The 121323-nt window shown below is 41.2% G+C and overlaps 11 protein-coding genes across 16 annotated transcripts in view; 8 read left to right on the top strand and 3 right to left on the bottom strand.

Annotated features, from left to right (window-relative positions):
- Positions 1–2397: 2397 nt before the first annotated feature.
- On the top strand, positions 2398–20340 carry hnf4a (hepatocyte nuclear factor 4, alpha; the record flags this gene model as incomplete). Of its 2 annotated transcripts, none has more annotated exons than XM_079273257.1 (10): positions 2398–2449; positions 16994–17168; positions 17279–17373; positions 17811–17917; positions 18017–18172; positions 18694–18781; positions 18888–19040; positions 19154–19390; positions 19570–19692; positions 20198–20340. In XM_079273257.1, the coding sequence occupies exons 1-10, from the start codon at positions 2401–2403 to the stop codon at positions 20338–20340; spliced, it is 1326 nt and encodes a 441-aa protein (XP_079129383.1). In that variant the 5' UTR covers positions 2398–2400. The 2 variants fall into 2 exon arrangements, with proteins under 2 accessions (XP_079129383.1, XP_079129382.1); XM_079273256.1 differs by lacking the exon at positions 2398–2449 and adding an exon at positions 15920–16022.
- Positions 20341–22474: 2134 nt separating this feature from the next.
- Positions 22475–27841, top strand: ttpal (tocopherol (alpha) transfer protein-like). Of its 2 annotated transcripts, none has more exons than XM_079273378.1 (6): positions 22475–22503; positions 23709–23935; positions 24557–24800; positions 25018–25211; positions 25512–25622; positions 26268–27841. In XM_079273378.1, exons 2-6 carry the CDS (start codon positions 23726–23728, stop codon positions 26544–26546), a joined length of 1038 nt encoding a protein of 345 aa, XP_079129504.1. In that variant the 5' UTR covers positions 22475–22503; positions 23709–23725; the 3' UTR covers positions 26547–27841. The 2 variants fall into 2 exon arrangements, with proteins under 2 accessions (XP_079129504.1, XP_079129505.1); XM_079273379.1 differs by lacking the exon at positions 22475–22503 and adding an exon at positions 22516–22596.
- A 1623-nt stretch (positions 27842–29464) lies between these two features.
- On the top strand, positions 29465–47459 carry pkig (protein kinase (cAMP-dependent, catalytic) inhibitor gamma). Of its 4 annotated transcripts, none has more exons than XM_079274308.1 (3): positions 29465–29700; positions 45235–45419; positions 46792–47459. In XM_079274308.1, exons 2-3 carry the CDS (start codon positions 45263–45265, stop codon positions 46872–46874), a joined length of 240 nt encoding a protein of 79 aa, XP_079130434.1. In that variant the 5' UTR covers positions 29465–29700; positions 45235–45262; the 3' UTR covers positions 46875–47459. The 4 variants fall into 4 exon arrangements, with proteins under 4 accessions (XP_079130434.1, XP_079130435.1, XP_079130433.1 ...); XM_079274309.1 differs by lacking the exon at positions 29465–29700 and adding an exon at positions 37099–37286; XM_079274307.1 differs by lacking the exon at positions 29465–29700 and adding an exon at positions 40289–40421.
- Positions 47460–47902: 443 nt separating this feature from the next.
- On the bottom strand, positions 47903–61345 carry ada (adenosine deaminase; the record flags this gene model as incomplete). The annotated part of the gene is made up of 11 exons (XM_079274306.1): positions 47903–48836; positions 49777–49906; positions 50019–50086; positions 50361–50462; positions 51002–51073; positions 53779–53903; positions 55755–55870; positions 55965–56108; positions 57724–57846; positions 58764–58825; positions 61214–61345. 11 exons carry the CDS (start codon positions 61343–61345, stop codon positions 48732–48734), a joined length of 1179 nt encoding a protein of 392 aa, XP_079130432.1. The 3' UTR covers positions 47903–48731.
- Positions 61346–70148: 8803 nt separating this feature from the next.
- Positions 70149–74320, top strand: ccn5 (cellular communication network factor 5; the record flags this gene model as incomplete). The annotated part of the gene is made up of 5 exons (XM_079274183.1): positions 70149–70211; positions 71406–71622; positions 72152–72400; positions 73289–73530; positions 73817–74320. 5 exons carry the CDS (start codon positions 70149–70151, stop codon positions 74102–74104), a joined length of 1059 nt encoding a protein of 352 aa, XP_079130309.1. The 3' UTR covers positions 74105–74320.
- A 1892-nt stretch (positions 74321–76212) lies between these two features.
- On the top strand, positions 76213–77248 carry LOC306780537 (P2Y purinoceptor 1; the record flags this gene model as incomplete). Its single annotated transcript, XM_079272946.1, has 1 exon — positions 76213–77248. The coding sequence occupies exon 1, from the start codon at positions 76226–76228 to the stop codon at positions 77246–77248; it is 1023 nt and encodes a 340-aa protein (XP_079129072.1). The 5' UTR covers positions 76213–76225.
- A 4018-nt stretch (positions 77249–81266) lies between these two features.
- On the bottom strand, positions 81267–86132 carry LOC306781157 (UDP-glucuronosyltransferase 2A1-like). The gene is made up of 2 exons (XM_079273881.1): positions 86026–86132; positions 81267–84720 (listed from the first exon to the last, which is right to left on the bottom strand). Exon 2 carries the CDS (start codon positions 84716–84718, stop codon positions 83108–83110), a length of 1611 nt encoding a protein of 536 aa, XP_079130007.1. The 5' UTR covers positions 84719–84720; positions 86026–86132; the 3' UTR covers positions 81267–83107.
- Positions 86133–87760: 1628 nt separating this feature from the next.
- pfkfb1 (6-phosphofructo-2-kinase/fructose-2,6-biphosphatase 1) lies at positions 87761–97214 on the top strand. The gene is made up of 14 exons (XM_079274085.1): positions 87761–87923; positions 91012–91137; positions 91309–91405; positions 91533–91599; positions 92458–92532; positions 92837–92893; positions 92991–93112; positions 93245–93452; positions 94105–94251; positions 94460–94564; positions 95842–95971; positions 96069–96131; positions 96215–96279; positions 96549–97214. Exons 1-14 carry the CDS (start codon positions 87869–87871, stop codon positions 96606–96608), a joined length of 1377 nt encoding a protein of 458 aa, XP_079130211.1. The 5' UTR covers positions 87761–87868; the 3' UTR covers positions 96609–97214.
- A 122-nt stretch (positions 97215–97336) lies between these two features.
- On the top strand, positions 97337–107630 carry itih6 (inter-alpha-trypsin inhibitor heavy chain family member 6). Its single transcript, XM_079274084.1, has 17 exons — positions 97337–97971; positions 98685–98720; positions 99571–99725; positions 101229–101339; positions 101501–101748; positions 102185–102354; positions 102471–102587; positions 102714–102885; positions 103010–104629; positions 104714–104740; positions 104926–104943; positions 105060–105107; positions 105185–105214; positions 105373–105420; positions 105522–105635; positions 105752–106135; positions 106882–107630. Exons 1-17 carry the CDS (start codon positions 97858–97860, stop codon positions 107133–107135), a joined length of 3666 nt encoding a protein of 1221 aa, XP_079130210.1. The 5' UTR covers positions 97337–97857; the 3' UTR covers positions 107136–107630.
- Positions 107631–107771: 141 nt separating this feature from the next.
- gdi1 (GDP dissociation inhibitor 1) lies at positions 107772–115170 on the bottom strand. Its single transcript, XM_079274086.1, has 11 exons — positions 114919–115170; positions 114000–114107; positions 113683–113782; positions 113307–113441; positions 113011–113209; positions 112669–112800; positions 112470–112569; positions 112170–112341; positions 111231–111375; positions 111034–111088; positions 107772–110561 (listed from the first exon to the last, which is right to left on the bottom strand). Exons 1-11 carry the CDS (start codon positions 114961–114963, stop codon positions 110409–110411), a joined length of 1344 nt encoding a protein of 447 aa, XP_079130212.1. The 5' UTR covers positions 114964–115170; the 3' UTR covers positions 107772–110408.
- Positions 115171–116965: 1795 nt separating this feature from the next.
- The window catches only part of atp6ap1b (ATPase H+ transporting accessory protein 1b), a 4570-nt gene continuing 212 nt past the window's right edge, over positions 116966–121323 (top strand). The window contains exons 1-10 of the mRNA XM_079274173.1: positions 116966–117094; positions 118048–118168; positions 118570–118644; positions 118731–118924; positions 119014–119051; positions 119147–119232; positions 119389–119615; positions 119728–119763; positions 120208–120439; positions 120594–121323. The exon at positions 120594–121323 is cut by the window's right edge and continues 212 nt beyond it. Of these exons, the coding sequence (XP_079130299.1) occupies positions 116973–117094; positions 118048–118168; positions 118570–118644; positions 118731–118924; positions 119014–119051; positions 119147–119232; positions 119389–119615; positions 119728–119763; positions 120208–120439; positions 120594–120806 (1344 nt within the window). The 5' untranslated portion in view covers positions 116966–116972 and the 3' untranslated portion in view covers positions 120807–121323. The remainder of the gene's footprint in view (positions 117095–118047; positions 118169–118569; positions 118645–118730; positions 118925–119013; positions 119052–119146; positions 119233–119388; positions 119616–119727; positions 119764–120207; positions 120440–120593) is intronic.

The following is a 121323-nucleotide window of genomic DNA, read 5'->3' as shown; positions in this document are numbered from 1 at the left end:
TTTTAATGGAAGAAAAAAAGTCATCATCCAAAGTCAAGTTTTAATTAACCAACACAAAGGCAATAACAAAATGATGCAGCTGTCCAGTTACCACTACATTCAAAGTGCATCTTAATTACTGAATGTTACACACACACAAGTGAGCTTATGGTATGAATGTTTATTTGTTTGTTGCTGTTTGTGAGAAACAAAATAATGTCTTTCATTTGTTGAAATAGTTGCCCAGTTTATACTTCTTGGAGACTTCTATCTAGAGTTTTTGCACTTGTAATCGATTCATTTTATTGACTTTTGAGAGGCATTGAGCAAAAATGAAGCACTTTTCTTGTACAGATTATTATAACCTTGAATATCTTATTCTCTTTCTTACCTGATTAAATATTGTTGTTGTTCAATGTGAAAAACTGTCAAGTCATTCCTGCAGTCAATGTGATTAAATCACGGTTGTCTGTTTGCCTGACTGAACATTAATTAGGTTATAAATAACTGATGACGCTGTATATATATATATTGGCTGTTCACTTCTTCGTGTTCATTCACTGCTGCTGCATTTCACCTCATTAAATCTCTGTGCCATAAAACAAGAGACTAATGCAGCTTTTATGGTCTGAAATATGAGGGAATCGGCTATGCCTACCAACCAATTCATAAACACACACGTACACACACACACACACACACACACACACACACACACGCGCACACACACGTACACAGAGCCACTAAAAGCAAACATGTAAAATATTTGATATAGAAACCATTTTCGCCCAGCAAAAAACAAGAGTGTAAAGAGCAGCCAAGCTCAACCCTTCACTTACCGTAATAACTGTTTATTTAAGAGCTCTTTGTCCAGAAATGGAAAGTGGCTGCTCAGCTTTCTCTTGTGCAGTTCTAGTACGCTGTAATTACATCGGTTGTTTTTAACTCTGTATAAAATGACTGGTAGTCTTCAAGCTGTAGTCACCAGTTAATGCCTCAACAGATACTGAAAGAAATAGTTTGACATTTTGGGAAATAAGCTTATACCGGTATTCACTTTCTCGCTGAGAGTTGGATGCCGTTCATGTCTGTGCTGTAAATATTAAGCTACAGCCATAAGACCGTTAACTTAATTTAGCATAAAGACATAAACTGAAGGAAACAACAATCTCTGCCTGAAGGTAACAAAGTTGCTTATCAGCACATCTGAAGCTGCTTAATAAGCATACCATGTTTCATTTGTTTAAAAACTGAACTGTAAAAACCACAAATTGTGTTTTCTTTCTCGAAGTCATGCAAATAGTCCAGCTCATGAACCCCCATAAAACCATAACTTGTATTTTTTCTATATTTTAAAGAGATTAAACAAATGTGCATTAACATGTTAATTAGTAAGTTTTGGACTAGAGGGTTTGTTACCTTTGGAAAGAGCCAGGCTGTTTTCCCCTGCAGGCTTTATGCTAAGCTAACTGGCTGCAGGCTGTAGTTTCATATTTAATGTACAAATATAAGAATGGCATCGATCTTCTCATCCAATTTTTTGGCACGAAAGCCAAAAGGCTGTATTTCACACAAATGTCGAATTGTTCATGAAGAGACCGTAAATCACACAAAGACCATGAAAACACACCATGGTTGTTACAGAGTGTGATTAATTCAGAATGTCTTAACATGGACAGGGTTGTACAAGTACATCAGGTTAAACTGTCATCGTATTTTGAGAATGTCCAAAGAAAACTTGCCTGTGAAAGAGGCATAATTGTATCAGAAGGAGCTGGATGGCGCAAAACTTGCCTTTATGGAGTAAAACAGGTGTGAAATTTCCATTTTAGCTGGGAGACTGTGGAAATCACATTTTAAAAATAGATTTCAGTGGATGTCTCGCAGGTGATTCTACATCCGACAGCTCAGCAGTCAGTGAAATTCCCCCCTCAGTCAAAATAAAAGCTGATGACGTCACTCATACACAGTTTGTTCGCTGCCACCTTCAGCACATTCTCCACTCCTCCGTCTTTTATGTCTCTCCCCACCCTCCAGCTTTTCTCTTTCATTTTTTTTATAAACTCAGTTTGCTCTTACTCACTCCAAATCTGAATAGAGAAATGTTTGGTGATGAGAACGAGGGAAAAGCATGTAATAACTTAATGTCTATTTGAGTTTCTATCATCGTGTTGCCTTAGTTACAGCTGCTATATAGATTGGTGTCCATACGAGCCTGGTTACTGTTTAACCTCCCCACCCACATTTGCCCAGATTAGGAAAATCAATAAGATAACAGCGGCAACACCGGCCTTACCTTGCACCAACAACACCCTTCTCACACTACAGCAACCTGCGGCAAACTTCCACATTTTACACCTTATGGCGAGGCAGGAAAAAGTGGATTGTAAACACATGTTTTGAGTGGGAGCAGAGGACAAAATGGTCAATGTAAATACACAAGTCAGTTCAAGTATGGAACTTCCATTTGGTGAGTATACACTTCCTTTTGTTTTTATCAACCCGGTGGTTTCATTGGGAAAAAAAGGTTGAGTGTGGCAGCTGCTTGCTTTTTCTTTCTCTGTCGGTGATTCGAGGTCCGGAGCGCTGCTGGATCACGACAGATTCAGCGTGGAAATATCATCGCCATTTGTGTCTGCCTTTTTCACACGGCTGTAATTCAGGAGGTGTGTCAGAGACATGGAGGTTGTTAAAAAAAGGCCAAGGGAGCTGGGCCTGATGGTGATGATGGTACAGAGGTTTTGGAGATATCAGAGCCGTTGGAGTGCATAGAGTCTAAAGGGGGTTTACACAAGGATTTGAGAGGATTTGAGCTTGATGTTGTCGGTGCAGTTGATACAACAAGGAGTTTTGAGAAGCTGCGGTACTGGATGAAGTCTGACGTATTTTTATTCTCGACCTGAGGTGCTGAAAACATTCTTTTTGTAACTGGGCAAAGCCTGAAATATGAAACTTTGATGAAGCTTACATTTACATGATGCTGTACAAACACAAACATCTCTCTTTACATTCGTGCTACAGGCTATCGAACGTACAGAGTGTTACCGCTTTTTTTAAAAATTATGCCAAAGAAAGTGAAGGCCTTACTGCACATTACTGCCTCTCACAACAGTTTTTAATACAGCAGATGAAGGTTTTGTTTTTTCTCCTGAGGTCATTCATTCAATGATTTGCATGTAGCACTGTGGAGATGCAAATTTCACAAAGCCCTGGCCAAAGGACAAAAAACTGTGATCAAAATATATTAATATGGCTAAAATGTTGTGTCATCCCTGACCAGATGTTGCTGTATCCATGTTATTTCATTGAGCTAAATATTCTTTTGGAAGCCCTGAGAGTAAAGTGTTTCTAGGTAGTTATCCCACACCTGCTTTCCTCATTTCTTTGAACTGTACTGCATCAATCCATTACCATCACTTCTCTCTAACAGACAGTGGCAAGGAACTTTTGTTTTTCCTTTAGCCCGTTTGTAACACTGTTTTCTTCCTTCATCCAAACGTCACCATGTGATCATTCACAGTGACAGTGATGTGCAACATGAACTTGATTTCTTTAAACATATGAATGAATGAATTTTATTTATAGAGCGCTTTTCAAAGACATAACATCACAAAGTGCTTAACAGAGCAGAAGTTTAAAACCATAAAAAAACACAATGTGACCCTAGGGTCAATAAATGACATACACAGAGAAAAAGAAAAAAGAAAATAATAAAAAATAAAATAAAAATGTAAAACATATTTTATGAAACACATGTGAGTTAAGAACATAAATGACTGCAGTACGAACTATTTTGATCTAGAAGCTTGGTGACATTGTGACTACTCACACGGCTAGTTGGTAATTTACTGTAGCTGGCGAGCTAACTGCTAACTGATCTGCAGGACAGTCTTCCTCCATTTATGTCCAATAACTATTAAGAAACACACCCCACTGCATGCTGTTGCCCTGGCTGACATGTTCTTTCATCGTGATGAAGGCAGCAACCTCTGGGTCTGAAAAGTGAAGCCAATGCAGAAGTGCCTTAAACTTGCATACTTTCTAATAGTAATTGTAATATTATGGTTGCCTAAAAATGTCTTATTTAGCATTCGGTTGTACTTATAGCTCCACCCTTTCGTTTCACTTCTGGTTGCAAATGAAACAAGATGGTGGCGGCCACATTGTCAAACTTGAGGCTTCAAAACGGTAGTTCACAGACCAATGGATGACATCACGGTGTTTACGGCCACATCTGACAATATACAGTCTATTTGATGAACAAGGCCACTGTAGTTTATTTGAACTTACCAATCTGCTGCTGTAAAGTTTCACTAAAGCACCAATTGTGTATTAATCTGCCACTGAGAAGAGCGCCACAGACACTCTGTCTACTCCTGTTTGTGTAATGTTTGTTAAGAACTACAGTGCCCAGCTGTTTAAGGAAATAACTTGGCCATTTTCAAACATGAAAATATAGATTCCTGTCATGTCTTTAACGTTTTATTTCTTCAGTAGCAACAAATGTGCTTCAGACAGGGTTGGGAAGCCAAGAAACTATTGAGAGATGGACTAACATGTTGTTGCTTTTGGCTCTTTTTCAGCTTTTTCCTTCAGACTTCATGCTATAAGAGCTATAAAAAGAAGTGCATAAGAACTCACTGTATTGTATGTATGTATCTATGTATTCACTGATTAGCCACCTCTTTCATCCATGACCAAAAAGTAGTCTCATCTGATTTGCACTGTTTTTGAGTACACTGGCAGCATTTTCTTCTTGTTTATGCCTCATATATGTATGCTTAACAAATGCTCCAAAACGGGGACATTCGTGTTTAAAATGCATTCTTTGGCAGCTGCCTACACTAAGCCTCTTTTTGGCCTAGATCGGGTTGTAACATGCCTCTGTGTCCAAACAAACTGCAAATCACTGTTCAGCTTGCCTCCAACGTTCGCTGCTATTATGACTCAAGCAAGTATCACAATTTCATGCTTCTTTGTAATTTCTACTGAAAGGTTTAAGATTGCTTGTATCCACCATAGATTACTGCTGCTTGCTATAGTTTAAATGGATACACTTCTACAAAATCAGAGCTGTGTCTGGTACAAGTTCCCAAAACAGCCTTTTTATTCCTTTAGTCTCAGCTACTGAGACAAGCTCACAAACCTTCCTCTTAGCAAAGTAACATGCACTATATATCCTGAAACACGTGCAACTTGTGTCAGACATATGGGATTAATTGCCCAACGGTCACAACCTGGACAAACTCCCAAACTCTGCTGTTGGCAGAATTACTTGGTGAATGTAAACATGACAGCAGCCGTTGACCAGCTCCTCAGCGGATATTTGTTTGCCTACAAAGCGGAATGACTTGACAGAGGGGCACAGAGAGGTTACGTAATGTGAGTGAAGAAGACAAAGTCAACGGCTCAAATAAACGGAATTCACAGACACAACAACATATTGTCTACACAGGCACTTATTACAAATAACGTCTGTGGCATATACTATCTTGTATGCTGCTATGTGGGTCGTTAATGAAGATTTGTCATGACAAAACATTTTAGAAAATCACTAAAAGTGGATGCATTGCAATGCATTCATTCATGGTTTGAATGTGAAAAGTTTGAATTGAGTAAAATCAATTTGAACTAAAACAAAGTATTGACATCTTTTACTTCAGTAAACATAGAAAAAGTCTTTAATTATTTTTGCTGAAGTAACAAAACTAAAGTATTGTCAGCAAAATGTTAAAATAATAGAAGTAGAAGTATTCACAAGAAGCTCCATTAGTTGTCCTGGAGCTTTCAATCGTATCACATGATCATCCTCATCACATGGAATTGCCCTGTTGTGACATAATTATGAAGGTCTACTGTTGGGTGTTTCGGTCATTAATAATGCATCATATTTTAGAGGTTGATTGCATCTTTTGCGTATAAAATATGAATCCGTAAAGTAACTGCATAGCTTTAGTTTAGTAAAATGTACAATATTGGAGAATGAGTACAATGTAGCATGAAATGGAGGCACTCAAGTTAAGTACAAGCACTTCTACATTGTAATTAGGTAATTGAGTCCACCACTGATTAAATGTTTGTCCTTTCATTGAAAGACCACCTGCAGACTGCTGTTAACACAACAAAACCTGTTTTTAAAAAGATTTTGAGCTCTTTTTTTTCAGCAGAGCTCAATGCAGTGAACGTTTTTTTTACATAGACACTGAAGTGCTGTCGTCTGGACATCAACATAGAAGTCATTGTTTGATTCTTTCAGTCAAGTAATGTTCACACTTTACATCTGCACAGCTGCTCCACTTTGAGGAAGCATGGACGGATTATTATGACCGTGGTCGCAAAAACGTCTCTCACTACACATTCAACATACGCATTGTGCTCTCCCCCTCCCAGTACACAGGATCAACATGTATTAAGCTGCAATGGCATTTAATTCTGAATGATTCTCATTCAGTCGTTAACTTTCCTCTCCTACATAGTGCTTTGACACTCAACATCAACTTGCATCTCCAGCTTCTTTGTGGTGCTTTGCCACATGACATTAGTGTTGCTTCATTTTCTACAATGTGAATTTTATAAGATGCTAACAGATGGAATCCTTATTTGGCAGACATATCTAAATCTATATCATACAACATTCATTTTGTTGAATTTGTTTTTCTCAGTGTTTATCATCTGGATTGATTGATTTAGAATGTAAACACTGAGACAGGTACGGCTTTGTTTCATTGACTGCAGTAATAAAATCTCTGACTGCGTCCATGGCGAGGTGCTTTCCTTTCCCTTTAGCCACCAGAGTTTAGCCCGAGTCACCATATGATCAGATAGTAACAGCAGAAGTAATGTGTGACATGAACTTGATCGCTGAAGTAATTTACTATAATATTACAATTATAAAGTAGCCTATAGCTGTATAGAAAGTAGTATCCTTGTTATATAAAAGCAACAGCGGCCTGGTGAATAAATCACTCAGCAAATGAAGTGAAATTGAATCTGTACGGCAATAAAAATATGATCTAAATGTGCCTATCTGGTGTTAAACAGAGGCAGAAAACCCAATATTTGGCCTGTTTGGAGGGTTCGTATTACACGCTGCTCGCTTGACACTATTAATCCGGGTGTTCAAGTCTCCAATCAAATCTCATTGTGACAGGCATTAGGGGGGATTATCCCTGGGTGCTGGGGGCCCTTACAGCCGGCCCGGTGGCCCCGGCAAACAGCACTATCCAGTAACAGCGGCCCTGCTTCTCCTCCCAGGCTGTCTCAGCCTGGCCGGGCCTGAGAGAGCCGCTGAGGCTCATGGGCCTTCACTCAGCTGTCAGGGCTCGGCCTTCAGAGGGATGTATGGCCAGAATGGGACGCTGCACCTCACCGACCCAGGTAAACGTAATGGAGGCAGAGAGAGCTCTGAGAATCAGGCAGATTATTCCAGAATCGAGGGCGAACAACAAGCTGCTGTTTGTGTGTTCAAACCCTGTGGGCTGTGGAAGTAAAGCTGCTGGAAGCTAACCGACTGAAAGCAGTGCTGATATGTGAAAACTGATCCTATGAAACTGGGTGATTTTGGTTTGCTGCTGCTTGAATCATTCAAAAGAAATGTGTTGTTTACGGTGTTTTGAGAGAGGAAAGCTTTGAATTTTGACTGTTTACAAGAGCTGGTTCATTAAGGGAAATATTTCATGTATATTTGGTTACAATATCTTGACAACCCCAATTATTGGAATCTATGAGATGAATATTTTGGATGCAGAATAATTCAGCGATTCATCTGTTTGTAAATGAAACTTTTAGCATGAGGCTCGTTAACTGAACAGTGAAGTGAATGTAGACGTTGTGTGCTATGTGTCCACACGGTGGCAGTAGTAAGCAGTGATTGCATGTTGCCTGACTGGCAGTGGTAGAAAGTAACTAGTACACTTAAGTACCAGACTCAGGTATGATTTTCAGGTATGACGTATTTTCGTGGTGAAAAGGAACAAAGTGCATTAACTAATGTACTGGACTTATTTATAATAGAACTTGAGTATTTCAATTTCATGCTACTTGATACTTTTCAATTTCAGAGAAGAATATTGTACTTTTTACTCCACCACATTTATCTGACAGATTTAGGTGAAACATATTTTTAAATGCAATACCTCTGCTGAGCTCATAAAATATGATGGACTGTACTCAACTGTTTATAATGTAGTTTAAATTAACTCCACCTTAATCATCTACATACAACATTAAAATACAACTTACATATCTCATCTTCACATCTATTTAACATTAAGTTTACATAGAAATAACCCGCAAATATTATATTACCATCAAACGGATCATATAGTACTTTTACTTTCGATACTTTAAGGGAATTCTGTTGACAATGCTTGCACTTTTCCTGAAGTGACATTTTCAATGCATGCTGGATTTTTACTTGTAACGGAGTATTTTAATATTGCACATTGCTACTTTTACTTCAGTAAATAATCAGAATACACCACTGCAGAGGTCTATATAGGAGTATTCCTTGTCTACTTTTACTGCGGTGTTGCTTCTTTTTTTATCAAGAAAAAGGATTTGGATCATTTCCTGTGACGTTGAAATAAAAAAACCACAGTGTGATCGGACCACAGAGTTGGTTTGTTCAAACAGAACGTGACCAGAAGAGAGCAGCATGTGACCTCAGAGGGTAGAAAGACAGCAGTACATGAATGAGGAAAAATGAGCTGATGGAGTGTTGAAACGCCCCCCCCCCCCCCCCTCCAAATGTAAGGAGGCGTCAGTGTTACTGATGCAGTCAGCAGATGAATTGTGATTGTTTAAATTCTTGAATGAAGTAAAATTACAAATACTTAGGAATGTCTTCAAAAGTGTGAATCAGTTTTAATTGTGGATGAAGTCCTTTCTGATTTAGGCCCTAGTGCGCTGACAGGATAAGCTTGAATCCCTAAATATGTAGTGCCTTGTTATTCAAGCGGTGGAGGTTAAATGTCTATTGATTGGCTGCTGACTGAAGGACCTTATGGAGGATCAGAGAGATAAAAGTGCTCAGAGCAGAGCTGCTGACAGAGGTGATTGGGCCAGCAGTCAAAATGAATTCTCAGCAAAACAGAGTTAATGATTACAGAGCCTTATCACAAACTGTGATTGATTTACGTCTTGCATGGGTCTTCGTGTTTATTGATGCAATTGTTTACTTATTTAGTGGCACAGAGGCTACTAGAGTTTTTCAGTCTGACTAGATGTGTAACAAGATGAAACCTGTTTTTTTTATAGATTAAAGATTTTATCTTGAGAATATTGTCTACAGCTTGAAACATTACAAACGTGATGTGTTGAAAGGGTTATTTTGGCGTTAACAGTATGTAACGGGGAGACATATTGGTTTTTGCATGAGAACTAGAAAGTTGTGCACTTTCCAAAAGTTAGTTCACAAAAAGAAATGCACTGTAAATCGTTGTTTCTGACATTTTAGACACAAATACAGCGCACACAGTCAGAAATAGAAAAGCAACCTAACAGATCTTACTGTTATATTATCCTTCTTCTGAATAATTTCTTCATTATTTGAATAGATACTGAGCAACTAAATAGGCACTAGCCGTTTATCTAAACCGTGAGACCAAAGAGTCATCGTGGGTGAGGACGATATGTCAACTCTTCTGTTCTTTCAGAGAAAAGAGATGATTTCAATGTCTCTCCATTTTCAATTTATTGAAATCATCTTTATAAAACACAGTTAAACATCCATTTAAAAAAGTCAGGTTGTATCGCTGAAGAAAAAACATTCGACGGTACATTTTTATCTTTTTATATAACACGGAAATGCCTCTTCAGAGATCTGTTTGGTAACCTGATTACATAATTACATTTATCGTTTTAACACACCGTACACCACTACAGAGGATGGTTTTGGGTTTGTAGGCTTGTGAGGACATAACTGGAGGTATAAAAGGTTTTTATTTGACAAGAAAAATGTAAAATAAGTTATTAAGCAGGACTGTCCAAAAGTAGTTTCCACTATAAAAGCAAGAGAAAGGTCTGACACAGCTTGTCAGACTAAACACACTAACATAACACTAGGATTTAAAAAAAGCAATTGGATCTTGACAAAAATGAATCAATCAGTGTCACTGGAAGCAACGAAAGTAATGGCAAAGAAAATATGATATTCCTGCGGTCAGCCACAGGGGCTTGCATAAGCTGTGTTATTTGCAGATAGTTATCTGTTGACAAGGTCTTTGCCATGACACTCTACTCACCTATCTCCTCCATCTACTGCAGGAGAGCAGAGCAGCAGCCTCAAATGTGCTGCAGCCAGCACATTGTCTCCTTCTGTTTTACTCTTATCAACACCATCGTGCTCCTGGATGGTGCTCTACAAACACTCACATTTCCCTTGTGGTGCAGCTCTCTTAGAAAGAAACAAAATAAGTCCACAGACAGTGTATATTCCACATATTATTTACTCTTCCAGGCCACCATGATTGTCTTTTCCTCCCAGCTGCTGGTTCGTGTCATTTTGATTTTTCACTATGTTGCTTCCCTGCCGCCTGCCTTTGAGATCGGACTTGGGAAAATGAAATGTAGTCATTGAGGAGAAGGTACAAATAGGCTGTGGTTGCAAATGGAGTTTGGTCAGTGGTCGGAGATTCCTATTCAGAAGATAGACAGGACTTTGTTCACAAACTGGAGTTTCAAAGGGGACAATCACAAGTGTTACATCAGGTCTCAGCGATCCTTTGACTTTTAGCCCCGGGGCAGGAGTTTGGGTGACTGATTATAAGACAGCACTATGATCGGCCAGTATTTAGTAGGTATCTAACAGCTAAACGTCAGGCAGTTGTTGTCAGCTGCAGACATTGACAAAGTGTTGTGGGAATGTGCTTCAGCATGAATAGCAGCTTTTCACCTATTTATTTTGTGCTCACAAACATCACAATAAGAAAATATGATTTGATTTTATTCTGCCATAAACAACACATAACACACTAATCAATCAACCATGTTTACCATAGTTAGCATGCTAAGTTAGCATGCTAAGATTCGCTAATTAGCTTTAAATAAAGTTCCTCTGGGGGTTTCCAGAGGAACAAACCAAAGATTTAAAAATATAAAAAGAATAGAAAGAATTGACCTGATGATGCCGCTAGATTAAAAGGTGGTAGCCGACATTTCATCCTGATTGGAACATGCATGTCTGTACAAAATAACATGATAATCCATCCAATAGATGCGTTACTCTCTAAACCGAGAGTTAGATGACAAGATTGACACCGCATGCATGCCTGCCTAACCAGCAGCCGGTTAGCTTAGCTTAGCACAAAGACAGAAAACAGGCAGAAACAGCTAGCTGCAGTAAAACCACAACACAATGTTTTTCACTTCGGTTTTTGTTTGGATTAAACAGATGAACGAGTTTTAGAGGTGCTGGTAGAGGGGGATTACTATTTTGCTCGGACCAGGCTGTTTCCCCTTGTTTCCAGTCTTGATTGTCAATCTCGTGGTGGCGCCCAAAGTCACCAGGATTCATTGTGTGGGAACCACAAATGTCCAAACTTTCATGGCAATCCATCCAATATTTTAACCTGAAAGGACTGCTGATCTTACTCTACAGGAGATGGAGTCAAATGTGGCTTATTCCTACAAATCAAAAAGCTTTTACTTTTAGAATATTAAATATTGAGACAGGCTATAGATTTCTGAACACGTTTTATTTCCAGACAACAGCAGAAGCTGAAAGTTTTGTCTTCAGCAGAACTTCACACTTTGTGGTTTTGCATCGTGCCATTAGAATTTGACACGAGAATGAACAGCATCTTTCACTTCATTCTGTTCAGATCTTTGTATTTTACAGCCCGTTGCATGCGTCAATCCAGCCGGGAATGTAGGTACAGTATGAAGACAAACCCCCCCACCTCAAAATGCAGATAAACTATGACAGAATCTCATAGAACACGTCAGAACAGTTTGTCAGTTTGTGATTAAGAAAGCTATAACCACAGATTATACTTTATAGTCCCGTATATACGACTGTTCCTTGAGGAGTTCACAGAAATTTAAGATGGGAGCAGCGATAAAAGCACTTTAATGACGGGGAAGATAAGATTTTCTCTGAGTGACTCATTCATAGCCCCCCCCCCCCCCCCCTCCTCCTCTGCTTACTGCTTTGAAATAATCAGCACACTTCTTGAGCAAATATGGGCATTGCAGACGAGCAGTACGGATCGAACATGCAGAAATGTTGTAATGCACGACCTCTGTACACACAAGTGAAACAACATGGTGTGACTGAGCTGCAGAGTTTGATGCAGAATAATCATCTGTTAGTGTGTAAAGAAGATGCTAATCATGTTCTGATCATGACTCTTTCAGCCTGACTGAGTTAATCAGGTTGTTAAAGATTCCAAAGAACAATTAATCAAATTCTATGACAGAGTGAAATGAATAGTTTCTGTATGTTTAATCACAGGCTGATCACTTCTAATTTCATTGCTGATGGGATGAAGAGGTTTTTTTTGTCAATATGATCATCAAACAGATCATCTCAGTATCAAGCAGGAGCCCTCGGGAATGTTGTGGAGTTTGCCTGCTGGAATAAAGATGATTTCATTCGCCCCCAGTGTAGTATGAGTGTGTGGTTAACGGGTTCACCTACGTGGGGTTTACTGCTTCTGAGGTCTGGCTTGAACTCAGGATCGTTGACCTGCTGCTATGTACTGGCACTTTCTCTTCAAATACAAGACTACTGTTTGCTGTGTGTGACATGCGGAGTTGAACACTTTGTGCAAGCAGATAATTTACTTTTTGAAAACAATTGAATTCAGGATTCAGGAGTGTGTTCAAAAAGTCACATGTGTAAGAAAACCACCCAAAAAAACTGTAAATAGTTGATGAAAAAGTAACACGTCGCTTTAGCATTATAAGCATTTGTAAACACTTGATTAATAGTTAACAACGCATTTTATTATGTGTAATGTATTTGTCAAAAGTTATAACTCCTCATGTAAAGCATCCATAACTGGCACATTAACTGTTAGTGAATGATTGAACTGTAATGACATGTAATGATTTATGATTATATACATATCATCTAAATCATTCACAGATGGCTTTATGTATGTTTATATATGTTTATATATGTTTATATATGTTTATATATGTGCTCAGGTTCAGTAGTTTGATGAAACACTTTAGGTCCACTTACTGGATTTTGTCCAGAAATTTCTTCCACCTCTGTTGCATTTACAAGCAGATGGAGTTTTTATGACGATTCAAAGGATTTATGCCCAAAAGAATATATGAATTGATTAAATATATTTTGACCATTGCGTGTGACCACGCTGGTCTCTAGTACGCTCAAACACCTGTAAATAGTCTGTCACCATGAACTGCTGCTAAAAACTCGACTCGATTAGCAATATTTAATCATAATTTAATTATTAAAATTGTCCAGGTAGCCTCAATAAGAAGTATAAATACTTGATGTGTTTTTTTATAACCCATTAAAATATAGTTGCAAAACATTTTTAGTTGTTATTAATGTATTAAATACTTCATGGAACATACTCATACAAAATATTATTACAAACTATTATCAACGCATCTTAAAAATTGAAAACACGGCCACAAACATTCAGATTTTAGAAATGAATTACACCAATAAGCGCATGGATAATTACATATTTTCTTATAACCTTCAATTCAGTGAAATGTTCCTTTAAACTAGTTTTATAATTGAACCTTGCAAAACATTTCATCAACATCACACGTCATGTTCCAAATGCATATACGTTGATACTAAACATTTTCACATTAGCCGTAATGATCCCTGAATTGTCAATGTTTAGGCTCTTTGTGTTTTTTAAGCAGGTCACATTTGCATCTGTATCTATTTAACTGTTTAGTTATAAATTCTAAATAAAAGATTTTCTACGTGCTCCCCAGTCTGCCTATCATATCCTATAGTTTGTTAGTTATTGGGACAAAAGATATACGAAAGATCAGCCTCACACCAATTTGTGACCCGATATTTGTGGTTATTTTTCTCCTAAGCACACACACATTTACTGATATAGACTGTATTTATTACCATTATCATTTATATTTTCTCAAATCTGCTGAGCTGCAAGTAATACTCCTGGTTGAGAATCACTGTAATACATAATTTGGGTTTTGATTGAGTTTTAAGTGATTGATTTGCAATCGAAGACCTTCTAGACATGTTTATGATGAAGAGCTACTGAACATACCTTTAATAATAAATCAGGTTCATATTTATATTTGTCTAAAATAAACCTTAAAAATGCAGCTGCCTTCCCAACAACAAGAGTTGAGCTTTTGGGTCCGCCCTTTTCACAAACAATGAAGTCTTGTACATAAAGGCATCACTTTGCTTTAGCAAGTTATTTCCTCTGTTAATTATGCTGGAATTAAGTCAGATTTACCAGCGTCGTATTACACATGGAAGTGGGTCTGAATGTGACGGACTGATATGATCTGACTCGTGGGTTTCCTGAAGTGGAAGAAGTTTAACATCACAGCAATAACACTGTAAAACTATTTTGTTGCAAGTAACAGTCCTGCAATCAAATTTAACAGAAGTCAGGCATTTACATGTAAGAAGCATTCTAATGTAACACCATATGTTGTTGGGGAGTTTCATCTATCATAATGCATCACAGGTTGTAAATTGATCATGTGTTGTAAGTACAATCTTGCAAAAAGGGAATTTAGCTGTCAGCATTTATAAATTTGTGTTTTTTGTAAGTGAATGCTAGTCACAGTGTTAAACGTTGGGATGTCATGTGTGTTTTGCTCCTGATCAGAATCTAATTCACCATATGTTTATTTTTTTAATTCAACCCTACAGTAAAATTTCAATAAAGTACAATATAATGATGAATCAGTCTTACAGCAGAAAATATTACCTGTATCTCAGGCTTTCTTTGATGGTTTCCTGTTATATTTTGTACAATGTTTTGTATAATATCTGTAGAGAGTAACCTAAGTCTGGATTTGCTGTGACAGGAAGCTTTTTGACAGACTCTTCATCTCAGATTTTAACTTAACACTGAAGTTCAGTTGCATTTTTTTAACACCTGATAGTTCTGCTTCACCTGCAAAATGTCCAGACACTCATGTAGGAGAAGTTGTGGCCCACTGGCTTATGACCCACCCGTGGCTCTCAGATAAATGTCGTGAACTCCCCCTCTGAAATGTAATGTGTGTATAAAGTAGCATGAAGTGGAAATACTCAAGTAGAACCACCTTGAACGTTGCACAGTAAAGTACTTCAGTAAAACCACTTATCACTTCGGGTCTCCCTGCAGACACTCAAAGCTAAGCTGCACCGTAATTTGGTCTTGGTTGCTTTATAACTTAATGTGGACGCTGTCAATTTGTGTGCATGCAGCATGCTACAGAATGTGCTGGCTGTAAAAAGCTGGGTTTGAAGTGACAGAGAAATGATTTTGGCAAAGGATTGACCTGATTTAGCTCACGTGCAGGAATTGTTTATCCATTAGTGACAATGGAACCAAGAAGAGATGACAGATATCAAAGTTGTGCTCTCTCTTCCAAAGAAAACCTCCAAAAAACAACCCTGTGATTCAACATTGAAGGGGCTAGTTAACCATCAACCAGAAAGAGACACTCCACCTCTCTCCGGTTAGCGGCACGAGGGAAGGAGGAGAAGGAGGCGAGCTCTGCTGTCAGTCACTGGTCTCTTCTGTGACACCAGTAGGTCCCCATCACACTCAACTGGGCCAGGGAGCTACCTTGTTACTGGGCGGAGCTAGGAAAGGGGGGGTTAGGTGTGTGGGGGTGTGAGAAGGGAAGGAGAAGGAGGGGTGGAGGGGGAGGGGGAGGGAGGGAGGGAGGGAGGGGGGGGGGGCACATTAGCTTCTTGGACAAGTCTTTCTGCACCACTGTCAGGTAGTTGAGAATTTGTTTGTCCAAAGCACTGGCAGACATGGACATGGCAGACTACAGCGAGGCTCTGGACCCAGCGTATACAACACTGGAGTTCGAAAACATGCAAATGCTCCCCTTGGGCACAGGTGAGTCACATTATATGCAGCTCTGGCGTTGCACTTTGAAACTTTTACTGATTTAAAACTTTGGTCAGGAGAGGAAAGTGGGAGTTCTTGTGTGAAGTGATAAAATGGGGTCATTTGTCCATCTACACGTAGAGGGATGATCCTGTGCAGTGGTCTTCTTTTATCACCTCTGGGCACAAGAATAAAACACTGAGGGACTTTGATTTACGAGACTTCGCTCTCTTCTCAATAGTTCAGGTCATCTGGTCGAGGCAATTTGAACCTGTTTCAGCTTGGGGAGCGAGGTGGTGTCACCGGATTGATATTCATCCTCTGATGAAGCAGTAGTTTGAGTATCATGATCACGCATCTCCTGTTACAAACGGTCTGTTCCCACAGAGTCTAAAGTGAAGAAAACGGCATCACAATGACACCAACTTATTTATATATGCAGTCTCCCATGACTTCTGGCTGCGATCCTGATTCTAAAATTCCCAACAAGACTCAAAAAATGGAAGTTTCACAGGGTCCATTACTTACAACTTAACTTCTTCACCACTTACGTGTTTCTCTATTATATAAACGTATAACAATGTATCATGAGTCAGCCTGACGTCCATAGCATGACATGCTCTATGATTGATTGACCAACTCTGATAACTGTGAGACTGTGACTGAAAAGAAAACTGTCTCCAGCGATTGCCTTTTTCAGAGGCAATCAAGCCGACATCAATTATGCTCTGTTGACCCTGTCTGAGCTGCTCAGGCAGGTAACAGATTCTTGCAGGTTCATGAACATGAAGGCTGGATTTGATCAGCCGTCAATGGAGCCGATCACTGTATTCACTCTGAGCCGTTCACACCTTCTTAGATCAAACTGTCAAACATTCACTGAACGTGTGCTCAAACATATTTCTTGATGTCGCTTTTATAAAAAAAACACTCATGTCTAAAAACTGATGATTTATTCTTTCGCTCTCCGTGTGTGTCAGACTCCTCACCGACTGAGAGCGCCAACATGAATGCTACCGGCCACCTCGGGGCTGGCAGTCTGTGTGCCATATGTGGAGACAGAGCCACTGGCAAACACTACGGGGCCTCCAGCTGTGACGGCTGCAAGGGCTTCTTCAGACGCAGCGTCCGCAAAAACCACATGTACTCGTGCAGGTGAGGGCAGACAAAATCCAAAGGATATTCTGTTTACTGTGAAGAAACTGGCTGGAAACAGTCAAGTTTCTCTTTGGTTCTGTGACTTACTTAATCCAATCATTTTCCAGGTTCAACAGACAATGCATTGTGGACAAAGACAAGCGAAATCAATGCAGATACTGCAGACTGAAGAAATGCTTCAGAGCCGGCATGAAGAAAGAAGGTGGGAGACTTTTTATGTTTTCACAGCACACTGACTGAATCTATGAACTCAATATATATGTTTTTTGTAAAAACAAAAAAGAGAATTTCTCTTTTAATCAGCAAGGCCCTGCCAGAGTGTGAGCCGTCCCCACTCAATTGACGTGTCGCAATACCCACGAGAGTACTTTGTTAATGTTCACTCAGTGCAGCGGTGAAGTCTCTAACCAGCTTATGCTGAGCAAACATTTCCGGGCAATAATGGCCATATACTGATAAACATGACAACCTTGGAAGACTTATTTTTCTTTTAAATTGCTCTGCAGTCTTTGTGTAACAAAGATATGGGGGAAATGAAATATGTGCCATTGTTTCCCTGCGTGTTGCAAGAAAATGGCACATTTTTCTTTGAATATTTCTGCAGCAGTGATGACACTGTAAATCTGCGTGTGTTTTTAGCTGTGCAGAATGAAAGAGACAGAATCAGCACCAGGAGATCCAGCTATGAAGACAGCAGTTTACCATCCATCAATGCACTCATCCAGGCAGACGTGCTGTCAAGACAGGTAAGACATACTATATCATGTTTGGGAATCACATCTCACTGTGATTAATCACTTGTAACAAGGCATCAAATGATTCCACATCTGCATCGCCTCATCTAGATCACCTCCCCTACTCCTATACTGAACGGCGACATACGGACTAAAAAGATCGCCGCCATCACAGATGTGTGTGAGTCCATGAAACAGCAGCTGCTGGTCTTGGTGGAGTGGGCCAAGTACATCCCAGCCTTCTGTGACCTGCCCCTGGATGACCAGGTAAGACTTATACACAGACACAGTGCACATAGTTGTATAGACACTCTGGTCACTCATCTACCCGTCTGCTCAAGACCATAGTGTGGGCTGCAGCAGAACAGGAGTACTCTGAGGACATATTCCTCCTAAATAAATAAAAATGGAGTAAAAAAAAAAAAGGAGATATGTTAAAAAACATAATTCTTTACTTTAAACCTCAAACTCTTCAACCAGAGTGGTTAATATATTTTAATTTTGAGTTAGCATATGATGAGCTGTTTTTAAAGTTATATCCCACCTTTAAAAAAGTGCTGAATCATTAACAATTTGATCACCAGGCATTGGTAACTGATTTGCTGATGTTATATCAGTGAGGGAGTCGGTGTCTTCCTCCAGGGTTTATCACTCTTCACTTTACACCAGAAAGCTTCAAAAGAGACTTCTTTTTTGAAAGGGATAGAACTGTACAATACCAAAACATTCAAATGAATGCAGAGTTATTATCACACAGCTAATAACTCAATGAATTCACTGTATTTCAGGTGGCGTTGCTGCGAGCTCATGCTGGAGAGCACCTCTTGCTTGGTGTTGCAAAAAGGTCGATGCTTTACAAAGACATCCTCTTGTTAGGTAAAACTGACATAAGAAGTAGTGTTTTACCACACTCGCACCAATCCTGCTACAAAAAGCATTGTCGCATTTCCTGCACTAAACCCGTAATGTGACGCTCTTGTAGGAAATGATTACATCATCCCAAGAAACTGCCCGGAGTTGGAGGTTGGCAGGGTGGCGGTGAGAATCCTGGACGAACTGGTGCTTCCCTTCCAGGAGCTTCAGATAGACGACAATGAATATGCCTGCTTGAAAGCCATAGTTTTCTTTGACCCAGGTACTGCTGCTGAACAATCTTTTGGATTGTATCAGCCACTTTTGAAAAGACAAAAATATCACTTAGAAGTACATTTCTCTTTGTAAACAACACCTGCTTTTATTTGCTCCCAGATGCTAAAGGTCTGAGTGACCCTGGAAAAATCAAGCGGATGCGATACCAGGTCCAGGTCAGCCTGGAAGACTACATCAACGATAGGCAGTACGACTCCCGGGGCCGCTTCGGGGAGCTGCTCCTGCTGCTGCCGACGCTACAGAGCATCACCTGGCAAATGATCGAACAGATCCAGTTTGTCAAACTCTTTGGAATGGCCAAGATTGACAACCTGCTCCAGGAAATGCTTCTCGGAGGTGAGCTCTTTCAGATCATTTGTAACCGTGACCTCTGATCTTAAAAGCTTTGGGTCAATATATACAGAATCCATGTCTGTTACGAATATAGACAGTAGAGAGGACTGTGGCATTCTTGGGGAGTCAGATATGCAGTAGTAAATGAAGACCGACTGTATTTTGTGTGTTTTGTCTCTCAGGTACTGCCAATGAGGCCCAACATGCACCTCACTCTCTGCACCCTCACCTGGTCCAAGAGCACCTCAGCAGCAATGTTATAGTGACCAGCAACATCCCAACGCCGATCCATAACGGTCAAATCTGTGAGTTCAAAAGACAAATGTAGAGTACAACTGTAGTGGCATCAAGATCACATTCTCTGTATGTAGCTTAAATAGTGAGAGTCATTCATTGCCACATGCAGTAGGAACACTGGGACGCTGTTGGCCACCCAAGTTTGATCAGCGTGATCAGAAGAATTCATCTAAGTGAACTGAAATCAATCATACTTGAATTAACAGTGATGGTCAAACCTCCCTCACCCAGCTCCATGTGCAGCCTAGTCAGGTAGCTGGAAGGACAAACAGGCTTGGCAGAATAATCCTCTAAATTCTTTATGGAAACTAATCTGGCTTATTTTGTCAAAGGGAACTTCTGTTATTCTTTCTAAACATGTTAATGCTCTGAGAAATTTCACAAAAGTGCTTATTCCTCATCTGAATACTGTTTTGCCCCAAGACACGTTATACCACAGAATGGTAAATATACACAGAATGCTGCAGTTTTCCCCTCTAACTCGCTCCTGTTCTTTTGTGTTCTACTTTTCAGCCACTCCTGAAACCCCAATCCCATCTCCGCCTACGGCCTCCAGCTCAGAACATTATAAACTGGCTCAGGGGGTCATAGCCACCGCGCCCAAGCAGCCAACCTCCATCCCTCAGCCTACTATTACAAAGCAAGAGGCCATCTAACAGTCCTCTGAACACTTATTCCTTCAGTTTTTTGTTTTTTTTATTGTGTTAAACCAGGTTTTATTTGTGTATGTTCATACATAATCAGCATTGAAGCTGTTAACTTGACTGAAACAATAAAGTTGCTAAATATAAAGAATATAATTGCAATTACCGGTAGTCCCTTGCTGATTGCTGTTTTTCTTCAGGGATATATTTGTTCAGACACGCAGCAGCAGTTGAACTCCACAGCTCAAGCAAAAGCCAGACAAAACTATTAGCATCCAAACTATCCATTCATACTGTTGTTCTTTAAAGTCGAGGCATAGAAAGACATAAATTGTTGTATATATGTAGTTTTTTATTGGGTAACATCACTACTTTTCACATGTCCTCAGTGTGTGCAGTAAGGCTCATGTTAGACATGGTGGTGGGGTCATGTCAGTATTTTATTAATGTTACAACAGGGCTTACATTGTCATGTATTTAGTGTTGCACAGTATTTTATTTTATGTTTATTAGTGATAAAATTGTGTAGATATCGTCAGGAAGTCTTTATCAAAGCTAACAGAAATCACTTCAGAGTTCGACTTTTCAACATTCTGTGAAAAGACAAAAATATATGTTCTTGTATATATTGGAAAATACATATTTCAAAAGTGAAATTGAACATGTTCAAATTTACACCAAGGAATCTTGGAATAAATAGTGAACTCTGTAGTGCCACTTTATAAAAGTCGCAAGCAGACACACTGAGGAAGTTTCCCAATAATATGTTGCGTTTCTTTTTTTAACATATATATATAATATTTTTTGTTTAGTACTTTGTCACGGTTTGATGGAATAAATTGTGCCTTGTAACCTGTACTGCCTTACAAAAAAAAGGCAATATTTTGCCTTACAATGTGAAGATGAATTAATAAATCTCGAGATCTATTTTTACATTGCATTTTCTGCAGACCATATTTTACATTATCTATGATTTGATGAGGAATGAAGGGGTTTGCACATTCTCTGACTACTTAATCAAGAAATCCCACATGTTGCAGTCTCTGGAGCGGAAAAAAGTGTCCAACGTGGCAGTGCTGCTTGTTCACTGATAGCATAATGCAACATGTTGCTTCAGACTGATAAAGTGCCATAAAATCATTATAGATAGCACTGATTCAAGAGAGGGAGAGGGGGAAGAGGGAGAGAGAGGTTTGACACTTTAAGGATTTATTTCTACATTCTTGCTGAATAAATCTATAGATAATAATAATGTGCTCCATTTAGACTAAATCGACTGTCATGAGTCATCCTCTAAGATATCCAAGTAAAATACTTTTGTTCTTACCCAAACACCCCAAATACATATATATGAATCTATTAGTCAGTATCGTTTTAAGAATTTATTTGGAATTTTAAAATAGAAAACATACCTGACAGATATTAGGACGGAGCCTTCAGAGACGGGGGTGCACGTTGAGCAATATGAAGGCAAACTCCGCCATCTACCGTATTCAAATATAACTGATACACGCGATCTAATCTGCCCACAATCGAAAAAAGAAATGTAGACCACATCAACCCTATGGTCCATGTTAACATCAGCTAAAACTAACTAGAGTATTTAATGATGAAGATGTGTATGTAATGCAGGGAATACAACTATACGTAGTATACACTTGCCCTACTGTAAAAAACAATTGACAGGCTCTATTTTTACTAATTCCGTTAAAATAGTACTTATGCTTTGAAATATCTTGAAACTAGCACTCGATAGTCCGTGAAGAAGTATGTCATTTCTATCTATTAGATGTTTGCAACATGTGAGGTTGAAATGCACCGAAGCCGTGTGAAATGCCTCTAAAAAAGGGTCGTATAATGTAGTTTTAGCCAGTAAAATATTGTAACGTCATTTAGTAATTTGTCGAAAATGTGTTTTTGAATAACAAGTGCTTAAAGTATAAAAAAAAGATGAGAGACTCACGAAACACCCACAAAATAATATTTTTTGGACAAGGTCCATTTTGTTCAAGTGTGAGTGGCTAGTTTACTAAGGGCACTTGAACGCAGCATTGCCATCAAAACAACAGACGCAAAACTCAACCTCCCTGGTGCGTCAACAGAGCGTCACGTGCTATCATATAAACCAATGAGAGACCGCCATCTCTTTACCCGGAACAAGGGTTTTCCTGACAGGTCAGTTGTGATCTTTTGACACTTTTCTGGTCGCGGCCGCTTCTGAATGACATTTATATCTCTTGCCAATACATGCTCATAAAAGGCGTTCATGTGAGTCCCAAGCGGTTCAAGTTAAACGCATATCTGGGTTGGTATTCAGTCATTATTCTGACTTTAGTTGTGTCGGTTTGGTTCTGCTTCGTATCAGATTATATTAGCCAAGCAGTGTTTGTTTAGGATCTGACATATAGGATCTGACAAACTCTGCATGTTTGTAGTGTTATAGGGAATCATCCTACTCTTTCTAGCTATCGGGGAACGTTTTATTAGGTTAAGTGATATTGATAGATTTAAACTATGTGTGCAGTGGTGGAAGAAGTATTCACATCACATCTAGGCAAGAAATCTCTCCTGTGTTTTCTCTGCATATCTCGAAAACCTCTAATCCTCTAATCCGAGCTACTTAACACTTGGAGGGTGTATTGCTGGGGACCCCAGTGAGTGCCTTTTAGAATTTGGTGCAATTGGGACACGTCAATAGCAGTAAACTTTGTATAAACAATCACACAGTGCTCTGTGTAGCAGCGGGTGTGGGCTCGCGTGTATCGTCTGCAGTGGGCAGACATCAGCTGGTTCATTGACTGCATTATCTGGGAACAGTGCCACTCTGCTATTGCAACTCAAATTGTGTACATTTTTGTCATAGTCATTTATAACACAAAGTGTTTCCCTTGCAAAACAAACAAACAACGTGTGTTCGTGTCAGCGTGTCCCTCGGCTGCAGATATGAAGCATGATTTTACCAGCAGACTGTTCACACCCTGAGCTCCCACATCGCCCAAATCAATAGAGACATACATCCAAACAGGTTAAACCCACCACATATTGGGAATCTACAGGGTTACTATCTGGCATGAAAACATATTACAATTTAATAATGTGACATCATGTGACTTTCATTAACTTTCTTTCTGATGGAAACCATTTACTACATTCAAATGTTTACTTTGAGGGAAGAGTGAAAGGGTAACATAATTCAATATTTTTCATATCGAAGCATAATATTAATTCATAGCTTATTTACTTAAGTACATGTACTTAGTTTACCTTCCACCACTGTGTGCGAGACATCTGCCAGCAGCTAAAGCGACAGCCCAGAACCAGGTGTCTTTCAGTGTTTTCATAGTCTTTCTTGTCCCTTTTGTGTGTTTCTGGCCAAACAGCCTTGCCCAGTCAGTCCATGGCTGATCAGCATGAGTCCATCGATCTCAGGTCTCCTCCAGTGGACCCATCAGCAGCTGCAGGACACAGCTGGTTCCCTGGACCCCCTCCACCCATGTATTCCTGCACCCTGACCCCGGAGCTGGTGCACAAAGCCCGGGAGGAGCTCCAGGAGAAGCCAGAGTGGCGTCTGCGGGATGTCCAAGCACTGAGAGACATGATACTTAAGGTATTCATATAAACACAAACGGTCTCATTCCTGTGTATGCGCCAGTTATATGGACAGGACAGTTTAGTAGAAAACAATTTGAAGACTTCGTTCATCTAAACCCAAAAACAACAACAACAGTAAACATTCTGACATCACCAGCCGGTGGCTCTCTACCGAAGACGTAAATCTTTAAAAATGTGTCATAAATATATACACTGCTTTTCAAATACAGTGTTGTAAAACAGCTGGCCATTTTAGCTTTCGGAAAAACGTTACTTAAACAGGAGTAAATCTGTCGGGGACAATTTTCAGCCACAGATGTATTTACGGCAGCAGGACGATGTATCAAAACAAAATGCAGTGCTCGGTGTTTCTTGTTATCAAGGAACCAATATCGTTGTGACAGTGTGACTCAATGGAGCTCTATGGCACAGAGGAGTATGATACATCTGGCTTTAGACACATGGACACGATGTTAGTAGGACCAACTCATTGTTATTTATGGTCTTTTCTTGTTTAAAAAAATTGAAAATAAAGAATATCACCAGACTCACCTTATATTTTACTTTTCATTCCATTATTTCATGGTGTTTTATTTTGTCTTGTCATGCTCATATTTTTTTTCCCCTCGCTCTGCAGGAACAGCCAAATCTCAGGACCCGCCTGGACGACGCCTTTCTCTTGCGCTTCCTGCGGGCGAGGAAGTTCGACTATGACCGAGCTCTGCAGCTGCTGCTCAACTACCACGCAGGCCGCAAGGCTTGGCCAGAGGTCTTCAAGGACCTGAAGCCATCCACAGTGAAACACGTCCTGGACCTGGGCTTCCTCACAGTCCTGCCACAGCCGGACCCCAACGGCAGATACATCCTCTTTCTCCGACCAGGTTGGTATCGGCTTCATCTTCATTGAACAATTCTGCAGTTTTATAATGAACGAACAATTTCATAATGACTGTTTTCCATTGAGCTATCATTTTCTCCAGGAGACCTCAAACGAAGTGTATTTTTTCCAAAACTCTAAGTACATACTGTTTGCCCAATTCTTCCAGGACGGGCTTGACTCATGATGTGTGATCACTAAACTCAATCTCCTTTTTACAGGAAAATGGAAACCAAATGATTATCCGTTTGTTGACAATGTGAGGGCCATTTATCTGACTCTGGAGAAGCTGATCCAGCCGGAGGAGACGCAGGTGAACGGTATTGTCATCGTAGCTGACTACAGCGGAGTGGGCATGTCACAAGCTTCCAACCCAGGCCCGTTCCTCGCCAAAAAAGTTGTGAGCATCCTCCAGGTGAAAACAATCAAACGTCTTGTGATCTGATGACTTTTAAAATGAAATCGGCAAATAACTATATTTTCCGGAGCAGATATATGACTGCAGAGTTTAGTCAAAATGTTTTTTTTCTATGTTGTGACACAGCAAAGATGATGAGTAACTATGTTGAGACACGTGAGAAAAAAACCTTGTCATTTACAACAGTGGCTCTTCAGCACTGACTGAGTTTTGTCGTGACTGCAGACAGTGTAATATTTATGTTTGACAAGGACCAGTTTTGACTGTTCTGAGTGCAGTTTCTCTTCTGATTCACAGGATGGCTTTCCAATCAGAATCAAGGCTGTTAACATCATAAACGAGCCCATGATTTTCAAAGGCATCTTTGCTATTATTAAGCCTTTTCTGAAGGAGAAGATGGCAGAGAGGGTAACTATTGTCCTTGAATTGTGTCTGACTCTTTTGTTTTAAACAAAGGACTATTTCCAGTCATGTACCTCCCTTTTATCTGCAGAATAATGGTCTATTTTCATCTGTGAAGATGAAGGCCAAGCATTTTCTTTTCAGGGGGATGAACTCAAACCACCAGCTACACAACCATGTGGTTTCCTATATCTCTTGCGAGTTTTTTATTGATTTGGGGATAGTGGAAACAAGCACAACGCTGACATGTTAGCACCTTTTAATTTAACAATATGGCAAAGGTTTTAGCAGACAGTTCATTTACACAATCAGCAGAGACATTAGCATTCATTTTAATTGTGAATAGGACATATCTGTTCCTGCTAAATGCTCCACTATGTTCACCAGCTAGCTGCTGTTTGGTGCTGAGCAGGTAGCATATTTAGAGCTTTCCTGAACCAAAAGCGTAAGGTTGTGGACTCTAAAAACAAAGCAATGAGCTGAAAGAATCTTTATTAATTTGAGAGGAACTGCAAAGTCAGGTGATAACTCTTTGTGGGTTCATTAATAGGAGTGACACCTTTATGACACGACATTAAATTGATTGATTATAGCCACTTTAAGTCGTGAGGCAGATGACTGTATCTGAATCTGTGCCGTCTCCTCACACAGTACATCCTCCACGGCTCGGACCTGCGCTCTCTGCACCGCAACATCCCGCGGTCGGTTCTGCCCGAGGAGTACGGCGGCGCCGCGGGCCAACTGGACTTGGGCGCTTGGTTGAGAGTGCTCCTGGACTGCGAGGAGGAATTCATAGTGGAGTTCTGCCAGCCAGATCCACTAGAGGGTGTGGTGCTCCCAGACTCCATGCTTTTTGAAGGCGAGCAGGCCAGCGGGCAGGACTACGACACCTTCAGGGGGCTGCGCTCTCAACTTTACTACTGTTACTGATGCAGGCTGTAGATGCATACGCTCCCATCACTGAGAGGACATTTTCTGTTTCATTTGAAACAAGTGTGTAGACTTTTACAGGGCAAGTTGCCAATATTATACATGATTTATTTTACTAACCAAGCAGCACTTCTATAGGTGGACAGTCTTCTGTAGTTTACGCGTAGCCCAGCGTTCAATCGTGGTTCCAAGGCAGCTGCAGGCTCCGGCAAAGAGGTCTTTGACATGAGCCGGTGCATGTTTGGTCGGTGTTGGTGGCCCTCATGTGAAGTTTTTCTGATACCCACTTGGTTTGAACTGAGGCTGCTGAAAGTACCTCGTAAAATAACTTCAGCTGAACTTTGAAAAATACTTTAAAACAGAACCAGGACTGTGGATTTGGCCCCCAGCATGCTAGGGAGGGATCTCCTAACAGTGTGAACAGGAGGTATGCATACAGCAAGCAAAAACTGTGCTTGTGCACATATGAATACTGTTTTAAAACAGACATGGAAACCTTCCTTTTAATCCTTTAATATTTGTTCGCTGAGGAAGAATTCCAAAAGAAGTTTCTAAAACTCTCAGTTGTGTTTGGTATCTGCATTATGACCATTAGTGCTCTGTTTGCACGGTTACATCATCCCACAACCCAACACAAAAAACAGTTTTTGTGTATGTAACCGTCTAATACATTGCCTTAAACTGTGTATTTCCCTCTGTGTCAAAAGATACGTCTGATTCGTGTGTACCAAAGCGATAGTCATGTGTATTCTCATCATTTTGTCTTACAAAAGAGTGGATATACTTCATTGTTGGGAAGAAAAACATTGATGGCTGCTTTGACTATGAGAAAGAATAATATGATATCGATTTAAATGTTTTTGCTCAATATTAACTCTTGCACATTATTTTAGGGCCTTTGTTTGGTTGATGCTTTAGTTTTCACTAACTTGAATCTTCTGAGGGTTATTTTTTTAAATTCAGATAATCTGCCTTATGTTTGTTTTTTATTTGTTGAACCTTTTTTTTACCTGTTTACATGTGTTTTATCATTCAGTCTTACCAAGAGGCCATCACTGATCACAGGAGTCACATGAGGAGTATGTTTGTTTACTCCTGATTTTATGGACATCTGCGTGGCCAAATTTCCCATCAGGCCATGTACAGAAATGTGCAATATTGTTAGATCTGTTTTCTTGCAGCATAGCCCGAAGCTAATTTCAATAGTTTTCATTTAAGCATGTCTGTGACTATGAGCAGGTTTGTGTTGCAGGATATTTATTGTTCGTAGTGAAGACAGTAAAGAAACTCAAATGGAGAAAGGGCTATTTCTGTCTTGTTTGTGCTGTGAATGCTGTTGGCAGAGGACGGGGGTGTGCTGCATGCTCTGGGGAAGTTGTGGGCATTTTCACAACATATTTGCAACTGAGTGAAGCAGTGTTACTGGATTTGTGGGTCCACAAAGAGATCAGAAATACAGTGGAGGAAGAAGTATTCAGAAATATGAAAATGTAAAGAGAATATGATAAACAAAAGGCCTGCATTCAAATTAATATAAATATACTTCAAAGAAGTACTGAAGTCTTAAAAGCAACATGTATCAAAAGCAAGATGACTCATTATGCAGAATTGGATTTTTCAGATTTCATTGTCATTACAGTATACAATTAGTTTCATATTCATGAGATAGGCTACAACTAATTCAGTCTAATGAAACTCCTGTAATAAATCATGATTGACCACTATAGCAGACTTCAACAACAATAATAGCAACAAGTATTATTATTGTTATCATGAGTATTTACAGTTGAAGTGAAATGCTTCGGCATGTGAGCCTGCTGGTTCGATCACGGAGAACTCATTCATTTCTGCATCTTTCATGAGATTTCGACTTTATTTTAACTCAGTCAGCCTACACTGTCGGATATTGTTAGTCTGCTGTTTCCATGGCATTGATTTTGTGAAGACTGTTTTTCTGCTGCACACTGATGTAATATGAGTTCATGACAACACACACACACACACAAAGGCAGATCAATTAAAGGGGCACTCCACAGATTTTACACATGAAGTTTAGTTTCCAAAGTCTGAAGAAACAACAAGCAAGCTGCAGGTTTAAAAGAAGTGGGAGGCAGTGGCGGTCCTGGCCCCAGTTTGTGCCTCTCATGTCACAGATTGAAGCATCTATTTCTCTGCTAAATATATTAGCGTTTTAACAACACTGAAATGAAAATGTGAAAACGTGCTGCTTCTCTTTTTTCATAATTTTAAATTATAATGTGGAGGTTTGGACTGTTGGTTGGACAAAAAAAGAAAATAACATTGTGAGGGTACTACTTTTGGCTCTGGGTAATTGTGACGGCAGTTCTCACTATTTTCTGAATTTTCACAAACCAAAAAATCAATAAATGAATGGAGAAAACTATTTACCAGATGAATCCATAAGAATGATAATCATAAATAGTTGAAAATGAGATCCATGTCAACCAACGGGCATGATGTTTTTACATTCATGCATGATAAATAATAATCCCATGATAGTCACAAGAGGGGGGTGTATTTTCCTGATACGTTTACTAAAGTATCATTTTAATTTCACTTAAAGAATGTGAATCCTTCCTCGACCACGAAAACCAACAGAAGAAACATTTGGGGAGTTCCCTACAAGGAAATCTCATCAGTCGGAGTGTCTGCTGGTTTGATGTGTGTCTAACTAAAGCCACCGTGACATGAAAGCTACACTGAATCATCCCGAAAAAAAAGAAAGAAGAAAGAACAAAACATGTCACGTTAGTGTTTGATCTTCAGAGTGCAGTGTAGTGTTTTCTCCAGCCCACAGAGGAGTGGGAGCCTCCACAGGCTCGCTGTGATTGGCTCAGACACGGATAACTCCATTTTGGAAAACAGCTGTTTGAAGACACAACCTTTTTCTCGTTGTTTGCAGACGGTACCCTGAGAGAAACACCCAGGCTTTTTTAACACACACGCACACACAGACACACACACCTCTGGTCACCACGGTGTTTTTTGGCCCCACTCCCGCGTGCTTCAGTTTCGTCCCCAGCTCGGCTTGCTTGCTTCATTTTTTGTCCGACTGCCAGGAAACTTAACTGGGGGATCCATGGTGTTCCATTTCCATTGTAACAAGTGGATAACAGGAGGCGACCCGACCAAGGTTAGTGGCGCTATATGACTGCTGCATGTACGGCAGGGAGACGGCTTTATCTCTGGATTCACGTGCATAAGATGGTAAATGTTTGAAGTGACCGCCCGCAGGGAGAAGCGAGGGTTTCTCTTTTTTTGTAAAAAGGCTTTTCACCAGCCAGCACAGCGAGCAACGGGAGACAATACATCATTCTTTGCAGAGCCCTTAGTGTCCACTGTAACGTTAAACACATTGAATCTGACAAACTGATACGATTAATTCCCTTCTGAGAATACATTATGCATGTTAATCACATTTTCCTCCGAATGTATGAGGCGTTCAAGTGCATCCAGTGTGTGTGTGTGTGTGTGTGTGCAGTTTTAAAGGACTGGCATGCACGTCCTTCCCACACATTAGCTGCTGCATTCAAGGGAAGCTAATGACAGCCTGGATAGCTTTTGAAAGCTCTCATCTCCTCTCTCATTTTGCTCTGTCAATGCAGCCAGCCAGCCAACCACCTCCTCTCCCTTGTGAACACTAATCAACTTGGTCTTCTATTTCCTAACTCGATTAGACAACAAAGCAGCAGGTTTTCATGCAGTGACCCGTCTGCTGAGGGGCGAAGGGACATGTCAGTCCAGTTCTTCTGGAGGTGAATCTGGAGAAATGACAGGGCTGGATGGAGATGGTGCTCAGCGAGTCAGCAGCAGCGGGTGGGTGGTGGGGGGGGGGGAGCAGAGCAGCCTTGGACCCCCTACTTTGCCTGAGTGTTGCTGGGCACGTGCCAGCGTTACTGGGCATAGGCACTGGTGAAAATAAATACTGGCTCCTTGCCTGCATGTGTTGGTTTGCTTCGCTGTCGACTGGCTGGCTGACAGTAATCAAAGCGGTGTTCTCCCTGAGCGCAGTCAGTGCACGGGTAACATGTAATCTTATTTAAATGTACCAACAATTCTGATTAAATTTGAGTACCGGTGTTGCAATGCAACCAGACCAGTGTCAGTGGGATTGTGGCATGTCTTGACAGGGAGCAGCTTAATGTGATATGTTGTGATGTGGCGTTTCATGGCTCAGGGAAACGGTTGCACATCACGTTAAGTCCCACATCTTGGAAAGAAAAGCAGTCAACTTTGTGATTCTTGGTGCCGGGTACAAATATACCTTGATGTAATGAAGCCAGGGTAATATGTAGGGCTGCAATTATTGATTATCTTTGGTTTAATTGTTTCATCTTTTCACTTAATGCCAGAAAATGCCCATCACAATGTCCTAGAGCCCAAGGAGATGATATCAAATAACTTGTTTTGTCATTCTCAAACCTGCTTTGTTTCATATTTACCGGATCAAAGCAAGTCTGCACAGAAAGAAGAGAGACCACTTACTGTTAAGATTGCTCTTGTTTTAGATATTAAGAAGTCCCCCCCCCCCCCCCCCCCAGAGGCCTTTTGTGGCGTATGCATCTTCTAATCTAAATCACGGGTAATCAGATCATACTGGTGCCGTTATCTGCAGTGCCGCATGACCAACACTCTCACCAACACCGTTTTCTTCCTGCAACTCCTTCAGTAAATGGAAGTCGTATCTGCTCCCGCTGAGGGCTGCCAACAATAACATGATTACCCTGAGAACATTTGGACCCCTATATCCTGGTGCTGAGAGCCTGTGTTAAGAATACGCGGCGGGGTGGTGGGACTGTTACTGTGTGGTGGTTTTTCCATAAGTGGTCATCAGATTTTTTTTCTTCTTTCTCTTTGCCAGACATCTTTCTCGGTTCTCTACGCTTCTAGCCCTGCTGAAGGTTAGAACAGCGTTCCTCGACGTGTCTTGGTACGCGCAGATTATTTCATTACTAGTTGGAGAATACTGTCCTTTCAATGGGACTCTGTGGCAGCTGGATTCAACGCTTTTTTTCTGCGGTGCGGACGGGACAAAAGAAGCTTCAGATGAAAATAGCATCTCATCTCAGAATTGGTTCAAGTGCCTTTTAGATTTCTTTGAGGTTATGTCCACAATCAGTCGCCTGCCCCAGAGACCTTCCCATGATTAAGAGAACAGGGATCGGTGAGGCAGGGTTTGAACACACTGCTCAGGGTCTATTTTTGTACGCCTCTGTCTGTATAATCATGGGTTTAATGTGTACATATTTTGTGGCTGGGGATTTGTCTGTTCAGCTGCGTTGACCTCCAACTGCATTCTTTTCCTTGTGTGCAGAGGACTTAAGCTCCTCCGTTTTTAGCTCCCTGACTTCCCCGTGAGGAGAAAATGAGTGCCATCACCCCGGCCTTCAGTGTGTCATGTACCAGAGAGGAGAGGCTTTCTGATGCACAAAGGGACTGCAGACCGCTGTGAGAGGCTCCGGTTAAGAGAATGAAAAGATTATTTACTCTGTCATTTATTATTTTGCGTCGCCAAAGCTCCTTTTCTAGTTTTATTTCCCTAAATGAGAGTTCAGTTTATTTGTGTGCACCATTTTTGGGGATGTATAAACACCATGTATGCACAGAAACCATGCGCACACCGTTTCCCACACTTTAATTTATGAAAGACCGGTTGGATGTCATGAAGAGTCGATGAAATATAAGCTGAGGGACAAAATCGAAATACCAAAATATTGTCTATCGGTTGGTGTCACTGATATGTCTGCAGTCTACACAATAATGTGTAGTTGTTATAGATTATCAATCTACGATGCATATAAAACTACATTTGTTTTGTGTGCAATATTGCCAATCAATTTTTGGAGCCATCATTTTGTCGTCCTGTTTTAAGGCTCCTATCACATTATCCTTTTATTGTGAAGCACTTTGTAAAGACCTTTGATTGCAGCGTTGTAAAGTATATTGAATTGATTGTCCCTCTGAAGTTTACTGATGATGATTGAGACATCACAGCCTTTGATGGTACATTTAATGAAATAATGATGCAGGTGCTATAAATAGGCCCATAGTGGCGGCTACCGGTCCTGCGTAATGGTAGCTGACAGGTCGAATGGAGTGGTGGAGCAGGATGGAGTATTAATATGAAAACGGGGGATTTAGGGCATGTCACGCCTATTCATGACCCGAGTTGTGCCGGTCTACCGCTTTTTAATATTTAGTGAAAGAAACATACTGAGGGGAACTACACCACCAACACTGAGAGTACCGATTCTCTCGGAGGGCACAGTGAACACACCATAGCGCTCCTACCTTCATTAGCAGTTTTGTTTTGGTTCGTCACCTGGGTGCACCGTGAGGCAGATGAGCCACAGCAGGGGCAGCTAACTAGGCTGCATGTCTGCAGAGTAGACCTCTAACTACGGTGGCCACGACGTTCTATTCTAACATTAGCGAGTCAACTAGTGAGGCACTACTTTATTGATGACTGTATGAAACACTAAATACTCAACAGGTGGTTGCAAAACATTTGTAATTTGTTTCCTTATAGAGAACAGCTGGAAACACAGTTGTGAGCCACATGTGTTTGTCATGCTGAGCTTACTGACAACACAGTGAAAAAGCTGGTTATTCTCCAGGAATAGTCTGAGAAGTTTTCTTGGGGACTTTTTGTACACTGGAACTGTGTCACCATTGAAATATGTTGTAACCGCTGTGAATACAAACTGACCGCAGCCTCTGCAAGGGATCAAACTAGCAACTCGCTCTGCCCGCAGGGAACGAGCGCGTCGTACTAGACGGATTTTGGGTGGAGTAGCGCCTAAATGTTTGGTAGATTTGATTCCAACTGAAAATTGGCACAGGAGATATTATATACTGACCCAGCCAATTGAAATGGCCGACTGCAGCTGCAACCCCTGCAGCTACAGAAAACAGACATTACATGTCCCATTTGTCAATTATTTATTGTTTCTACATTGACGAGACCCAAACCTATTTCCCATTTCTGATAAGTGACATTGTTTGGTGAAGTTCTTCTTCAAAGTGGCAGCACATTGGGTTTTTCAGCATTAAGCCAGTTGATGTAAAAGCCGAGTTGTGCCCTCTTACTTCAGCTGGACTGGCCCACAGCGTCCGCATACATCTCACAGATAGGGTTGAGGTGTTGACTAGACGTTTTTAATCAAGCCTTATTATGTTAGTGCATTCTCATCCATGCAAATTGGTTTGGAAGTAAAATAGGTGTGTACTGTTTTGGCCAAGCAAGTCAGTGATAGACTATTTGATGAGAATCTCTCTTCATGACAAAATGCAAATGAGCTTTGATTATTTTAGGTTGGAGTGGCCCATTTCAAGTTCCGTGTGAAGTGATGAGACAGAAAAAAGCTGGAGGCTCAGAGGAACGTGACCTTCCCTGTTTGACGGGGAATCGTAAGTTCTGCTTTACGCTTTGATTTGATCCACTTTGGGAATTCTCACACTCAGTTAGCTTTAAAATATTTGTTTTTTTTCCAGAGAAGGTTTTCATCCAAATCCCAGAGGAGGAGAAACGATGAGCAATGTTGATAGAAGGAAGAGCAAATTGTTGTTAAAATTCACTTTACAATGATTTATTAAAAGGACATCCCATTACTCTTTGTGTTGCTGGAGGAAAGGAAAACCTTTAGGAAAAACAAAAAAATCACAAGATGTGCTAATTACTCTTAATTAGACAAATACATTGTTAATATGTAAATGGCCTGATGGGAAACACTACACGGTGACTGAATGGTCAACAGAAGACTTTTAAAAAAGAAAAAAATATTACATTCTCATGAAAAACATACATTAAGATCAGAAGCAGGGAAAGGAGGCCTCGATCTCTCCTGGAGTCCAGGCGCCCATGACAATAATGCTGAATCCTGCATTGTATGCTGAAGAGTAAAAATGAGGAACGCACTTACTTTGATAAGTTAAGTACATTTTGCTGATAATACTTCTGTATTTTATCGTAAATGGGATTTTGAATGAAGGACTTTTACTTGTAACAGAATATTTCGACATGGTTTTGTTGGTGCGTTTACTTGATTGAATGATCGGAATACTTTCTCGACCGGAGTCTCAGTGGGTTTGGTGTACATTAGAAAAAAGTGAAGGCTTTCGTCCTGTAAACCAACATGAGCGATGGTCTCCTTATCTAGGTCTGGAGGAAAGTGCAACATTTGCTTTGCCTCTTTTTTTTTTTTGTGTGCGTTTGCTCACGGGGAGGGTTACGGATGTGCCTCTTTTATCCCCATCAACTCGGCAAATCGAATCACATGACGCCCACATCCTCCCAGACTTACGTGGGATTAAAGTGTGATGATGCAGCTGAGTGGCAAACCTCAGATGTGGCCATCGTAACAGGTGAGAGGAGCGACTTCAAATTAATTTCATATGCAGCATAAAGAGCAGCTGTGCTTAGCGTGATCAAATGTAACTGAGCAGTCTTTGGCTGAATGTGCTTTTTATTTTTGTGTTCTTTTATTTGAGCGAGAACGTGTGTTAAATCCTTCTAACAGGTGGTGCAGCGGCACGAAGCCTGCAACCAAATCATACGTTCTGTTTGGCTAAATGGTTGAGCGTTGCAGAGGAGAATGTATTGTTTCTCTTGCAGTAAAAACACCAGTGAGGGATATGTCCATATTTAGAAAGCGCAGTAAACACGCATGCATTCCTTCTCTGCACCCTTCGTCCTCCCTCTTTTTCCTCTCGTCATCATGCTGATGTCTTTGCCTCATCCTCAACTGCTTATCATCCTCTCCTCAGTTACCTCCCCACCTCCCTCATCCCCCACTTGCCTAGTCGTCGTCCTCCTCCTCGTCAAACCCAGCCTCCAGTTGGTGCACAGAGAGCCTGGGAAAAGATGGGACATAAACAACACGGGCAAACAAACCACCTGCTTCCTGCTGAGGTCTCGTGTTGTTAAATGTGTGCAGAGAAATAGAGGCGGGCAACCTTGCAGTAGAATTAGAATAAATAGAACGGGCAGTGGGAGGAAAATCACCGGCCAGCACAGCAGTTATCCACATGAGTACATCAGCCTCTAGATGTGGTGACACCTGAGGACTTATTGGAAGGGGGGCATGACTAGTGGTTAAAGCTGAAACAATCCGTTGATTTCATTGACAGAAAATGTATCTGCGTGTAAATTGTGATGGATTTTTAACAATTAACTGAAAGTTTTTAGGCCAAGCAACTAATCGATGACTCGACAGTTCACCGCAAAATCAAAAATACATATTTCCTCTTACCTGTATTGATATTTAACGACCTCGATTGTTTCGGTGCGAGTTGAGGCCGTAGAGATGTCGGCCTTCTCTCATACATAATGGAACTTGGATGGCACTGAGCTTTGGGAGCTCAAAAATACATTTGAGAAAGTCAACAGCGACGTCTCTTTCCAGAAACCAGGACGCGGTTACTGGAGATAATCCACAGACCTTGTTGGGAGCAGTTTCATGTAGGAACTGCGGTTGAATGAAACTAGATCCTGTGCTGAGCTACTTCCCACCACTGCATACGTTTCTGTCGACACATTTGTGTTTGTGACAACACTTCCTGTGAAGAGTCACGAGTAGGATGAGACTCTGGGCGAACAGTTGCGACAGCATTCGGAGACTGAGATGTGAGAATGTGTTGTTTTTTTTTTATTGGGGGGGGGGGGGGGTGTTGCAATCAGTCTCATTTCAGAGTCCAGTTGAAGCACCTGCTCCTGACTCAGCTGTGAATCATGGGAGGCTGGTGAGACTCACACCCGTCTTATTCCCACACTGAACAAACACAAACCAGGGGATTCCCTGTAGCTGGAGGCGAGGCCTGCTGCTGCATCAGACCCATGGTCTCGTGTGTCGGGCTGTCTGGCCACTCGTCTCTGCTGCCTGGAAAAAAAAAAAAAAAAAGCACTGCTCGATCACAGCTTATTTGCAGTTTTTGGACCGTAGGGACACTCGCACAGCGGTGCATCTAACACCTCTGTAATTATAACCTTTACTTCCCCCCCGAACATGGATATCTGAGCCTCGTATGTGTGATCTTATTACTCTTCCTTTGGTTCTGCATTGTGTAAAGCGATATTACGATGCTCTCCCGCCTCGAGAACTGGTATCGGTTGCCCCAGCTGTTGCTAACTAACAAAAGGGAACATGATCTGTGGTAGAAGTCTTGTCTCTCTTTAGTGTTTTTTATGCTCTCCTGCCATCTGTTTCACAGTAGATGGAGACTTGGTAGATCAACCAAACCTGGCGTTTTGGGTTCCTAGTTTGTGTTGATGTTGGTGTCACTGAGAGGAGGAGCTGTTTGCTTTTATTCAAACATATTTGTATACATTTGTTCAAATGTTTTCAGCATTTGTCAGCGTTACTTTTCAACTGCAGTGACTGGTGTGGGCTGTGTTAACTGGAAGTCATCAAGGACTTCCTCTGCAGAGCCTAGTCATGTGAATGAGGTGTGGTCATCTGGGTGGAATCACTTGGTGACGGCTTTTGCCATTTTCTAAAAGGAATAGTTTGACATTTTGAGAAACGGGTTTATTGTCCATCTTTGCTGATGAAGATGGATCCCCCGTCTTCACTTCTTTCTGTTCGTCATGAGTCGTCCCTGTGAGGCGTCCAAGCAGCCAGCGGTCATTCCAGGAAGTCACACTGCACCCAACCAAGAAAGTCCAGTGTAACTGAGCTGAGCAGCGGGAACATTTTAATGGGAGGTGGCACGTTTTTTAAAGTGAGTAATGTGTTGAGCTTCTCATTGACGTCATTCCGCTTCTCATTGCGATCGTTTTGCATCTCATTGCGATCGTTTTGCATCTCTTTGTGGTTGTTTTGCATCTCTTTGTGGCCATTTTTGTCTTTTCATGACTAATGTCCAGATCAGAAGCAGAGGTTTTACCAGAGGGGGGGAAATACCTAACCACAGAGACGTGTTGGTTGTTCTTGTTGTTTCGCGAGAGAGGCACTGGACGCTGCATTTAAACAGTTTGGTAGGAAACGGGTCTGGTGCACATGTGGATGACCTCATTTAGTTAATAGTGACACCAATTATCTCTTGTTATACTAAATGATGTCATAGGTGGAGGCTCGCCCAACGTTATGTCCCAACAGTTGATCAATCTGTATTTCTAATACTAGATCTAATGGTGTCAATTTTAGCAATAGTAACATTTCAGTAAGACACAACACTCGCATGTTTGAACATAAATAAATGTGTTATACTTGTGCAAAGTGCTGAGCTAAACAACCTGCAGCATTTACCCACTGAGAGAGGCAGTAAACCTACACTACTGGATATATATGATGACGTGGAATCATCACTAAACATAACCAGCATTTTCCATTTCTCTTATTTTTTACCCTTTTTGTCCGGATCAATCAAAGGGGATATGACGTGTTGATTATCGAGCTGTGGGCGTGCTGTTAGATATAAGCCGGTGTTTCAGTGCATACTGCTTCATCTTCCACTCGTCTTCTCTCTGCTTTTTTTCCCAAATGTCCCATCCTCTGTATTATTGCTCGCTGTCTGTATGTCTCCTCACGGTCTCATTGTTCACAGACAACAACAAGTCATTGAATACTTGTGCGCACAACACAGACATATGAAGCCATGAAAGCCTTGAACTCTGTCTCACTTTGTACAATGTTTGATATCCCACAATTTCCTCCAGGTAATCGGCAATAACGTACGTAAAAAGTTAAATGCAGCACTTGCCTGCAATAAGTGAAGAACTCAACAGCACAACAGCTGTTAACTAAATCCAGGATGTGTGACATTAGCCTTGTTTTAGCTTTATTTCACTGTGGTGGATATCTATAATAGTGAGTCAGCGGCCTTGCTGATGATTGCTGGATCGCTGTTTAATAGCAGCCCACCTACCACGTTGATCCTCCTTACCCGGAGAACATGGTCAAGAAGACTTTCTTCACACGGACACTTAACCACACGGGTCGCCTGCAAAGTCTATCATGATTTTTCTGACCACTTGGGCTCATGTTGCTCGAGTACCTTTCTTCATCTCTGAGCTTCTAATCCACTGAGAGCCAATTGTAACCTGAAGTTTCTCAGGCAGGCAGCAGATAGTCGATCCTTACTCCTGGTGAACAAAACAAAGAGTGATCTGGTCATCAATACTGTGGAGAACTTGATTCTTTAGGTTTTACAACCGGCTTTTGTATTTAGTTCGGTTTTTATCTTCATACTTCACATTGTAGCAACAATTTAATTCATCGTAGTCGTTTTGAGGGCTAGTAGATGCCGCCAATTTTGACACACTGTCCCTTTTTTACAAGCAAAAATTCACTGTTTCCAGCTTCTGGAATCTGTGATCTATGATGGTAAACTGGAGATATGTGGGTTTTGCTAGTAGTAGCAGCCAAGTCCGTTTTATTTATAGAGCGCCAAATCACAGCAGAGGTTATCTCATGACACTTTTCATATAGAGCAGGTCGAGGAGTAGCAGCTGGAGTAGTACATTTGGTAAAGCACCTCAAATGTGCAAAAAGTTGTCTCGTCTCAAATGTTCAGGGCTTTGTGGATTAGGTGAATTAGCAGTTACTTTACTTCTTACATTTCAATCATCTCTCCTCAGAAAGTAAACAGTGAAGTAGAGCTGAAATGATTCGTCAATCAACTGCAAATTCACAAGCAACTACTTGGAGAATTGATTCATCTTTTCAGTCTTTATTCTTCATGCAAATACATTTCCTTAAATGTCAGGATTTGCTGCTTTCCTCTGTTTTTAATTGGATATAACAGATTAAACAAAACGTTTGAAGACTTGAGGCCTCAGACTTTTGGGAAATAGTTTGTTCCTCCTCTCTGGCATTTTACAAACTAAATTGGTCTCTGAAATGCTCCGACTTGTGAAGTGGGGAACTCGGCTCTCGCCGGCCCTCGTCTGTATGCCAGCTAAGATCATCTGTCCAAGATTGATTTGTGATTTGGTTGTAGCTTTCTGAAGAAGCAGCTTTCTCCAGGGCCTCTTGATTTATTCATTAGTTCACTGAAGACTTTTCCACACAGCAGCTGATGCTAATAGCCTTGGTCAGGCTTCTTATCTCCGGTTCCTCGGCTGATTCTTAATGCCTTCAGGCACAGGAGCTCAGTACGCTCATTTAGGATGGCAATTATGTGAGAGTGGCAGTGATCATTCTCAGTATCTCCGCTCAGTGAGAAGGAAATAGGAAATTGCATCGAGTTTCCCTGTGTTATCCGTGATGATTCTGCATGTCTGACAGAGAAGATGGGGGGCTTCTACTGTGACTTAATCGTAAGCTTGAAACTCTTTAGTGCAAGCGAGAGCGAGGTGGTGAGAACCTCTTTTGTAGTAGAGGAGATTTGTGTGTGTGCTCGTGTCCCCGGCTGGGAAAGTTTTCACAGCGTCTGTTTTTAAATGGCTGACGAGCTGAAGAGCAAGAGCTAGCCCTTTAGAAAGTTGCAATATGCACTTCGCCAGGGGAAATAAGGCTTTCACACCCGACCGAGCCCCGGGTCTCATGAGAAGAGGAAGGATATGTGGCAAATACATACACCAGAGCTGGGGACGGACAAGGCTTTTATTTATTTATGAAAGGAAGACCGGAGAGCAACGACAATGCTTATCCCGATGAGGAAATACAGCTCCCTTGTGTTTTGAAGTGGGCTCGTTGTCAACCGAGCAGCTGCTGACATCATGTGAATAGTGCCCAGATCACATTGGTCAGGGGGGGGGGGGGCAGGAGAGCCGAGGCTCACAAGCGCTATGGTGCTCTCGCTGTGTGACACTTAGCTCTGGAGGGTGAAGGGATTTGGATGAATTTGTCTGAAGCAGTTCGGGTTTGCTTGTGTGGGCGCCCGAGAGCAGATGAAGCAACTCTGATTACTTTGGTAAGATAACAGTTTGTTGTTTGCTTTTGCTTTATCTTCCGATGCGTCGTTGGAACCATGAGAGCTGTACAGACTGAGACTCCATTGGCGACGGCCATTTATTTAATTGGGAAGCAGGACAGTTTCTGGGATTTTATTAGAGCTGTAACGGTTAATTCAATTAGTGGAGTGACAGTGTGTTTAACAGACTATTTGAATAGTCTGTTAAACACACTGTCACTCCACGAACCGACTAATGAAATAGTTGTCAATTTAAGTCACTCGTGAGGATTTGATGCTTTTCTGTCTTGTATATTGACAACTATATATCGATATATTGCCCAGCCGTAGTCCGAAACCCAAAGATGTTCGGTTCAGTTTGATGTGTGACAAACAAGCCCATTAAATCCTCATGTTTGAAAGGCTGAGACCGGCAGATGGCCCTTTTGCTTACTAAAACGAATACGCGATTATCATTTACATCCGTTGTTTTACAATTCGTCAACAATTTATAGACTAAAGATGAATCAAGAAAATTAAGTTATTTTTGTCAACTCGATCCCATCGAACATAAAGGCAGTTCATCAAGTGTTCGGGGTTTCAAAATGCCAACGGAAAAGTGGAGTTGCTACGAGAAGCGCCTCATCAATAAATGCATCGGAGTTAGTTGTTGGACATGAAATGGGTCGTGTAGAGACGGCCCTAATGGATGTTGAAATCAGCAAAGAGTTCTTGCCAGTCTTTGTGTGGGTTATGGCAGATAATGTGAGTTTATTACACGCGTATCGGGCTTAAAAGGCGCCGGCGGGATAGTAGTGAGCCGGCCTCTCTAATGGGCCCAGTGTAAGTGGCTATGCTGATTCATATACCCCCAGTGATCTCAAAGGCTTCTGTTGCTAGCGTCTACATGCAGAAACCTCTCCTGTTACATGTGTCCTCGCCCAGTGTGCATGTTCGAACCTGTCAGTATGCACAGCTGTTGTGCAGCTTTTGCTTTCCCACACAATGAGGTTATAATGCTTTTTTGTCGATACGACAATGCATCCCCCTTCCTCTCAGACTGGAGGAATTACCAGGATTTAAATAAGTTCTTGTAATGACTTTAATGGAGAAAATAGCCACGTTGGAAACTACCCACACATACAGTGTGTAGCGGGGGGGGAAGAGAAGAGAGCGCCTGAGTTCAGCTCGTCAGCTGAGCTGCAGTGATTTCCCTTTGAGGATTGAGTTGTTATTGTTTTGAGTGAAAATACACACCTGTGACATTTGTATTGTGGTCGTGTTTCCAGCTGCAGCTGTTTCAAGTTTCCCCCTCTGTATACGCACACCCTGGCCTCTTCACATAAAGGGACCCTTTCTATGGAACTACGACGCGCACTTAAAGAGAGCTGTAAGTCGTGATTTCTGGGATGTGGTGTGAGATGCTATCAAGACTTCAGTGAGAGCGTTGTGAATGATGCAAGGCTGGCATCGATGGGTCAAATATATTCTACACACAATATGCCCTTTAAGATGTCGTATGTCATGCATAAAGAAATATTAAGAGTTTAAGTGGCAACATATTTGAGTAATCACGAGTCATTTATCAAGCAAAGAGGGTTCTCGGATGTGATTTTTTATTTTTTATTTTATTTTATTTATTTTTTTTGCTCTTTTGTTCTATAGCATTTTAAAATTAATGCATACAGTTTTTGATCGTTGGTTGGACAAGACATTCTACATCCCTTCCCAAGCATTTTTTTCACTATTACCTGACATTTTACAGTATAGACTAAACAATTCCTCGACCTAGATTAATACAAATATAATTGCTTGTTGCAACCGGAGATGGAGTGCACGGTGATTCTTTTATTCGCCTCAATAAACAAGAGATACAATTACTTCGGTAACACAAAAGGTCATCTGTATCTTTGACAGATTCTCTGCCTCCAAGACACTTTACATGTTCATTTGAATTACACAAATCACAGCAGACGAACAACAACAACTCATGCTGCTTCAGTCGTCGGTCAATGCCACAACAAGGTCCTCATCGCAGCGCGATCTGTGGATATCTGGGCATGAAGGGATTTTAAACACGCGGCGCCATTGAACTGCACGTGCGAAAGTGCAGGAGGCGCCATCATCATCATCATAGTCATCATCATCCCTCCATGGAAACCTGTTAATGATCTCGTGGTAGGACTTGATCCACATGCTCAGGCAAGCAGAATAATTAAACAAACACATGGCAATTAGACAGGGCTCCCATTAATGGAGAAGAAAAAGGCAACGATAACACAGACTAATTTATTGCTGCACTAAAAAAACAGTCTGTGCTTGTTTGTTTAAATAGTCTTCCACTCTCTGTAGAACATTCATTTGTAGGCTAGTGAGGGTGAATGCTCGTTTTCATATCGTAGAAGCGGCAATTTAAAGGGATATTTTGGAAAGTCTACATATTTGCCATCTTGCCGGTGAAGATAGATACTACTCATGTTTGTACGGCAAATATAAACACCAGCACCCTGCTAACTTAGCTTAGCAGAAAGAATGGAAACAGGAGGAAACAGTCTGGTGACAAATTCAAATGCACTCGCCTTATTTACAATTCAGGCCTACAGACCAGGTGGCAACCTCTCGTGCGGAAGTGTCTTACAACTTGCATTCTCTCTACGCTAGTTTCAATAAAACATGATGTTCATTTAGCAAATGATGGTCCAGTTTAGAGTACTGGCCTGTTTTTTGATTGAAAAAGTAGCTATTTTGTTTTTAAATAAGCATGTATTTGCTTTCTTGCCAAGAGCTAGATGAAAGGATTGTTACTAACCAGTTAGCATAGGTTAGCACAAAAGCTGGAAACGATTAGCTGCACCCCTAGAGCCCACTAATTAAGAAAAGGAAAGACATTTTACAGAGATTGTATGTGCTTTGGCTTGGACCAAACCTTGGACAGAGCGAGGCTAGCGGTTTCCACTCTCTAAGCTAAGTTAGCCTGCTGCTGGCAGTAGCTTCATACTAAGCGTACAGACACGCGAGTGGTGTCAATCTCATCTAACACTCTGTAAGAAAGCAAATAAGTATATTTCCCAAAATGTCATCGTCTTTCTTTTAGTATATGCCAGTTACGACGGCATGTTGGTTAGCGGTGTCTTGTGCTTGTCACGGCTGTAGATTGATGCAAATGGCTGTAGCACGATGCTCAGTTACACTTTTTGATCACCAACATAGTCTTCACAAACGAAACAACTCGGATTTTTTTCAGCGTGAATGCAATCGGTGGAAGTAAAAAGCTAACATTAGGCTATAAAATATCTACACCACAGTCGCATGAGCGAGCATACACAACGAGGCCTCAGGTGGACGAGTCCGCGTGATGATGTCTCATTTAGCTATTTGTGAGCATCCGCCTTTTTTTAACACACTTAAAAGCTTCAAAATTCACAAGATGGATACCTACCTGATGAGTCAAAAATAAAACCTAATCACAAAACGCGTTCCACTAACAGATTGACCACGGGTCAAGACAAAATTCCCAACTCATTTCCGAGCTGTAGGACTCATTCGGCACTCTTCGGCTGGTGACCTCTCAGGGAATGACCCTGGGGTGGCTTCCTGTTTTGGCAAAGTGCTCGCATACTGTACATAAGCAAGAAAAAACAACAACTGTGGGACCATTTCTAATGGTGATACCAAAAGAATGTGAGTGAACGGGTTGTGGAGCAGACCGGCCCTGGGTGAGCGCGTCACGGCCGTGTCCGCCAGCTCGTTTTTATTCCTCTCTTGTTCCCCCTCGAGACTCCGACCCCGCTCAAGTTTCTTAAAGATTCGTAAAGCTTAGCCGCTCAGCTGTTCTGCCGTGTTACATGCTATATTAGAGGGTATGTGTGTGTAACTTAAATGTGGTCAGTCATGCAGTCCATGCACAGCAGTTGAGGTCTGATCCCGTCTGTGGGACTGAAGCTGTAGGAGAGGAACAGCTGTCTGCGGCGTCGCTAACTTTCTCTCTCCTTTTTCTTTGAGGATGACTTCCTGCTGCTGCTTTATCTTTTCTATTCTTTGAATCGGTTCTTTTCTGGAGCAGTCTTATTCTGTGTCCTCCTCTCTCTGAGGAGTTACCAGCTGTATCGTGTTTTAGTGGTTTGCAGGATCCATGACCTAGTTGAATGTGGACTGGGAACAGGAAACAGAAGAGGAATGACTGGCTAATGGGAGCTCTACACACTGTTTTGCTGGGGCCCTTTTCTGGCCACGCCTCTGCTTCTTCTTTGAATGGTTTCAAGCTTTGTTTTACTTTTTCCATATTGATCAGTGCTCTTTACAGCCACCCACTCCTTTGTCCCCCTAAATACTTGCTGTGTAAGTACCTTAAGGACAGACGAATGGACTCTAGTAGACAGCTGTGACTATGGAAGTGAGAGCTGTGAGACATTTGGTGCAGCTTTTTTGTTTTTCGTGATGTAATTAGGGCAGCCTATTAGCAGAGATGCCAGTAGTGCCATTATTTGCTGTGCAGAAAAAGGATTTATTTACACCGCCGTTCTTTTTATTAATACTCTCCCGGCTGCTGTTGGCCTTTCAGGTGGTGGGAATGCTTCCGAAGTGCCCCCTTTCTGCCCACTCTCTCACTCTGCATTGGTCATCCTCATTTGCCCCTGAAATAGCACTGATATTTATTTATTTATTTAGTGAGTGAAGTCTTTAGCCAGTATTCCTGCATCACATTCACAAAACGCAGTGATGGGTCCTCCCACGGGTCCTGCAGACATTTGAAGGAAGACAGCAGGGCGATGTATTTGCTTCTCGCAAAACGCCTCCGCAGCCGCCTGACATCCCCCTCCTCTCATCTTGGCAGGTGTAATGAGAGCGCTGGTCATGGACAGATGATGGACGTGGAGACTCCGTCGTACTCAGACTTCATCAACTGTGACCGCACAGGCCGCAGGAACGCAGTACCCGACATTGCAGGGGAAGGAGAAGGAGCGGCCAGCACCAGTGAACTCACCAAAGATCTGGCAGAGATGGACCTGAAGGCTGCAGGTCAGTAAGCCCACATCTGAATACAGGCGTAGCGCAGCGCGAGGTGTTTTTACACCGGTCCGTATGTGTTAGGCAGGCTTTATTCATTGTGATTGTGAGACTGATTCAAAGTTGTTGAAAAGTAGTTTAACACCAGTCAGACAAAGTCAGCGTGTGACAGTGTTCGGGCGGAGTTGATAATGAATCGGGTCACCGCCACTGTCACCTAGCACTCTGGACTATACAAATACAAAACTATTCTGTTGTAATTTTGTTCTGCTGGTTTTGCACACTACCTTTTGCACTACCCTCATTCACACTGATATTGCACATACTGTACATAATTGGTGTTTATACAGGTGTATGCATGTATAGTGTGTGTGTATATATATGTTTGGATATGTATGTATACGGAACTGTACTTTTACATACTCTGTTTTATTCTGTTCTATATTTGTTGTATCTATTCTAATTTGAATATTTAATGTGTGTTTATGTATTTTCTGTGTGACTAGCAGACTACAGCCCAAAATATGTAATTAAAAAATGATACATTTCAAGCCTGAAAAAATGAGCCACCCTAAAACCCAGGCTAACTCAGAATTAAGACTCATGTCTCCATGGTTCAGTTACACCTGATGCCAAGTAACGAGGAACACATGGCTCATAATTTGCTAACAATGTAGTTGTGATAAAGAAAGGGGAAAAAGTCCATAGAGGCCGCCGTAACTCGTTGGAAACATCAAGCAGTGAGGATGTCGTCTGTCTTTTTAGTTTGCCATTTTGTTTAACGCAGTTGCCATGTTTTCTCGTTAGAATTTACCCAGAAGTCATGACGACTTCCTCCTCCTGAAGATGATGAAGCGCTAAACAGCTCCGTCTGTGTCTTAGTGCACCAAAATATTTAAATACAAATACACTGCTCAGCTTACGGTCTCCATGAGATTCCGTCGTTTGGCTTCGTTGCCTTAGTAATGAGTCGTATAGGCAGCACAATGACTGATCGGCCTCGCTTCCTCCACTCTCAGCCGAGTGTCAAGTTGTCCCAGTCTGACCATTGTGTGTGACATTCTTGTTCTTGCCGACTTCCTTTTCATTCAAAGACAAGTTTCCCATGACATGATACCCAATCTTACAGCTATAAATCTAACGCCAGTCAGCTGGGAAACATCACGTCTGGAAGTAATCTCATATCATGCTTGACACTGTATTGCTACAGGAAGTTGTAGTTCCTTCCTCTGAATTCTCTCTTTTTTTTTCTGGACCCTGAAGGCAGATTTATTGCCTGCTGTTTGGAATGCCAAACCACTTTTGAGCTTGATGATATAAAGACATCTTTGACTGATTTCATTTTTTAATTATTATTATTTTTTTTGCATATTGTTCCCTCCAGAAGGAGACCCGGGGGCCTCCCCAGCCCCTGAGGCAGAGGGCTCCACCAGCCAAGATGCCCAGGGAGGTGGAGGCCCATCCTAAACTCAGCCAGAGACCAAAGGGCGGCAGAGCCAAGAAGTGAAACGTAGAGAGTAGTGAATGTGGAGAGAAATGAAAGGGAGAGTGTATATTGGTTGTCCGAACCGGACACGAGGACACCTTCGCTCACTGCCGGCCTGTTTGGAGCTTCAGAGGCCCAAATGTTCGCCTTTTCATTGGATCAGATTGTAACATGCGGCGCAGAACTGACAATTTGAGATGCTGCTCTTTTGCTTCACTCTCTGTTAGTCATTTATATTCCTGACCGGACAAGAAATCCCACAGAAAACTTTGGATTTATGTCTGTGGAGATGAAGTGAGCTGAATAGAATTAATTTACAACACTCAAAACATTGTTCCAGCCCAGGATGGAACTGTCACGGAGGGCGTATTCATAATCATCTGTTTGTCATTTTCTTTCTATGTGTGCGTGCGTGTTTGTGACGCTCTTGTTGTCATTTTTTAGTAACAAAACATAGTCGCCATTATACTGTCGTGTACGGACTTCATATTTATTGCTTAATGTTCAGTGATAACTTTGTGATAGCAACTATCTTTGTGTAATAAAATACTTGTGAACTACTGTTACATTTGTAGTTTATGTTTTCGAGCGTGATTTGCTTTTCACAGGAGGCAATTTGCAGGATCCTGTCGAACACAGCAGGTATAGGAGCTGTAGCGCTGCCAAGTCAGACGGGATTCATGAGTCTAGTTCGCTGAGTTGTTCCAGAGCCATAAATATTATTGACTGCAGCTTTTGTGTACATTAGCGTGGCTGCAGGAAGTTAGTATTTACATTTCCACCTAGCATGTTCCCAGTGCTCCCATTTATTTCTTTACATGTAAAGAAACAGGATCAGGACAGAGCCGTTTATCTGTAGAGCTGTGGTTTGTTGTAATTTCTCTTGGTGTCAGATTTAAGTTAATTCCCTGTAATGGAAATACATAGAAGTAGTGTTTTATAAAAAGTACAGTAGTGCACTGTAGATTATAAATCATCTTAAAGAAACAAGCTGACATGCACAAACATTTCATTATAGCCTTTATTATGTTCAAAGATACTTTTCACAACTGCCATACATGTGTCTGGTGTAACTGAAAGTGCTGTTTTTAGGTAGCGAAATGGAAATGCAATGTTTTAAATAAATATATAGTTTAAAATAATTGATTAATAATGACTACAGTCGGTACATTGTAGTTTGTCCATTTAGGTGACTGTCGTGCGCCCCCTAGTGTTTTAATGTGGGATTACACCTTTGGTATTGAGCCGTTTAACCTTTTGTTACGTGTTTAAGGCAGAAAGCACACGTTTCTGACACTTTATTCAATTACTTCTCCCTTAAACAAAACTGGCTATTCACAGTACGCCATATTTACCCCATAAGTAGCAAATCTTTAATCCTTTCCCCTTCCATGCTGACAAAGTGTTCAAACTGAGTAGTTGTGCATCAACAGCTTTCCTGATTCTGTTCCTGACAACAGGATGTAAACGCAAGATGAAGAATGTATCCAGAGGTTTCATATAAACAAAATCTGCTTCATAAACTCAAGAACAACTTGCTTGCCCGTATTTTTAACACATTGCAGAGCACCATGACGTCCTCTGGAAACTGAGCTGTGAACTAAAGTATTAAAAGGTATCCAAGTACTTAGATGGAATACTGACAAGATGATGATGTACAAATATGTGAGGTGAAGGCAGCAGCCATATGATAAACGGCATCTTTCAAATACTATTCTGTAGGTTTTACGTCTGGTTACAAATTGGGAAAAGACATCCCGCTGTGTCAGGTGGGTGAGATGAAGGTTTGTCCCTGGGTTAGGTCCCGCTTCCTCCTCAGACTGCCTTCTTCGTCGGGTTTAAAAGGCAGTCGACCTGACTATCCCATACGCCTCGTACAGTCTGTGGACGAGCTGGTTCTTCTCCGTCTCAGGCAGGAAGCATGACTTTGCAGAACTGATGTTCTACGAGACACAAGAAGTCACGAAGGTGCATATTTAGTGTGCTTGAGTTCAATTTTAAGGACTCGTTCAGCAATTTGTGAAATGCGCTGATCCACTGTCTTGCAAAGAGTGAGATGAGATGATTCATGCTGCTTGTACCAGCCAACTTAGCGTAAACTTAGTGCAAAAATACTCAGTTACAAGTAAAAGTACGAAAGTATTTACATCAAAATATATGAAAAGTACCAAAGGTAAAAGCACTGATAATTGTACTTTTCAGAATAATGTTCATTATGTTATATCCATTAATGTGGTCATCACTTATTGTAGAAGCTTGTAAATGTGGATCTGATTTTATCATATATTACAATGAATAGGCCCTATTTTCTGGGTTACAGCATCACCCGGCACATAGTAACGTTATAAGGCTAGTTTAATAAATAGCTAAAGTCAACACAGTTACACGATCATTGGTGGTGGAATTGGTTGCGGCGCAACGGGCACCAGTTAAAATCTTCCCTCTATTGCACCAAATAGTTCAGGGCCGGCTCTGCTTACAAACCACCTGTGACGTGGTATCTAGTGAGCTTTAGAGGAGCTGGTGGACAGATTGTTACATTTAAACAGAGACAGGCTAGCTGTTTCCTCCTCTATCATTCTTCTCATCTAACTCTTGGCAAGAAAGCAAATTAGAGTCCAACATGTAAAACTTTTTATTTAATAATCAATCCATGTGCAAACCTGGATGGGAAGCACAATTCTTCACACACTGTTTAAAATAGGTTAATAATTGTAATTATTAATAGGATTTGAGGCTTTGGAGATTTTGTTCCTGCTTTAATTAGCAACTGATGAAGTTCTTACCGTGCACAGGGCATCTACACCCCTATGATTTCAAAATATATTCAAATGCCTTCATCCTGTGAACCACTACTGTAATTATTCATGCGTTTGATCTCACCAGTCGTTTGAATTCCTCCTCTGTGAATCCCATGTATTTGTGCGCCGTGCTGTAGTCGAGGTGCAGGGTTGAGTTGAAGATCAGTGGGTCGTCTGTGTTCAGGGAGTAGTTTGCTTTGTCCTTCCTGAACCTGCACAAAGAAAACGAGGAAATCCAAACCAAAAAAATGAATTAAGCCCCCAATTCTACTTTAATGCAGGTTAATAATAACAAGGCCGTCATGTACAATAAACACAGCTCACGTGATGGCCGGATGCTTGGTGAAGTCTGGGTCGCAGGCACCTGTCAGCGTACTGGAAACAGGACACACCTGCAATCCGAACAGCACAGGAAGCACTGAGAAACCTAATTACTGCAGTCTTTCTTCTTCCAGTTGTGATTCTGGAGGCTCCACTAGAGGTCAGCGTATCACTGAGCTCACTGGTGGGTATTGTGGTAATGCAGTCAGCTATGTTGCTATAATTACATGATCAAATTATCTCACTCTGCAATGATCAAAATGGTGAGTCGGTAACTATAAATAGATTTAAAAGACATGCTTGCAGAAATCAATAGCCTGTGGTGTGGTGGTGATGGTTCCTCACCTCAAAGTGCATGTTCTGAGCCAGCAGGTTTTTGTACAGAACTTGGTCTTCCAGGGTTCTGTAACCGTGTCCAACCCGTTCAGCTTTCAGCACTTCTACAGCCTAGAATATAAAGACGGGTCAAGAGGCGAAAGGTTATAAATCACCAAAAGAATCCTCCACATTGTACATGTCAGCAGAATTTGCAGGCTATTTCTAGAGGCGCACTTCTTTCCATCTGTTGTGGCATAGCTGATGAGCTGTCACTTACAGGGAAGGCGTTAGAGTGGCCACTTATTTAGGCAGTAAGACGTACCGTAGCTTTTCACTAGAGCAGTTTAAATACAGCTGCTGAGATGGACACAAAGAGTAAAAACTGTTGTCGCAGTCATGCATCTACACATGTATTTGTATATGTTTGTGTAGCCCTTTGTGCAGTTGTTGTCCAATCCACTTTCAGACACTTCCAATCTGCTCCTTCGCCGACTTAAACCTTCAACTGGCCAACGTCTTGTTTCTTTTGGATCTCTGCCCGCTGTAGCCGGTTTACTCATTTGTATTGTTTGTGCGTGACTTCATTGTTTTGTTTAGTTCCTGAGAGAATTAAGTTCTCATATGACACCCTGTTCAGAAATGTCTCAGGTCCTTGTTGAACGGCTTACCTCCTTCACTACGGACGGGGGGCCGACTTCTCCTGCGTGAACTGTCCTGTGAATCCCACAGCGCACCGCTTCCTGTCAACAAAATCAATCACAAAACGCATCAGCAACCAAACTGCACCGCCAAACATCTGGCTTTCACATCTGCAGCTCTGCAGCACCTAGTGAGGCGCGGTTTATCATTTCGACCGTTTTTTGTGCACACTTGCTTTGTTTCGGATGGAAAAGGATGTTCTTTACTGGGAACTACAATTAAATTAACAATGCCATTGATATTTTTACAGTAGGTGCACTTTGTCATCTGCTTTCATTTTAGCATTCTTAACCTTGGATACACTAAGTGTGGCTTGCTTAATCTGCAGGTATCTAGAAGTCATGTCGCTATGAAGATTACCCTCAATATTAGTGTAGACTTTGCTCAGTGAGTTCTGCTTCTTGTTAATAATTCATAAAATATGAAAATGACACACACAAAATCATAAACTGTGTGCATACAACATGAGGAAAGTAAACTGTACTTGAGTAAGTCGTACAAACAAACTCACATGAAATTTCATGCCAACCTGCATGCACACATACAATCCTGAATTGAAGATGGTTGTAAAAAGCCTTTCAATAAAAAATACATTTCAAGAGACTATTTAAAAGAGGATTGATTTTGCAGAGTTATTACAGCACAGTTTAATTATGGACAAATCATTTGAATGGTGTGACGGCCTTATTGATGCTTGATTGGTAAAGAGCGAATCAACAACATATGTGCAAGCTTTGCAAATACTGTACTTTCAACTGGATTCTTCTGATTTTATGGTCAGCTTGTGAATTATTGATCAATAATTTCAGGCAGGGAGTGTATGAAAATATTTTTACGATTGAAAGCCACCCACTGGATGACTTTGGTATGTTTGACATCTTAATAATGAGTGACTGAGAGGCAACAGACTCATAGATGAAGAATTGACATTTGGTGTTTACTGTCCACCTCTACACTATTACTACATCAACACGCTTCACACATACAGAAATGTGTGATCGTAAATTCAACACAGCAAATAACCAGTGACTGTCAGATGACTATAAGGACACTTCTAGTATAGACACTACCTCCACTATTCATTCTCATATTACACTGAAAAATATATTTAAAAAATGAACTGTCCCTGTGTAGTGGAGTCCAACCATCCATGCAATCAATTTCAGGTAAGATTTGCTCTACGTCCAGCACTGTAACGTTTTAACTGATTAATCTACCGCATTCATTATGGTCCGACAGGCAAAATTGATTACTTACTGTGGTCCTCTTTGAATTAAAACCAAATTGGATTTTTCGTCGGTTCTTAAGAGGAGATTGATTTGTGAGTATTAGGTTACACTTCGGTACTGTGTTGCTTCCAGATAACGACATTGGAGTCCACATCAATTTGAGATGATTTACCGACAGTGAAAAGTAGAAAAGTAAAACAGTTTGTCAGCCGAAACACCAGAAACCACCTCAAACCCACAAATCCAGATCAGCAGGTTGGCCACCTGTAATCTAAACCAGTGTGGCAGCACAGGATGACAATACACTGGTGCAGTAGGGCGTGCACCTATTCTGCTGGTTAGAAGTATTCGACACCACATGATGTTCAAATATCCTTTGATCATCACAAATAAATAAGACAAAAAAAATACATGAAACAGTAAAGAAACATGTTCCTTCACATTAAACAGTGTGAATCATGTGGGGCAACATGTTACATGAAACCTATTTTAACAAGACTAAGAGTCTACTGACATGCCAGCAGCTCTGTGAGGTACTTCGAGCTAAATGCTAACATGCTCACCTGACACATTGACAATGCTAACGTGTTAATGTTAAGCAGGTATAGTGTTTACCATGTTCATCACTCAGCGTGTTAACATACTAACATTTGCTATGTAGCTCTGAACACATAGTACAGCCGAGGCTGATGGGCATGTTATCAGTTTAGCAGGCTGTAGCTCAGTGGGTAGAGCAGGTCGTCTTTTAATCCCTGGCAATTTTCCTTCAGCAATCGCACTTCTTGTTAAACTGTTTAACAAAATCAACGGCTTTTTCAAAAACGCATTAAGTGGCTCAAAGCACTCGGCTCCTTGTTGAAGCAGCAGAACAAGCTGCTGTTGTCAGTGGTTCCGAACATTAGTCCTTCGAGGTGCAACGTGTAATGCCAAGAAACCTGCTCCAAACAAGTAGGTGGCAGACTTTTACATCTACTGCTGGGTCCATATCATCAAAATTGACCGTCTTCAGTTCTAAAAACAAACAAACTAGGAACTAATAGCGGGGCAAAAATACACAAAATTCTCCCAAACTGCTGAAACTCTGAGAGACGGTGAAAACAAACGCTGCTAAGTGTGACGTGTGTAGTTTACGTCAGCCACGTCTGTGTCAGGTCCTCACCATGCCCTTATCTATGAGATTAAAAAATAAATAAATGAAGAATCCAAATTTACAGAATAACGATTTCATTTAGTTTTCTCCAGAGAAATGAAATGCGAAGATATGGGCCAACTGTATATATTCTTTAAAGTTGTCTTACACCCCTTACAATCAAGGAGGCCTCGTGACCCCCTTTGAAGCTTTGGCGACAGGTTGGGAACCAGTGGTTTGGCTGATCTTGGTTATAATTATTACCATTATTGCTGTTGTTGGTATACAAGATATTGTTATGTGTGTGGCTGTGATTAAAGCAAAGCCGGCACCTTTTTTTAATCCCCCTCATGCTTTGACTGTCTGTTGCTTGTTTCAACCCACTCACCTCATAAGCATTCCTGTGCTCTGGATTGGCTTCACAGTTGAGTGATTCATCGCCTGCCAGATCGATGGCAACCACACCACCATGGTGATATTTCTTGCACAGCTCCACCACATCCATGGACCAGCCTGGAGAATTCATAACACACATTATATCACTACACAGTTTGGTCCTGCCAACTCAAACACACACCACACACACACACATGCACACACACATGCAGATGATGTGTCGGTGAAATGTGATGACACAGTTGAAGCACCATGCTACATCCTTCTGTATCACTCTACAGCTATGATGATTACAAGACAACGTTACCAAGCTGCTGGCTGACAGTAACCGGGACTACTTCTTAAAGGAATAGTTCAACATTTGAATGTGCTCATTTGCTTTGTTTCCGATAATTAGACGAGAGGATTGATACCACTCCCATGTCTGTACTGTAGCCTAAATATGAAGCTACCAGCAGCCGCCGACTAGCTGAGATTATTTTAATGTTTTGATTTCGTTACTTTTGAATAGAGTCAGGCAAGTTTTTTTTCCCCCTTGTTTCCAGTCTTTATGCTAAGCTAAGCTAACTGTCACCTGGCGGTAATTTCACATGTACTGTGCAGACACGAGAGTGGTATCAGTGTTCTTATCTTCTTGCAAACAAGCACAACTATTCAATTTGCTGCATCACATGTTGACTTTTCTTACTGAATGAAAACATAACCTACTTTTACAATGTAAATGTCCCAGATCATCATACAGTATTCACAATCAGAACACAATATAAGGCAGCATACTGCAGTTTGACAGACACAAGTCAAACACACTGCAGTTATTACACTAACTGCATACTGTTATGCAACAGCTTGTATAAGATGAGGGTTCCCTTAAATAGCCCTTTGTTGTCACATGTATAATGACAAAAGCAGATGTCCTCCATACGTTCAGGAAGTCTCCTACGTTAAGATGCAATTGCTCTATAACTAGTTTGTGCAAGAGATGCATTGTAAAATACAGAATGACAGATATGAATTGCATTTGGCTGGAGGGCAGCACAGGAAGGAGCTGCATAAATGGAGCAGAGCAGATTTGCAGCAACCTTCTCCCTATCGTCACTGCTGCTGCCGCTGAGACAGCAACTGCTGATGTTAGAACCATTATTTGTACTGGTACAGCTTGTAGACTGCACACAGTGATCCACACAGCTGCTGTAATTGATATTACCACTACTGCTCCAGCTACCGCTAGTACTAAGATACCAAATATTAGTACTGTTGTGTGAAAACAGACTTTTCCTGAGCTAGTGAAGGCAATATCGGTCTGTTGATTTTCGGTCCACCCCTTCGGTCTAAACTGAAATATCTCAGCAACTATTGGATGGGTTCCCATAACATTCTGTACAAACATTACTGGTCCCCAGAGACCGAATCCTATTGACTTTGGATCACGCCCTGACTTTTCCTCTGATGTCACCAGCTGATTGATATTTTTGTCTTTCACAAAAATATCTCAACTATTGGAAGCACTGAAATCAAATGTAATACAGATGTTCATGTTCCTCTCAGGATAAATCCTCACGACGTTGGCGACCCCCTGATTTTTCTTTTGTGTCATCATCAGGTCAAAGTTGTAAATTGTCCAATACTTTGGTTTATAGACAAATACCTGCAAAACTAATGACATTCCCACCAGCTTCAGCTGTGCTTTCTGTTTAGCGCTAACTCGCAAATGTTAGCATGCTAACAAACCGAACTAAAATGGTGAACATGGTAAAAAATGATACCTGCTTAACATCAGCATGTTTGCATCGTCATTATAAGCTTACAGCTTTTCTGTTTTTCTGTTTTTCTGTCTTTCTTTTTGTCGAGCTCATTAATTGATGAGAATAACCGAGGCAGAGCTTTAAGAAAAGACATAAGACAGTCCAGAGAGGAACCTTATCTCACAAGGTTGTTTTGGGGGCGACAGGAGCATGAACAGTTCATTACTTGGCATGTGGCGCATGCAGCATAGAATGGACCTGGCTTTGATATTGAAGGCCCTCTCTCCGTCGCTGAGGCCCTCATTAACCAGGTGCACCACCTCGTCTGGGCTCAGGTCACCTCTGAATGAAGAAAATACAGAAACATGCAACGAGTGAAAGTGAATACATCCCTGCCTTTAAGCAACACCAACGCCAGGTTTCCACAAAGACTTACTCTTTCTGGTTCCACGGTATTGGATCCACTTTAGTGTTAGCCAGAAAATGCGGGCTGTATCTGACCTCAACATAAATCACTCCCTCCTTGGCTTTGTCCTCAACGAATTCATAGGCGATCCTCTTTATGGCCTCTCTGTCTCCACTGTAAGAGAACAAAGGAAAACACGACATGAGTAACATTGCTCTTTGACTCTGACAATCTCTTATCTCAGTCGTAGCGTACAAATAAAACCACTAGCCACTGTTAATCAATCATCTAGACTATGGTGGCTTTTAAATTTAGCAACATAAGTATTTATTGATATAACTGATTTTAAAAGACAGCGTTTGTGTTTGCTGAGGGTCATAACTGTGTGTTTGGTCATAACAACCTTGTATTATTTTTCTCCTCAAAATCAACTATAGACTCAGTTTTGAGAAACTGAATAGACTGAATAGGTCTCACGAGTTACTGTTGCTTGACTGTTGCTTTAGCGCTCCACAGAGTGCGTCATTTTACACAACAGCAGTCTCGACCTCCACTTTATCTGCAGCACAGCAGGAAGCAGAAGAACTGTAAAGTAAAATGTGCCCTATACAGTTACCCTTAACGACATTTTCTACAAAATGGTGAACTTGGAAGAAACAAATCAACTGTTATTGTTTGTTGGAGCTGCAACAATCGTCAGTCTGAAAATGAATCAGCAACTATTCTGTCGATTGAAGAATAATTCAAGTACATTTTTCAAGCAAAAACGGAAACCATTTCCCTGCTCTTCTTTGTACATGTGAAGAGTTGGTTGGTTGTTTATAGATATGTATATACCGTATATATATATATATATAAATAACGCTGGGGAGAGCCTCAAATATTTATGAAGTTTGTAAACAGTCATTTGTTTATCACATTTTACACAAATGATTGTGCTGCATAACATGATGTGCTGTGACAGTATTAGAAGAACCACAGCTCCACGTTCTTCATTACTTTAGACTCAGTTGCACACTTTCTGGCCCACATCACATGACGAACAACAACACAGCTTCCAGCATTTACACAGGTCTGAATGTCTGTTGTTCTCCAGCGTCCTCTCAGTAGCCCCTCCCCCCTCCAAACACTCACCACCTCATCACCACCCAGCTCATACAACAATTCTGCATGAGCTAAACTCAGCTAGCAAGTTCCCCATGCTGTTGAAGCCGCACTGCACACAAGGCTTTCAAGAGCCTTGATACAAGAGGGTCCATTCAGCACAACTGTGCGCTGCAGTCCCGCCACTACAGACCGTCATTGTTGAAAGCTTTCACGGCTGTCGAGCGACTGAAAGACTTTATTTGGTCTTTTCTTAACAGTTCAACTGTCACCGGAGGACTAAATATAAGACTCCGGAAAGGGTTCCCAAACAACTTTACCCTCCTCTTAGTTTAGTTGCCAAGTTGACACTTGATCTCGATATTGATGTCTTCCTGTTCTGCATGTCCGGCATTTAGAATCCCCACCCCGATCCATCACAAACCATACTACTCAGTCTGGTTGTAACACTTTGGATGCGTTATAATTGTGTAACACAAGTGCACATGCGTGATAACAGACTGCCCGGACGTTGACCCTCATCGAAGAACATCGTGGAGTAACATTTCTGTGACAGCAATAAGGCGGACCCTGACTCTTAATCACTCAAACCTTTGCTCTTTGCACTCCCTATCACCTGCTGAGCAAAGAAAACACCGTTGGCAATTATGTAACTGAATTGTAAAGGAGAAATGTGAGCACTTACGCAACCACGTGCATGTATTCTGCAAACTTGCCCAGGAACTTGGTGAGGGTGGCAGGCTGTTTGAGGATAATGATCTGCGTCATCTCCTCCACGGTATTTGCTGGCAGAGGGATGCCGCGTCTCCTGGAAACAGGAGAGGGGAAAAAAGGAACAGTTCAGAGACAGTGTTGCATTTTCAATTTCATTTGAATACCAATAGTTGCGAGTCAAAGCTGATCAAATCTATGTTTTTTACATTACCAATGTGTCGGCCGTGTTATGTGAAAGGTGTCGCTCATAGTGGCAAACCCAAAGAGAATTATCACCCGACTGAACCTCAACTAACCCTGAGATCTATCGAACATTTCAGCATCTTTCAGCTCATTGTTTTGCTTCTATGGGCCAACAATTTTATATTTTGGTTCGCTCTCAGTAGCGTCATGTTCAGCAGAGAGCCTCTTTTTTGCATAAACCCGATACACTAACTGCTCAGCACCAAACAGCAGACAGACACAGTTCAACCAGGTGGTGAACATAGTGAAGTGTCTTTAGCAGCTAAAGAGAGAGCTGTTTTCCTCAGAAGTTGGTGGAGACCAAAACAGAGATAAAAGAGAGCGAATATGTGACTTCCTTTCATCGGGAGGACAAAAACACGATTCCAAACTAATGCTAAAGTGTCTGTTGGGTTTGTACATAGGCAACTGTTTGCTAACCTGTTCGCCATATAAGATCTGATAACAGTTCATCATTTTTAAACATCACCACATTTTGAAGGATCCTTTAATTTTGGTTATCCATGAAATGTGACCACGGTATGTTCTGAGCACATTTCGCGGTCGCTAAAACAAACCTGTGCTGTTGTTCTGTCCACCTCTTTGGTGAATACAACTTTGTAATGTCAACAATATTTCAAACATATCTTTTGCATTTATGTAATGCAATTTCTTGTTATTTATAGACCAATATAAGTGAATATAAACATCTGTTTGTGTGATTTATTGGTGTCTTTTTTTACTTTTCAGTACGTTTAATCAAAAGAACTGTATGACGTGTTTTCTTACTTGGCAACATCGAGAATAGTCTGCACCCTGATGGCTCCATCGAGGTGCACATGCAGCTCAACCTGCGGATGAGAAAGATACCCAATAATAAATGATCAATTAAAACAAATTATCTTCAAACAGATGGGCGTTGCCATATATCCAAGCCTCGCTGTACACGAGAGGTAAGATACCCAGTAGTGTTACAGAAACAGAGCAGCCAGAGAGCGCAGTGATGGTGGCGTTGCAGTTCAGTGTTTTGAGTGCAGCCCATCATGAATGAAGTACCGGTACACATGACTGAGCAACAAGTGGTGAAAAGGGTCAGAGAAGATGAAATGTTCCGGCTCTCCTTCAAGCGCTGACAGCAGTGATTTATTGTGGCAGATGACACCGATAATCTATGCTCCTCCTTCAACAACATGAGGCCTAAATGTTGCCACAATTTTCTGATTAAGTGTACGTCAAGTGATTGATTCATAAATCAAGACAGTACCCTGTGATAACCTGTTAATAGACAATAAAATAAGCACCAATTATGACCAACTGCTGTTCAAACCTGCTTCCTTATTGCCTTGCTACTTAGATAGAACATAAAAACATGTACACGATGTACAGCTGTGTCCAGCTGTGTGGTGAAACCAAAACTAAAAAGATCTTGAAATCAAATGTTTACAACAAGAAGAAATGTGTGTTACTGAAACAGCTTGAGTGTCTTTTGTTTACATCTATTCGCTTCCCTTAAAAGCCTGTAGCGTGCAGCAGTTAACCCATCTGCAACTTCTGTGGAAATTATTCCAGTACACAGAACTTCCCTTCGTACATTGTGGGTAGTTATATAGATAAGAGATTAAGATATTATACTGATTGCCACTAAACACAGTGAATGAGAAGCAGAGCACTGAAGTCCAGTTGTGATGCAACATTTTAGCTTCTGTGTTTGTTTATCATTGATAATCATCTAAACCAGAACAGAAACTCAATTAGCTGATTGACAAAAAATGTATTGTCAACTATTTTTTATCATCGAGCCATTTTCCAAGCACGAATACAAAACATTCTTCAGTTCTCAGCTGGCTTGCTGTGTAGGATTGAGTGGCATCTAGCAGATTGCAACACATTGAATATATTTAATGTATTAAAACATGTTTAATTTCAGGTCATTATACACTAATGTGAACATAGTTATGAACATATTATTCCATTTCTTCCCAATAAACCGTACACACTGGTCCTTTGATAACATTCATTTGATCCAGCTGTAGCAGAGTGTAAGTCTAAACCACAACAGAAACTCACTGAAATAAAAAAAGGTTGCCAGAAAATAAATGACCAACTATTTTCTTCATCGAACAATGATTACGGTCGTTTCTTTTAAGCAGAAATGGCAAATATACGGTGGTTCCATTCTCTCAGTTGCAAGGCGTTGCTACTTTCCTCTGTGTGATATTACTGTTACATACTTTTTTTCTTTTTTGAGATTTGAAGATGTCAGATGTGGATTTTATTTAAAAAAAATTGTTTGTTGACAATAAATTGAGAAAATAATGAATCGATGATGAAATAATTGCATTATTACTTACTACACGAGCACACACTGCCCTAACATTGTAGCTACTATACTGTGACTACTGTACTGTCAGCATAAGAAGCATGCATGGTGAACTGGTGGTTGCTGCAACAGATAATGACCCAGTGGTATCATTTCCACCAGAGCAAATTCATATTTAATCTAGCGTCAAGCAGCCTTCACTCTAACAAAGCCACTCCTTTTAGCAGTGGCTTTGTCAGCAGATCAGGAGAGGTGCATGCCCAGTCAAGACTCCAAAGGGCACAAGTGTGTATATACATTTCCTGCACGTGTGCCAGATGTGCATGTGAAACTATAGCTGAGAATGAAAGGTCCATATTTCACTTTAAGGCTTTGTTATGCAAGCGAGCCGTCTCTATAACAGCCAACAAAAGAACTACTGTGACGAAAACAGGCAACTATACGTTTGTGTTTCTATTGCAGTGAAGTGCTCGCATGAATAAGGGGAACCCCTTCGTGCACGTGCACGCATTAACGCAGAATTACATCCGACTACAAGGCAAGCTGTTAAAAAGCGCGACTCAAGTTCGGATATTAGCTTCATTTCTTTGCTCCGTGGAAGTGTAAAAAGAAAGATTACACTGTTTATAATAACCAGACAAAAAGGGTGAGACTTTGCTCAGTGGAAAATGTATCTGTAAAAAGTTATTTTCATCACCTTGTAATTTAAAGCCGGGTTGTCACATGTCAAAGTGAAAGCGGTGAAATGTTCTTTCGTATTTCACTACGGGTAAGAGACACACACACACAGTCACCCCAATACACACACACAGACACACGCACATAGGCTACACACCGGTAGCGGTATATCATGTTTTTTGTTTTGTATTTTATTTCTTTCTTCCAAGTATTTCACCACCTTTCCCGGCTGATAACGTACCTTTGGCTTGTTGAATACCACTTGTTCGGACGAGAGCTCGGCCATCACGGTAAAGAGCCTGCTGCTGCCGGTGTGTCTGCTGGTGCACAGAGAGCCGAAGCCTATCGCTGCTCGTCTGGCTATTATATGCATGACTGCGGGACACGCCTTCCTATTATCAAGAGGCAAAAAAGCAGCAGCCTCCGAGTGCATTGGTACCCCGATTGCTACTGTACAAACATTCTGAGAGGCTGTGACAGAGCTGCAGGTTCGGTTTTCTGCACCAACACATGTAGACTGTAGAAGGATTAAGGGCTCTGTACATGGCAGGGCTTTGAACCCATGTGATACGAGCTTTACCGCTGGTCTAATTGATATTTATGTCCAGCCGGATACCGCGCTTTAATTTCATTTCATTTCACTGTTGAGCTTTCTGTTGTTACTATTGCCTTGCTTTTGCTGCTTTGTCTGTCAAAGCACGTTATAAAGTCTGCTTTTAAAGGTGCTGTATGAATAAAGTTAGTATTATTATGGATCTACTACAATTGCAAAATACCAGGATGTATTAGTATCCTGGTACTTCTGGTACACTGCATTTATGTATTGGGACATTCTAAATCAGTTTCTAGTATTGCCTACTAAATATTATGGTATTGGAATGCAAAGATAGATTTAGTGGACGTAGTCACTGTGACGTTCATCTGGGTTAGAATGTTGTCCAGGGCCCAATTCAGAGCCTGCATTTTTCTTTTTCAAATATTTCTCCATCGCTGTTCGTCTAAGGAAAACAAACTAAGTTGTTTCCCAAAATGCAGAATATTGGTTCAAGATATCCCTAAATTGGTGTTTAAAACGTCAAAGAACCTGGCTTATCCAGAGTGGAAGTTGCTAGGCAGAGAGTTGCAGTGGCCCAGTCAAATCCTCAGTGAGCAGTCGTGGAATTGCTTCACTCCAAATGACCAACCTGGTCTCGTCACTAGAGTCAAGAAAGCGAAGAAGACTTGACAGTTGTGTCAGACAATAATTGCTCAAGGAGCACTCTGGCTTGTTGAACCTGTCATGCCTGGACATGATGGACAGAGTCCATACAGCAGACATTCTGGTCAAGGACAAAACTTTCACCAGACCTGTAGCCCACTTCATGTACAACTATGTCCGCCTGAAAGAGGAAAAAGACTGAGCTGGCCTAATGAGAGCCAAATCTGTCTGGACTTATCTGGGGCTCTGACAGCTGATAAAAAGGCAGGACTTGTTGTTCTATTAAAATGCCCATCAGGTGGCACTAGAACATAATCTAACTGAATTATTGCTGTCAGTTTCTACAAACCCAAACCATGAAAACAGCTGCAAACCAGAGGTACACACAAGTATGGGGACATACTTTCGGCCATATCATTTTAAATAATAAATACTCCACATGGAACAAAGCTACACCAGTAAGATCCAGTTTGTAATGCACCCATAATCGTCTTTCAACTGAGCCTTCAATTTTATAAATTCAATTGTTATTTAACCAACTAAGAAATAAGCCTTTACCTTTTTATTGTGTATTCATTCTCTACAATACAATTGTGTATCAAGACTTTGCGGTTAGAGTCTCGTATTTACCTTTATTATTGTGAAATCTATGCATCCATCCAGCCTGTCGTGTACAAGTATGCATGTATGAGGCCCAATTTCAGTCCCTAAACAATAAAACCCTTTTTTCTTTTCATCGTCATATCAAAGCCGTATGCTTTCAGGCAGATGTGATGAAACGTTAACTTGGTCCTCACTTTAAGCTGCGCTTACTCGCCCACCAGAGGTCGCTTTGACCTCATAGAAAAAGCCTTTGTTCAGTGCATCCAGAAGAAAACAAACTCAATATCTACAAATAGATACCTGATCTGGTTTCCAGAAGGTTTATCAAAATGCCAACAGACAGACCAGACTGAGGAATTTAATCCAAGCATCCGACGTAAGAGCCATCTGTACCAGACAGGCTTCATAGTCTATACGAACTGTAACACACCCATCTGTCTTCCAGATTTATTCACAGTCTATATGTATTAATAACCTATATAAATCTCACACACCTGTTTTTCACCCAGAAATTGCCTCCCAAGTTAATATATTAGATATAAAACAGGTACTTTGTTTTTCGTTCTTCATCAGCATACGGGTTAGAATATCAACCATTGAGAGATCTACATTGACACTGGATGTTAGCGGTGTGACTGATGGAACAATCAACATACACACACAATAGGCATTCTTCACAGACATTATGACTAATCATAATAGGAAAAATACAGGTGTCATGTCACATGGTCACTATTACCTGTAAGACATGGCAGTGTGACGGCGAGCCAGCATGCACAATACCAGAACCCTGCAAATGAAATTCAGCCGTCATTAATGTTATTCTTTTCACCTGTTTTCCCTACTGTGTCATGTCAAACGTTCCTCTGTGAAAAAGGCTTTATTGGCCCATACTGCACCAAACAGGCCTACACTGTCAACATGATCTGGGATTACAGTATGCTCTACCAATAATTCAGTTTCAGTGATATTAAGTGGATATCTCCAAAAAAAATAATGAATTCTAGTTACAGAAGGGTCCTGTCTTGACTTATGACTGTCATGAAATGGTTATAGATTAAAATAATCAACAGTATATAAAATATGTTAAATGGGCTCAACGTCAATCAGCTACAGCACAACATTAACATGCTCGTTACAAATGCACCAATCATAATAATCCAGAAATAATGCACAGTGGTGGAAGAAGCACTTAAATCTTCCACTTAAGTTGAAGGAGCAACACCACGATGTATAAGTAGTCTGTTACAAGTAGTACAAAAATCCAACTTTACTTAAAGTAATAGTACTCATTTTACAGAATGGCCCATTTCAGAATAATATATAGATGTATATATGTATATATGATGATTAATGATGTCTTCCATCATGGATAAAGTCCACATCTGTAAGTCTGAGGAACCTTCAACATCACCATTAGAGCTCCCATTACATCGTCACACATATAACACAGGATGTCCGTCAAAATCATTACCAGAAATTGATCGAAAAAGAAAGTCCATAAACACTGTGAAGAGATACAATGCATGCTTGCAGACTGTGATGCTCCCCCTGGTTCCCAGAAAGCTGATTAAACGGATCAATCATGCAAACATAAGCTGAACATAAGCTGAATTCTTTCTAAATGAGTGAGCATTATAACAGCATTATACAAATCCCAGAGTTGGCTTTCTGTGTTTCAGATGTCAGCAGAAGAAGTTTCTCCTCCATACTGAACGTAGCGCACAATCTCAGCTGAAAAATATTGACACTGTGTACCATGCTAGGAAGTGGTTGCCTTCATGAATTGAATCCTTGTTCCTTTTTTATTTGTTCTCATTTATTTTTCGTAACTGAAGCTAGAAATGGATGTGTTGTTGGTTTAGGTGTGTCAACGAATGCAGGAGGCTATTGCCACGCTGTGTTGCTGCAATCATCTCTCCACAAACACCTCCTGAACCCGGGAACAAGCAAAGAAGGGTTTACATAATTGAGAGTATGATGAGACGGCAATAAGCAAGCGCAGTTTTTTGTATCGCCCAATATTGCAACCGATGTGTCAGATGGCTTTGTAGCAACATCAATGGCGGAATAACAAGAGGCTGTGCTAAATCAGCAATGTTAAACTGATGATGTTAAGTTCACATCATGTTTACCACAAATGAACTACAAAAGAAGGAAGGGTCACTACACCACAGAAAAAAGATTCCACCTAGAATTGATCCACTTCTATGAAGGAAAAACCTACTTGACAAATCATGCTGAATGTTCTTGTCCTTTTCTATTTCTGTCTGTGGGCCTAGTTCATTTTTATGTTGATATTATTCTATTTCATTGTATATATTGTGCATTTTATTTTCACTCTGTTATTTTTGTTGCTGCTGTAGCGAAAAAAATGTCCCTTTGCGGGATTAATAAAGTAACTATCTGTAGGATTCATCCTCTGGGGAATGTCTGTACAATATTTCATGACATGATATTGCCATCCCTATAGAAATCTCAGATGAGGAAAGAGATCCCTCCTTGATTATTACATATTAGCACAACAATAGCACATATTGTGAGGTCCAAACAATCTTTTTCACGACTACAACTTGAGGTCTGACATGTGCAGCTCCCATGATGAGTGGATGTGAATGAGCGTGCTTTTCTTTTGTTCACTGTAGACTCGGCAGTGACCACAGCCCCACGTACGTCAGGTGGTGACCTTTGGTCAGGACGACGTCCTCATGCTCGGCTCTGGGAGTTCCTGTGGCAACACTGTGGGATTTTCACACATTGAACTGGAATGTCTGGAATTGTAGGTGTCATTTTAGAAAAAAAACTTTTGGCTGAGACTTTAGTTGTTCATGTTGGGGGAGCCCTGGCTATGAGTGTGTGTGTGTGTGTCTTCTACTGTATCTGCTTACATCTACATATGGCAGTTATATGTACAAAGGACTTACACAATCAGATCTTGATAAAACGCTCTTTCTCTGGTCCACCTGTAGTATTTCCTCTGCAATTTCATAAGAGCGGTTTCAGAGGAAATGCCTGTCCTTCTCATGGTGAAAGGGATTTTGCTGCTGATCATTTTGGTATGTAAATATAGGGAACATTCTCTATCTGTTGTTTTTTTCCTCCCTAATAAAAGGTTTATGATCAAGATGTTTTAAATTGCACTTATTCCACTTTTTAAGCTGCCTATATTCTTACTTTACAAATATCTAGTGGTCATTTAACGAATGAGAAGTCTTTTAGCTATATGTCATCTTAATGAAAGATGACATTGTCTGCAGTCCTGACTTTTAGAGAAATCTGTTGATGCCTGTGTAAGAGGGAACTATTGGAGCTGAGGTGTGCTGAAGGAGGGACATAAAGAAAGATGCAAGAGAAACAGACATAGTGCAGTTTGAGCGTTTATTGTGTTTTGAATGGATCAGGACTGTTCGGTCTGTGACCTCCACAGGGTGTGGTAGTGATCCAGTGATGCCCGTCATCACATTCCCTTTCGTAAGTTCTTACTGGAATAATGAGTCAGTATAACTCAGTACATCAACATCATGAACAGACTACAACTGGCTTGTGCTGTCTGACTCAAGGCTGCAAAGCGGCACCACTTGCCTACTCTTTGTGATTTCTGACTGTTCCAGCAGTCACAGCTAATCCTCCCCCTTCACTGAAATGATACCTGCAGATCTGGCCCGGCCAGCCTGCCAATGACGGGAAAACTTTCAGCGTCACGCCGTGGTGTCAAAACCTCAGACGCCAATTACGAAGTGCACTTGGAGCCGCTCTGCATGTTATGCGTGTGTCAAATATTGTCCTGTGAAAAGATTTGAATATTGTTTGTGGCTGTTACAGCCCACATCCTGTTTATTCTGAGTCACGCTCAAATCAGGCTCAGCTACACCACCCAAACCCACGAACTGGCAAACTTGAATATTGTCTGGCTTTGCTGAAGTCACAAATGTTACGAAGGGGTACGAAAATGGACTTTTCAGAAAAAGCTTATACCTAAAAATGCGTTTTATTTCCTCAAATTTGGCATAAACGTCCACCTAGACTCAAGGATGACCTGATTAGATTTTGGTGGTCAAAGTTCACTGTGATCTCATAAAACACATTTCTTTTTCCCATAATTAAAAAATGCATAAGCTAATTATTATAATTAATTTTCACACAAATGTCTAACAGGATAAAATGATGAAGTGCTGACATTTTGGCCAGACATTGGTGTAAACTGCAACTTGACTGGTTGGCGGAGGCATACAACCGCAAGGCGGTAGTTTGTTGATGTTATACGTTGTGTACCCGGAAGGCTTTGAGGTCGGATGTTAGAACTGGGAATTTCCGACCCTCGACTTTGACTGGAATGTAGCATTTATAAGAGCTTTAAGCCATGCTAGCAGCTGTGAAATTGAGGCTGTACTTTTAAGCTGAATTTTAATACGTTTTGGCTGTGGATGCTCTGGAATCACATCACAAGGACCCCTGGCTGGCACCCGGTCCCCACTTTGCAAACCACTGCTCTAGGACAGTGTTCAAGAAAGTGGATTTGTGGTTGAAACACAGCAGTAACACAGCTGAAAACACTGAGGAAGAAGTGAAAAAACAAGCAAAACCAGAGCCAGCAACATACCGGCAGTAACATTTCAAATGTAGGATTTAAGTATTTTTCAGTTACACGGTTTGTCTAGTAATTCAGACACTGATGGCGTAGCTCTGTATTGTGTTTTGCGTTGGTCAGGGGGTACTCGGCTGAAAAAATACTTCAAAGGGGGAACATTATTGAAAAAAAGGTTTGAGAACCACTGAATGCTTGTAGAAGATTTCCCAGCAATCCTTCCAATAGATATTTCAGCCTGACAGACGCTGGATATTCAATCAGCACTTGTTGCTGTCTGACTTCCCCGTGAAACCAATCTTTACAAATTGTCTATCGACAAAAAGAGAACTGCGAGGTTTCACATCTGTAAATGTGATTACCGCCCTGCATACCTGTAGCAGACTGTCACCTCTGAGAATCCTCACAACAGTCTGAGTCTAGGCTGCATTTTCGAATGCTTCCTCTTTGAGGTGCTTTTGGGTTGTTGGCTAACTTGTGTGAGACATTTCTGCTGCGCAGTGACAGATTTTGGTGGAGTGATTTTTCCTTTCGATCAAGGCATTCTTTTTCGAACATTTACAGGACAGATAATATTTTCATTCCTCTGCCCTGCAGTTTTTGCATTTGCGAATCAACAAGGAATCGAATGGGTTTTCCCTACATACCATCACATACCAAAACAATATTCGCCCAAACTGAATGAGGGTCATTGTGCAGGATTCCAGGGGTTTCTTCAAACGTGTCCACTCTCAGTGAGAGTGATACTTTACTGTCTGGGAGCTATCCAACATCTGCGTGCACTGGAAAAATGTGTCGGGCCTTGTCTGCCTCTCTTGGTTTGAATTGGCGGAAACTGTATGATTTCACTACGACTGATCCTGGCTGTAGTTGTTGATGTTATGACTTGGCTACATCCTTTTCACACAGTAGTTGTTCATAAATGAAGCATCATGAAGCGGCACTAACAGTCGATTCTGATAGTGTGTCCATCCAAGTATACTTCGGATCATTGAAGAGCTTGCATTCAGAATCTTAAGCACAGAGTGAGGGTTTTTCCACGGTCTCAGTCTGAGTATTGAGATCTCCGGCCAAACTAGTGTATGTTCTAGTGGAGCCACTACAGTGCAATCCTTCCAGCCTCTGTCATTCTTGGAGAGCGTGGAAAACACAGGGAGCGGTGGCCAGGACCACATAGTTTTCAGAGAAGGCTGAGGCTCCCGCAGTACAGCTCCACTGGCTGGCCACCTGGAGCACACTTGCCCGGACACACACACACACACACACACACACTTTCCCCTTCTCTATCTTTCTGTCTGTCGCCTTCTATTTATAACTCAGCGCTGCTTGTCTTCGCTGCCCACCCAGCTCTGTGAGAAATGTCTGTTGTTGAAATGCAGGAATCTCGAGTTACTTTTGACTGAATCCCTTAACCATGAATGGTTACGTTCTGGTTCAGTGAGTTAGAGTCTTTTTGCTTTCGTGTTTAGCTTCAGGCATTCTGTGGCTATGACAGCATTCTTGTAACATTAGCCACACTAGCATGCTCTGGGGATGGCAATGTCAGTCTGTTGGACGCTCCACCACTTTCAGACTGAAATATATCAACAGATATTTGATGGATTGCCATGAAATTTAGTACAAGCATTCAGCGTGCCAAGAGGATGAATCCGTATAACTTTGGTGGTCCTCTGACATTTTATCTAGATGCCAGCAGGTTCAAAAATGAAGAAAGTGGAACATCTCAACATCTACTTGGTAGATTGGTGGGAAAGTTGGTACAGACATTCACAGAGATTGTATCTCAATGACTTGACGGTAACACAGTAAACCAAGATGATATCAATGCTGCTACGTGCTAAACGTATATTTAGTTTAAAGTGCATGCTGTGCCTATAAGTACAGCCTCATCAAGCTGCTAGCTGTAGAGTCTTAGCCTGGGATACTCACAGACACAGCACAGATGCTGCATGGGTTAATGAAGGTGGATGTTTACACTGTGTGTCCTGAACTGAATCAGTCCCATTGTTAGCACTGCTGCCTCTGCAGTAACTGCTTAGTCGTGAAGCAGCTCAGCTATGTTCTTTCTAATACAAGATGTGTCCTTGTGGTCTCTGAGTCTTGCTTGCTTCCAGGCTCCTATTTGAATTGTCTTCAAAGAGATTGCGATGATTCAAGTCCATGCCTCAGACATGCTGCCCTTACACCATGGAAACCAGTGGGAGGAGAAGGATTTAATCTCTTTTAAGTCTGGCTGAAGTTACACATGAAGGTTTCAGAAGTATTTTAGGTTTTGGGGATGAAAATGAAATTGTGGCAATATCTGCTCTATGTCTGTCTTTTCAAAAGATCATCTACGATATCCGACTGACCATCTAGTGGAGTGGCAGCCTGTAAAAACATCAGCAAGATAAAAATCTGTTGGACTTAAATCAGAATCGTCACCACAAACGCCCCAGAGGCTGTTTCACGAGTAGACAACTGGGCTAATGTATTTTTCTCCCCTCAGCTCGTGTTAAGCTGTGTAAACTTAGAACGCCACAAGACTGGAAAGAGAGGGAGGAGAGGAAAAAGAGGGGAAAGACTTGGGGGTGGAGGTGTGTGTCTGTGTCTGGAAGTGGAAATGGGCAACAGGGAGGAGGAATGTGAAACATTTCTTGTGCCGGTCCAGCGGCTGTTTACACGGTCGTCATCCTGTGACATCAGAGCCCAGACTTTATAAATGTCAGCAGGCGCAAGAATGAGCAGTTAGCAAACAGCGTCACACAGGTTATAGAGACGGAGTGAGCTCCATCAGCAACACAAGCCCTCATGGACCGACCGATGCGTGACTGTGCGATAGCTTTGGCTGTACTGCTGTGTGTGGCTACACAGGTGAGGCCTGTTCCTGCTTACTTAGCGCAGTTTGTTCTGAATTCGATTATTATGTGGTATGTGTGAGGTGTGCAGGTTTAAACAACAATGCTGATTGACTCCAATATTACAACAAGGTTGATTGATATTGTTGAAGATCTTTTTTTCTATGCAGGATATCACAGAGGTGGAGTCTCAGTGTGGTCATTTATCAACAAATTATGAATAAATTGGTTTTATGAGTGGATTAACTTCTTGTCTACACTGATTTGAAATGAAGAAGATAATCTTGTCTGTACCGTAATCTTGTCTGGACAGAAATAAGATCACAGACAGCTCTGTGTGCAAAGATAAGCAAATAGGATGAGACAAGTAAAGCTGCAACTAACACTTTTAACTTTGACATTTAAATTTGTATCGGTAATTTGCATAATTTAATTGATCAGTTGTTTGGTAAAATGCCATAAAATAGTGAAAAATGGCCCTCCCGAACAGAAAGTTGCTTGTTTTGTCCAACTAACAGTCCAAAACCCAAAGATATTCAGTTGATGATCACATGAGACAAAGAAAAGTAGCCAATCCAATCAAGAATTTCTAGCATTTTTGCTTGAAAAATGAATCATAAGAGTGAGAAATGTACTAATACATTTTCTGTAATTAATTAACTAATTAATTACCTTTTTGTCAACTCTTGTGACAACAGATAGTCTAAATATTTAAGGACTCATTTTTCTCCTTCACATTATCATTTTGCTTTCTGGTTTAAAGTTGATTAACAGTAAAGAAGTAATGCTTGATGGCCTTGTATAATTACAATACAGCAGCATTATCTTGTTGAGCAGTGAGGGGAAAACCAAGCAGTGGTCTGTATTTCGACACATCATAAATTGCGATGTGTAGAAGAGATGAAGAGCGATGAAGAGATTCTTCTGCTCTGGTTAAGTGAGAATGGCCTCGTCCACATCTCCCCTGTGTTTTGGCTCCGCCAGTTAAGTGTAATTGGAAACAGTGACTTGGCCTGACTGTGTTGTTGGATACCGCTGTGCAGTTTCTGAGAATACCAATGACACTTTCTTTACTCTGAATACGTAGTCGTGAGGATAATAATCGAGACGATGATTATGATAATTGTGGTGATGATGATGGTAAAGATGGTGCGAGGACAACAATGATGTGTCCTCCTCTTACCTGTTCTCACCTGTCTTGTCCCTGCAGGTGTTGTGCCAGCTGTGTGACACTCCCTGCCTTTGCCCCAGTTCTGTCCCCCGGTGCCCCACGGGAGTCCCACTGGTGGCTGATGGCTGCCGGTGCTGCCAGGTGTGTGCCCGGCAGCGAGGCGAGCCCTGCACTGAGATGTTTCCCTGCGACAGCCAGAGAGGACTACAGTGCGACCACAGCGCCAGCTTCCACGGAGACCCTGGGGAGTGTGTCAGTGAGTGCCTCTTCTCACACGCAAACAACCAGGCTCACGTCTGTGTGGGTAAAACAGAGTGGAGGACATGCAGGGAGGAGGTGATGAAACCTCAGTCCGTTCGCATGAGCAGTACAAACAGACAGTTAATGTTTACGGTCTGCTCAGCAGAGCGGGACGGCTGCTCTGCCAGTACTCTTAAAACATTTTAAATTCTATTTCCAGGTCTGCTGTTGACACATTTCCTCCAATGACTGCTCTTTGGGCAGCATGATAGATTGCAGAGACAACACTCATGGATTGAAAAACAGACTCTTCAGTTGAGAGGCCTGTTTTCCCATAGAACTACATAACCCTTGGCACGGACAGCAACTCCTGTGTCCTCCTCATGTGTAACCGCGCTCTCTCTCTCTCATTTCCCCTTTGATGTATCCCCTCTTCACCTCATCGAATCCCTTCACTTCCTGATTATGTTTCCCACATCAATTCCAAGTTGCAGGTGCGTTTGAGAAAGTCAAGAAGCTGTCTGTGCTGCGTGTGTTTCTTACAGGTCAGGAGGATCTGCGTTGTGAAGTCAACGGCATCACATACCATGAGGGCCAGTCGTTCCAGCCCTCCTGTGACACTTACTGCCACTGCAGAGGTGGAGGGGTCAGCTGTGTGCCAGCTTGTCCTCTGAATGCCCGTCTTCCCACTCCGGATTGTCCCAACCCACAACATATCCGGCTGCCGGGAAAATGCTGCAAGGAATGGGTGTGTGAAAACCTAGAGAACACAGTCATTCAGGATGCCATCACAGGTAAACTCGACAGATGGATGGATGAGTTAAGATGGTTCAACTCTTAAAGGAGAAACACATTAAACATCCTCCAATGCAGGCCTTTATGTCCTGACGACAGAGCTAGATATTTACAGCATATTTTCCAGTTTCAGATGTGTCTCTGCATATGCTATCACTGCTACAAACGTTGCTCATTGATGATCAGTCCATATGGCAACACAAACGTTCCCTCATTTATATGAGGTTTGTCACTGGTGGTCATGTCTGGACGTTTTTATTGGAGCATTTTTTGTATTAAACTGGGATGTGTCTGGCCAAAGGAAAACTCCCAAAGTACAAATATAACCCACATTTTGTTGGAAAAGTAAAAACCATTTTTTTTTTTTTTTCACAGTAGCCAAGTTTCCAAGTTTCATAACAACGACCGCAGCTGTGTAACAATTAAACATATGAAGCCATGTAGAGACTACTCCCATTAAAGGAGTGTGTGAATAATAGCGGGTGTTATAGGGAAATGAAGCCTCTCCAAAAACATCTGGACTTCCAAACATTGTCTGAGTCAAACAACCCTATGAGAGCAGTAATAGAACATTTTGTTCTTGGATGCAAAACCTGCAGTGTCATTCCTGCAGAACAGCTGAGTAGTATGACTTATACATGTTTGCTTTGGGAGGAAGACAAATTTGCTTTGGAATTTTATGTTCACTAAAACCAAAAGCTCTGGCTTAGTTTTGAATTGGAGTTTGAAAAAACAATCAGATGGGACGTTAAAGTTGCTGGAAGTGAGTCAATGAGGCGAATGAGTTCAATGATCAGCGTCTAGTTTAGTGTAGAGAGGTTCTCACACCGTGATGTGAACTGAACTTGCTTCTCACTCGAGTAATTGTTTGTATTTGTTTTGTTTAGCCATGAGACCCGGCAGGTTGTGGCCAGCTCTCCCGATGGATCACCCTCTAAGTAAACTGGTCCCACCTGCCTCCACCTGTATCGAGCAGAGCACCAAGTGGAGCGCCTGTTCCCAGAGCTGTGGGGCTGGGGTCTCCACACGTGTCTCTAACCAGAACCCGGCCTGCAAGCTGCAAATGGAAACGCGACTTTGTAAAGTGCGGCCTTGCCGTACATTTCAGCACGTCTCAAGGGAACCCACGGTGAGAATCAGTTTTTTTCTACTTGGACTGTCCTCGACTAAAGCAATTTTTAGTCGACTAACTCAACTCACCCACATCAAAAAAAATGTTTTGGGTTTTATGTGCCGGGTTTGGAGACAAGTATCTCTGAAAAATATCTAAAACCCGGTCTGCATGATAGATAGAACAAGGGGTAAGTGAAAATGCATTTAGGGTTAACTAAGCTGGCATGCATGAGGTAATAAAAAATGAAAGCGACCCTGTGGAGTTCTGATTTGTGTTGTAAGTTTGCGTGCTGTTTTCCTAGTGGGGACGACAGGGACGATGCAAGGCCAGCTACACGTCACCAGGGCCCATTCGGCTCCTTCACCAGGGCTGCTACAGCACCCGTGCCTACCAGCTCCGGTACTGCGGACAGTGCACCCACACCCGCTGCTGCACGCCTTATCAGACCACCACGGCTGAGGTGACCTTCCGCTGCCCCACCGGCAGACTGCTACAGAGAGCTGTGATGGTGATCCACTCCTGTGTTTGTCACAACAACTGCCCCTACGCACCTTACAGTAACCCTGCTCTGTGGGGATACAGGCCCTGATCGGCCTGTACAACAGCGGATTCATTCAGACTTCACCGACTGATTCAAATCGCCATGCGGATCCATAAAGACATCCTCTAAAGAATGGACCTTGAAAGAGAAAAAGATAAATGTAGATAAAAAAACTGTGATTGGGTTGGGATGAACGTTGATCTTCGCACATGTACAATCTCAATCTGCACTTATTCACAATACTTTTCACTCCCACACCTTGGTAACCCATTACACTGATGCTTGTATTCATTGGAAGCAAGCAAGCAAACTTAATTTACAGTATAAAGCACTTTTTTTTACAAAGCGCTTTTATGGGAGAAGAAAAGAGACAATGAAGATAATATATACAAGAACCAGAAACAAGTTTATAACCAGCAAAAAAAAGTTATTCAAATAAGAAAAACAAGTGGGTTTTAAGAAAGATATGCACTGATTTGCCTTGTCTGAGACTTTTCCACCTGGGGGTCAGAGGGCACAATAACTCCTTTAATTCCAGAGGTGCCTGCTCATGTAATGCCAAAGTAAAATGTTGAAATACATCCTGTGACAGGGAACCAATAGAGAGAAACAAAAGCTGGTATCGTTTGTCAATTATATTCAAATTGTGTTGGTTTGTTGTTGTAATTTCGTTCTGGATGATTTTTAGTCAAGATAGAGAAAATGTGTTGCTTGAGATGACAGCATGGTTGGCTTTTTTTCCAGCTCTTTAGACTGAATTTAACTTCTGATTATTTTTTACACTGGGGGAAACCTTTTTAGCAAGTGGACCATTTGCATTTGAGTAATTCCTCATGACTGTATCTGGGCCAAGAAACATCATTTATCGGGTTTCAAATACAGTTTATTTTCACCTAAAAGACTAAACTATGACCGAGGACAGCACTTTGTCCTTCAGAGCAAATTTCAATGATTTAAAAACATGTTTGTTTGATGCAAATGTATGCCACAGATTGACTCCAGCCTTTGTGTTGACAGATATTGTTTTCTGATGTGAGCAATGCAACTTTTAACTTGTACAGTTTTTGTGTGTTTGTAGTCTCATGACATTGCACTTATTTCTTCATTTTCGTTGTGTTGTAAATAATTCTGGACAGCTCTCTCCTATGTACAGTTCAATTTGTCTCAATATTTTACATATGTCCTGAATTTCTACTCTCAATGATTTTTGTGCTTTTTAAATTGCATTTTTTCTTATTATAGTATTCACAGATTGATATAGTCGTGTCGTACATGCTGTAACTTTTCCCAACGCTTCACTTCATCATTCATCAATAATTATTGTGCAGTTAACACTTCTGCCTTCTGCACATACGCGTGCACTGTAACTCGGTCAGACCGGAAGACCTTGTTAGACATCCTGACATCTAGTGGACAAAATAATCTCCTGCTGAGGGCAGTGCGATAGCTTAAGTCTGATCCATTTTTTTTAAGGATTCTATTGCGATAGAATGCTACAATAGGATTATATTATATTCAACAGTCCCTGTAATGGTATTGATAATATACATTATCAGAAGAGACCTGTTGAGCAGCTGCAACAGAAAGTACGTTGTTACAGGATGCAGCCAACCTTACTGTTTCTAACCACACCAGTTAACTTCTTTAGAAACTGTCACTGTAATAGGTTACCCAGCAAATTGCTTGTCTCTAATATGCAAACTGCAACCCATGCAGTTTATTTAAGCAGTTTATTTCTGTAAAGACATCTTCTTTATCTTGAAAGAAGATTGGAATAATGAGAAGCTGGCTACTCCTTGGGGCTACATGTCACAGAAGCCTATCAGGCCTAACGTAAATGTTGAAAACTCTAATGTTAGAAATGGTGCTAGATAGAAGCATAGCTTACTAGACTAGAGCAAGACATTCCATTTACATTTCTCACAATGTTTCATTAAGGGCGTCAGAAAAAAGAAAGAGAATCTACATGTGAGGACACACACACACACACACACACACAGACATTCATTTAAACCTGTAATAGTCTAAGTTGTTACTGGGTGTCAGCATGTGAGATGACTTCATTTTTACATTTTCAGTTAGAAAGAATCAGACAAACCAGCCAACCCATGTTATTTCCTGAATACCGACAGGTGCAAGAACTCAGATGTGGTATGTAAAGGCGGAGAAATGAAAGAGGAAGTCTTCTCTGAACCCCTGCTAAACTCCACGAGGCTGGGAACTGTACTAACTGCTGTCGAGAGGACAATGAATCACACAACTTGTCAACGGATCAGCTTTGACTTTCCAGGCAGATTTCTGCCTCCTGTTTACATCTTAGTCTTCATCCTTGGTCTGGTAGCTAATGGATGGGGATTGAAGTCTTTGCTGCAGAACTGGAAGAAACTGGGTAACGTCAACATTTTTGTTCTCAACCTCGGACTTGCAGATATTCTATATCTGCTCACGCTCCCATTTTTGGTGGTGTACTACTTCATGGAGAGTAAATGGATCTTTGGAGATGCATTCTGCAAGATAACACGATTCTGCTTCAACCTGAATTTATATGGCAGCATTGGGTTCCTTACTTGCATCAGTGTGTACAGGTACCTGGCTATTGTCCATCCAATGAGAGTGATGGGAAGAATAACTGTCACCCACTCTGTGGGGATCTCCGTCATGGTTTGGCTGTTGGTGAGCGTTCAAAGTCTTCCAGACATGTTCTACAGCAAAACATTCGGAATCCAGACGGTTCGATGCTACGAGACCACCAGTAAAATCTATGTTGAAGATTACCTGCACTACAGCATTGGAAGGACCCTCACTGGGTTTTGCATCCCATTCCTCATCACACTGGGCTGCTATGGACATGTGATTGTTTTTCTCTGCCGCACAAAAACCACTGACAAGGTACTGAAACAGAGATGCTTGAAGTTGTTGTGCATCTTGATTCTTCTCTTCTCTGTTTGTTACGTCCCCTATCATGTATTCAAGAACCTCAACCTCTGGTCAAGAGTTCTGTCCAGACAGAAGATATGCAGCGAGTGGTTTAATGGAGTCTACATTGCTCATCAGATAAGTCGTGGCCTTGTGTGTCTGAACAGTGCTCTCAACCCTCTGGTTTACCTCCATGGAAAGGAAGATATTCTTGCTCGGCTCAGACGACGACTCCAGCATGCTCGTCAGATATTCAGCCATCTGTTTAAACTCTAGTGTGCCCGTGGCTCAATTCACAGATGGAGTTAAGCACAAGAGCAACGTGTTTAACGTGTTTAACAATGTATGTTATACTGATTGTCACATCTACATTGAGTTCATATTTGTGTTATGCAGTTTAGAAGGAAGAATTTCTTGTTTTAATTGGTTTTGTAATATTATTACTACCGGTATGCCAATTGTTTCATATAAATGTGCTCAATTATTTCTTTCATGCTCTGTTCAGTAAAGGAAACTTTGAATTATCTGACCTCCAGTGAATTATTGGTCTGTGTGGTGTCTGTGTATGAATTCAAATGTTAGGGAAGTCTTGTATTGGTCACCAAAGCAGTTTTTGTGCTGTTAAGGAAATGGATTTAATCAAATATGTTTTAATTTGTACAGAGAAATGACTAAGCTATCTAAAAATTCATCTTTAAAATGTAACTGCATACATAAACTCAAGTACTGTAGGCTACCAAGTACAATTGTTTTTCTTGCACTACGGGATTACATTTTATGTTACTTTATACTTCTACTTATTACTTACTGACTACATATCAGCGCCAAATATTTTACTTTTTACTGCACTTCATATATTTCAAGTTACTGACTGATGATCAACTAATACATTATATGTTATTATATATAACCTACCAAGTAGTATATCAAGTACTTAAAATGAGCTCATGTCATCTGTAACATGATGAACACATTGATGCATCAATAATTATAACTCAATCCATTTATAATGTAATTTATATTATTCTGAAATGGGCCATTCTGCACGAGTACTGTTACTTTTGATCGACATGCTTTAATTAAATTTATTTTGCATCGTAGTTCTAAACTGTGGCAATTTCAAACAGATGAATTTAAAACAAGTGAATGTAGATAAATGCTCTGTTTTAATAAGTTATTTTAAATACAGTTTGTTTGCTGTGCACATAAAAAGTAATGTGGCTATCTCACAGTTTACACCCTTTAAAACATAATATGGTCTGTATTTACATTTATTTATTCATAATTACTACCTGCTGCTGTCATTAACGTTCACCTGCCATTGAAGGTAGAGGGGCGTGAAGCCGCTGGCCAATCACACGCAGGCGCAGTCACGTAAACATTGCAAACGTCACCAAATACCCACTGAGCATGTCGCTAAACTGGTTCAACGCAGAGTTACAACACCTGGATGGGGACTTGTAGCTATCTTTAGAAGGTAAATACATGTGCATGTTTACGTATTACTGGGCCGATTCGATGCAGTTTGAAAAAAAAAGAGCAAATCAATTGCGATTAGCGTGATAGCGATATTAGCACAGTAGCCTACTCAGTGAGACTGAGTAGCACGTGTTGCTGCGCATTGAATGTAAAAAGAGTGTGTTTGGTAGAAGTAGTAGGAATGCTTCGGTCTAAAAAATACTCGTTTCCAAGTAAAAGTAAAGTAATGTTACTTAAGTAAAAGTGCAAAAGTAGCATCACAATATACTCAAAGTAACGTTAGTGAGACAGAATGCATAAATCATTTCATAATCAGATAATGTGTTCATCAGTTTAATGTTGCTGCTGCTAAAGGTGGGGCTAATTTTAATTACTTTTTCTACTGCTGGGTAACTTCATTTGTAATATATTTCATTACCTTCAACAGTTTTCCAATTAATGTATCATTTTTAGCTGTTAGCTAGAAATATCATAATTTGTAGGTGATTTATATATTATTATAATAATAATCCAAATCTGCAAAGTAACTAAATATTTCGGGGTACAACCTTTGCATCCAAATGTAGTGGAGACGAAGTATGAAGTAGCATAAAATGGAATTACTAAAGATCAAGTAATGTTACTTGAGATAAATCAAAATATTATATATTGAAATAAGGAAAAGTAGAGTATTTGAGTAAATGTACTTGGTTACATTTGACCACTGGTGTTATCTAGTTTTGTTCGCATTAGTAACTGAGGAGACATTTTCATTTGCCAGAAAAGACCAGGAAGTTCTCCTGTGAGGAGCAGATGTCTCCCACCTGCTGCAGCTTCGGTCTGAACTGTTGCTGCCATTCTCTCCCATTCTGCATCTTTCCTCTGCCCATGCTAGAGGTGACATGTCATGGATTGGTGAGTACCAACATTGAATGTGTGTATTATTTCGGTAGCTTACACAAGCAGCAATTTGTCTTAGGCTCCCAACCCGCGCATCTTATCATTTTATTTGGAAGGCCATTATGTTTGAGTCACAGAGTGGCTGTGTGCGTGGAAGAGGTAGTGAAAGTTATTGATTCAGAAGGTAATTTGCTCATTGGGGCAGTAAAGTGTGTCACACGCACTAGTTTGAGAACTCTGCTTTGGCTACAGTCCACACAAAGCTGGCGTTTTCCTTTCGTCTGTCTCTTGTTCAGAATCAGAACCGTTTATTGCCAAGGACGTTTGCACCTACAAGGAATTTGTCATGGCGGGTGGTGCATAGCATTTCACAATACACAATAACATTAAACAATCAACAACAATCGACACAGTGCAAGAAATAGAAACATTCAATTTACAACAGAATATTAAATAAAGTGCACAACAAACCGATAACAGGACTGTAAACAAGTGAAATGTTAAAAGTGTTGAGTGTGTTTAAATAGCACATGCTCATCATGTTGCCTGGGCCTATAATCAAGGTTACACGGTTATTTTAATGTGATTCCTTAACAGGGTTGCACAACATAATGCAAATAGCATTCCCCTTTTTCTACACAGCATAGCACAGAAACACACACACAAAAAGGAAACTATACCACATGTGGAGGATAAATCAAGGAGTCTCACAGCCAGAGGAAGTAAGCTGTTCTGAAGTCTGGTGGGACGGCAGCTGATACTTCAGTATCTCTTTCCAGACAGCTGCAGGGTGAACAGGCTGTGGCTGGGGTGGGTGCCAACGCCAAGGATGTTCTGGGCGGTTTTAATCACGCGCTGTGGAGCCCCCCTGTCCTGGGCCGTGCACATCCCATGTTTCCAGTCAGGATGCTTTCTATTGCTCCTCTCTAAAAGGTATCAAGAACATGGCACGGGAATTTTGTCTTCTTAAGTTTCCTTAAGGCATACAGACGTTTATGAGCTTTCTTCACTAGGATGGAGATGTGTGATCACCATGTCAGGTTGTTTATGATGCTGATACCCAGGAACTTAAAGCCTTCCTCCACCTCAGCTCCCTTGATGAAGACATGGAGTGTCTTCGCCTCCTTATTTCTAAAATGAACTATCAGCTCCTTGGTTTTACTGATGTTGAGCAGTAAGTTGTTCTCTGAGCACCACTCTGCAAGATTGTTGATTTCCTCTCTATATGACGTCTCACTGTTGTTTGTAATTCAGCTGATGACGGTGGTGTCATCTGCAATCTTCACCACAGAGTTATCTTCATGTTTTGGCATAGCAGTCGTGGGTGTACAGCGTGAACAGGAAGGGGGGGGGGGGGGGGCTCCGGTGTTCAACACTGGGTGGCTGCCAATCCCAACTGTCTGGGGACTGTTTGTGAAGAAGTCTTACAACCAGTTGCAGAGTGTGGTACTCAAGCCTATGGTGCTAAGTTTACCAAAGAGTTTCATGGGGGAGATTTTGTTGAAGGCTGAGCTGAACTGACATCATAATTATCAACAGTAGTGTTAAGCATTGCTCTGCTCAGACAGCCGCTCCAGCAAACTCTGATCGTGTGCCCATGGCTCAGATCACAGATGAAGTTTAACACAAGAAAAATAGTCACAGGTTAAGAATTATACTGTAATTGACACGTCAATATTAGGCTTATATTTGTGCAGTTTAGAGGGAAGGATGAAGGACTTATACAAGTTAATGATTCGTTTTTTCAAATATATTTTGTAATAGTATTATTTTAATTGTCTATGAATGTGTTTTACAAATTTATTTTGTGATCTGTTAAGTAAAGTAAGTACAGTTTGAATTATCTGACTTGTAGTTAATTAGAGGGAGACATTTTAAGTGTGTCATGAGTTGGTTAGGAATAAACTCAATCAAAAGAAGAAGTGTTGTGATTAGGAGGAGGGGGGAGGCAGAAGTGATGGCTGTGATAGAGCGTTGGTGTATGATGAATTCAAATGGACTCATCATTTTTGTTTCAAATAAGTTTTGATTTTGTGCAGAAGGATGAATATTTATCCTCATTCTTTATGAGCACAAAGCTGTTATTGTAGGTTACATTTAGCCTCATTTAAACTTAAAATATAGAAGTAAATAAATAGAAATGAATCATTTATCATCCAAACATTTTCAAATGTTACATTAAAACCAGTTCATGTTAGTAATGTCAGCAGTTCACTGTGAATTTACAAAAAAGAGACTGTTAAACCATAGGCAGTAAGATAAATGTTTATATGTTATATATATATATAGATATATAAAAACATAAGGTTTTAAAACTAATTAATGACGCACTTCAATCACTGTACATTACATTATGTGAGATATACAAAGATCACATTGTTTGTTTGTTTTTGACAAAAAAAGACAGTTCAGTAGATAATAGTGCGAATAATTTGAAAACTTAAAAGCTATTGTAAAATTCGAATTTCCAACACTTTCCCATTTTGATCCTGCGTCCATATAGCGTTTCTTTCTGAGCACCAGTGTATTTTTTCAATTGTTTTCAATGACGAGAGAGCGACTGCGGCTGCATGCAGCCACCTAGAGGAAAAGCGCAGCAGCCAGAGTCCTTTTTTTCTCCTCGTTGTAACGTTATGACTGTCAAATTAAGCATCCTCATCCATACAAACAATGTGGGCCAGCAGCTCCTGTTGGTACTCTTTGCTCTCTTAGAGCCCTTTTTCGATAAAATACTTGGATGAAGCACTCGCCTTTTCTGCCAGAAAGACACTATATGGACACAGCCGGCCCGAATATATTCATGTACACCCTGTATATTGGTTCCTGTTGTTATTCAGCAGATTATGTACCACTATAAATTACAAATCTTTTTTCATCACACTCTTATCAACAGTCTCCAGCTTGATGTTAAAACCCACAAACCAAGCAATAAATCTAGGTGTAGTTATGGATTCAGACCTCAACCTGAACAGCCATATCAAGACAATTACAAAATCAGCCTACTATCACCTGAAGAATACATCAAGGATTAGAGGACTTATGTCTCAACAGGATTTGGAAAAACTTGTCCACGCATTTATCTTCAGCAGACTGGACGACTGTAACGGTGTGTTTACAGGTCTCTGTAAAAAGTCCGTCAGAAAGCTGCAGCTGATTCAGAACGCTGCAGCTCGAGTCCTCACTAAGACCAGGAGGGTGGACCACATCACTCCAGTTCTGAGGTCTTTGCACTGGCTTCCTGTCCAACAAAGAATTGACTTTAAAATCCTGCTGTTGGTTTACAAAGCACTGAATGGTTCAGGGCCAAAATACATCTCTGATCTGCTGCTACCTTACGAACCATCCCGACCCCTCAGGTCGTCTGGGACCGGTCTACTTTCTGTTCCCAGAGTCAGAACTAAACATGGAGAAGCAGCGTTCAGTTTTTCTGCTCCACATATCTGGAACAAAGTCCCAGAAAGCTGCAGGTCTGCTGAGACCCTCAGCTCCTTTAAATCAAGATTGAAGACTTTTCTGTTTGCTGCTGCCTTTAATTGAACCACATTCAATTCATATACTAATCAATTTCCTGCATTTCTGCATTTTACTACTGCATTTTATTTCTTGCACTGTTTTTTAATGTTTTAATGAATGTTCTTAATTGTTTTTAAATCTCCTTTTCTTTTGCCTTATGTTTTGATGCTTTTAATGGTTTTATGTGAAGCACTGTGAATTACCTTGTTGTTGAAATGTGCTATACAAATAAACTTGCCTTGCCTTGCTTCCTCATGAGGTTATCTATTCATTCTTGGACTTGGATGTGGTCTTCGTGGTGCTTATCAAACGTCTTATGAGACATCTACAGGAAACCCAAACTAATGCGATGATCAGCACACCAAATGCTACAAAGACTGCCATCACATCTAGACAGTGATAGGCATACCATGGCAACTTATATGATTCAGTGCGCAGATGCGCTGCGCCCTTGTGTCTCATGACGAACTCCATCCAGAAAATGGCGCTGTCTATGGGTTTCATTGGTTTGTCATGATGAAGCTGTGATAGTTTGAGCATATTCTGTTTGTATGGCTTTTCTGGGTCTAGAATATTCTTCAGGGAACTTGTCAGAGATTCAACATCCAAGGTTGTCACTTCAACAATCTCAGCCACTCCCCGGGACTTCAGACGCATCGCGTTGTCATACTGGTCAAAGATGAGAGGAATGCCCAGAACTGGGACACCATGGTAGATGGCCTCGTAAATTCCATTAGTACCCCCATGCGTGACAAAAACCTTGGTTTTATGGTGACCTAGTATATCGTTTTGAGGAAGCCATTCAACCAACATGGTGTTGTTTCCCAGAGTGATGGGTCTTTTCCCGGTGTGTCTCCACACGACCTTCTGAGGGAGATTGGCAAATGCTGAGGCGATGATCTCCGATATCTCCGGGCCGAGGTCGCTCAGCAGGGTCCCCAGAGTCATGACAACCACCCCATGTTCACCTGAACTCTGCAAAAATTCCTCTAAATCTGATGAAAGAGGCTTGGAGGGCTTACCCTGGAAGCCTCCAATGTAGACGACGTTGGGCATGCTGGGGCGGGGAAACTCGAATGTAAAATCAACCCGCATTAGCCAGAGATCAGCTCCCTGCATGAGGGACATGACGCTGACATCAGGTCCAAAATAATGATCACACACAGCCTGATAAGGCGGATTTGAGACAAAGTAGTACATGTAAGCCAATATACTATGACGAATTACATTATTGATTCTTTGGAAAAAGTCCATCTTGTCTGAGTTGTCGATAAACAAGTGGGGGATGTAGGAAAGAGGAGAAGGAGCGATGGCGAAGTGAGCCTCGCCATTGAAAAGCCAGCGCACATTGAAGACCAGGGGAAGCTGGAGATGGTGTGCCAACAGCACTCCGCCTGGAAATGCCGGGTCAGTCAGAAAAATGTTGTATCGAGTTTCCTTCAGCTCCTTAATTAGTGTCTTATTCTCAAAGATGCTGACGATCAGTTTTGCCACGACTTTCTGGTTCTCCTCCATCATGTTGAAAATGTTCCTATAAAATTCCACAAATGCCCATATTGTGCCTTTATTCCGACGGATCTCTATTGACCTCTTCAAGAAAGACATCATGAAGTCTTGGCTCTCTAAGTTTTGGGTCTGTTCCTGGGTGATGGTGATGGAGGTGTAATGGGGTGAGAATTCAGAAACGTACCAGCTGGTGGAGGATCGTAGTACCGTGATTTGATGGCCCTGAGAGTGAAGTGCCTCCACCAGGATTTTCATGTTTAGCCAGTGGCTCCCATCTATGGGGTAAACCAGGACTTTTCCACCATCGCAGCTGGAGGACAGAGTAGCTGAAAAAAGCAGGAGGAATGCCAGAGCTGGATATGACCCCATCACTGTAGGAGAGACACAGAACTTTACTGAACAAATATTCATACTTTACTCAAGCTGCAGATAAAAGCCACACGTTATCGCCCATATTGTCATGAAAGTGACCATTTATTCTTCACACAAAAAAGCCTTGATGCAGTGTCAACAAATATGACAACGACAGTACCTTTTGAAAGTAGCCATATGGCATGAACTTGATGAATTTACCGCCACCAGCCCGATGTTCCACTCCATTTTATGTAAACAGTGTAACATTAGCATGAAACAGTAGATGGCTTTTGGAGCCATATTCAAGCATGAAATGCCGATTTTTATACATTTGTTTAAAAATGGCAACATTAGCACCAGCATTGATCATCACAGTGCAGTCATAGTTTTTAGTTTTTAGCTTGAAAATCATGTTTTAAGTGTGCAGTTACTCTTTGAATATGTTGGTTGGATGAGGGTTTAAATAGCTTTCTGCTGCTGCTGTAACCAATTCAGTAACTATGCAGGTTGTAAAAACAAAAACAATGAACTAAAGAGGATAAAAAAGCCCTGTAGACCTTGTTCAAATAGCTAATGTTTTCTCTGCCAATGCCTCTCAAATGTTTCCAAAATCTACAAAAAAAAATATTTTTGAATCTATGCTTGGTATGTTCAGTCTTCCGCCTCAGTCTATCTTTATGACCATCTGCTGCAGTTTGCTCTTTGTTCAGTGTCTTTGTTTGACTCGGTCACCAATTGACCGAGTCAAAGTCCTTGTGCGCATGATGCATGAAAGTGCCATGTATGATCGAAGCATGAAGTATTGTCGCAAAGTCTTAACAGTGTGCCAATCACCGAATTAAATGTAAAATATTAAAATAAGGAGACTAAAGTTAAAGCAAACAGATGTAACATGACAAAAATGCATGTCAAAAATCAAATCCATGATTGATCTGGTCTGAATGGTGTGTCTGCAAATGATTATACCACTTCAAACTGTAATTTAGGCCACAACCACACACCATTGCAAAATGCCGTACAAAACCTTTGCCTAGATGCCCTACTTGACTGGTTTACTGTAGATTCAGTTTGAGATGAAATTTAAAACGAAATGGGACATGAACGATTTACAAATTGGTGGTTTTGAATCTTTCGACACAAGTGATATTATTCTTAGCATCAGTAGTTTGTTACAATGTTACAATAAAGATGCAACGTCTTATATAAAAAACAGACAGGCCTGAACAATCTTAAGAGGAAAAAACACATTGTCCATAACAAGAAAAAAGCAAACGGAGCTCTCATGCAGCAACACACAGTTTGTTAGTAAAATATCTCCTCACCTCAGACTTCTCACTCGGACCTAAGATAATCCAGTGTCCAGTCAATGATCTGTCCTGCTGAGCTGCTGTTCAAAATGCAAGTGAATGTATACCTTTACGTTTCCCAGACTGCACCATTCTCCTGCTTGTTTATCCAAGCAAATTGCAACCATGCAGTCTCCTCTAAACCCTCCGCCCATTTTCTTCCCCCCAGTTCTGCTTATGTGCACCAAAGACCATCTGGATCTAATTTCACAAACTTCCTGAATGTAGAATTTCATAGATATAGAATAAAGAGGTGCTAACAGGTCTGATGCATTCAATCCCAACAACAATAATAACAGTAATCTCTACCCTCTAGCACTGCACACCAATACTTATTTTAGTCATATATATATATATATCGCTTAAGATATCGTTCCTCTCACTTCTTTCCTCCCCACACATACGCAAAAGTGAAGAAAACTTGATGTAGTTGATTTGTTTATACTGGGGTCAAAACAATGTTTCTTTATCAAAGAGTTTGACTTGTTACTTAGTTCCTACTCTAATCAGTAAAATGTCCCCTTATGTCTGTGGAGGACCTTTGAGTCTGGCTGACCAGGTAACTTTAGCCTTCTCTGCTTTGAACCACATGTTATACAAAGGTCTGGGTGGTTATTGTTAAAGACATGCCAAAGAGGGATTCCTTCACCACCAACATGGTTAACTGAAGGTTCATTTTTGAAAAGCAATTTAAAGGGGAACTCCACTGATCCATCATCCACATCAAAGTATATTTATAGGTGTTGGGGAGTACGACTGCATATGTGAAGAAAGTTCTAGAAAAGCCTTCTGTGGCTCAAGAGAAAAGAGCTCATAATTTGCCTCTAATGATGTCACTATTTCTAAGCATGTTTTTGGTGTATTCGCACAGGATAAGTGAGAAAATGAAGTATATTCAAACCAGACAGTTTGATGCACACTCTTAATGCACCAAATAAATTAGGGAGTTGATCACAGATGGTAAATAAAATGTAAAATAGTTTCAGAAACAGCTTCTGAAAGAGGATCTTGTAAATCGTAGGACAAACATGTTGACGTCTGCTTTAAAAATAGACCATATTTATTATGCACGCTGTCTGCTGTGAGTTCACTTTATTTTGTCACAATAGTATCGTCATTTGATTGAAATCTGATGTCATATTGTCGTATTTCCTGTTTGTATAAAAATTATAAACGTTTTTTTGTACACTAACTGCTTGAACAGTATACTGTAAAAACTAGTATGAACTGTAAATAATTAGTATGGATTTGGGACATGCTATATGTCTCACAGGGGCAGTATATACTGTATATTAAAGTCACCATGGATCTGTACTTAACGATGAAGATGCAGTGCATCACTTCAAAGTCATATCTGAACCTGACCTTTGGGTTTTGATCTCAAATAACCCCCTCTCCATTTATTGACACGCACAGCTGACAACAGTTCCCTCACTGCTGTTCATCAAACCGCACATGCACTGTGAGTAATTGTGGTCTGTAAGCGTGAATGTTGTCTTCCCTTGCGACGGCAATCAGCTTCTTGCCGACCTTTGCACACGTTGGGACTCGCCCTCTTGAGTGAAGCTTCTCCCTCGCATTGTGTGTACCTTGTGAACTTCGGCCCTGGCAAACATTGACGGACAAGCCCAGTCTGCTGCTATCATATGTCACATGTGACGTGAAAAGAGAGGGCTCCGCTGGTTGGGGGTGGGTTGAGAATACTTTGGCAGAGGGGTTTAGTTTCTTTGAAAAGTCCTGTTGCCACTGACCTCATAATCCAGTGTGTCGATGGTCTTTAGCTGCTCTGCTGGTTTCTTCATTGGAGAATAGGGCAGAAATGGAGTTTCCCCAGCTGGAACATGTGAGGATGAGACGCAGATGTGACAGCGCAGGTGAGCTCACAGATGAACTACCTCTGCAGAGCGCATGCCAAGACAATACACTGGAAGACACGCTGCAGCAAGGCTTGTCCTACTTTGTGATCCATGCAGGCCAAAGATATGTTCAGACGGAGTTAGTGCAACACAGATATGATTTGCGTGTAAAAATAGACTTCAGTAGTAGACAGTATTAGCTCCATTTAAATGCTGTTTGTATCAGTATTAGTAATAGAGTAGTGCGAGATATATATTTACTAAAAGGAACAAATGTACAGAATGAGTATTTTGACTTTCGCTGAAGAGCACTTGCTAATACTACTGTGTGATACATTATTATTAGTAGTGAGGCCATAGATATGTTCAAACGGAGTGAGTGCAACACAGATATATGCTGGTAAAAACAGACGTGTGCCATGGAGTGTTAGCTTTATGCAGCAATGCAGTAACATCCATTGTTTAGTGAAGCAACTGCACAGGCACATATAAATAGTTAGAAATAGACAGAAAGTCTGTTTCTTTTCTATCTTCCCCTCACTTGCTTTGTTTACAGGAAATAAATGCTTTGCACCCTTGAATGCATGAGTGATAACAATGTGACCTTTAGAGACCGTAAAAGAGCCAGGTGTTCAAACCAGGTCCTGCAACTCGCCTCAAGCAAAAACACATTAAGATAAGACTCTGCAAGCTGATTGCCAAAGAAAGATGTTTTTTTTTAAACTCCGTGTGTGCGTGTGTTTTTTCAAAAGTGTTTTTGATCGATGGGATTTGTGTGTGAGATTAGTTTATACATCATTCATCTCTCATATGAGCTCCTTCTCTCTGTCTGCGTATCATATACAGACTGCCCTGAGGACGAACTTAATGTGTCTGTTTGAAGGGAGCTGAAGAGAGCTGTTGTTGTCATCAGCACATGAAGGTGCACAGCTGAGTCTTTGTTGATACAAGATTAAATCACGAACAGGGAAGGCAATCTTCAAAGAAAGACAGATGATTTCACAGAGAGAGAGAGAGAGCCGCAACTTCAATCCCTCTGTGGCTGTTGTTTGGGAGGACATGCTGAGCTCCTTCCAGACAAACACCCATTACAATAACATTTATTAAGTATATGCCTATTTATACTGTGGTACTTTATGAATGGCAGCTTTACTGAGGTGAGTTAGCCAATTAGCTGAATTTAGAAAAGCCCAGTTTCCAAATGCACACATTTCAAAATGTCCTTAGCAATAATTGACCCTTCCTCCAGTATCCCAGATTTACGGTTAGGTTTAAACTGCCCTCTAGTGGTAAGAAAGGAAAATCACCACTCTACACTTACCAGTTTGACAAACAAACAGCTTGTTCAGGACCAACTGTGCTCATCTGAATTCCAGAGAGGTTCCCAACTCTGGTATACTTGTGTCAGATGATTCTCTGTTGCTCCAGCTGTGTCACCACAACAGATGTACAGGATGGTGGACGTGAATGCTTCTCTGCCGTCTGACCTCACAGAGATTTTGGCAACTCCCCTCGGGCCTGTTTTTAAATCTTGAAACAGACTGAGTGGCAGGCAAGCAGCATGGTCTCAGGTCTCCCCCCCCCCCCCCCCCTGCCTAACAAGTACTTCTCCTTAGAAACAGTCAGCTGACCTGCAGTAGGTAGTGCTCAGTGAAGCACACAATTGCACACAGATCACAGAGCCTCAGTCGTTACTCAGGCCCCATGGCTCTCACGATCAACACAGAGCAGAAAAAACTCACCCAGACTCCTCTGCTCAAGATCTGGGTGCCATTGATGGGCTGCAACCTGAACCGCAGGAGAGGATGTAAGTGCAGTGAAAGCCCTGACTCGGCCCGACTATAAGAAGAAACATTATCTATTCTGTCTTGCTGCTGTTTGTTGTGCCACTACTTCAACTCATTCTTGTTTCAGATGAAGCTTTGGTGTTTGCTTAGACACTTCCAACAGTCGCAGGTGTGTTTCATACTTCTGAATCCTTCAGGACTGAGCTCAGTCCGGTTCGGGGGGGATGCAGGCAGCAGTCTGAGAGACAAAGAGGAGTCAGTCATGGGATGACAGCCGAGCTGGGCCAAGCCCGGTCTTAGTTGGCTCTCTGTTCAGTGTCTGACGTCGGCCTTTGAGCATTTTGCTGATGCAGCATACTCCATTCATAATCGAACCGCCTCGATGCTCTCCCTGTGCCTGTATAGACTCTCACGGGCCATCCGGGTTGTTTTGGGGGGCACAGCTAACTGGCAAGCGACCCTGCAGTCTGCCTTACAGATAACGGGCATCTTTTTTTTTTTGACACAAGCATGGAAGAACTCGGTCATGACTGGTTAAGAGATACACAAACTCTTTAAAATTCTGGCAGGTTTGTGTGGAAATTTCTGAGCAGAGAATGCTGATTTATATCAGAGGTTGTTTTATAACGGTGCCTCTGTTTTCTTAACTTATCGAATATTTGCAATGTCGTGACGGTCTGAACCGAATCCTTAGATTTGAAGAATAATGGTGCTGTATTGGGAACATTGGTTGAGCTGAGTTGAAACAGCTGCAGTGAAGATACTGACATTTTAACACACTGGGAGATTAGGAGGGTTTTCCTCATGTGATTGTCGGCCATATGGCGCAGTACACTGTGCTGCTCTGGTTGTTTCTAAGATGTGACTCTACCTGAGGACGAGGACAAGCATCCGTTTAGTAAACGTTGTTTTACACATCTTTAAGGGTGCACTTGACTATTTGCAAATGCTATTATTTGTCTGTCTTGTTTAAGTGATGTCAATTTGTTGGTGGTTGGTTGGACAGGTTCCTGTGTCAGGCGCTGCCAAAGACGGGCAGATAAGCCGTGTGACTCCAACACTAGTTTGCAGACATTTGAGCTGCACCTTGGATATCTTATTCTCTCTCTTAATGAAGATGACCTTGGCAGTGGCACGCTCAACACATGTCCTGCAGCACAGAGGCTCACAGAGTTGTACGTGACTCTCATTTAACCCGTAGGACACGAGGCTTAATGCTCTTCTGCTGAGTGATTCGCAACAACACCGCTTCAATTTCAGCATCAGCAGCATTCAGTAACTATTGCTTTTATGTTATCGTGCGTTTGTCTTCATCTCAGCCTCGGTGCCTCAGTTCTGTAACTCTCCCACAATGATTGTGATGGTGGGGTTGCCAGCCAGAGGGAAGACGTACATCTCCAAGAAGCTCACTCGCTACCTGAACTGGATCGGAGTGCCTACAAAAAGTCAGTATTCAAGTGAATCCTTGAATTTCGATTTAAAAAAATGTATGACAGAGACAAGGAATTGACTGTTTAACTCAAATTTAAAAATCATCACACGTTGAAATGCCTTAAGTTTTTGTTGCTCTTACGGGGGAAACTATTTTTTAAACCTCTGTTTCTTAATCCAACCAGTGTTTAACGTAGGCCAGTACCGCAGAGAGGCTGTCAAGATATATAAGAACTTTGAGTTCTTTAAACCTGACAATGAGGAGGCCATGAGGATCCGCAAGTAAGTATAATTAGTTATTATTAGCTTTCTGTGGTCTGATTTGTCATTTCTCCTGCCGGATTCACCATTCACTCATATTTTTGCAGTTTTTGCTCCTTTGCCTGTACGAGTGTAACTTCTCTTTCAGGGCCTGTGCAACGGCTGCCCTCAAAGACATCGCTGACTACTTCTCAAAGGAACAAGGACAAGTAGCCGTGAGTAAGAGGACAACTGAAACTGTCCCTCTAATCACAATAAAACACACTGATTAATTATGTATCGTGTGTGTTTTACTCTTAATTTCCTCGGGTATCACTGAGATTAAAGTGGCACCGATTTTACACATAAAGATCAGTTTACTAGTCTGGAGAGAGCCAATGAAATCTCTTGTATAATGTCTTCTCTGGATGACCCTGATGAAGTCAAAGGGATTTTATCATTAGAGTTTGGATTTGGAGACTTTATAGAGAGAAAGCCTGTGGGTGGGGAGTTTATAAGACAGAGATATTTACCCAGAAGGCAAGATCTAATGAAAGGCATTGTCAAGTTGCATTATGGGAATTGTAGGACCCAGTATTTTTAGAGCGTCGTGCACATGAAACTTGTTCATGTTTAAATCTGCACATATTTTTGTGCTAAGCTTCCAGTTTCTTTTTCTTTTCTTATTCAACTGTTGCTCAGAGGGATCTTTGTCTCTTTCTGCCCTTTCAGGGCCCGTTGAACCAGTTTACAGCATTTTGTTCTCCATGTACAAAACATGACTTTCTTTATGCAAACCCTTCATGCAAAATAACATCCATTTCCTCTTAGCCATCTGAGTGTCAGGAATCAAACTTTGTGGCAGGCAATCCCAAACTTTTGCATAGCAGTGTAGCATGTTTAAGACATGATATTTATCCGTGCATTGTAATCTCGAAATCATATACAGTGTGACATTGTCTAAAGTGTGCGACAACATATGTTCTGCTATAACTCAGGTGCTTGATTGTTAACCATCATTATGAATAACGTAAATGTACTTTATTGGCCAATATTAGGATGGATCAATAACACCTACGTTCTGTCCCATCTAGGTATTTGATGCTACCAACACCACCAGGGAGAGGAGGGCAGTCATCCTTAGTTATGCAAAGGAGAGAGGCTACAAAGTGAGTATGCATGTGGAAGTTGGACATTTTGGCAAATATGCTAATAGGCTTTCTTGCCGAGAGATAGATGAGAATATTAGTATTCATTATCATACGGGTCTCTTCAATTTGAAGCAATTAGCTTAGCATAAAGCCTGGAAGCAGGGGGAAACAGCTAGCCTGGCTCTATCCAAAGGTAAAAAAAAAAAAAAAAACTGTAAAACTATTGCTTTTAGGATGAGATTACAAACACAAGGTGGGAAAAGGGTATATATTTCACAGTCATATAATAAATCTGAACTTTTAAATGAATTCTTGTGTGCAGGTGTTCTTTGTGGAGTCAATCTGTGATGACCCAAAAATCATTGCAGAGAATATTAAGGTCAGTCAAGGATTTTTTTTTTTTTAAGTAAATGTTTGCAGAGGCTGAAGGGATATAGTGTTCTCAACTAATTTCTAAAGCTGTCTTTCTTTTCCAGCAAGTAAAGTTTGGGAGTCCAGATTACGTGGATCGTGACATAGATGAGGCCTTGGAAGACTTCAGCCAGCGCATTGAGTGTTACAGGGCGAGCTACATGCCCATACACGACGAGAAAGACAGGTACAGTCCCATAAGGTTTTCCTTCCTGTGAGATGAATAAGAAACTAAATGGTGCACAGGATAGTCTCTCCCCCTTCATTTCCAACAGATTCATTTCATAGTTTCCTTTTCTCAAATGCTGACTTTGAACAGGAAGCTCTCCTATATCAAGATATTCGACGTGGGCAGTAGATACCTGGTGAACCAGGTCCAGGACCATATTCAAAGCAGGATAGTCTACTACCTCATGAACATCCATGTCACACCAAGATCCATCTACCTGAGCCGCCACGGAGAGAGCGAACTCAACCTGTTAGGGCGCATTGGTGGAGATTCAGGCCTGTCCCCGAGAGGACAGAAGGTGAGTAGATTACACTATATATATATATATATTTATATTCTATCATTAGATTATTATTACTCAGGCATTAATGTAAAAGCAGGATTTCACTGTTGTAGTTGGTTGAGGCGGAGCTCATTTTGATTGCTGATTGTTTTCTCCATTCATCGATTCATGGTTTGGTTTGTAAAAATTCTGAAAGACCCAAACCCAGAATGACACCTCCAAACATCAAAATGATTCAAAATACATAAAAAGCAAATCAAAGGAAAAAAATGTAAATCTTCCCATTCGTAAAAGCTGGAACGATGAACTGTTTTAGCATGAAAAATTACAATTATGAAAATAGTCTTTGATTAATCAAGCTTTAATTAATTTAGCTTTACTACATACTGGTGGGTAGTTTTATTTATGATAAAGCATCGTACTTTATTAGCGCTTCATATGTTTTTTTTGTACAACAGTATGAATTTGTGAATGAACTAGTAACTAAAGCTATAAAATAGATGTCGTGAAGTAAAACGAACAATATTTTCCTTTGAGATATAGCAGAGCCCGAAAATCTGAACTGGCATGCAAAGAAAAGTACTTGAGTAAATGTACTTAGTTACATTCCACCACTGTAGTATACAGATAGGGTTAGTGGAGTACAAATTGCACTAATTGTTTGCAGTATGCCAATGCCTTGGCGACCTTCATCAGAAGTCAGAATATCAGCCAATTGAAGGTGTGGACGAGCCACATGAAGAGGACCATCCAGACTGCAGAAGCTCTGGGAGTCCAGTACGAACAGTGGAAGGCCCTCAATGAGATAGACGCTGTGAGTTACATCTCTTCATCCTACAACATAATCCTTCAAACGAAAGACGCATACAAGGCCAATTTTATATTTATAGGTGATGCTTTCAAACGTTATCAGACAAAGAGCATTCAATCTCCAAATAATTTAGGTTGACTTTAGATATTCAAAGCCAGAGGATCAGCATGTTTTTCATTCGGTTATGTTCAAGTTAATTTTTCTAACTAAGGGTGTATGTGAGGAGCTAACCTACGAAGAGATTCAGGAGAATTTCCCCGACGAGTTTGCACTGAGAGACCAGGACAAGTATCGTTATCGTTACCCAAAGGGCGAGGTAAGTACTCCTCTGAATACACTGTGAATTTTGTTTTTAAAATTGTATTCAACCATTGAAGTATCACGTTCACACCTGTGAGCTGCCCAGTTCAACTACAGTACACTATAGAGCAGTTAGGGTCAGGAACAGCTCAACATTTTGCTGAGTGTTAGATGAGAAGATTGATGCCACTAGGATGTTTGTCTGTGAACTATAAAGCTTCCACCATAAAGACTGGAAACGAGGGTGAACAGCTCGCCCGGCTGTGTTCAAACTCCAGAGATAACAAAATTGTATTTTTATGAGGGGTTATGTGCAGGACTATGACAGGACTGGCAAGCTCACAGTGATGACAACCCTCCAGGAAGTCACTGCATTTGTCAGCGTATTAAACAAACAAGCTGTGGTGGAAGACGTCCTCAGTCTTTTACCGAAGTAAAAGCAGCAATACCACATATGTTACAAGTAAAAGTTCTGCATTCAAAATTTGACTCAACTAAAAGTACACAATTATTAGAATCTAAATATTCTTAAAGTACCAAAAGTAAAAGTACTCATCATGCAGAATGACCCATTTAAGGAAAATATATATTATATTATTGGGTTATAAATATGTATGTGCTGTACACTTAAATGTTGCAGCTGGTAAAGGTGGAGATCATTTCAACTAATGTATATATTGCTGAGAGGCTAGATTTATAATAATACAATATCATTTGTTTGCTGATTGTATTTAGTAGTATTGCTTTGGATCTGTGAAGTAACCATTAATTAAATCAAGTATAATCAGGTATATTGTACTGCAGTAACAAGTACAATTTTTGCCTGGGAAATGTAGTGGGGTAAAAGTATAAAGAAGCATAAAATTAAAAAAACTCAACTAAAGTTACAGTACCTCAAAATTGTACTTAAATACTGTACTTGAGTAAATATACAAATATATACATTTACTTTCCATCACTGAAAATGAGATATAACGTGTTAATGAATGAAGAAGTGCTGGAAGGTGGGTTTTGTTGTGTTACTTTTGGATAGAACCAGGCTAGCTGTTTCCCCCTGTTTCAAGTCTTTGTGCTAAGCTAAGCTAACCGTTATTTGTCTGTAGCTTCATAGACAGACAAAACAAGTATGCCTTGCTCAAAGGGCACTTCTCACACCTATATGTATCCTGCAACACAGTAATTATAAGAGTACAGTGTACTTGCACTTAAGGATTTATGGACTGAGAAGATAAAATGAGAATAAGTTTGGTTAAATTTTTAATAAACTCCTCAATTATTTTGTCTCTTGTCCAGTCCTATGAGGACCTTGTACATCGTCTAGAGCCGGTGATCATGGAGCTGGAGAGGCAGGAAAACGTTTTGGTTGTCTGTCACCAAGCCGTATTTCGCTGCCTGTTGGCCTACTTTGTAGACAAACCTGCAGGTACAGAAATCCAGGCTTACAAATACCTTGACACGACAGTATATGATGTTGTTTTCAACACAAACACTCTTAATACTCTTCTTTTCCCCCTCTGAAGATGAGCTACCTTATCTGAGATGCCCCCTTCACACAGTGCTCAAACTCACACCAGTAGCTTACGGTAGGTGGTAACGTTTTAGTGTGTGACATCTCCATATCTCTGGAAATCTCTCCCTGACAGTCTGACTTTCTCCTCTATTTCAGGCTGTAAAGTTGAGTCATGTTTCCTCAATATTGAAGCAGTCAACACACACAGAGAGAGGCCAGTGGTGAGTTTCCACAAGCACACATTTGTCATCATAGATACTTAGCTTATACTGATACTTGTACTCTTCTGTGGTGCATTACATACATCTGATGGCAGACAGTAATATGTACAGTATGTACTGATGAAATGAATATATGCAAAAGTTGACTTTATTTTGCATGGTGTCCTTTTTTGTCACTTTTCCAGTGTGAACCCTTCATATACTAACAACCTGCTCAGAATTTGTATGTAGTAATGGTTATTATGGAAGTTGTGTTGCTGTCGTTGCAGAATGTGGACGTCAACAGAAACCAAGAGGAGGCTCTGCTGACTGTTCCTGACCACGCATAAATGCAGTTCTGTGAGGAAAGGACTACAATCACGTGAAACGAAACGTGTTGCCACATATTAGTTTCACTAAATATTAGAGATGCACTCCAGTGAAAGGTTGATTGTGTGAAAACAGACGACTCTAAAGGCAGGAGGAGTCTAGATGGTAGAAATGGAACTATGTTAGCTACATGGAAACAAATCGGTACAGAAGCACATGGACTCCTGCTGCACTGACTGAGCAGGACATAGCTGGAGATAATGTTTAAAACATGACTGACATGTTCCTGTGTCTTATCTGACTGGAGTTTGCTTTTTTTTTGTATATTGTCACATTGTTTACAAATAGAGACAATAATAATGCACCTTGTTTTAAAGCTGAGAGGAAAACACTTAAAGGGTTGTAGTGAGGTTGTCATTGCACAGATAACGTGCTGTTGATAATTGAATTATAAAGGTGGGGATCAGCACCATGGACAGCACCCAAACAAACAAGACATGTTGATTTGGGCACTTGACTGTTGTGGATATGACACCAAACGTCAGGCAGTGTTTATTGAAATATTGTAAATAAATAAAGTAAACAGCCAATATGTTGCTGGGAAAATAAATCCACTTTACAAGTCCTGTTTGTGTTTGCTTGGCAGCTCTGTTGTGCTGTTAGCTCTCCCACGGAGAAGCTAAACTTAAATGTAACAAACTGATTCCACAACAGACCAATGTACTGTTCCATTCAGACAATAATGGGTCGTTGTGAAAGAGCTCTGAAGGGAGATGAAAAACTCTCATTTGGGAGTAATTTAAGGAATGAAACGCAGACTGGAACATTTAGGAACACTCCTACAGGGAGGAGGACGGGAGGTGTTTTGGTTGCGGGGTATTTTCCCAAAATTGCCGAGCAAGGGTTAATAACCCCTCGTTTTCTCGTGCCCCTCGGTGGCAGCAGTCCGCGAAATTTCCAGTATGCATGAACGCAAGCTGGGGGCTGCTCTCTTCAAACCGAGCGGGACTCGCGCAACTTTCTGACTTTGCCATCTTTTCTTTTTTTTTTTCTTTTTTTTTTTTTTCTCAACATCTGACGGACGTTTAACGATTATCAGAACACGTTTTATTCTATAAGGCGAGGTGAGGGAGGGGAAAGACTGCCCCTTGCACTAAATAACTTGTGTAAAATGTGAGGTATGTGCACAGCGTCCTACTGCACGAGCCACCTCAGTCCTGCTGGACAACGTGAGACCACTTCACATTGGAGTCTACAACCTGAATTACTATGGACATGATGACCTTAAAGATTCAGTGCATTCTAGTGTTCTTCACTTTCTATGTGCAAGAGGGATTATCAAAGGATTATGAAGCAAACCTTGGAGCAGATGATCTCTTACAGGTATATTTTCCTTTTATTTGCCCTTTTCGGGTTTTGTGTCAAAAGTCATAGATTGCTGCAATTTGTGCCACTTTTTTTGAAAACACCCCCCTCTGTTAAACCAGGCTGAATGTAGGCAGGAGAATAGTGTAACAATAATAAAACATAACTTGTAAACAATAATCGCTGAACTTCAACAACTCCTGAGTCAAGAATATGTTGTTGGTTGGTCTGCAAAATTCTGTTAGAGATTTAAAAGTCCATTAGAGCTTTAGCAGCTCTAATACAACCAGTACAGTGTCTGACCTAGACCCTATTTTTTTACATCAATGAACTGATTTATATGAATACTTATAAATGTTTTCCACTCTTAAACGTGTTTATGTTAAACTCCCAGCAATGACCAGCCTATGTGGTAATGTGTTGACACAGCAATGACTTGTGTGCAAAAGTAACATTTGAGAGCAAACCGTGCAGACCTCACTGGCCCTGTATACAGTGAAAGCATTTGTTTCCAGTTCCACTTCCCTCCATTCATGAATGACTTTGATTCAGACTATTTTGACACAAAATCTTGACCCAACCCTCACGTAGGCAGATTGTGGAGATTACTCCAAAAAGGAGGCATTTTCAACAAACAAATGATATTACGCATCATAACCATGTGCCATTGGGTTTAATTAAAAGCACATTTTACAAAATGCACATGTTTAACTTGCTTGTTTCTTTCCCAGAGAGTAAGACGTCAAAGCAAACCAACAAAAGCAGTGGTAAGTTTTCGCTGTTGCTGTCATAAATTGTGTCACATAAGTGCGATTGGATCTCCTCCTGCTTCAAAATATGAGATTCTCTGTTTCTTCACTCCTGTTAAACATGTATTATATCTATGAATGCAAGAGAAAGGAATATTATTGAAGGTCTTTTACACACATTTATATTAATATATTAGACTTTTCTCTAATATTAGATTTTTTGTGAAATATTCAAGATCCAAACTGTTATTTCAATGAAACCATCTGAAAAGTTTCGAGAGGAAAAGTCAACAACTACTAGAAACATATCAATTGGTCCAAGCTACATTAAACATCTTAAACTAATTTTAAGGGGGGGGGGTCTGAGATCATGAAAAGTTGACTTTTTAAGAGATGCTTCTCACAGGACAGCGATGCTACAGACTTACAGAATATGATGCATTGCTGTAAATTACCCAACAGTAAAATGTGTTAAAAATAGCACAGCCATAAACATCTGCAGCAGTAAAATGCAACATAATATAGCAGAACTATTAATCCAAAAATATCATGATAAACAACACTGACAGTAAATGTTTTTCCTCACAATGACACAATTACTTTTGATTGGTACATTTTGCTGATACATACCTTTTACTAAATTAAGGTTTTGAATACATGACTCTTACTTGTGACGTTTTTGCACAGTGTGATATTAGTACTTCATTTTCTTAAGTAAAGAATCTAGTGAATACTTCTTCCACTGCTATCAGCTCCACTTGCATAGACAGTGGATCACAATAATGCATCTTGCCCCTCCTTGTCAAACAGTGCTGTACTCCTATGTGATATGAAATGAGATGTATGCATCTATTTGTGGTGTCACTAGCTGAAGGTGACTGACTACCATGTGAGGTGTTCAGTGGTGTCCCGCTATGCTATTACCACAGTCCAGAGTTCAGTCTGGAACCAGCTCCCCATCACCAAGGAGGCTGCCTTTGAGGTGGACCTTCCCTCCTCTGCTTTCATCTCCAACTTCACCATGTGAGTCATCGTCTTTCTCTTCTACCGTGTTTCTACATCGCGACATCCTGTATTTGTTTATTCGTGTATTTGAGTGTCTGTCTTTCAATTTCCTTTACATCTAATCTCTAACATCACTAGGAAAGTCAGGAAATGCTACCAATCATTGTTTCACTTACTGTGTTTTGAATGGTAATTCCTCACAACAAACTAAGTCAAAAGTATTGACAGGAAATTTTGTTTCTTGCCTGTATAAATAATACGATCCTGCAATATGGTGAGAGTTTTGAATAAATAAAGGTAATGTACTCATTAATGGGCAGCATCCAGAAATAAAACTTCAGAAGAATTATGTCAGGAACTAGAAATCCGGTCCAGAGGAGAGATGCACGATTTGATTACTAAGAGTGTTTGCTGAGCGTTCTCCTTCAAAAATGCTAAATATAAACAAAACAAATAAGTCAACACTGCAGGCCAAACACCAAACCTGGAGCTGGATTTGGGAGCGGAAGCAGGTCAGGAGGAGGGGGAACCTGAGGGCAGATGAATACCAGGCTTTGTAAATGCAAGTCAGAAAGTTAAATAGAGAAAATGACAGGAGTTTGCCCAGTCCCTCTTTTCTCCCCTGCACAGTTTACTGAGGCAGCCTGCCAGTTTAGATATGCTACACACACACACACACACACACACACACACCTACACACTTTTTTTACAACCATAATTCTTCACTTCTGTCTTTCATTCACACGCACACTAACACATACACCTTTTCACCGTCGGAACCTTTACAGTTGTCTGCACATCACCAAATACCCCAGAAGGGGGAAAAAAGAGCTGTGCCAAATATGTTGCGTAAGTTCTTTGGTATTTCTGTGTCAAACTAAGAACTCTGTGTTCTGTGTGTAGGTCACTGATGTGCACACGTTCCTTCGCCCCCTCTCGGCCAGCCACACACATAAATACAAGCGCCTCCATTTTCCACTCTTGCCATTCTGCTCTGTTACTCAAACAAGACCCTCTTCAAGCCAGTGGGTTTATTTGAGTTAGCCCTTCGATGTCTTTTTTTTTTCTCATTGGATATATTTGTTCAAAGGACTTGACCTTAATTTAGCACCTTGTCACGTGACATCAGTGGTCACCGAAGTCTAGGACGTGCACTGTGTGAATTGGATCCCACTTTGGAGCGGTGGTTTTGGTTGGGATTTCGGCGGGTGTAGCCGACAGCGGCACTCCCTCGGAGCGTCATCTGCCTGCAAGATCTCTGTTCATTAATGCTGTTTTTAAAGGGAAATTACTCTCTTCCACTCGCCCTGTTTATGACCCCACTTCCCCTTTACATGCGGTGAACTCCATTTGTAAACACGCATGATGCACGCTTGTGAAGCAGCTTTGTGATCGCTCTGGAAATACAAGCAGCAAAATAAAGTAAACGTTCAACTCAACGCAGGCCAGGCGTATATAATATAATATAATCTGGCTACTGTGACTCACAGAAAGCTGTTTCTTCTTCCTCTTTCCCATCAGCACCTCCAATGGAAAGGTGTATGTGGCCCAAGTGAAGGAAAGAGCCGCTGCCAGGAAAATTTACGATGCCGCTAAGAAGCAAGGGAAAACAGCTGGACTTGTTGCTACAAAGTCAGTCCCAGATTTTTTATTTTTTATTTAACTTCTGGAAAAAATAGCATTTCTGAATGTAAATTTGTTTCTTTTGCAATGTCAACCTACTACGTTTTTAAGAGGAGACATCCAATCCAATATTGTGAGATTTGCTTCCCTCTTACTCCGCTGCGTTCCAGAGAGAGGGAGATTGAAAAGTTTCGTGTGGCGGTAAGCGTGCCTTCAGGAGCTCGGATGTCCTTCTCCCTGTCCTACGAGGAGCTGTTGCCTCGTCGACTCGGCCGCTATGAGCTTAGTTTGGGTTTGAGGCCAGGACAGACTGTGCAGAACCTCACGTTAGACGTCAGTATAACGGAGCGGACGGGCATCAGTTTCATCAAAGCCTTTCCTCTCAAGACGAGCCGGCTGCTCTCCAACACTGCTCAAGGTAAAATATGACAGAACCTTCAATGCTACTGCACGGTTTTAAAGTACAGGTACACCGCCTTCTACCTACCATCAGGTGTTTAGAGCAGTAACTGTAAATGCTTTCAGGAATCTCAAGAGGCTTCCTCCTTGATTCACTCTATAGAATGAATAACAATTCTTTGATTGACATTGGTGTTTCAAGGAATAGTTTATATGTCATATTTTGGGAAATAAGCAAATTCACTTTTTCCAGGAGTGTTAGATGAGAAGATTGATGGCATTCTCAGTTTTGCAGTAAATATAATTTGTAAGCTTAGTTTAGCATAAACAATATAAACATGGAAACAGCTAGCCCGGCTCTCTCTTTCCCAAAATCTCAAACTATTCCTTAAATTGAAATGTAATTATTTTTTAACATTTCTTATTACTGCTACATGGATACTGCTTTCCTACAGGTGATGCAGACGCCCCTGCCTCCACTCATGTTGAGCATAGCGCTGGCTGTGCTCTGGTTCGCTACAGTCCCACTCTACAGCAGCAGAACAGCATCTCCCCCAAAGGTCTTAACGCAGACTTCATCATCCAGTATGATGTGGACCTCAGAGACCTCATGGGTGAAGTCCAGGTCAGGAGCATCTGTTCATGCCTGGCATGTTTGAGTGTTTGTCACAATACAGGAATGTGTTATTGGTACCAGTAAAGGTTGTCTTCTCCCCCCATTTATTTTTATATTTTCTCCAGGTGTATGATGGCTACTTTGTGCATTACTTTGCACCCAGAGGGCTTCCTGTGGTTCCTAAGGATGTTATATTTGTCATTGACGTCAGTGGCTCAATGATAGGCACCAAGATAAAACAGGTAAAGTGGACAAACCTCATGGACTCCATTATGGTTCTACAATGAGTAAACTCAGTAAAATATAACAATATTCTGCAAAGGTAACTTGGAATTTCTGTCAATAATTCTAATAATTTGTGTCGGTAGACCAAGCAGGCCATGGGCACCATTCTCGGGGACCTTAGAGAGGGAGACCACTTCAATATCATCACCTTCTCAGACAAGGTTCACACCTGGAAGAAAGGACGAACAGTCCGGGCGACTCGGCAGAATGTACGAGATGCCAAAGACTTTGTGAAGATGATTATTGCAGAGGGATGTGAGTTGAAGTGTGATACTGTTTGAGTTGTGGCATTGTAGTCAAGGTGATCATCGTATCAAACTTTCGTATTGTTTGTTTGTTCTTTTCCTTCAAAACTGATTGATCCACTCTTCTGTATCAGGGACCAATATCAATGCAGCGCTGCTGTCAGCTGCCCAGCTCGTCAACCCTCCATCCTCCGCCTCTTCTAACCACCTCTCATCCCATCGAGTCCCTCTGGTAATTTTCCTTACTGATGGGGAGGCAACCATCGGAGTAACAGCTGGTGACACCATCCTTAGCAACGCCAAGAAAGCTTTGGGCTCCTCCTCTCTGTTTGGCATTGCCTTTGGAGACGATGCAGACTTCCTCCTCCTGAAACGCCTGGCTCTGGATAACCGTGGTGTGGCGAGGATGGTGTATGAGGATGCAGATGCAGCCTTGCAGCTGAAGGGCTTCTTTGATGAAGTAGCTAGCCCTTTGCTATCAGACATCCAGCTGTCGTACCTGGACGATCAGGCGTTTGACATCACCCACGCCATGTTCCCGAATTACTTCCAAGGCTCGGAGTTGGTGGTGGCTGGGAGGGTCAAACCAGGGTTGAAGGACTTAAAGGTGTCAATGTCCGCCACTGATTTAAAGCAGCGTGTCAAGTTGGAGAACGATGTGTTGATTTCCCATGCTAAGGGGAACGGGAGTGCAGAATCACTAGACTGTTCGGGAGGTTTAGAAGGAACATCCAGTTTTGTGCGCCGGCTCTGGGCGTATTTCACCATCAAAGAGCTGTTACTGGACAAACTGAATGCTACTGACCCTGCAACTCAAAGGTTACTGGCAGACAAGGCCACCAACCTATCCCTCAAGTATAACTTTGTAACACCAGTCACTTCTTTAGTTGTAGTTAAGCCAGACGCAGATGAAGCAGCTCAAACTCCAACCACCACACGACCCACCACCGCAGCCACTATAACCACGACAGCAACGACTACTGCCGCCACCAAAATATCAGCTGCTGGTCCTGCAAAGAAGCCGAGTGCACCTTCTATCCCCAGGTCTGAAAAAAACAAACCAGACCCTCCCCAGCCACCTCCAAAGCAAACAAAAAAAATCTCATCACCAACTTCCACAGCAAAAACAGCACCATCCAAGAAAACCACAACAACTTCAAGTCCCAGCTCTGTTAAAACTGCCCCAGCTCCATTCTCGGGTAAAAAGCCCACTCCTTCCCACAATGAATCCAAAATGGCTTCTCCTCCTCCTCCTCCTCCTTCTCCTGTCAGTAAGATACCCACCTCTCTGCTGAATGCTCGAAAAACCGCGCCACCCCCTGCACCTGGAAAAGTCTACAATCTGCAGCCCAAAGCCTTGAAAACAACCACGCCCTCCACAACCACCACAATGTCAACATTCACCACCAGCACCACACCTGAGCTCAGCTCGGTCAGAACCGACCCTGCACCTCTGCCCGGGAAACCCCTTACCCCTCAGCCCGGTACAGTGAGGACAGCCCTGCCTCCTGTCAAAGCGACTGTGCCCTCCGCAGAGGCAGAAAACACCCCCACATCTGCTCCAGATGTTCCTAAAATCACCACCGCTGTGCCCGAGCTGTTGTCTCCGCTCACCTCTCCCACCCCGGCACCTGCTCCAGCTGTGGATGACAACAACACAGACCTGAGCATCGCAACCTTCGCGTCGGCCACCTTTGCTCCTATGCCTGGTGTGACAGATGGGCCACGCCTGTGGGAAGCAGCAGGGCTTCTGGGTAGGTTCAGTTTCAAGCTGAATTTCAAGGATGCAGACTTTTCTATATTTATTCCTAATTGAATGTTATTTATCTCTCGACTAGATGTCTCTACTTTCATTCAAAGAAAAGGTGAAAGTGAATTTTCTCTTTATATTTCAGTGACATTGAATTTTTTATTACATTTTATCTGGTAAAAATGAAATAAATGTAATAAGATACTCTTACAGCTGTTGGATTATGATATACCATGATAATCAGCTACATGACAGCATCGGAACTGAATATAAATCAATCTCATATTCTATCTCTTATAGATATCGACCTTGTGAAAGGTGAGTATAACATGTAATGCTTGTTATACCGTTGTCCGCTGTAAAATCTAAATTACCTCATGAGCAGCAGAACGTGTCCTAATCTTAGGTTCTCATTGCTTGCCTCCGTTTCCCAGACTATGATGCGACCTATGACTATGACTACGATCTCAACTATGATACTTGTAAGTTTCAAATTCTTATTTAGAAGTGATTCTGTGCTTTTCGGGCCTTAAAAATACATTTTCTGACTTAATTCTAGGGGATGATACTGCAGACTCTGGATCATTTGGTAAGTATTCAGTGGGTGTTGTTAACAGATGTATGTCTTAAATAATACGTAATATCTTATAGAGACACGCATGCTTGATATATCTGTAGTCCTGTCATTGATTTCAGTGTTTGGGAGTGAGGAGGACTGTCCTTTAGTTGAATGTCTTGTGCTTTTAGATAGTGCTTCCTCCAGATTGAGCACCATCCGGGTCTTCTCCTCATCAGGTCAAGAACTTAACATTTTATGTTTTCAATTACAATGTCAAATAAATTAGAATATTTCACGTACCTGTGTCGTATTAATGCTCAAATGTCGTCTGTTGTAGTTGATGGAGATCCTCATTTTGTGGTCCAGCTGCCAAAGCTGCATCAGAACCTGTGTTTCACAGTAGACGGCAGAGCTAATGACGTTCTCAGACTGATAGAGGAACCAGAGAGAGGTATGCTTACAAATAATATCTCTCATTTCAGTTTGGTGTATAAATATACATGTTTTAACATGAACTAATATGTGTTACTAGTGTATTACTAAATGTGTGCTCCCTTCCTCCTTAAGGCATCATTGTTGACGGCCACCTAATGGGAGCTCCCTCCAAACAGGGTGTAGAAGACCGCACCCGAACTTACTTCGACCGGCTCACCATCTCCTCAGCCACAGCCGGCTCAGGCGACATCATGATCACCCTCTCATTGGACGCGGTAGTGGTGGAAGGGGAAGGGCGGGATCATCTTCCCATCAATCAGCAAGGGTCCGTGGCGAGGCAGGGTGTGACGGTCACTGTGGACAACCATCGGAGCTGCTGGGTCGAGCTGAACAAGGGTGTGCGGTTCCTGGTTATGGTCCATCACTATGAACACCCCAGCTACCTGCAGATGGCTCACCTGGGTTTCTACATCACAGATGGACGGGGTTTATCTGCTTCAACCCAAGGCCTGCTGGGTATGTACACATCTATTCTTCACTGTCAGCTTTCACTGAATCTTTGTATGCTGCTCACTGTCCTTCATTCCTACTTAAGTGGACTACAGAACTGTTATCATCCTAATGTACTTTAAGTTTAAAAAGTAAGTAAGAAAGTAAAAGTGAAATAAGTACTCATCCTGCAGAACAATGTCCCGTGACTGATTATATGTGACATTATTTGATTGTTATATTGACGCATCAATAGCAGCAAATTGCTGTTGTAGCTGGATGAGGTGTAGCTGATCTTAATTTCTTTATATACAGTAGTAGTAGTAGTAGTAGTAAGTAGTATAATGGCTCCCAACCTAGGGGTCAGGCCCTAGATTTAATGTGACGGGTCATGAGATACAGCAGGAAAAAGGTAAAGTAAAGCTATAAAGATGTGTACCGATTTTAGAGGAGAAATGTCACATTGGTGGAACTGTTTGCAACTTATAAACATTTGAAATGTGACAAGGTTGGAAACCACTGGTTTACTCTTAAACAATGTGTTTTTTTGTTTTTTGGAATCTAATTTGAGGTTTTATATGTAAAATTGAAGAAGAAATAAACTGTCAGATAAATGTAAATAATACAATATTTCCTTCTAAAATGTTGCGGAGCACAAATAGAAAGTAGCATGAAATTGAAATACTGAAGTACATGTACCTTCGTTTTAGTACAGTACTAGAGTAAATGCACTTAGTTACTCTCCACCACTGCTGTCCTTTGTCTGCCTACAGGCCAGTTTCAGCACGCTGACATGAGTGTGACAGCGGTGAAAGATTATCTGGGTGGAGGTGCGCACAATGAGGCGATTTCAGCCACGGGCATCCTGAGGTGGGGACCAGAGAAAATGCGGGTCACCTTGCAGGACAAGACGCTGAAAGACACGGTGCGGAAACACCACATGGGCAAGTGCTGGGTGGTGCCCAAGGCAGACGTAGAGAGACTACTGGGTCATCCATACGAGAGCTACGTGGTGGATCATGTGTAATTCTAGCTGAGTCTGCTCCGCCTTGTTGCCTCTCTGCTGCACAGCTCAGGTCACAGCAGTTGTCACGGCTTGGTTATTGGACAAAGGAAGAGCAAGAATTGGGACTCTGTGAGGCTAAAATGACACGTCGCCACACATTGTCTAATATTCTGTAAGGAGCAGTGGAACACAGGTGTGCTTACAAAAAGAGGGGGTGACATTTTATAAGAGTAATGAGGAAGTGTGGTTCGACAAATATAACGGACTGAACGATGCTGTTGTCTTCCATCAGTGAATTTGATTAGGATTGGAGCTCTGTGTTCCGTATTTATGACAGAGACGCGTTGTCCTGTTCGCATGGCAACCACAAGATGTCCATTTGTGCTGCAGCAGTTTGTGCTCGCTCCAAAATGTCTCGCACACTAACTCTGTTCACGACTTCAAAGATGTTTATTCGATTATTCTTATATTTCATCTTTGAATGATTATTAAGCAAAAGCCTTGTAATTATAAAAACTGTATTCTTCTGTAAGTTGTATTTTTCTAGTACAAGTGCATATAAAATATGATTGTATGTATGTGTAGATGCTCTTCCCACAAAACTCACCTGGATATTGTGATTGCATCTTAAAGAGGATACACAAAACAAAATCTTCCCAGGTTTGCCATGTGCTTTTTATTTTTCTATCATTTCATTCATAGTTTAATTCATTTTATTTGTTACACAAGACATTAGGCATTGCTCACAAACTAGTGATCAAACAAGGACAGTAAGTTTTCTACTACTCAGCCGGAACGATTTATTTTGTCAATTTCAAGGGATATTGTCAATAGTGGTTTCCAAAAATGCCAAACTGGATGGAAATTAAAACAGTACACCACACATGAGGCTTTTGTTTTCAATAAATAAAAAGCGATGACAGTATCTGATGCTGAGGAAGGGCAGGAGAGGGAGGGCTTCAGATATGTCTATGTTCAAAAAAAGTCAACAGTATTCCAGTTTTTATCAGATAACATGTTTCCAGGATGAAGACCACAGACAGTGCTGAATGATGCACATCGTGAACACACAGCTGTATAGATTTTGTCTGACAGTTGCTTTTGATCCTTCCTTCAAAACCGGTTTCTTAGGAATGCTAATAATCATAATAAATCATGATGCAACACTGGAATGATCAGTGAATAAGGTGAACGTAACACATGACACAGCAAATAACAAACAAAGAATTTTCTGTGTGCATCACTTTAAAATCCTTTTTTATCATCAGAACATGATCTAATAGCATAGCATATTCAGCATTTGACATAAACCTTTCCACAATAAATCAGTGAAATTTAAATAAATAGAGCATAACAATAAGACACGTCAACACCCCAAACACGGGATAACTTTTGTTTAGAGTTGCTCAGGGATTTGTCGTGGTGGAATGGAAGTGAGATGGAACCGCTTCAGTGGTTTAAAGAAAACGATCAGGCGTCTCATCTGTTTGTTGTTGATGTGTAACAAGCCACAGATCAATCTGGCTGAAAGTGAACGTGCACTGCAGAGATATGAGGACTGCCTCCACTCAGGTGTACAATAACAGCCCTGATAGAAAACAATATCCCTTCTATAGTATTTAGTCAGATCTGCGAAGCAACAGACAACAACAAACTGTACTTTTAACATTGCCAGAAACTTTTGCCAATAAGAGCAACACCATTTTTGGCACTAGATGGACCTGCCACTAACGATTAGTTGAAACAAAGCAGTCAACTTTTGACAGGGCCCAAAAATTTAAATAAGACCCCAAATTAAGGCTAAAACCAAATAAAAGCATCTTGGTTCGTTCTTGTGGGGCAGCACCTACAACTGTGGCTTCATACCTTTGCTACAAAGTCTTTGAAAGTTATGGGAATATCCAGCTTTTCCCTCTATTTATAACTACAATTTTCCATAGGATTTAGTGGCCCAGGGAATGACTTACCTAAATGACATACACAAGGGTTGAAACAACCAAGACACAATCTGGTGCTTTTCACTATGAGCCGAAATTTCAGTCTTCATCCTCTTCACTCAAAAGTGAAACTTTCCAAAATCCAAAACCTTTCCCACATACATTCTTTTCTCAAGAACACACTTCTTGCATTTAAATTTCAAGTACAATTTGACGTAATCAATCTGTTTTTCATCGCTCATTCCAAATCCTCCAGAATACTAAACACACTAGAAGAATCCTCTCCATGCCTCTTTTGCTTCAGACGTTCCCTTTTCTCCCAACTTGAAGACCACAGTTTCAACCTCAGATCTGTAAACTTCATAAATTCAGCCAGTGAAATGGGCACAAATATATAGAAATAAAACTCTTCAATAATTTAAAAATGTTAGAAAGTAAACTATTCAAATTTAAAATTAACATCACACAACAGAGATAAACAAAGGAACAGTTTTTTGGGGAGGTGGGGTGGGTGACAGTTAATAGCCACTGGTTAGCTTGCCTGCTAGCACAGGGAACAACAGCATTGCAAAGTGAGCACTATCAGTTGACAGAACAGCCCATTTATATGTAATTTTTCATCACTTTTTTTTCCCGCCTGACCAACAGATTTTGCCAAAATGAGCGGCGTCTTTTGACGAAAAAAAAAACAGGTAAGAGGAAAGTGAAAGCAGGGTTGACAGGAGCGATGTGTGGAATGGTCCAGCCTTCATACCGCAGTGTCATTATGTGTCTATGTACAATACTACTGTGTGTAAAAGATGCATGCATGTCAACTGGAGGTGACCCTTCCAGAGGATTCTACACTAAACCATTACAGATCTCTTGTGTCAGAGCTCGCAGTTCAGACCTCTCAATCCCATCAATCTTCCATCCACCCAACCACGGATAAGAGGAGAAAGACGTTACAGAAAGAATGAAATGCGTTGAAAATCGCCAACAACAAGTAATAAATTCACCTCTAACGATAATAGTTAAGACATGATTATATTGTAAATTCTACAATGGAATGAAAGACCGTATCAACCCTGCTTTTCAGTGACAGAGATAAGGATTATGAGTATTGGTATTTGTGTGTATGTGTGTGTGTTTGTGAGCATTTATGTGTTTGAACGTGTTTCAAGAGAGAGAGGGACATAAGGAAAAGGAGGCAAATGGCTGAGGGCCGGCAGAGCTCAGGAACACACCCTATCGCCATGCTCCCACCCATTCGTTTTTACAGCCCTGGCCCTCTACCACAAGCACTGCCGCCTCTTTCGCCTCTTTTCGCCCCGCCTCCTCCTCCGGCCCCGCCCTCTCTTTGAAGCCCCTCTACCGCTCACTGCTCATCCTCCCCAAACACATCGTTCTGTTTGCGCTTCATGTTCTCAAAGTCAAAGTCGCTGCCGGTCATACGTTTGTAGATGTCCTTGATGTCGTTGCAAGTGGTCTCGAAGTGAGTGGTGGCATCATAGGAACTTGAGGCGAAGACCTGGGAAAGATAAAATGACAGGACTGAGAATCGACAGCCTTGCTAGCGGCTCTGTGATTTGAGCTAAATGCTAACATCAGCATGCTAACGCGCTCACAGTGACAATGCTAACCTGCTGACGTTTAGCAGGTAGTGTTTACAAAGTCCACCATCTTACTTTAGCCTGTTAGCATGCTAACTATGTGTCATGAATGTCAATCCTTTAGAATATATCCTATTTTTGTTTTTGTTAAGGAGAATAGCGTAGCTAGCTAGCGATGTGACCTCAGCGTCTGAGCAGCGCGTCTAACTCCATATGAGCTTGATTTAAGTCAAATATTAATAATATAAAGACATGCAAGTATTTGACCTTATATAAAGACACACAGGGCAATGTGCTATTATTTAAAAGAAACAGTTTTGAACAATCAAGGTTTCCACTGAACAGCGATGATATAATTCTGTTTTTCTCAGGAAACGTTTTTCCTCTTACCTGGCTATCAGTACCATCATCTGTGGGCTCATAAAGGTCACTAATAGCCACAAACCTGTCAAAAACAAAAACAAACTCCATTTACAAGTATTATCACAGGGCTACTTCCATATTTTTATATCACATTGTCGTCTTGTTTAGTTTTGTAGCCTGCTTGTTTGTTAAACCAGGAATGCATGAATTGTTGAAATGCTGACTTTTGGTCGATGGGCTCCAGCAGCTCCAGGGCCGGCTCTATCTCAGCCTCGGGCTCGCTGGTTTCCACTGTGGTGCTGATGATGGCAATGTACTTCCCCTGGGCTGCCACGTTGTGAGCATATGAGATCATGCACACGTAGATGTCTGGAGAATTGACAGAAGGGTTCAGAGGAGAAGAAAGTCTAAAAGCAACAATAACTGATTTTCTATTTGGCCACTTGGTGGCAGTGGATATCACTTAAAAGTTGATATTGGAAACTTGTTAGCAAACAGTTGCTTGTTTACGCTCCCAGCTGACATTGAGAAACATTAACGTTTCTTTCTAATCATGCTTTTGGCCACTTTCAACATTCATACTCTCCTTTTAGCTCTCTCTAGTTCTTTAGTCGTTAAATGTTCAACTATGTTCCTCATCTAGTCACTAACTTGCGTAATGTGGCGCTGCTACAGAGGATATTTCGAGCTTTTTTCCTGAAAACAGTCAGCTGCATCTGGAAACAAGCTGATGAGAGCCGTGAAAGTGCTCCAGGACAGAAACGTTGTGGAGCAGAAAATTAAAACAATGAACTGAAAGATGATAAAACACTTCGCAGAGCTCAGAAGAAGTCTGGAGTCGGACAGATTTGTTATTATGAGTGCCCCCTTTCACATACAAGTAGTCAAATGATCCACTGTTGATATAAGAACATTGATTATAACTGCTTTAATAGTATGTTAAAGAGCTAATGTGGTAATAAAATTGGCATGTTTCACTTTTTGAAACATGAATGCTTTATTTGTTATCATAAGAGTGCTCCTTGATATCTCCGGAGCTTCAAATCAAATCAATTACATTAAACAGAAAGGGAATCTTTGTAATTGGCCTTACTGCTACAATTTCTAAAAACTAAACTCTCTACCATTCAGTTGATTAGTTAAAAAATGACAATGATCCTTACCCGACTTGCGGTTAACCTGATTCTGAGGGATGATGATCTGGCAGGAGTTGGAGTCATTAGTGTTTTTGATGGGGTGGCTGAGGACGCAGATCACACGGATCACCTGACCCGCCTTCCGGACGCGGTCTGGGATGTAGCTGGGGTCGCAAATGAGCTGCTTACAACGAGCCACCTGCAGCGGGAATGATACCGCAATGCGCATGGAGCATTTCAAAGGACTACATTTTGCGTCCCCTCTGCTTGAATAAACGTAATGACTGATTGTAAATCTGCATAGTCATGGCCAATAAATCAGCGTACCTCGCCCTCAGACTTCACTCCAACCACATGGCCATCTTCCATCACTATCTCATCCACTGGTTTGTTCAGCATGTAGGTCCCTCCATAGATTGCACTCAATCTAAAATGACGAAGTGGGTTAGTATGTTTTTATTTACTATTAAAGACAAGCTGTATTCTATAATAAAGCACTATAGATAGTAAATATATTAATAATAACCTGGCAAATCCCTGGGGCAGCTCTCCCAGACCATACAGGGGGTAGAGGTAAGGGCTCTTCCCATACCGTGCCAGCGACTCACTATACAGCTTGATACGATTGATCGTCTCCAAACAGGGAACATCAAGATAGCTGAAGGAGAAGAATAGTCAACAAAGGAAGATAATTAATAGGAATAAACAGAAATGAGAAAATTAGATACCTCTAATTCTATGCAAATTCCCAGCCAAAAAGTACATACAGTTTTATTAAACCGTCTTTTCAGCATCTCTAGTTCTTTTCATTATTTCATGTTAACATTATAAATGCAGTTTATGCTTGACATCATGCTGTTGTTCTTACTCATCTGTCCTGTAGAGGGCCAGGGCGTGGCCAGTGAAGTCAATGACATCCTGGCCGAGGTCAAACTTCTTGTAAACATCCCTCATCGTTGTGGTTTTGGGGTCCACGCCCTCAAAGGTCTTGGGGTCGTTCTCGTCGAAGTTGGCCACAAAGACTAAGAACTTCCGAAACCTTCTCTTCTCAAACATTCCCATCAGATCTGGAAATTGAATCAAAGGCTTATTGATGTAGTACATGATTACTTTTCTTTACTCTACTCTTGATATCTTAGCCAAAGACATATTTGAGCAGCTTACTTGAAGCTAGGGCCTCGGTCTCGGTCGACGGCACCTTGTAGATCTTTCCGCCTTTGTAGACAAAGCTTCCCTCCACTACCTTAAAGTCCAGGTACCGTGTCACTTCTGTGTATAGCAGCATCTTCACAAGTTGACCTGCAATCACACAGACAAACGTATGTTACATCGTATTATTTGTCATCAAACATTCTGCCTTAATTGCATCAAGACCTAGACTGCCACTAGTCTGATTAGTTAATTCCCTATTCCTGGGCCTTATCAGTCACACCAATTATGTACTAAGTGTCCATCTTTCTCCGCAGTATATGATAATGAGTGAGTTTCATGGTGATATATTAATTTATTGATCAGTGAAAATCAGTGATGCAGGACTGACCGTTGGCCATGAGAAACTTGGGGATGAGGTCAACGTTCCAGTCCCTTCCTCTGCCCATTGACTCGGGCGGACTATCTGGAAGACTGAAGCGCTTGTACAGCTGTGGAAGACGACAGTAAAGAGAAACATAAGCAATATCCTGCGAGGATTAAATCTATGATGCTGACAGAAGACAAAGCATTTCGGAGGATAAGGCGGTGAGCAAATGAAGACAATAAAAACAGCAGCTGATGCACAATGGCACGGGATGTAAACTGAGATGTACTGAGGGATATAAAATATATTGATTGCTTTTATAGATCCCAGGGGCCCTTTACCTCCTCCAGAGGGGTGATGGAGGAGCTCTCGCCACCATAGTAGGGGTTCCTGTCCATGTGTAGAACCTTTTTCCCGTTCACAGACATGATCCCGGACAGAATGCATTCCTGCATGAAACAAGATTCAAAAGTCAATGACATAAATTTGAAAATGAAACAAACAAGGCTTAGGACAGAGGTCTCCCTAAGATTTAATAAAGGACATGAACGACAGTTAAGAGGTTTTGACAGAAGGGTGCAGGGAGGACCGAAGGAACGGTGTGCGCATGCGCGACTCGATCGGTTCATCCATGTATCTACTGTAATAATAATAATAACAGTATAATGTAATAATGTATATTCTTAGAACAGTATGCGCATGGCATTAGCACATCATAAAATATAAATCAATGTGGCATTCACAAAAGGATATTTGATACATGTTAAAAGAAAATGTCGACTTTTATGCACGCGACAACCGGGATTATTATCTCTTAAAATGTATCGGGCATATTTCTGCCGCATCAGGTGTGCGAGAGCAGTAGCAGTGAAGGGCTCAGTCATTTAATGAACCCGTGCTCAGGCCTGCGCCAACCTCAGGATGGAGGCCTGTCTATGCAAAGAGGACCATGACACACTGTGGGGTTACGCCTAAAAGATGATCCTGGCTGTAACACAACACTGAGCCGGCTGTTAGAGCAATAAAACACATTTGAAATCACGCATTGTTTGCTTTCTGTCATGCACACGCATGTCGAAGTAGATTCAGAAACATTGTTTCTTAAAACAATCTTATAATGTCACAAGCACACAGGAGGAGGCTTTCACTTCTGGGCTCGGATAGATGAGAGGATCCATGCCTGAAATAATCCTATGGAAGCTCGCGCAATCAATCTGTTTTGTTTCCGTGCAAAAAAGCAAATGAAGCCTGGCTACTTACTGTGAGCCCGGTGCCCAAAACGATCACATCATATTCCTCATCCATGTTGTATCACCGCCTTTCCCGTCTCGCCCTCTTTTTGCCTTGAGAATTGAAGGGAATTGAAGGAAAGAATTACCAGTGACTTCACGCAAACCGGGGATTTCAGCTCCCTTTTCTCTGCCCGCGTTCTTTAAACGACTCGTTCAGAGTTAAGTATTATTTAAGAATCATAAGGCATTAATGACCAATGAATAAACTGTCCACACTGTCACCGGCGAGGACGACCAAAGATGGCCCTGATCGTGGAGCGCTCTAGTATAATGTTACTGCGCGACGGAAAATAGTGCTCATTCTCCTCCTCTCTTCCCATCATGCCACACAATGGACTCAAACTGAACAGCTGACTCTAATAGGAAACCCCGCTTAGAGCTTGCGTTATGAAGTGATTACATATATGTTTAGTTTCGTTTCATACTTTGGCTTAGAGTTCAACGTGTTTTTGCCATTTTAAATATATTTGTCCCAGTCTGTGCGTTCTCTATTTTCTTTTATATCCTTCCTTTACAGTTGTAGGCGCAGTGGTATCCCTCCGCCACCACAGCTGTGTTGGGAGTTGCTTTCAACTGACAGACCTCACGCAGGTCCGGTTCAATAGAAAGAATATTATTTCAAAACTTTTCTCGCTTGTTTTTTAGTTGTATTGACTGTTCTACAGTTAATGCACCATATGTGGAGGAGAAGAGGAGAGCCACATTTCAGGGTGTATCAGCACCATGGACAGTTGTCAGGTGTACATGTCAGGTTCAATATCAAAGACGTGTTTATCAGAATATTGCACATTCTGTATAGTGGCATTTTATTGTTATAGCATCAAATGTGCTATCTGCTTCTCCAGTACAAAAAAAACTAAAACAAAACATAAGTCACTGGTTGAAGAAGTATTCAGAGCCTTACTGTACTATGTAAATACTCCACCAGCACAAGTATTGCATTACAAACCTGAAGTAAAAGTATGCAACAATGAAAATAACATATACTTTTATGAAAAGTAAACGTGGCCTACTCAGTGTTTTAGTATTGTGATGTTTTTGTTGGATTAATATACTGCTGCATTCAAGTGGATGTTGCATTTTACTGCTGTAGATGTTGCGAATTTAACTATTTTATGTTGGGTAGTTTAATCTACAGCAATGCATCATATTCTATAAAATCATCAAATGTTTGTAGCGTCCCTGTCGCGTGATAACCATGTTTCTCTGAATAGAGAATGTTTTCAGCTTTGTGAAGATTGCTTTTCCAGCTGATACAATAGGGGTTTTAAATAGTCTATTTTGCTTAAGTAGTGGGAGGATTTTTTAAAACAATTCACCCTTCAGCAAGCACAAAAAAAATCTAACTGTGAATCATCAAATTTTAGATACATGGTATTCACTTGACAGGAATTGTATGAAAATTAGTAATCTGAGAAAGTAACTAAAGCTGTCAGACAAATGGAGTGCAGTAACAAAGTACAATATTTGCCTCTGAGATGAAGTGGATTAGAAGTAAGTGACATAAAAGGAAATACTCAAGTAAAGTTGAATCCCTCAAATTTGGAATTAAGTTTGGTGCTTGAGTAAATGTAGCCTACTTAGTTGCAGTTTTATCCATATTTTTTCCAAAATCTTTCATTCATATTAATTCATCAATTAAAACACCCTATTGTGTTATGTCTTGAAGGACGTTAAACAATATGTAAAACTATTTGGCTGTCAAGACACTTCATATCTGTATGTTTCATATATTTGTTGTCGAATGTGATATACCCCTGGCTCTTTTGTTACTGTTCTATTTATTTACTATGTATACTGAATCTGTATTCCGTTAATTTGTTTCAAGAATAAAAAACAAATAACTAAATAGAGCTAATGTTAGATGGCTTGTGTCCAGACTGAAAGTAATTAAACTACTCTGGGTTTATAATGCGACCGGAACAAGGTGGGGGCGGGGCCGAGTGAAAGAAGCAGGAAGTCCCTCACATGACTGTCAGCTAGTTTGCGTCACGTGACCAGAGTTTTGCGGAAAAACGAAAGATGGCAGGCTCGAGGTGCTCCAGTCGAGCGAGATTAATGGCATTTCTTGCCCTTTTCGTCACCCTTTTCTCCACAGGGAGCTCTGTTGCTCAAGTGCCACTCCTAATGTGGTCCAACGACGGGTAATATTTAATTTTGTATTATTTATGTGTGAAGTAAGAGAGACTTTAGTCGTCAACCGACTGTTTGTCATGCTAATGTCCTAACACATGTTGCTAGTGTTTCTACTTGTATCCAGATAACGCAAACGCTAGCTGGTCGACCTGAGCTAGCTAAAATGCATAGTGTAAAGTCAAAAAACTAAATATGCTTGTGTTGACTCATAGTTTTCGGTACATTTTGTAACGTATTCGTCTCTTATGCCAAACATAATGTTTGATCAATTGTTAGTAATCTGCGGTTCACCTGTAAACTAAAGTTACTGAAACAGATTTCGTAGCTAGCACAGTTCCCTAATACACGGAGCAGAGAGGCGTTAGACAGGAACAACAGGCCGCTCATACAGACGGGAAATATAGTACAGTGTACTGTATTGACTACTGTACAGTGTACTGTATTGACTCTACTGTATAGTATCCTACTATATGAGGTGGTTTAGTCACATTCCGTTCAGGGTTTCTCAATGCCAACAGGAGACATTTGTCTTTAATGTAAAATGTTATGGCAGCTTTATTTTGTTTATTTTACAGAACTGTTACTCGATTCCTATATGAATATAAGGTTCACACTAATGGTAAAATACACTTAGAACTAGGGTTTGCTTGATGTATTACAATGGATACCATTCAGTTTGCTGAAGAGATTATTTTACTTCACTATTGGGTTGTTGTAACGTGGTCTGAATAAGAAGTTAAATACAAAAACACAGTTTCAGTATTATCTCTTGTATTGACACAATTCCCGTGAACAGAAACGCAATTCTAGCAGGGGTGTTGCACTGGTTATGTTCATTTAATTGACGGCCTTTTTCAGAACAAATGAAGTGAGCTGAAGTGATGATTTGTACTTAATTGTTCTGACAACTGCAATTAAGACCAATTGTTAAAGACATCACACTTTGTTTTTGCATGTTAAGTCTACCACCACTGGCCTCACCTGCAGCTGGTCACATCACGTCCAAAGACCAGCTGAATGCCTACCTTACCTCCGCCTTTGCCTCTGGCCCCCACACCGTGCTGCTGTTCCTGCAAGATAAGGTCAGTCCCTGAGACATGAAGACTATATTCCTGCTCTGCAGCAAACATGTAAAAAAAGTAGTGTGTTGGAGGAGGACTACTCTGAGATTTCTTTTATAGATTTGACTGTTCATCTATTATAAAGCTTATCCTTGGATATGGTAGTAGTGAGTCATGTGTAGTTGCACAGCAGTCCCATGTGACACTGTGTAACAGTCTTCTCACTCTGGTGTGACTGTGAGCTTTAGCATTACTTCCCCTTTCACAGCTCCTCTCCAACACATATTTTGGGTTTGTTCTCTGTGGATCATCATTGTTGTGACTGATAAATGGGATTGATTGATGTTTTAGTTGCAGTTTTGCTCCAAATATTTTTTTCACTTGTTGAATTATGAAATTTCATTTTCCTTATTTGTGTTCAGTTGAGCAAAGATGACTTCACGGTCTTTGGTGGAGTGTTTGGAAACAAGCAGGATAGCGCCTTTCAAAATCTTGAGGTTAGTTTTTAATAACTTTCTACATGAGTCCTAAATGAAGATGATTTTTGTCAGAATGATAATTCTTTCCACGCTCTCCTCCTCAGGCTGCACTGCGGTCTGCTTCCTCGTCAGTGATGCTCCCTGCTTTAGAGTGGTCGGATTCCTCTGCCGTCCCAGCTCTGCTGCAGGAGAAGCTGGGTGTCTCACCTCTGCTTGTAGACGCAGACACTCTGTCACATCTCAGCATCAACACATCTGCCAGCAATCTACTGCTCATCAATCTTCCTTATTGTACTGGGTAAGACTTGTGTGCTTCAGCACATCAGTCGATGTAACTCTAAAGTTTAGCTCAGTGAAAGTAAACTTTTTGTTTGACTGTTTTTATAGCTTTGACAAGTCTTGCAAGAAAGTCCTACTTGACAATGGTAAGTTTGAACTTTTAAGGAATTTCATAGTGGAATACTCAGCATTGTGGTCACTGTGGAGTATATTTCTGACATGTGTATTTGTCTTTCAACAGATGGAATTATTGGGAAAGTTCTGAGTATCATGAAAGACAAAAATGTCCGATACACTGCGATATACACAGGACTCCAGCCATCACGAGTAAGACGATCTATCAGCACATCATGTCCCAAAATTGTACTTTTTTTTTAAATTTGTAATGATTTCTATGCTAACCATCATCATAAACAGTAAAAACAAATGTCACATGAAGACGTAAAGAATCATAATATACGTTTTGATTGCTCATCTCTGTAGGTGATTTCAGAGACTTCTATGTCTACCCAGCCTGCGGGGCGATCCTTGCTCCAAGCCGTTGTGCCCGATGTCAAACCGCCCATCATGTTTAATGTATCCGGTAACCCTTGCATAATGCTTTGGGCTCAGAATCTCAGCATCAGCCTTTCAGAAGGTTCCTTGTGGATCGACCTCGCTACACAAACGCCTTCCATGACAGGATCCATATGCAACAGCAGCAACTCACTGTGAGATGGGCAGCGTGTTGGCGTTCAGTTGTTTATTCAGGAGAACTTCAGTTTTATGTTCTTTTTAAAGGAGAGATGTCATTTTAAATGTGTTCTTCTTCTCACACATCAGGCTTGTCCTCAGTTATGAATCAGGCTACACACTAAGGTAAGGTAATAAACTACTAATATAAGCCAATATTTATACATTTTGGAAACTTTTTCTTGTCAAAGAGTTTGAAAAGATGATCAATACCTCTCTTATATCCTGTTAAATATGTTACTACAGACAGCAGCTGCTTAACTTACTTATTAACACATATCTTCCACACATATCCCACGTAAAACCACTGTTGTACACTTAACACTTCAGAGATTAAAACAAGAAATATTTTGTATAATTTTATAAATATGTTTTAGAGTGCCGTGTCTGTCTCAGTATTTTTTTGATACGACCAGTAGAGTCAAGCATTTTCTAATCCAACATAGAGGGGTGATATTTATTGAACAATAGATTTATTAAATACCAATATTTGTCACACTTCTAGCAATGAATACTAGCCTTTTGCACTGATATGCTGTCGTTGAGGAACACTCTTCCGTTGATCTCCAGGTTTGCCATGACTCGGCGGTTATATCCTGTGTCCGGACGGTACTGGTTCACCTTGGATTCCGTGCAGCTGCAGGCACACGGTCAAACGGCATCTTACAACGGGAGCCACAACATCTACGCCCCTGCAGAGTATTCCTTCCACTGCCAGTCCGTCACCAGCTTCAGAGATACTCTGCTAGTGCCAAACAAAGACAACGCCACTCTGTGGAGGCTCAATTTTATCGACTTCCAGGTACGATTTCCAGAAGTGCTGCATTTTACATCCTGCCGCTCAATACTCCTGCAGCAGTGAACCAAGTACCTTTTTAATGTGTTTTTGATCATCAGGTGTCTGTTTAGTCTTCCTGTTCACTCACTGAATTTTTAAACGCATTTTTCTGATACAGATTCAGGGCTTCGGTTTGGCCAATGGAACAGATTTCTCCTATGCCAGTGACTGTGCAGGGTTCTTTACCCCAGGCATTTGGATGGGGCTGGTGACCGGACTGCTCCTGCTGTTAATTTTCGTATACGGTCTGCACATGATCATGCAGCTAAACACCATGGATCGATTTGACGACCCCAAAGGTCCATCGATTTCAGTGCCTCAGTCGGACTGAAGCGCTCCCGAACACAAACACTCCTCGGTCCGCCAGTGCCTCGTACAAAAGTCCTTCCTTGTCATGTAGCTTTTGTGAGCTTGGGCCTTTTTCTCAGAAAATATTTGGACCTTTCCTCCGATGATCTCTCCTGTAGTTTTCAATCCTGAATCGTTCCACTGCTGTCTTTTGGATATTGTTATCTTGCCAGGCACATTCCATTTTCCTCTCTGTATTTGCAAGTGCCAGGGTGGATGCACCCTTTTATGTTAGTTGTTGAGCTTGTGTGCTAAAATATGATTTTGTGCCACTGTTGGCCAGGCACTGGCTATTTTTCCTAAAATAATTAGCAATAATTTCTGGTAACAGAGAATGTCTTCTGTGCCAACATGAATGTGATTGCTGGATGCTGTAGGACCGTCTCAGACCTCAGTTCTTACTTCTTTTTTTTTTAACTCGACTAATTTAAAGACTACTGGTTATGAAAGAAGTGCCTGTATGTAAACAGTAGATCGCTTTTTGTGAGTTGTGTTGGAAT

Source organism: Melanostigma gelatinosum, assembly GCF_949748355.1.
Source record: "Melanostigma gelatinosum genome assembly, chromosome: 8".
Lineage (NCBI taxonomy): Eukaryota > Metazoa > Chordata > Actinopteri > Perciformes > Zoarcidae > Melanostigma > Melanostigma gelatinosum.
This window is presented reverse-complemented; position numbering and strand designations above follow the sequence as displayed.

Coding starts and splice junctions, on each gene's coding strand:
- ttpal (XM_079273378.1), top strand. CDS start 23,726: ATGGCTGATCAGCATGAGTCCATCGATCTCAGGTCTCCTCCAGTGGAC. Junction 24,801..25,017: donor CATCCTCTTTCTCCGACCAG/GTTGGTATCGGC, acceptor TCCTTTTTACAG/GAAAATGGAAACCAAATGAT. Junction 25,623..26,267: donor AGGAGAAGATGGCAGAGAGG/GTAACTATTGTC, acceptor CTCCTCACACAG/TACATCCTCCACGGCTCGGA.
- pkig (XM_079274308.1), top strand. CDS start 45,263: ATGATGGACGTGGAGACTCCGTCGTACTCAGACTTCATCAACTGTGAC. Junction 45,420..46,791: donor GATGGACCTGAAGGCTGCAG/GTCAGTAAGCCC, acceptor TGTTCCCTCCAG/AAGGAGACCCGGGGGCCTCC.
- LOC306781157 (XM_079273881.1), bottom strand. CDS start 84,718: ATGGGGTCATATCCAGCTCTGGCATTCCTCCTGCTTTTTTCAGCTACT.
- pfkfb1 (XM_079274085.1), top strand. CDS start 87,869: ATGGAGTTTCCCCAGCTGGAACATGTGAGGATGAGACGCAGATGTGAC. Junction 92,894..92,990: donor TCATTGCAGAGAATATTAAG/GTCAGTCAAGGA, acceptor TTTCTTTTCCAG/CAAGTAAAGTTTGGGAGTCC. Junction 96,280..96,548: donor CACACAGAGAGAGGCCAGTG/GTGAGTTTCCAC, acceptor CTGTCGTTGCAG/AATGTGGACGTCAACAGAAA.
- itih6 (XM_079274084.1), top strand. CDS start 97,858: ATGGACATGATGACCTTAAAGATTCAGTGCATTCTAGTGTTCTTCACT. Junction 97,972..98,684: donor GAGCAGATGATCTCTTACAG/GTATATTTTCCT, acceptor TTTCTTTCCCAG/AGAGTAAGACGTCAAAGCAA. Junction 105,215..105,372: donor TGCAGACTCTGGATCATTTG/GTAAGTATTCAG, acceptor TTGTGCTTTTAG/ATAGTGCTTCCTCCAGATTG.
- gdi1 (XM_079274086.1), bottom strand. CDS start 114,963: ATGGATGAGGAATATGATGTGATCGTTTTGGGCACCGGGCTCACA. Junction 114,108..114,918: donor TTTTGGGCACCGGGCTCACA/GTAAGTAGCCAG, acceptor TGTTTCATGCAG/GAATGCATTCTGTCCGGGAT. Junction 113,442..113,682: donor CAAGTTTCTCATGGCCAACG/GTCAGTCCTGCA, acceptor GTGTGATTGCAG/GTCAACTTGTGAAGATGCTG.